The sequence below is a fragment of the Lissotriton vulgaris genome, chromosome 4_1 (genome assembly GCF_964263255.1).
Source record: "Lissotriton vulgaris chromosome 4_1, aLisVul1.2, whole genome shotgun sequence".
Taxonomy (NCBI): Eukaryota; Metazoa; Chordata; class Amphibia; order Caudata; family Salamandridae; genus Lissotriton; species Lissotriton vulgaris.
This window is the reverse complement of record NC_141691.1, coordinates 507,566,689-507,710,867: the sequence shown is the minus strand read 5'-3', so window position 1 is coordinate 507,710,867 and position 144,179 is coordinate 507,566,689.

Below are 144,179 nucleotides of genomic sequence, written 5' to 3'. Positions count from 1 at the left end.
GTGATCCACTTCATTTCCAACGAGTGATCTAATATGTTTTTCAATGTAGCCGCAAAAGTATTAGTTGGATCTTGATCAAGTCTACGATAAGTGTTCACATCTTGCATTCTCACACTTTCTTTGTAGTATTGCGTGTTCATTAGTACAAGGGCTACCCCTATATCCGCTTTTTGTATGGTAATATCCTTCATATCTGTTAGGCTTTTGAGTGTGCTCCATTCTTTTTTGGAAAAATTGCTTTTAGTACCACTCTGGTAATGGATTTTCTTCATTTCTGTCATGATGACTCTCTCATATGTATCAATTGTTTTGTGAGATGTAGGTGCACAAAAGGTGCTTTTAGTCTTGAATACTTTGAGAGTATCTTCAATTTTTTCAATAAGTTGAATGTTGGTAAAGAAATGTTTCAAACACAACGTACGTAAAAATTTGAAAATGGCTATTTCAGTTACTTGTGGGTTTGATTTGTACGTTGGTACAAATGTGAGACCTTTGTTTAACAGAGCCATTTGAGATTTGGTCAGTTGTTTATCTGATATATTTATGACAAGTTTGTCTTCTTCTTTGACTTGGATCTCAATTCTCTCTCCGCCTCTGTTTCTTTGTTTTTTTTTTCCCCTCCTTGTTTTGAAGATTCTCCTCCAGTTTTTTCTATAGGGGCATTGTTCGCCGCTGGGCTTGTTGATAAAAAAGTCGTCTTATCCTTTTGTCCGCATTGTACATTTGTTTTAATTGGTCTCCTGTTTTGTGTTTTGTCGGAATCTGACACTATACTTTCTTGTGATGAACTTGTCTGTGGTTACTGCCATTTTCTCTGATGATAAACTTCTGCCCAGCTATAAACTTCCTCTAATTTATAGTCAATTGTGTCTCGTCTGTATTTTTTGATCTTTCTCTCTTGAATCTCTTTTGCATATTTTTCCAGTTTCTGATTGATGTCTTCAAGTATTACTGTCAAGTCATCATGAGCATTTAATTCTCTTTTAATTCCATCCAATTTTTCTTCAACAACCTTTAGTTCTTTTAAAAGTTCTTCCACTATCAACAAAATCAAGTCCAGACTACATTTATTTAGAATTTGATACCATTTTTCCAAGAATGCTTTATTGTTTCTGCACAACATAGGTTTTAATAATGATATCCTTAGACCTCTTGGGATACGCTTATTCCGGTGATAATGTATTAGGGTTGTTGCGTGTAATCTTTGGCTGATTTCACGTTTGCTTACATGTTCTAATTGTTTAAGAAGTTGGTTAACCATCCTTAATTGTGGGCTGAAGGCTCTAGTTTCCTTGATTAATCCGTATATTTGTTCAGCTTCCTCCGAGGTGTAAGCTAAAGTTTCTGCTTTGATTTTCGTAATTTGTGCAATGACTTCTAAATTAATTTTGCGCTGTGGTGCTCCCGGCAGGGGGTAGACTTATAAGAACAACAGTTTTGAAGGTCCGTCAGGGCACTCTAGGTTCACAGTTTGACAAACTTGAATTGATTTAATTTCTGTGCAACACTAACTAAGTTCTTTGCCACTGGATTCAAGCAAGCCGGGCTGAAGAAGGCTGAAATGCCAGAAACCAGTCCTCTGTAGCTTGTTTCCGGTCCAGGGAAGGCATGGCTTGGCAGTTCAGGCTGGACTGTTCCCATGAGGCACAGGGTCAGACTGATTTGCATATGGCCATGTCTGAACTGGGGTGGCGAGTGGGCTAAAGAACGGTGATCGATTAAACTCAGATCAGTTGACTGGGGGTGAGTGCTTGTATTGTTAACACTCCGTCCATCATTTCCTTTGGTTTTTCTTTGTTCACCCTAAGTTGGCAGGGTATGCTCAGACGTGAGTCCCTTGCTCACTTTGCCACTGGATTCAAGCAAGAAGGGCTGAAGAAGGCTGAAATGCCAGAAACCGGTCCTCGGTAGCTTGTTTCCGGTTCAGGGAAGGCATGGCTTGGCAGTTCGGGCTGGACTGTTCCCATGAGGCACAGGGTCAGACTGATTTGTATATGGCCATGTCTGAACTGAGGTGGCAGAGTGTGCTAAAGAACGGTGATGGATTAAACCCAGATCAGTTGACCGGGGGTGAGTGCTTGTATTGTCAACACTCCGTCCATCATTTCCTTTAGCTTTTCTTTGTTCGCCCTAAGTTGGCAGGGTATGCTCAGTCGTGAGTCCCTTGCTCATTTTGCCACTGGATTCAAGCAAGCCGGGCTGAAGAAGGCTGAATTGCCAGAAACCGGTCCTCGGTTGCTTGTTTCCGGTCCAGGGAAGGCATGGCTTGGCAGTTCGGGCTGGACTGTTCCTATGAGGCACAGGGTCAGGCTGATTTGCATATGGCCATGTCTGAGCTGGGGTGGCAGGGTGGGCTAAAGAACGGTGATGGATTAAACCCAGATCAGTTGACTGGGGGTGAGTGCTTGTATTGTCAACACTCCGTCCATCATTTCCTTTGGTTTTTCCTTGTTCGCCCTGAGTTGGCAGGATATGCTCAGACGTGAGTCCCTTGCTCACTTTGCCACTGGATTCAAGCAAGCCGGGCTGAAGAAGGCTGAAATGCCAGAAACCGGTCCTCGGTACCTTGTTTCTGGTCCAGGGAAGGCATGGCTTGGCAGTTCGGGCTGGACTGTTCCCATGAGGCACAGGGTCAGACTGATTTGCATATGGCCATGTCTGAACTGGGGTGGCAGAGTGGGCTAAAGAACGGTGATGGATTAAACCCAGATCAGTTGACTGGGGGATGAGTGCTTGTATTGTCAACACTCCGTCCATCATTTCCTTTGGTTTTTCTTTGTAGTTTCACACATCCCATGACTGGGAAAATAATTCCATTGCTTCCATCTAGTACATGTGATACGAAAAATGTTATATATGGCATATAATGTCCATGTGGAAAACATTACGTAGGACAAACAGAACGAAAAATCAAAATAAGAATCACTGAGCACAAAAGTAACATTCGACAAAAAAATCAAAAATCCACAGTAGCTATGCACTGGATGGAAGAAGGACATAATATTACCCAGCTTCGATTCACCATACTAGAGATGATTAAACCACAGCAAGACATCGATGTACATAAAAAGAGACTCAGATCTGAATATTTTTGGATTCGAAAAATGGGCAGTCTTCAGCCACAAGAACTTAATTATAGGATAGAACTATCATGTTTTCTTTAAATAGTTACCCAAAATGTGTTTATGAATCTGCACACAGCTTATTAATAATGTACTTACTTATAAACTCATACCATTCCAAGATGGCCGACAATCAAGAGTTAGCAACCCATACCCTCTTCTATTTTTGATCAAACTTATTCAAACCATTCCATGATGGCCGACATTTAAGAGTTACATTTTTAAACCTCTGTTTATACGCAACCAAAACCGCTGTTTAAAGCTTAGTTGTACTTTTTTAACCTGTAACCATATTCCATGACCTCATGAATGATGTTTATTTACACACCAATCGATTTTGGTTTATGAAAGTATATTGTGCTGTTGACATTTGGTACATTGTCCAGTTAGTTCTACAAAATGTCTAAATTGATTTGTCACATTGCCGAACATTAGAGTATCCGCGGTTCCTTTAGGTGCAGTCACACAGGTTTAATTGCATATTTTAAGTTATTTAGAGCCTTTTCGGTTCTTTCACGTAACTGCGATCACGTGGTAAGTCAGTTATCCAATGATAAACCTCTTGGATGACCGAGCATTGCCTCAAATTAAATGGTACAAAAACTGAGGTACTCATAATAGGAGGAAAGGACACAAAATGGACCAAAGACTGGTGGCCTACCTGTCTGGGACCTCTACCAACCCCCAGTCAGGAAGCTAGGAACTTAGGCGTCTGGATGGATAATAAGCTCTCCTACGACAGCCATGTCAAAAAAACTGTAGGAAAGTGCTTTGGAGTCATGAGAACTTTTAACCGCACCCTGGATTTGCTCCCTCTAAACTCCAGGCGTACCATGACTCAGGCACTCATTACCTCCCGAATAGACTATGGCAATGTGCTGCTGCTGGGCACTTCTGAAAAGAACATCAGAAGACTGCAAGTTTTGCAGAACTCAGCCGCGCTCCTAGTGTTAAGACTCCCCCGAAGAGCTCCTTCCAGACCTTCCTTGGCTACCCTCCACTGGTTGCCAATCGGTAAGAGAATATTATTCAAAGCTCTTCTTTGGTGCCATAGGATTATCCATCAGAAAGCCCCTTCTTATCTGTCCGATCTAGCTATGCCGTATGAGCCCAACAGATCCCTCCGCTCCAAGGGAATGGGTCTGCTTAAAACCTCGCTCACAAAAAAAGCTAGAATGGGAGGTCTGTCCTTCCGCTCTCTTGCAGCCAACAAATGGAACACCCTCCCCACCAACATAAGATTAGATAAGAATGAGTCCTCTTTCAGAAAATTGTTGAAAACTTATCTTTTCACTGTCTAGCAGCCTTTTTTTCTCCGTTCTCCCATGACTCTCTCTCCACAGCGCGGGGACACGCCGGGAGGCGTCACCAGGCGCTTTACAAACCCCTTTAATAATAATAATAATAATTACAGAGGATATAAACTAATCAACAACCTAGTTCCTTAGCGTGATTCTGATTGGTGAATGATCGAGTGACGCTTCCGCTTCCATATCGTAAGTGTTGAGGGACAATTTTCGGCTTTTTAAATAATTAAGTTTTCGTTAGATTCCCGATATATGTTATTTCTGTTTAAATATGAGACCAGCAATAGATACTTATGCTATCTGTTGTCATGTTAGCAGGTTTCAGTCATCACAGAGGGAAGGGGCGCAGTGTTCAGCGCATCTCATTCAACTCTTAATATACTTCTTGATTCAATTCATGTTATCTATGTATAAACGAGATTTGAGTACTCATTCCACACGCTTGTTTTGTCAGGTATCAGTTGATTACAGATTCACTAACGCATTTAACACGCAATGAGCAGTGATACTTATATTATTGATTTCACCTCCAGATTTGTGATATTTAACACACAATCTCGTATATTTTGTACCATACATGTTCTATTGGTGCATATTGAGATGTGAAAGGGCTGTCTCAAATATCCTTGTTTTTCTGTTTTTTCTTGAACACAGACCCCTGAGGAAGGGTCGGATATGACCCGAAATGAATTGGGTATATGTGGAATCCGGATTTGAAAGGATTACAAATGAATAATTATATTTTGATGCAATATGAAATCAGACAAGGAATGAAATAAATACTTACATGATCGAAATGAAAACCTTGTATGAATACATTCATTGGATACTGAAGAATTTGGGAGAAATCTGAGGAAGACCCAGAGGTCGAAGCATAATTGGTGCACACCACCACTGAAGGTGGAACCCCACCTTTCCTAGAAAGTTACTACATTATAGTGTTTCCAGACAAAACACTTGGTTAATGTTGCACAGAAATTAAATCAATTCAAGTTTGTCAAACTGTGAACCTAGAGTGCCCTGACGGACCTTCAAAACAATCAACAGTGATGGTGACATGGTACATGGTATTTGGCACATCATGGTCTCTAGCTTGCTAATAACAATTACGTATCTCTCTTGCATAATCTCAGACTTTAATTTATCTCTGCAGTTTGCACATAGGTCGTTGATGCAACCTTGCACTTTATTGTCAATACAAAACTGTTCACAGGTGTGGCATTTCAATTTATGATATTACTTCAATGGTATAGATCTGGAATATGAAATGACCTACCTTAGTGATAATATGAGATAACTGTGATGAATAGGTACTTTACCTAAGTTGCTATCCAATATGCTGTGGTGCTAGAAGTGTTAATAACTATTAGTTTTCAACTATTTTTCAATTTGAAGATTGGTTGAATGAATTGGTGACTGATACAGTATAACATTCTATGTATATGTTCAGGCAAGCCCGTCTGTGCCCGTCCGTGCCGCGGCCGGGCCCAGGGCCAGTCACGCTGTCCAAACCATGGCAGGTACTCCTCAAACATCTATTCTCACTAGAAATAAGATTCTCTCTCTTAACCATAAGACTAAAAACTGCCATCAACTCATTAATGTCGAGAAGTGGTTAGGGCCAATATGCTGCTACACATGCAGAATCCAACTTAATCCTGAAAATTGGCCAAAAAATCCAAATAGTGAACAGGAGAACCTCCTTCGAGGAGGATTGATTAACGCCAGGTCGATGTGCAAGAATGGGGCGCACATTCATGATCTAGTTACGGAGACTGACCTTGACATGCTCTTCATAACAGAAACGTGGCTAAAAGCCTGGTGCAACCCAGTAATAGCTCTTACAGTTCCCCAAGGATATCTTATTCAGAGGGTTGATAGGCAGGAACAGAAAGGGGTGGTCTGGCTATTAGTCACGGGGACTCTATCAAATGCACCACGTTCGAACTCTCGGACATAAAGGGGGCAGAAAGCATGGGCTTCTGCATTCAGATAAATGAGGAAAACACCTTTGCTGGCGCTTTAATTTATCGCCCACCTGGACCACATAACGATTTTTTAGAAAGCTTTGAGGAAGCACTCAGCAATCTTACTCTCAAATACGCCAATTTTACAGTACTAGGCGATCTAAATTTCCACCTCGATAAAACTAATGATCCCAATGCAATATGGCTCAGAGACCTAGCTAATGTCCTGGGACTCACAATACTGACCAAAGAACCCACACATAAAGCAGGTCATATTTTAGACTATATTTGTACGAACATTAAAACTTTGACAGTCGAATCCCCTCGGATCCAAACTTGGACGGACCATTGGTTGGTCCCTTTCCATCTGACCACAAACAAAAAAAGGGTCAAAATAGTCAATGGAAAAATTGATATTCAGATAAAGAGAGACTGGAAAAAATTAATAGACTCCCCAAATCTGCACCTTATTGCGGAGGATACTAAACCATCCCTGACTGGTAATACCGAAATTGACTACAAAACCTTTTGCAATTGGGTTACAGATTTCTGTGGACCAGCAGACCTGGAAAAGGTGAGTAAAAGGCGGAATAAAAAGTCCACACCATGGTTCTCCCTCCCTCTAAAAGAAAAGCATAAAGAGGTTAGAACCCTGGAAAAGAAATGGCGCCGTACTTATGAAACAGACGAACTCATTGCCTATAAAACCTCTAGGAGGCAATATCAAATAATGATAAAAAACGCTAAAAAAGATCATTTTCAAGAAGCCATCAACCTTTCTAACAACAAACAGAAAGATATTTTTAAAATAGTTGATGACTTTATGAATCCCAGATTCCTTCGACAAGAGATCCCGCCCTCGCTTTCACTATGCAACTCCATAGCAAACTATTTTGAACAGAAAATACTTAACCTTACCAAAGACTTCCCAGACCCCCTAGGGCCCTTATCTGTTGAAAACACAAATTCAATGAATAGCAAAACTCAGTTAAATTCTTTTTCCCCTGTTAGCCTCGATGAAACCCGTCAGGCTATCCTCTCCAGCAAGTCAGGCTCCCCTTTTGATCCCTGCCCCCCTCTGTTGTTACATGCTCTAGTGGATACTGTAAATCCAAGCATTAATGCCATTATCAATTCTTCGTTGGCCACTGCCGCCATTCCATCTGAATGGAAACTAGCCGCTGTAAAACCTTTACAAAAAAAAACCCTAGCCGATCCCACTACACTCTCTAATCTCCGCCCTATTTTGCTGCTCCCACTTCTTTTTAAACTCACGGAAGCAGCAGTAAACAAACAACTTACTAGGTATCTGGAGGAAAACGACATTCTACACCCCAATCAAGCGGGTTTTAGATCTAAACACTCCACGGAATCTGAACGACAATGCCCCTGCACTACACAAGTGTGTGAAACATTACAGTAATGACATTTGTAGCAAAAGATGATCAGTTAGTATACATCCACACTTCCGGAGTGACTTTATGAGGATCAATTAATCCAGGTTCAGGTACAAGAGTTCCGAAAAAGAAAGAGAAATGTTCTGTTCTTGGTATTAAATGATTGGTTTATTGTTCCTTTGTTAATGCCAACACGTGTTTCATCGCAGGGAACCTACTGCGAATCTTCAGGGCTTTGTGAGGAAAGTATGACAAATAATGTTGGAATGGTACCGAATGTCCGTGTCTGGACGAGATTCTTGTTAGTTGATTCGAGTCAAAAAGAGGTCTGTAGCACGCTGCCTGCGTGTTTAAGAGATCTTATTCGGTTTAGATGTATATCAAAAACCGGGAGGAGTTGACGAGAATAAACGAGGTGTCTCAGTTTGAACCGTCATTGTAAAACGGCACTGGGAACCACAAGAGGGAGTTCAGCACTAAGAAGGTGTATCCGCCTTTCATGTAATCCATGTCTCAAACTGAGACACCTCGTTTATTCTCGAACGGTGATCGATTAAACTCAGATCAGTTGACTGGGGGTGAGTGCTTGTATTGTCAACACTCCGTCCATCATTTCCTTTGGTTTTTCTTTGTTCACCCTAAGTTGGCAGGGTATGCTCAGACGTGAGTCCCTTGCTCACTTTGCCACTGGATTCAAGCAAGAAGGGCTGAAGAAGGCTGAAATGCCAGAAACCGGTCCTCGGTAGCTTGTTTCCGGTTCAGGGAAGGCATGGCTTGGCAGTTCGGGCTGTACTGTTCCCATGAGGCACAGGGTCAGACTGATTTGTATATGGCCATGTCTGAACTGAGGTGGCAGAGTGTGCTAAAGAACGGTGATGGATTAAACCCAGATCAGTTGACTGGGGGTGAGTGCTTGTATTGTCAACACTCCGTCCATCATTTCCTTTGGCTTTTCTTTGTTCACCCTAAGTTGGCAGGGTATGCTCAGTCGTGATTCCCTTGCTCATTTTGCCACTGGATTCAAGCAAGCCGGGCTGAAGAAGGCTGAAATGCCAGAAACCGGTCCTCGGTTGCTTGTTTCCGGTCCAGGGAAGGCATGGCTTGGCAGTTCGGGCTGGACTGTTCCCATGAGGCACGAGGTAAGGCTGATTTGCATATGGCCATGTCTGAGCTGGGGTGGCAGGGTGGGCTAAAGAACGGTGATGGATTAAACCCAGATCAGTTGACTGGGGGTGAGTGCTTGTATTGTCAACACTCCGTCCATCATTTCCTTTGGTTTTTCTTTGTTCGCCCTAAGTTGGCAGGGTATGCTCAGACGTGAGTCCCTTGCTCACTTTGCCACTGGATTCAAGCAAGCCGGGCTGAAGAAGGCTGAAATGCCAGAAACCGGTCCTCGGTAGCTTGTTTCTGGTCCAGGGAAGGCATGGCTTGGCAGTTCGGGCTGGACTGTTCCCATGAGGCACAGGGTCAGACTGATTTGCATATGGCCATGTCTGAACTGGGGTGGCAGAGTGGGCTAAAGAACGGTGATGGATTAAACCCAGATCAGTTGACTGGGGGATGAGTGCTTGTATTGTCAACACTCCGTCCATCATTTCCTTTGGTTTTTCTTTGTAGTTTCACACATCCCATGACTGGGAAAATAATTCCATTGCTTCCATCTAGTACATGTGATACGAAAAATGTTATATATGGCATATAATGTCCATGTGGAAAACTTTACGTAGGACAAACAGAACGAAAAATCTAAATAAGAATCACTGAGCACAAAAGTAACATTCGACAAAAAAATCAAAAATCCACAGTAGCTATGCACTGGATGGAAGAAGGACATAATATTACCCAGCTTCGATTCACCATACTAGAGATGATTAAACCACAGCAAGACATCGATGTACATAAAAAGAGACTCAGATCTGAATATTTTTGGATTCGAAAAATGGGCAGTCTTCAGCCACAAGAACTTAATTATAGGATAGAACTATCATGTTTTCTTTAAATAGTTACCCAGAATGTGTTTATGAATCTGCACACAGCTTATTAATAATGTACTTACTTATAAACTCATACCATTCCAAGATGGCCGACAATCAAGAGTTAGCAACCCATACCCTCTTCTATTTTTGATCAAACTTATTCAAACCATTCCATGATGGCCGACATTTAAGAGTTACATTTTTAAACCTCTGTTTATACGCAACCAAAACCGCTGTTTAAAGCCTAGTTGTACTTTTTTAACCTGTAACCATATTCCATGACCTCATGAATGATGTTTATTTCCACACCAATCGATTTTGGTTTATGAAAGTATATTGTGCTGTTGACATTTGGTACATTGTCCAGTTAGTTCTACAAAATGTCTAAATTGATTTGTCACATTGCCAAACATTAGAGTATCCGCGGTTCCTTTAGGTGCAGTCACACAGGTTTAATTGCATATTTTAAGTTATTTAGAGCCTTTTCGGTTCTTTCACGTAACCGTGATCACGTGGTAAGTCAGTTATCCAATGATAAACCTCTTGGATGACCGAGCATTGCCTCAAATTAAATGGTACAAAAACTGAGGTACTCATAATAGGAGGAAAGGACACAAAATGGACCAAAGACTGGTGGCCTACCTGTCTGGGACCTCTACCAACCCCCAGTCAGGAAGCTAAGAACTTAGGCGTCTGGATGGATAATAAGCTCTCCTACGACAGCCATGTCAAAAAAACTGTAGGAAAGTGCTTTGGAGTCATGAGAACTCTTAACCGCACCCTGGATTTGCTCCCTCTAAACTCCAGGCGTACCATGACTCAGGCACTCATTACCTCCCGAATAGACTATGGCAATGTGCTGCTGCTGGGCACTTCTGAAAAGAACATCAGAAGACTGCAAGTTTTGCAGAACTCAGCCGCGCGCCTAGTGTTAAGACTCCCCCGAAGAGCTCCTTCCAGACCTTCCTTGGCTACCCTCCACTGGTTGCCAATCGGTAAGAGAATACTATTCAAAGCTCTTCTTTGGTGCCATAGGATTATCCATCAGAAAGCCCCTTCTTATCTGTCCGATCTAGCTATGCCGTATGAGCCCAACAGATCCCTCCGCTCCAAGGGAATGGGTCTGCTTAAAACCTCGCTCACAAAAAAAGCTAGAATGGGAGGTCTGTCCTTCCGCTCTCTTGCAGCCAACAAATGGAACACCCTCCCCACCAACATAAGATTAGATAAGAATGAGTCCTCTTTCAGAAAATTGTTGAAAACTTATCTTTTCACTGTCTAGCAGCCTTTTTTTCTCCGTTCTCCCATGACTCTCTCTCCACAGCGCGGGGACACGCCAGGAGGCGTCACCAGGCGCTTTACAAACCCCTTTAATAATAATAATAATAATTACAGAGGATATAAACTAATCAACAACCTAGTTCCTTAGCGTGATTCTGATTGGTGAATGATCGAGTGACGCTTCCGCTTCCATATCGTAAGTGTTGAGGGACAATTTTCGGCTTTTTAAATAATTAAGTTTTCGTTAGATTCCCGATATATGTTATTTCTGTTTAAATATGAGACCAGCAATAGATACTTATGCTATCTGTTGTCATGTTAGCAGGTTTCAGTCATCACAGAGGGAAGGGGCGCAGTGTTCAGCGCATCTCATTCAACTCTTAATATACTTCTTGATTCAATTCATGTTATCTATGTATAAACGAGATTTGAGTACTCGTTCCACACGCTTGTTTTGTCAGGTATCAGTTGATTACAGATTCACTAACGCATTTAACACGCAATGAGCAGTGAAACTTATATTATTGATTTCACCTCCAGATTTGTGATATTTAACACACAATCTCGTATATTTTGTACCATACATGTTCTATTGGTGCATATTGAGATGTGAAAGGGCTGTCTCAAATATCCTTGTTTTTCTGTTTTTTCTTGAACACAGACCCCTGAGGAAGGGTCGGATATGACCCGAAATGAATTGGGTATATGTGAAATCCGGATTTGAAAGGATTACAAATGAATAATTATATTTTGATGCAATATGAAATCAGACAAGGAATGAAATAAATACTTACATGATCGAAATGAAAACCTTGTATGAATACATTCATTGGATACTGAAGAATTTGAGAGAAATCTGAGGAAGACCCAGAGGTCGAAGCATAATTGGTGCACACCACCACTGAAGGTGGAACCCCACCTTTCCTAGAAAGTTACTACATTATAGTGTTTCCAGACAAAACACTTGGTTAATGTTGCACAGAAATTAAATCAATTCAAGTTTGTCAAACTGTGAACCTAGGGTGCCCTGACGGACCTTCAAAACAATCAACAGTGATGGTGACATGGTACATGGTATTTGGCACATCATGGTCTCTAGCTTGCTAATAACAATTACGTATCTCTCTTGCATAATCTCAGACTTTAATTTATCTCTGCAGTTTGCACATAGGTCGTTGATGCAACCTTGCACTTTATTGTCAATACAAAACTGTTCACAGGTGTGGCATTTCAATTTATGATATTACTTCAATAGTATAGATCTGGAATATGAAATGACCTACCTTAGTGATAATATGAGATAACTGTGATGAATAGGTACTTTACCTAAGTTGCTATCCAATATGCTGTGGTGCTAGAAGTGTTAATAACGGATCACTGACATAATATAGAATGACAAAATATAGACTTACCAAAATATAGTCACCAAAATATAGAATGACAAAATATCGAATTCCTGTCTACAAACAGGTAAGTACAAAAATATCGAATCCAAAATATAGTCTGTAAAAAATATAGTAAGTCAAAATATCGAATTTTTTAAAATGTCTTAAAAGAAATTTAAAATTAATGAAATAATAAATATAATTAACTAAAACATACTTAAAAATACTCAAATAACCTTAAAATTAAGATATAATTATTTTAAGTTATTAATAAAAAATGTACAGTATTTTACCGTAGGATAGCAGGAGGGTAATATTTAATATTACCACTCCAGTGAGTGCAACAGTAGGGAAAGCGTTGGATAGTGTAGGGGTAAAAAATACTATTCCCACTCCAGTGAGTGCAACAGTAGGGAAAGCGTTGGATAGCGTAGGGGTAAAAAATACTATTCCCACTCCAGAGTGCAACAGTAGGGAAAGCGTTGGATAGCGTAGGGGTAAAAATTACTATTCCCACTCCAGAGAGTGCAACAGTAGGGAAAGCGTTGGATAGCGTAGGGGTACAAAATACTATTCCCACTCCAGTGAGTGCAACAGTAGGGAAAGCGTTGGATAGCGTAGGGGTGAAAAATACTATTCCCACTCCAGAGAGTGCAACAGTAGGGAAAGCGTTGGATAGCGTAGGGGTAAAAATTACTATGCCCACTCCAGAGAGTGCAACAGTAGGAAAAGCGTTGGATAGCATAAGGGTAAAACTTACTATTCCCACTCCAGAGAGTGCAACAGTAGGGAAAGCGTTGGATAGCGGGAGAGTAAAAATTACTATTCCAACTCCAGAGCATGCAACAGTAGGGAAAGCGTTAGATAGCGTAGGGGTAAGAATTACTATTCCCACTCCAGAGAGTGCAACAGTAGGGAAAGCGTTGGATATTGGAAGGGTAAAAATTACTATTTCCACTCCAGAGAGTACAACAGTAGGGAAAGCATTGGATAGCGTAGGGGTAAAAATTACTATTCCCACTCCAGAGAGTGCAACAGTAGGGAAAGCGTTGGATAGCGTAGGGGTAAAAAATACTATTCCTACTCCAGAGAGTGCAACAGTAGGGAAAGCGTTGGATAGCGGGAGGGTGAAAATTACTATTCCCACTCCAGTGAGTTTAACAGTAGGGAAAGTAATGATTTAATATATTATTAAAAATAAATCAAATATCAATATCAATAAATCATTAATTGAAATTAATAACCAATTTAATATTATGTAATAATTGATTAGAAATACAACGACATATTCGTTATTAAAAATTAATAACCTATTCATAATTATATAACAACTAATTAATTTTCAATAACAAAAACTAATTAATAATAAAAATTAATACCAATTAAAAATTAGCAGTAAGTTAATTATCAATACACAAAAAGTATTTTTAATATGTAATTAATTACAATTACATTACTTCCCAGCCTATTCCCCTATAAACCCACATCCCACTACAGAAAATACATTAATACAATTATCAAAATTCTCAAATATTTAATTAATACAAAATAATTACCAATTAATACAAAATAATTGCCAATTAATAGAAATGAATTACCAATTAAAAATTAATTAACAATAAATTTAAAATCAATGCCAATAAATGAAAAAAATTATTTACTTAATTACAAATAAATTACTTCCCACCCTATTCCCCTATAAACCCACAACCCGCTACAGAAAATAAATTTAGAAAATTAACATAATTAACAATTAATCAATTAATACAAATTAATTGGCAATTAATACAAATTAATTACCAATTAAAAAATAACAATAAATTCAAAATGAATACCAATAAATAAATAAAAATATTTAATTAATTACAATTGAATTACTTCCCACCCTATTCCCCTATAAACCCACAACCCGCTACAGAATTAAATTACGCAAAAATCAAATAACATAAAATTCATTACTTAAAATACATTAAACATACATTACAAAAATTAAAATACACTTTTCACACATATACTAACATACAAAACACTTAAAAAAAAATTGATATTATTAAAAAACCGATATATTTAATGCCTATATTGTATACTTCGATATTTTGACTTCTATATTTTGAAAATCGATATAACTTACCTTAAATTCGATATTTTTAACCACTATATTGTGTCCATTCGATATTTTGTCCATTCTATATTTTAACTTCGATATTATGTCCATTCTATATTTTGGAATCGATATTATGACTGTTTACCGTTAATAACTATTAGTTTTCAACTACTTTTCAATTTGAAGATTGGTTGAATGAATTGGTGACTGATACAGTATAACATTCTATGTATATGTTCAGGCAAGCCCGTCTGTGCCCGTCCGTGCCGCGGCCGGGCCCAGGGCCAGTCACGCTGTCCAAACTATGGCAGGTACTCCTCAAACATCTATTCTCACTAGAAATAAGATTCTCTCTCTTAACCATAAGACTAAAAACTGCCATCAACTCATTAATGTCGAGAAGTGGTTATATATATATATATATATATGCTGCTACACATGCAGAATCCAACTTAATCCTGAAAATTGGCCAAAAAATCCAAATAGTGAACAGGAGAACCTCCTTCGAGGAGGATTGATTAACGCCAGGTCGATGTGCAAGAATGGGGCGCACATTCATGATCTAGTTACGGAGACTGACCTTGACATGCTCTTCATAACAGAAACGTGGCTAAAAGCCTGGTGCAACCCAGTAATAGCTCTTACAGTTCCCCAAGGATATCTTATTCAGAGGGTTGATAGGCAGGAACAGAAAGGGGGTGGTCTGGCTATTATTCACGGGGACTCTATCAAATGCACCACGTTCGAACTCTCGGACATAAAGGGGGCAGAAAGCATGGGCTTCTGCATTCAGATAAATGAGGAAAACACCTTTGCTGGCGCTTTAATTTATCGCCCACCTGGACCACATAACGATTTTTTAGAAAGCTTTGAGGAAGCACTCAGCAATCTTACTCTCAAATACGCCAATTTTAAAGTACTAGGCGATCTAAATTTCCACCTCGATAAAACTAATGATCCCAATGCAATATGGCTCAGAGACCTAGCTAATGTCCTGGGACTCACAATACTGACCAAAGAACCCACACATAAAGCAGGTCATATTTTAGACTGTATTTGTACGAACATTAAAACTTTGACAGTCGAATCCCCTCGGATCCAAACTTGGACGGACCATTGGTTGGTCCCTTTCCATATGACCACAAACAAAAAAAGGGTCAAAATAGTCAATGGAAAAATTGATATTCAGATAAAGTGAGACTGGAAAAAATTAATAGACTCCCCAAATCTGCACCTTATTGCCGAGGATACTAAACCATCCCTGACTGGTAATACCGAAATTGACTACAAAACCTTTTGCAATTGGGTTAAAGATTTCTGTGGACCAGCAGACCTGGAAAAGGTGAGTAAAAGGTGGAATAAAAAGTCCACACCATGGTTCTCCCTCCCTCTAAAAGAAAAGCATAAAGAGGTTAGAACCCTGGAAAAGAAATGGCGCCGTACTTATGAAACAGACAAACTCATTGCCTATAAAACTTCTAGGAGACAATATCACATAATGATAAAAAACGCTAAAAAAGATCATTTTCAAGAAGCCATCAACCTTTCTAACAACAAACAGAAAGATATTTTTAAAATAGTTGATGACTTTATGAATCCCAGATTCCTTCGACAAGAGATCCCGCCCTCGCTTTCACTATGCAACTCCATAGCAAACTATTTTGAACAGAAAATACTTAACCTTACCAAAGACTTCCCAGACCCCCTAGGGCCCTTATCTGTTGAAAACACAAATTCAATGAATAGCAAAACTCAGTTAAATTCTTTTTCCCCTGTTAGCCTCGATGAAACCCGTCAGGCTATCCTCTCCAGCAAGTCAGGCTCCCCTTTTGATCCCTGCCCCCCTCTGTTGTTACATGCTCTAGTGGATACTGTAAATCCAAGCATTAATGCCATTATCAATTCTTCGTTGGCCACTGCCGCCATTCCATCTGAATGGAAACTAGCCGCTGAGCCGCTGTAAAACCTTTACAAAAAAAAACCCTAGCCGATCCCACTACACTCTCTAATCTCCGCCCTATTTTGCTGCTCCCACTTCTTTTTAAACTCACGGAAGCAGCAGTAAACAAACAACTTACTAGGTATCTGGAGGAAAACGACATTCTACACCCCAATCAAGCGGGTTTTAGATGTAAACACTCCACGGAATCTGCATTGCTTCACACGGTGGAGACACTCAAGACAGCAATGGATCAAGGAAAAAAGGCCGCCCTGGTTCTGCTGGATCTATCGGCGGCATTTGATACGGTCTCACACCCCGTATTAATTGGCCGCTTAGCAGAATCAGGAATAGCAGGAACTGCTCTTGAATGGCTGAAAAACTTTCTCAGCCACAGGAAGCAAGTAACGATACTAGGAAGCCATCGCTCAGATGAAAAAGTGTTAAAAACTGGGGTACCACAGGGCTCCAGTTTGAGTCCAATACTTTTTAACCTTTACATGACCCCTTTAATAGAGCTGATTACATCCTTCCACATCAGCACAATATCTTATGCTGATGATACTCAGCTCATCCTCGTCTTGGACAATAACACCACCAAGGCAGAGGAAAATCTGAGAGACTGTCTGGCCGCAACCTTTGAATGGATGAGAAATCACCATCTCAAATGTAATTCAGGCAAGACTGAAATCCTCCCTTTTGGCCAACAAAACTTCTTTTCCCCCAAACACTGGTGGCCTCAAGATGCAGAAGTCCCCCCGAATACCATCATGACGGCCCGTAACCTTGGGATACGGTTTGATGATGCCTTATCTTTCAGACAACAAGCAGGCACTGTGGCGTGGTCCTGTTTTAATATAATCAAGGGCCTTAGAAGGTTCTTTGACCTTCTCCCTCTGACAGCCAGGAAGACGGTAGCAGTGGCCCTTATCACATCTCGTCTGGACTACTGCAATAGTCTTTATGCAGGCTCCAGCAAAGCTGTACTGCATAAACTGCAGATGGTCCAGAACGCCACCGCCCGTCTTGTGCTGAGATGGCCTAGGAAGTCATCTGCCTCGGCTGCACTCAAGATCTTGCACTGGCTGCCCATTCACAAGAGGGTATTATTTAAAATCCTAGTGATCACCTTTAGGGCCTACCACCAGTTGGGCCCTACCTATCTTTCCAAAAGGTTTGGAAGATACGCACCCTCTCGCTCACTTAGATCCTCCAACCTAAATCTACTCATGACTCCTAAATTTAGACTCGCCACAAAAGAAGGAAAATCCCTTGGAGTACTAGGAGCCAGAGCTTGGAACAAACTCCCACTTCAACTGCGTCAGAGAATCTTTTTCGAAAGGCGCTTAAAACTTGGATTTTTAAAATCACTGTCACTTTCTGTTTTGCTTTAATTTAAATCCCCTTTTCCAGACTCACTAGACACTTCCCTACTGATTTCTTATTGGCCCTGGTTGCTATCTCTTTGTGACACGAATGATTAGCGCCAAGATGCTCCGTGGAGTGTAAGCCGCGCTTTATAACAATATTACATTACATTACATTACATTAATTTTAATGGGTGGAGGGTAGGGACTGGTTGTGACACTTTTAAGAGAAACTCTGCACGTAGACTCTATGACCAAGACAAAGGCCTCCAGCCGAAACAGGTAGGTTTGTTTTGCTCCCATGCGCACATGAAATTTGCTTGTTGAAAAAGCAATGAGAAAATAAAATTAAAAAAATAAAAGAACTAGCTCTGAACCCTGGATTATTCCTTTGCTGTTGTCAAGGTCAGCAGTTCAAAAAAACTCTTACAGCAAGACTCGCACAGGAACAGAGTTGCTAATTACCCAACTCCCTCCGAAGAATACCCCAGAGTCCATTTTTAAACTTGATCCTTAGGAACCCTCCAGGGGGAAGGGGGAGTGGTTAAAATAATAAATGACAGAAGAGACTGCTCTGAAGCTGTTCTTTCCGCTTCTCTTGCTTAGTCCGTCGTGCAGATGTAAACTTTGGAGAAACCTTGAATTATATTAAAGAAAAAATATTAAAACACCTCCTGACCTACTCTAGCCTCTATCTTTTTTTTTTTTTTTTTTTGGAAAACCTTTATTTACCAAAATAAGTACACCACTATTCAGCCATACATCCCGGAGGCCAGGCAGCATCGTATTGCAACTCGGAACCATGTACAAAAACAAGGCACAGGAGTGGTCAGGTTTAATTTTACAGTAGAAACATTAAAATAACAATAAATACAACCAGAGTCAAAAAGAGAAACATAAAGAAAGAAAAAGAGGAGAGAACAGAAGAAGATTAAAAGAAGAGGAAACAAGGCTGAGGACAAAAGGAATATTATAGGCACATATCACGGGGAGGGGGCGGAGTTTGCACATCCAATCAAGAACATGATGTGTGACAGTCGTATGGACGGGGAGCGGAAATTCAGGATACAAAGCTTGGAACATTGGGAAGGGGGAGCTACGGAGACAGACGGACCTCAGGCTGTGTCATCTCAGGGGGTGCACAGATGTCTCCTCTATACGAGTTCCACGCTCCCCATACCGACCCCCACATCCTGGGCTTGCCCCGAGCCACATAAACAGTCTTTTCACGGAGCATGAACCAATCCATATTGGTCTTCCACAGGCCGATCGTGGGGGGCGCGGAGGCGCCCCATTTCTGGGCAAAGTCTCTTTTGGCTATCATATTGCCCAGGGTGACCCAGCGGGTCTGGGCCACGCTGTAATCGTTCGGGCCCCAGACGTTCAGAAGGCAGCGTCGGGCCTCCGCAGGCAGGGTCACACCGGTCACAGCTTCTTTGACTTGGATCTCAATTCTCTCTCCGCCTCTGTTTCTTTGGTTTTTTTTTCCCCTCCTTGTTTTGAAGATTCTCCTCCAGTTTTTTCTATAGGGGCGTTGTTCGCCGCTGGGCTTGTTGATAAAAAAGTCGTCTTATCCTTTTGTCCGCATTGTACATTTGTTTTAATTGGTCTCCTGTTTTGTGTTTTGTCGGAATCTGACACTATACTTTCTTGTGATGAACTTGTCTGTGGTTACTGCCATTTTCTCTGATGATAAACTTCTGCCCAACTATAAACTTCCTCTAATTTATAGTCAATTGTGTCTCGTCTGTATTTTTTGATCTTTCTCTCTTGAATCTCTTTTGCATATTTTTCCAGTTTCTGATTGATGTCTTCAAGTATTACTGTCAAGTCATCATGAGCATTTAATTCTCTTTTAATTCCATCCAATTTTTCTTCAACAACCTTTAGTTCTTTTAAAAGTTCTTCCACTATCAACAAAATCAAGTCCAGACTACATTTATTTAGAATTTGATACCATTTTTCCAAGAATGCTTTATTGTTTCTGCACAACATAGGTTTTAATGATATCCTTAGACCTCTTGGGATACGCTTATTCCGGTGATAATGTATTAGGGTTGTTGCGTGTAATCTTTGGCTGATTTCACTTTTGCTTACATATTCTAATTGTTTAAGAAGTTGGTTAACCATCCTTAATTGTGGGCTGAAGGCTCTAGTTTCCTTGATTAATCCGTATATTTGTTCAGCTTCCTCCAAGGTGTAAGCTAAAGTTTCTGCTTTGATTTTCGTAATTTGTGCAATGACTTCTAAATTCATTTTGCGCTGTGGTGCTCCCGGCAGGGGGTAGACTTATAAGAACAACAGTTTTGAAGGTCCGTCAGGGCACTCTAGGTTCACAGTTTGACAAACTTGAATTGATTTAATTTCTGTGCAACACTAACTAAGTTCTTTGCCACTGGATTCAAGCAAGCCGGGCTGAAGAAGGCTGAAATGCCAGAAACCAGTCCTCTGTAGCTTGTTTCCGGTCCAGGGAAGGCATGGCTTGGCAGTTCAGGCTGGACTGTTCCCATGAGGCACAGGGTCAGACTGATTTGCATATGGCCATGTCTGAACTGGGGTGGCGAGTGGGCTAAAGAACGGTGATCGATTAAACTCAGATCAGTTGACTGGGGGTGAGTGCTTGTATTGTCAACACTCCGTCCATCATTTCCTTTGGTTTTTCTTTGTTCACCCTAAGTTGGCAGGGTATGCTCAGACGTGAGTCCCTTGCTCACTTTGCCACTGGATTCAAGCAAGAAGGGCTGAAGAAGGCTGAAATGCCAGAAACCGGTCCTCGGTAGCTTGTTTCCGGTTCAGGGAAGGCATGGCTTGGCAGTTCGGGCTGGACTGTTCCCATGAGGCACAGGGTCAGACTGATTTGTATATGGCCATGTCTGAACTGAGGTGGCAGAGTGTGCTGAAGAACGGTGATGGATTAAACCCAGATCAGTTGACTGGGGGTGAGTGCTTGTATTGTCAACACTCCGTCCATCATTTCCGTTGGCTTTTCTTTGTTCGCCCTAAGTTGGCAGGGTATGCTCAGTCGTGAGTCCCTTGCTCATTTTGCCACTGGATTCAAGCAAGCCGGGCTGAAGAAGGCTGAAATGCCAGAAACCGGTCCTCGGTTGCTTGTTTCCGGTCCAGGGAAGGCATGGCTTGGCAGTTCGGGCTGGACTGTTCCCATGAGGCACAGGGTCAGGCTGATTTGCATATGGCCATGTCTGAGCTGGGGTGGCAGGGTGGGCTAAAGAACGGTGATGGATTAAACCCAGATCAGTTGACTGGGGGTGAGTGCTTGTATTGCCAACACTCCGTCCATCATTTCCTTTGGTTTTTCTTTGTTCGCCCTAAATTGGCAGGGTATGCTCAGACGTGAGTCCCTTGCTCACTTTGCCACTGGATTCAAGCAAGCCGGGCTGAAGAAGGCTGAAATGCCAGAAACCGGTCCTCGGTAGCTTGTTTCTGGTCCAGGGAAGGCATGGCTTGGCAGTTCGGGCTGGACTGTTCCCATGAGGCACAGGGTCAGACTGATTTGCATATGGCCATGTCTGAACTGGGGTGGCAGAGTGGGCTAAAGAACGGTGATGGAATAAACCCAGATCAGTTGACTGGGGGATGAGTGCTTGTATTGTCAACACTCCGTCCATCATTTCCTTTGGTTTTTCTTTGTAGTTTCACACATCCCATGACTGGGAAAATAATTCCATTGCTTCCATCTAGTACATGTGATACGAAAAATGTTATATATGGCATATAATGTCCATGTGGAAAACTTTACGTAGGACAAACAGAACGAAAAATCAAAATAAGAATCACTGAGCACAAAAGTAACATTCGACAAAAAAATCAAAAATCCACAGTAGCTATGCACTGGATGGAAGAAGGACATAATATTACCCAGCTTCGATTCACCATACTAGAGATGATTAAACCACAGCAAGACAACGATGTACATAAAAAGAGACTCAGATCTGAATATTTTTGGATTCGAAAAATGGGCAGTCTTCAGCCACAAGAACTTAATTATAGGATAGAACTATCATGTTTTCTTTAAATAGTTACCCAGAATGTGTTTATGAATCTGCACACAGCTTATTAATAAAGTACTTACTTATAAACTCATACCATTCCAAGATGGCCGACAATCAAGAGTTAGCAACCCATACCCTCTTCTATTTTTGATCAAACTTATTCAAACCATTCCATGATGGCCGACATTTAAGAGTTACATTTTTAAACCTCTGTTTATACGCAACCAAAACCGCTGTTTAAAGCCTAGTTGTACTTTTTTAACCTGTAACCATATTCCATGACCTCATGAATGATGTTTATTTACACACCAATCGATTTTGGTTTATGAAAGTATATTGTGCTGTTGACATTTGGTACATTGTCCAGTTAGTTCTACAAAATTTCTAAATTGATTTGTCACATTGCCAAACATTAGAGTATCCGCGGTTCCTTTAGGTGCAGTCACACAGGTTTAATTGCATATTTTAAGTTATTTAGAGCCTTTTCGGTTCTTTCACGTAACCGCGATCACGTGGTAAGTCAGTTATCCAATGATAAACCTCTTGGATGACCGAGCATTGCCTCAAAATAAATGGTACAAAAACTGAGGTACTCATAATAGGAGGAAAGGACACAAAATGGACCAAAGACTGGTGGCCTACCTGTCTGGGACCTCTACCAACCCCCAGTCAGGAAGCTAAGAACTTAGGCGTCTGGATGGATAATAAGCTCTCCTACGACAGCCATGTCAAAAAAACTGTAGGAAAGTGCTTTGGAGTCATGAGAACTCTTAACCGCACCCTGGATTTGCTCCCTCTAAACTCCAGGCGTACCATGACTCAGGCACTCATTACCTCCCGAATAGACTATGGCAATGTGCTGCTGCTGGGCACTTCTGAAAAGAACATCAGAAGACTGCAAGTTTTGCAGAACTCAGCCGCGCACCTAGTGTTAAGACTCCCCCGAAGAGCTCCTTCCAGACCTTCCTTGGCTACCCTCCACTGGTTGCCAATCGGTAAGAGAATACTATTCAAAGCTCTTCTTTGGTGCCATAGGATTATCCATCAGAAAGCCCCTTCTTATCTGTCCGATCTAGCTATGCCGTATGAGCCCAACAGATCCCTCCGCTCCAAGGGAATGGGTCTGCTTAAAACCTCGCTCACAAAAAAAGCTAGAATGGGAGGTCTGTCCTTCCGCTCTCTTGCAGCCAACAAATGGAACACCCTCCCCACCAACATAAGATTAGATAAGAATGAGTCCTCTTTCAGAAAATTGTTGAAAACTTATCTTTTCACTGTCTAGCAGCCTTTTTTTCTCCGTTCTCCCATGACTCTCTCTCCACAGCGCGGGGACACGCCGGGAGGCGTCACCAGGCACTTTACAAACCCCTTTAATAATAATAATAATAATCACAGAGGATATAAACTAATCAACAACCTAGTTCCTTAGCGTGATTCTGATTGGTGAATGATCGAGTGACGCTTCCGCTTCCATATCGTAAGTGTTGAGGGACAATTTTCGGCTTTTTAAATAATTAAGTTTTCGTTAGATTCCCGATATATGTTATTTCTGTTTAAATATGAGACCAGCAATAGATACCTATGCTATCTGTTGTCATGTTAGCAGGTTTCAGTCATCACAGAGGGAAGGGGCGCAGTGTTCAGCGCATCTCATTCAACTCTTAATATACTTCTTGATTCAATTCATGTTATCTATGTATAAACGAGATTTGAGTACTCGTTCCACACGCTTGTTTTGTCAGGTATCAGTTGATTACAGATTCACTAACGCATTTAACACGCAATGAGCAGTGATACTTATATTATTGATTTCACCTCCAGATTTGTGATATTTAACACACAATCTCGTATATTTTGTACCATACATGTTCTATTGGTGCATATTGAGATGTGAAAGGGCTGTCTCAAATATCCTTGTTTTTCTGTTTTTTCTTGAACACAGACCCCTGAGGAAGGGTCGGATATGACCCGAAATGAATTGGGTATATGTGGAATCCGGATTTGAAAGGATTACAAATGAATAATTATATTTTGATGCAATATGAAATCAGACAAGGAATGAAATAAATACTTACATGATCGAAATGAAAACCTTGTAGGAATACATTCATTGGATACTGAAGAATTTGAGAGAAATCTGAGGAAGACCCAGAGGTCGAAGCATAATTGGTGCACACCACCACTGAAGGTGGAACCCCACCTTTCCTAGAAAGTTACTACATTATAGTGTTTCCAGACAAAACACTTGGTTAATGTTGCACAGAAATTAAATCAATTCAAGTTTGTCAAACTGTGAACCTAGAGTGCCCTGACGGACCTTCAAAACAATCAACAGTGATGGTGACATGGTACATGGTATTTGGCACATCATGGTCTCTAGCTTGCTAATAACAATTAAGTATCTCTCTTGCATAATCTCAGACTTTAATTTATCTCTGCAGTTTGCACATAGGTCGTTGATGCAACCTTGCACTTTATTGTCAATACAAAACTGTTCACAGGTGTGGCATTTCAATTTATGATATTACTTCAATGGTATAGATCTGGAATATGAAATGACATACCTTAGTGATAATTTGAGATAACTGTGATGAATAGGTACTTTACCTAAGTTGCTATCCAATATGCTGTGGTGCTAGAAGTGTTAATAACTATTAGTTTTCAACTATTTTTCAATTTAAAGATTGGTTGAATGAATTGGTGACTGATACAGTATAACATTCTATGTATATGTTCAGGCAAGCCCGTCTGTGCCCGTCCGTGCCGCGGCCGGGCCCAGGGCCAGTCACGCTGTCCAAACCATGGCAGGTACTCCTCAAACATCTATTCTCACTAGAAATAAGATTCTCTCTCTTAACCATAAGACTAAAAACTGCCATCAACTCATTAATGTCGAGAAGTGGTTAGGGCCAATATGCTGCTACACATGCAGAATCCAACTTAATCCTGAAAATTGGCCAAAAAATCCAAATAGTGAACAGGAGAACCTCCTTCGAGGAGGATTGATTAACGCCAGGTCGATGTGCAAGAATGGGGCGCACATTCATGATCTAGTTACGGAGACTGACCTTGACATGCTCTTCATAACAGAAACGTGGCTAAAAGCCTGGTGCAACCCAGTAATAGCTCTTACAGTTCCCCAAGGATATCTTATTCAGAGGGTTGATAGGCAGGAACAGAAAGGGGGTGGTCTGGCTATTATTCACGGGGACTCTATCAAATGCACCACGTTCGAACTCTCGGACATAAAGGGGGCAGAAAGCATGGGGTTCTACATTCAGATAAATGAGGAAAACACCTTTGCTGGGGTTTTGGACTTGATGAGAGCGGAAAACAATTTTTTTTAGGAAAGTGGTAGCTCTTCCCGCTTCCACCCCAATGATCCCACTAAGATTAGATCCGGGCAGAAAAACAGTAAAGGACTTGGTGAGGCTACGCCCGTTGCTATTCTGGTCCCGCCTAAGAAGAACTGAGGAGCTCGCTAAGTATGCAGAAGGGCTGGATGAACTACTACTACTGGACACATGTAAAAAAATAGGATGGCTAAATAAACTGAAAGAATTGGCTTTCAGCTTGGGTCTAAGAGAGGCATGGGAGTTGCAATCACCACCACCCAAAGATGTTATAAAAAAACTATACTGGGATTGGGTACAGAGTAACGCTACGAGGCTTACGAATGTGGGCTCACTTACTGACCAATTTTTGACAATTAAGTGTGTGCGAAAATTGGAACCCTTTCTCGACTTAATAACTAAACCATTGGATCGAGCGCTGTACCTAAAATTGTGATATGGGACGCTCCCGGTTCATGACTTTACGGTGAGATGGTCGAATACAGATGCCCGCTCGCGTGCATGCCCTGGCTGTGCGGCCCCTAAGGAATCGGTGGCTCACTTGTTTTTTGCCTGCCCAGCCTATAAAGGGGCGCGGAAATTCTGGTTGAAACCCGTCTGTAGGGAATTAGGGCTGAGGTGCCATAGCCAGGCACTACGTGTCCTCTCTACAGATTCTTCATCTGCCAGTATGATCTGTGGGGTGGCTAAATTTTTGGGAAGTGCGTGGATGACACGTTCCCGCTTACTGAAACTACACTCCGGAGGTTCCACAAGCTGAGGACGAATTTACTGCTAGTAAATTGATGAATGAGGTGTCCATGCTTTTACTGTATTTTATAATCTTTTATTGGTATTTTGAAATGTTTATGTATATGTATTCTTTTATGGTGATAAATTGCCGAATAAAGATATTCAAGAACCTTTGCTCGCGCTTTAATTTATCGCCCACCTGGACCACATAACGATTTTTTAGAAAGCTTTGAGGAAGCACTCAGCAATCTTACTCTCAAATACGCCAATTTTACAGTACTAGGCGATCTAAATTTCCACCTCGATAAAACTAATGATCCCAATGCAATATGGCTCAGAGACCTAGCTAATGTCCTGGGACTCACAATACTGACCAAAGAACCCACACATAAAGCAGGTCATATTTTAGACTGTATTTATACGAACATTAAAACTTTGACAGTCGAATCCCCTCGGATCCAAACTTGGACGGACCATTGGTTTGTCCCTTTCCATCTGACCACAAACAAAAAAAGGGTCAAAATAGTCAATGGAAAAATTGATATTCAGATAAAGAGAGACTGGAAAAAATTAATAGACTCCCCAAATCTGCACCTTATTGCCGAGGATACTAAACCATCCCTGACTGGTAATACCGAAATTGACTACAAAACCTTTTGCAATTGGGTTACAGATTTCTGTGGACCAGCAGACTTGGAAAAGGTGAGTAAAAGGCGGAATAAAAAGTCCACACCATGGTTCTCCCTCCCGCTAAAAGAAAAGCATAAAGAGGTTTGAACCCTGGAAAAGAAATGGTGCCGTACTTATGAAACAGATGAACTCATTGCCTATAAAACTTCTAGGAGACAATATCACATAATGATAAAAAACGCTAAAAAAGATCATTTTCAAGAAGCCATCAACCTTTCTAACAACAAACAGAAAGATATTTTTAAAATAGTTGATGACTTTATGAATCCCAGATTCCTTCGACAAGAGATCCCGCCCTCGCTTTCACTATGCAACTCCATAGCAAACTATTTTGAACAGAAAATACTTAACCTTACCAAAGACTTCCCAGACCCCCTAGGGCCCTTATCTGTTGAAAACACAAATTCAATGAATAGCAAAACTCAGTTAAATTCTTTTTCCCCTGTTAGCCTCGATGAAACCCGTCAGGCTATCCTCTCCAGCAAGTCAGGCTCCCCTTTTGATCCCTGCCCCCCTCTGTTGTTACATGCTCTAGTGGATACTGTAAATCCAAGCATTAATGCCATTATCAATTCTTCGTTGGCCACTGCCGCCATTCCATCTGAATGGAAACTAGCCGCTGTAAAACCTTTACAAAAAAAAACCCCAGCCGATCCCACTACACTCTCTAATCTCCGCCCTATTTTGCTGCTCCCACTTCTTTTTAAACTCACGGAAGCAGCAGTAAACAAACAACTTACTAGGTATCTGGAGGAAAACGACATTCTACACCCCAATCAAGCGGGTTTTAGATCTAAACACTCCACGGATTCTGCATTGCTTCACACGGTGGAGACACTCAAGACAGCAATGGATCAAGGAAAAAAGGCCTTCCTGGTTATGCTGGATCTATCGGCGGCATTTGATACGGTCTCACACCCCGTATTAATTGGCCGCTTAGCAGAATCAGGAATAGCAGGAACTGCTCTTGAATGGCTGAAAAACTTTCTCAGCCACAGGAAGCAAGTAACGATACTAGGAAGCCATCGCTCAGATGAAAAAGTGTTAAAAACTGGGGTACCACAGGGCTCCAGTTTGAGTCCAATACTTTTTAACCTTTACATGACCCCTTTAATAGAGCTGATTACATCCTTCCACATCAGCACGATATCTTATGCTGATGATACTCAGCTCATCCTCGTCTTGGACAATAACACCACCAAGGCAGAGGAAAATCTGAGAGACTGTCTGGCCGCAACCTTTGAATGGATGAGAAATCACCATCTCAAATGTAATTCAGAAAAGACTGAAATCCTCCCTTTTGGCCAACAAAACTTCTTTTCCCCCAAACACTGGTGGCCTCAAGATGCAGAAGTCCCCCCGAATACCATCATGACGGCCCGTAACCTTGGGATACGGTTTGATGATGCCTTATCTTTCAGACAACAAGCAGGCACTGTGGCGTGGCCCTGTTTTAATATAATCAAGGGCCTTAGAAGGTTCTTTTACCTTCTCCCTCTGACAGCCAGGAAGACGGTAGCAGTGGCCCTTATCACATCTCGTCTGGACTACTGCAATAGTCTTTATGCAGGCTCCAGCAAAGCTGTACTGCATAAACTGCAGATGGTCCAGAACGCCACCACCCGTCTTGTGCTGAGATGGCCTAGGAAGTCATCTGCCTCGGCTGCACTCAAGATCTTGCACTGGCTGCCCATTCACAAGAGGGTATTATTTAAAATCCTAGTGATCACCTTTAGGGCCTACCACCAGTTGGGCCCTACCTATCTTTCAAAAAGGTTTGGAAGATACGCACCCTCTCGCTCACTTAGATCCTCCAACCTAAATCTACTCATGACTCCTAAATTTAGACTCGCCACAAAAGGAGGAAAATCCCTTGGAGTACTAGGAGCCAGAGCTTGGAACAAACTCCCACTTCAACTGTGTCAGAGAATCTTTTTCGAAAGGCGCTTAAAACTTGGATTTTTAAAATCACTGACACTTTCTGTTTTGCTTTAATTTAAATCCCCTTTTCCAGACTCACTAGACACTTCCCTACTGATTTCTTATTGGCCCTGGTTGCTATCTCTTTGTGACACGAATGATTAGCGCCAAGATGCTCCGTGGAGTGTAAGCCGCGCTTTATAAAAACAATATTACATTACATTACATTACATTAATTTTAATGGGTGGAGGGTAGGGACTGGTTGTGACCCTTTTAAGAGAAACTCTGCACGTAGACTATATGACCAAGACAAAGGCCTCCAGCCGAAACAGGTAGGTTTGTTTTGCTCCCATGCGCACGTGAAATTTGCTTGTTGAAAAAGCAATGAGAAAATAAAATTAAAAAAATAAAAGAACTAGCTCTGAACCCTGGATTATTCCTTTGCTGTTGTCAAGGTCAGCAGTTCAAAAAAACTCTTACAGCAAGACTCGCACAGGAACAGAGTTGCTAATTACCCAACTCCCTCCGAAGAATACCCCAGAGTCCATTTTTAAACTTGATCCTTAGGAACCCTCCAGGGGGAAGGGGGAATGGTTAAAATAATAAATGACAGAAGAGACTGCTCTGAAGCTGTTCTTTCCGCTTCTCTTGCTTAGTCCGTCGTGCAGACGTAAACTTTGGAGAAACCTTGAATTATATTAAAGAAAAAATATTAAAACACCTCCTGACCTACTCTAGCCTCTATCTTTTTTTTTTTTTTTGGAAAACCTTTATTTACCAAAATAAGTACACCGCTATTCAGCCATACATCCCAGAGGCCAGGCAGCATCGTATTGCAACTCGGAACCATGTACAAAAACAAGGCACAGGAGTGGTCAGGTTTAATTTTACAGTAGAAACATTAAAATAACAATAAATACAACCAGAGTCAAAAAGAGAAACATAAAGAAAGAAAAAGAGGAGAGAACAGAAGAAGATTAAAAGAAGAGGAAACAAGGCTGAGGACAAAAGGAATATTATAGGGACATCTCACGGGGAGGGGGCGGGGTTTGCACATCCAATCAAGAACATGATGTGTGACAGTCGTATAGACGGGGAGCGGAAATTCAGGATACAAAGCTTGGAACATTGGGAAGGGGGAGCTACGGAGACAGACGGACCTCAGGCTGTGTCATCTCAGGGGGTGCACAGATGTCTCCTCTATTCGAGTTCCACGCTCCCCATACCGACCCCCACATCCTGGGCTTGCCCCGAGCCACATAAACAGTCTTTTCACGGAGCATGCACCAATCCATATTGGTCTTCCACAGGCCGATCGTGGGGGGCGCGGAGGCGCCCCATTTCTGGGCAATGTCTCTTTTGGCTATCATATTGCCCAGGGTGACCCAGCGGGTCTGGGCCACGCTGTAATCGTTCGGGCCCCAGACGTTCAGAAAGCAGCGTTGGGCCTCCGCAGGCAGGGTCACACCGGTCACAGCTCTCATCACCTCATGCACCCGTCTCCAAAACAGGGCAACTACCGGGCATTCCCAGATGATGTGCATAAAGGTTGCCACTACGCCACATCCTCTCCTGCACAACCCATCCTGAGAAACTCCCATGTGTATCAGCCTGGGGCCCGTGATATAGATCCTGTGGAGTACCTTCAACTGAACAAGTCTCAGCCTAGCCGAGATCGCCACCTCTTTAGGCGAAGAAACCGCTGACTGCCACTCCTCATCATCCATTTCAATCCCGTCGTTCACCCAGAGGTCCCTCAGTTTCATCAGCAGGTCAGTCCTAACATTGATAAGCTTTTTATAGGTCAAGGAGATGGCGCTATCCGGCATATGGCCGTCCAGTACCCTGTCCTCCAGCGGAGATGACTCAGGCACTTTCTCCCCCACGGGTATAGAAGGTGTGAGAGCGTGTCGAAGCTGTGCATAACGGAAATTTTCCGCTTTACCCAATTGGAACTCGGCCTGTAGCGCCTCAAAAGATTTTACCTCCCCTCTGGCCATCATATCTGCAACCTTTGAGATACCAATGAGATCCCATCTGTCGAACCCTTTGGAGTGCCACAGTTTCCCAAGCAGGTCAGAATCGTATAGGGGAGTAGCCATAGTGAGTTTACCCTGCCAACCCAAAGTTTTGGTCACCGCCCTCCACAGGTGCACCGCTGTTTTAGTGGGTCCAGTTAGCTTCCGATCCAGAGATCTAGAGTACAACGCCCTGTAGTAATTCCCATCATTCATGAGCCAACGATCCATGGCATACCCAGGATTGACTGCCGGTCCGTAAAAGCCGTGGTTAACTGCCGCTAGCTGAGATTCCCAGTAATAGCGACGGATGTCAGGTAAGGCGATACCGCCATCACACCACGGTATAGTTAGCTTGGTTATAGATATCCGTGGCCTACCATCCCACAGCAGGCTACGCTGTAGACTCTCAACCTCTCCAAAGTATTTGGCCGGCACCAGGTCTTGCGTGTTCTGGAGCGCGTAGAGGAACCGCGGCAAGGACATCATTTTGAACAGTGCCGCCCGGCCCAGCAGAGATATCGGTAGCTTTTTCCAGCCCTCCACGTCTCGCCGCAGCCTCACCAAAGGAGGGAGCAGGTTGTGAGCGTAACGAACACGGGCATCCTTTGAAACATAAATGCCCAGGTACTTGAAACCCTGTTGTGCAATCTGGATAGTGCAACCGCGAGGGAGGCGCGGAGTATCACCACACAACGCGTAGAGGGAGGACTTGGACCAATTAATGACCAGGCCCGAGTAACCACCAAAGGTGCCCAGTAAGTCAAACACCACAATCAGGGACCGGCATGGAGTGGTGAGATATAAAAGGATGTCGTCGGCATAGAGCGATATTTGATCCTCAAAGCCCGGCGACCATGTGATACCCGCAACATCGGGATGCACTCGGATCCACGCGGCCAACGGCTCGAGCGCTAGAGCAAACAGGAGCGGCGACAGCGGACAACCCTGTCTGGTACCCCTGCGCAAGGCAAATGAGGCAGACAGTCGACCATTCACCGTCACATTCTAGCCTCTATCTTGATATGTATCTGATTTACCTCAAGCCCCAGAGATCTTGCTTCTCTCCTTTTGTTGAGTATTTCTTTTCTTGTCTTTCGTTTTTCTTCTTAAGGTGATAACATCTATTTAAATAGATAACAATTACTATGTAATCCTATTTACTATTCTTTTAAATTTGGAATTTCTAATTACCCTCTTACCATCCTATTTTCCTAGTAGTCTTTTAATCTTCCAATAACTTCTTGAATGGAGTCCAATTGAATTGGCTAAGACCTAAATTCCCTATTTATTGAATAATAATATAGTCCTATAACTACCTAATTGCATAAGTATAAGTGTATTTTGACTTGCACTATTCTAATGTCTTATGTTTCTTTTCTTTTCTTAGAACTTCTTAAGATAACGTAGCATACAGGTAAGTATATTCCTTGTCAGTCTTTTCGTTATTTATCTCATTTAGCTGAGATTTAAACTTATCATTGTCCACTTAATAAGTCTTTAAGGATTGTGTCACTTATCTCTGTTTGTTTTCTTGTTCAAGTGTTGTTGCCGGTGGAGGCCTCGTTCTAAGACGACTCTTGAAGAGAAAACTGGAACAAACTTAGAAATTGGAAGGTAACACAATTTCTTCTGTCAGGTAACACTGCGCCTATACTTCTTCTCTCTCTGGATAGACGCGGGAATTGCAGATATGTCACAACACTGAATACGAGAAAAATTACTTCAGAACTCGCGAACACTGGTCTGACTCAGGAAGCTTTTTTAGTGAAGTGCGCATTGGTTTATCATCGAGCACTTCACCTTAGCTCCAGCACCTGTGGGGAGAACGTAATCAATAGACCGTCACCACCTCTACCCGGTTGGTGGCCATCTTGAAATTCCGCCGATGACAGTGTATTCTCCAACTGTTGCTAAACAGGTCTTTTTCCTTGCCAAACCGATTTGGTTTGCTTTTGTAGGTAGTCACAGTACTGCCATTCGGTTTAGGAGTTCTGACAGTACTCCCCAACAAACCACTTATACTTGGTTTGATTGGGAACCTTTTTTTTATTTATTTTTTTAACTTTATTTTACAATTTTTGTTATTGATACAAACTAAAAGTGCACGAGTATCCACACATTTTGCAGCAATACGAAAAGACCAAATAATACATATTACAGCATATGGTAGCAGATGATGAAATAAATGGCAATACAGTCATATTTGACTGCTTGATCTGCCGTCCCAAACGTGTAGTCTATATTCTCGGGATTTCAAACTCCACAGGTCAACCACACAGAACTAACATTACAGTTTCTCGATTTGCTATAGATCTATTACAGGTCTTGTCCAATAGCACATGCAGCAAATGACAATTTACAAAGGACAAAGCAACCTCAGACATCCGCCTGTAGGAGACACCGATCCAGCCATTATCTGTTCTTGTAACACTCCCCCGCAGACCACCCTGCTTTCCCCAATGTATTTATGCTCATAGGTCTATGTAACTGTAGGTCATTCCATCTCCTACGACTGTGCTGCCTATACAATGTCTGGTCGTACCTGCTCTAGTAAGTGGCATGCAACGGGGACCATATATCAATAAGTCTGGAGGCCGCTGGCAATAGCTTAACATATGTTGCTATCTGTTCCTGACAATATATATAAGGTCGCTTATCCAGTCCTTAAATTTGGGAGCCCTGCCTCTTCCCCATCGACAAGCCACTATCCTTTTAGCCATAAGGAAAGCCATTGCAATAAATCTGCGATGCACTGTCTGTATCGGTTCCACATACCCCAAAAGAGCAAGCACTGGGGAGGGTCCTACCCCAGTATTTATCATCTTCGACACTGCAGTAAACACCTGTTGCCAGTAGGCTTTGACTCCATTGCATGCCCATGCCAGATGTAAGATAGGTTCAGTTTGTTGTAAGCAGAAATCCCATTGCTTATCTGTTAGCACTATACCCAGTTCCTGATCCCACTTAGCTCTGGCCGCCGGACCCGGCAGTTCTCTCTGTGTATGCACTGTCCTGTAAATCGTTGCTACCAGTTTCTTTGCTGTTGAATCCTGCAGGATTCGCTGTAGTGGCACAAAGGCTTTGGGCTTGTTCGGAAAGTCAGGTGTAACTGACCTAAGGCCTAGGCGCAAGCGAATGTATAAACATGTGTCAAGGGGTGTCCATTGCATGTCGCGCAATAAATGTTCCAATGTGCGAAATGTCCCTTCATAGTACAAGTCCCCCCATGTTCTGACATGTGAGCGTTCAGCTAGCTTGCCGAAGATTCCCTCCTGCAGCAGGGGCATATCCAGATGGTATGTGAGTGGCAAAGTCAGTGAATATATCATAAGTGTGTCTAACATCATCCCTAACTGGGCCCATGCATTGACAGTGCTCATCACCGTCGTCGGAGTCTTATCTCTACCCGTGAAAGGGATATATAACGCTCCTTCAATTGGGACTGGGTGACCCAGCCAATGTTCCGCCACTATCTGGGGCATGTATCGAGGCTGGTGTATCCAAAAATAGGCATAGTGCGCCTGGGCACTGTAGTAATACAATTCAAGATCGGGGATTCCGAATCCACCCTGAATATAGGGTCTGGTGAGGATCTCCCATTTGAGTCGGTGGTTCTTACCTCCCCATACTAGCCGGGCTAGTTCTGATTGCAGCTGCTGGAAGAAATACAGTCCGGGGTGGAATGGGATGTTCAGAAATAAGTAAAGTAGTTTTCGAAGGATCACCATTTTAATTGACAATGGCAGAGAGATCCAACGTGTAATGTTTTCTGTAAGGCGTACCATAGTTGTTCCATAGTTGATCCGCATTAGTTCATCTCTATCTTTAGATATACAGATCCCTAGATATTTGAACTCGTCCTCTCACCAGTCGATGGAATAGTCTAAAGGAAATTTAGTCGTTGATGCCATAAGGAGGAATAGGCACGATTTGCCCCATTTTATATGGACGCCAGAAAGTTTGCCAAACCGGATAAACTCTCTGAGAATGGGATTCAGGTTTTGGCCTGGGTTGCTGACATACAAGGTGATATCATCTGCGTACAGTGATATCAAAATTTGTCGCATATTACACTGCAATGCCTTATCTTTATGATGTTGCCGCAGTTTCGCCGCCAATGGCTCAGTGGCAATCGCACAGAGTAGGGGCGACAATGGGCAGCCTTGTCTCGTGCCCCTAGTGATGGGTATTTCCTGGTATATCCTCCCATTAACGATCACTTTAGCTACTGGCGACTCATAGAGCAGCCTAATCCAAGAAATAAAAATAGTAGGAAATCCCATACGTTCCATCACTGCAAACACATAATCACACTCTAGGGAGTCGAATGCCTTGGTGGCATCTAAAAATATGGCCGCCATAGGTAGGTCCTCAGAGACCTTATCCATAACTGTAAAGAACGTCCGTAAGTTGTGGGATGTTGCCCTACCAGGGACAAAACCTGATTGATCGGATAAAACTAGATTAGTCAGAAGGAGATTAAGGCGCGTAGCAATAAGTTTGGCAAGGATCTTAACGTCACAATTTAGAAGTGACAGCGGCCGGTACGAGTCGCAACTATTTGGCGGTTTCCCTGGTTTTAATAATGACGTGATGAGGGAGGCACGCATAGAGGGGGGAAGATGTCCCACCTCTAAAGCATCTTCGTATACTTCCCGCAATATGGGAGCCATGAAATTAATATAAGTTTTGTAGAACTCAACTGGAATCCGTTCTAATCCAGTGGCTTTACCGGACTGCATGTGCATGATAGCATCTCACACTTCATCTAATTCAAACGGGGCGCTCAGAAACTTCAGTTGAGTGTTACCTAACCAGCCTAGTGAGACATCTTCCAGGTATTCATGTAAATTGAACTTGTCAGTTCTCGTGGTAGTGTACAGTGTGGTGTATTGCGCAACAAAAGCATTCAATACATTTGCTGTGTCTCTAAACACTACCCCATCTGGGCCGTCAATTTCCAGTATAACGTTTGGTTGCCGTGTCAGCTTGATCGTCGCAGCGAGGGCTTTGCCCGGTCTCTCTCCCTCGTCATAGCAACGAGCCACCCAGTGTCGGCCTCTAAATTAGGTCTCTCTTCAGGTCTCCTCGGTATATTCTCTGAGTTTCTTTCGAATTTGTAATTGAGTCGTTATATCTGGGCAAGTGGCCAAGGATCTTTCAAGTGATTTAAGCTCAGATTCGAGGTTGGCTAGAGTAGACAATATGTTCTTAAGCTCCCCAGATCCTTTTAGTATGCAGATCCCCCTTAGGGTGACTTTGAAAGCTTCCCACACTGTTTCTACATTCTCAACGGAGTCTTTGTTGCACTCAAAAATGTCTAAAGCCTCCTCCCTCAATTCTTCCTGAAAGACGGCGTCAAGTAGCATGGTGGGCTGGAGACGCCAGAAAGATCTTGGTGGGCCTAAGTCCTCTGCCCGCAAGGTGAGCCGTACTGGCGAGTAGTCTGAATAGGTCCTAGCCGAGTTTTGCGCATCTGAAATCGCAGGACAAAGCTGCGGTGATATAAACATGTAATCTAGCCCCGCCCAGGATCTTGCATGTGCTGTGAAGTGAGTTCCCTCTAGTGTGGCAGGGTGGAGGTGTCTCCAAGCATCAATCAAATTATGTTCCTTGATTGTGTTATAGAGTTTAGTACGTGCTTTTGTGTAGTAATAGGAGGCCGGGTGTGAACTGTCCACGGCCGGATCCTGTGATATGTTAAAATCCCCGCCCCATATTATGTGCTCTGGGCCTGTGCCCATTACAGTGGCCCATAGCAACACACCAGTTGTAACTGAAATGTGTCCTAACCTCCCCCATATCATACAGTACCGTCCTTGCGTGTTGCGTTTTTCACCTGCCAGGTGGAAGGGCGTGCCCTTTTTTATAAGAATCGCAGTGCCCCTAGCATAGGAGGAGAATACAGTATGTGCCACCCACCTACAGGCAAAGGTAATACAGGGTTGGGGATTGAAATGTGTTTCCTGCAAAAATGCAATGTGTATGGAATGGTGATCTAGGTTTGACAATACCTGCCGCCTCTTCCGCGTGTCTCCCAGTCCCCGTACATTCCATGTGATAAGGTTCAAAACATTCCCTGCCATATATAATATATTTCCCCATTATGTTATTGCCTAATAGCTTGGCAGATTTGAGGCACCATCATGTTGTGCCGTGGATTATAATTTTTAGTTATCATTATGCCATATGTCACATCCTGTCTAAGCGAACAAGTGTCTTCTCTGCTGCAGTAATAGCCAGATCTCAAGTGTGTGTTTCCTAAGTGCACCATTCTAACAGTCACCCTCGCCCAATCTCTCTAAAAAAATAACCTAAATGCTCCCGCCTCTTCCCCAACAGCAAACATCCATACAATGCAACAGTAGTACATCCTATTACCCCTTTTCCTACCCCCCTCCCACTGAAGCAACCCCAACTTGACAATACATTCCACCCACCCACCTCCCATACTCCCAAACAGCAAAACAATCACCCCCAAATAACACAGTTCAATATCGGGGAATACCCATGGGGGGGCATTCTGGAGGGTTACACCACCACTCTCCTCTCCTCAAGCCTCTGGACCTGTACAACCTCCAGGCTCTGTGTGAAGGAGGGAAGTGGGTCCTGGAATATGTTACCACTGGATGAACAGCGAGCTTCCTTAGTTTTACAAAAATCCAGAGCACACTATGCGTAATTAAATATTGATTGTATGTACAAATATTCACTCCTTTGGGATAGATCAGCCAAATGTGTTTTTTCAAAAGGGTTTTTATTATCATCAGTGTTCACCTCTTGGGAATCACTGTCCTTGTTACTAAAGCCTACACGTGTTTCATCACAGCATGTGGCTGTGAATCTTCAGGGCTGATCTGAAAGATCAAGGCGCGTGGTCGGGGAACCGGTGATAGTTCCAACCCGGTCCTTATCGGGTGGTGTATTTGTTTGGAGTAATACGGCACCAATCGGTATGTCCGGTTGCCATCAGCGAGTTGCCTGGTTGTTGGGTTTTAACAGCTAGAAGGTGACCGCTACCGAAGCAGAACGAAGCTTCACAGGCAGAACACGGCCTAAAATACCGCCAACTGATAACTTCTAGCTGTTAAAACCCAACAACCAGGCAACTCGCTGATGGCAACCGGACATACCGATTGGTGCCGTATTACTCCAAACAAATACACCACCCGATAAGGACCGGGTTGGAACTATCACCGGTTCCCCGACCACGCGCCTTGATCTTTCAGATCAGCCCTGAAGATTCACAGCCACATGCTGTGATGAAACACGTGTAGGCTTTAGTAACAAGGACAGTGATTCCCAAGAGGTGAACACTGATGATAATAAAAACCCTTTTGAAAAAACACATTTGGCTGATCTATCCCAAAGGAGTGAATATTTGTACATACAATCAATATTTAATTACGCATAGTGTGCTCTGGATTTTTGTCAAATCATAGTAAGAGAGAGGTTGTGTACCTCTTTTCTTTACAGAGGTTAAGGTTTTCCTCTGTCCAAGAAGCACCTTCAATATCAAGCTAACCTAAACTTTACCGTGATAAGTTGAGCGCCATAAACTTCTGAACACTCAAAAAAACCTATTCTTAGATTACTTCCTTAGTTTTACGTCCATTAATCGATCTCCGTCCCTGCACATTGCCGGAGTCTGCCAAAACTATCAGCATTGTCCAATGAAATTAAGTCAATCTGCTGGCCCTACAGATCAGTCTTTGTCTTCTTAGTTTTGAGCATTATCTCATTTCCCTGAGTCTCGCCCATTACCACCTCGGTGCGGCCGCTTCAGCAAACGTAGGTAGTCCTCGACGTGTGGTGGGTTTGTGAAGAATCGTTGTTTCCTCTGATGTGTCACATGCAGACGCTCTGGATACAGTAAGGCATAGTCAATCTGTGCTGCACACAGTTTCGAGGAATTTGCGCCTTTCTTCCTGCACCAGTGGGGTGAAATCCGGGAAAATCGAGAAGGATACTCAGTTGTATACCAAATTTTGCTTGGTGCGCGCTGTGCGTAAGGCCGCATCGCGATCCCGGTAATTTAATAGGCGCGCAATGATGGGCCTAGGCGGTGCACCAGGTTTCGGCCGGGGCCCAAGAGACCGGTGCGCTCGTTCTACAATTAGCTGCGTGGAAAATGCCTCAGCCCCAATAGACGTCAGGAGCAGCTTTTCAATGTAACCCTCCATGCGCCCATTGTCTGGATTCTGGTATGCCCGTCACGCTGGAGAACTGCAGCCTTAAGGCCCGGCGGCGCAGGGTACGCCTAAATCCCCGGGATTCACCTGCCTTCTCAAAACAGAGACACAGACTCTTTGCCTGGCGTAGAAGATGGTATTTATTAGCTGCAGCTAGTACAGTGGTCTTCGAAGTCGTCAGTACAACGAGGTCCAAAGAGACTGCCACTTAACTCCGTGGCGCACAGGTTTATATACGATACAATACAATGCAAAATGCAATCACGCACGAGCATGAGCTATAGGCAAATGTTATAGACAATGTTTTAAGACTAAAGCAACTCAAGTTCCCGGTTCTGTTTGTCATTCGACCCCTTAAGTAAATCACAAGCGAATCCACACAATTCGATTTACAAGCAGAGAAAACACAGCTGCGTATTGTAGAAGGACAGTCGAGAAACAGGAGAATGCATGAGACATGTAGCAAATGACAGCAGAAAAGATAACTTAAAGGAGACAATGGTATGAAATGACATGTAGTCCGGACAGGGAATAATCAACTCAGACAGGAATTAGTGTACTCGGCCAGACCCTGACACTCGTTAGTAAACATAGGCGAGGAAGCCACATGACACGCAAAGCAGAAACAACAAAAAAACATTGCGTTCGCCGAGCTGCCTGAGTGAGGGCAACACAAAATGGCGGCGATCTCAAAATGGAGGCTGAGTACGAACGAATTCGTAATTTACAGAACCTCAACGCGGATGTTATTACGCCTACTACGGGCTTCCAAATCTTCGTTCTTTGCGGCAATAGCTCGCAACAGGTTGTCCTTTCTCGCTAATTGTATCACATGACTAGCAGTGGTGTCGTCATTATCTGAAATTCGCTGTTCGGTCTCCTTGATCCTTTCCTCGTGTTGATCAACTTTATGTACAATGGTATCCATTCTAGAGGACATGCGGTCCACTTTGTCAACGACTGTTGCGAATCCCTGCCTCATTTCTTGTAGTATCTGCCGTATATCCAGGTCTGGAGATGCTTCGCTGTTGCCCGGTCTGTTTGTGCTGTCCAGTTCAGCCTCATCTGCATTAGGCTTAGTCCCTTTTTTTCCGGCAGCCTCAAAGTTGAGTTTGGGCTGGCGCGTGTCCGATTCCACATGGTGTTGCCCGACAGAGTGGTCCGGAGTTAAACTTATTTGAGCAGGCCTTAATCTTTTCCGGTATCTCACCGTCAGGTCTATGTGTTACCGAACCGCAGCAAGCTCGGAGGCACCAGCCCCAACCATGAACATTAGGTACTGCCAGTGATATGTGTGCAAATCCGCTCTGCGTGGGCTTATCTTGGCAGCTACAGATGTACACATCCACGTGAACCGGAGTTCTATCTGCACAGTTCTTACATCGTGAGCCGGTTCGTCGCTGTAAAGGGGCCTTGTCCGCTGCCCCGGTCATCGCTCCTCGCCATTCCAATGCCTGAGGCACCCTGCAGCACTCGGCGCTGATTCAGCGCAAGCGGTTGTATGCAGCAGGCGTAAATTTTATGCTCGCCTAGCCGGGACACACCGCCTGTGTAGATCACCCCCTATGACTCTCGCAGCTGCAGCCAGTATGTCCAGTGCCTTAACGCACCTCCCAGTTCAATATGCAGGAACTAAAACACATTGCCTTGTGGGGGGTCTGTTGTCAGGCCTTCCCACTACTATGCCGCTGCAGTATACCGACCGTTAGGGCACAGTTCAGGCATACGAGATTATCGTTAGGGCATTAGCGTTGTGAATCCAGGCAGCTCCGTCGATGCATCATTTACGCGCCAGCTCAGTGGAATGTGAGCCCTTTCCTCTCCTGCTCGAGAATGTGCCATCAGAGCTGTTCTCACCGTGCGCGGCCGCCGGGTGTGGTGTCTGCGACGTCCGTCTCAGTTCCTGAGGCCTACTCTCAGCATGGTGATCCCCGGTCTTGCCAGCTGCCAGGAGACATCCACAGTGAGCTGCGCAGGACTAGCGCAGGTGTCTGCAGGGAGTTCAGCGCCTCCGTTCTCGGTCCCGCAGGCTCAGAATGATCTCAAACTTTCACCGGAGCTCGGAATTAAGTTTAGGCACACGCAGGTGCCTTTGCAGTAAAGTTTATGTCCAGTTAAGCAGGATAAATGCCAGATATTAATTCCATGTAGCAGGAGCCTCACCAGATGGCGGCCATTCTGCTTGTGCGCCCTCTAGCGCCCCCTTGATTGGGAACCTTTGGTGGAAAACTTTCACAAGTCTGGCACCATGGACATCTGACCAGCATTCCCTAGTCCATTCTTCAGGTCCGTAACCCTTCCAATCCACCAAATAATACAGTTGTCCTCTACTCTTTTTTGAATCCAGAATTTCTTTGACTTCATATTCTACTCTCGACTCAAACTGGATCGGTTTTAGTTGGTAAATTTTTTCGTAGATCTGGTGATGTTTTTTTCAGCATGGAGACATGGAAAACTGGATGAATTTTCCATCAACCGATAAGTCACTGGATTTATCTGATTCTCGATTGGATATAAACCTATGAATCTAGGTAAAAAATTTCTGTTCCCTTTTACCCTCAGATTCTTAGTGCTTAACCAAACATCCTCTCCTTCTTGTAAACTAGGACCCTCTCTTCTCTTTTTGTCTGCATAATTCTTGTACTTCTCTTTGCCTGTTCTAGATTTTGAGAAAAAACTTGGTGTACCTTTTTTAAATGGGTAACTAAATCTCTTACTGTTGGAACAGAAATTTCAGTGTGGATCACAGTCGAATTTGGATGGCTACCATAATTCAAATAAAATGGAGAATACCTGTATAAACATTCCTAGCATTGTTGTGTGCAAATTCGGCTGCCCAAAGGTAATCTGACCAATCTCCTTCTTGTTTCAAAAGGAACAACCTAAGATATTGCTCTAGTTCTTGGTTTACCCTCTCTGTCCGTCTGTTTCGGGATGGTAACTGGTAGAATATCTAGCTTCAATTCCAAACCCACCAGAAAGGCCCTTCTAAAACGGGACAGGAATTGAGAACCTCGATCAGAGATGATCACCTTTAGAATCCCATGTATTTTGACTATTTGTGTACTAAAATGGTTGGCTAACTGTTTAGCTGTTTGAACCCCTTTTAAAGCCAAAAAAGGGGCCATTTTAGAAAATGCATCCACTACCACCAAAATCGTATTATACCCTTGTCTGGAAGGCAAATCGACTATTAGATCTAATGTGATTGTATGCCAGGGGCCAGGGGGTAGGGAGCGGCTGTAATAACCCTTTCGGGCCTGTCATTCCGATTTTCCCTGAGCGCAGATTTCACAAGTTTTAACATAGTTCTCAATATCATTTACCATTCAAGGCCACCAATAATGTCTTTTAACTAGTTCCTCAGTTTTAGCTTCACCGTTATGCCCAGCTAGGAGATTATCATGGCAATCATACATCACTTGATGTTGCAATTCATTAGTAGGTAAGTATAGGGCTCCTTTGAAATGAAATGAAATGAAATGAAAAAGAGTTTTATTAAACGCTGCTGCTGCCCTGAGGCATCCAGGCCCTAACAGACTGAGTCAATACCCTCCAGTAAAGAACAAGCAGGGGGTTAACCCGATTTATTAAGCTGTTTGCGGAAGGTCGTCAAATTTGTATTGGATCTTAGATGAAGTGGGAGTGAGTTCCATAACTTGGCTGCATTGTAAGTAAATGACCGGCCTCCAGCTCTGGATCTCCGAATCTGAGGGACTACCGCCAGAAAGGCGTGGAGAGAACGGAGCTGTTTTTTGGGTCGATAAGGGATGATCAGCGTGTGGTTAATTACTGGGCCGGATTTCCAATATGCTTGATGGGAGATGCACATAGCTTTAAACTCAATTCTCTCCATAACAGGGAGCCAATGCAGGGTTCTCAGTCCAGGCTTCACCGATATTCTACGTGGCAGGCCAAGCAATGTGCGTGCTGCACAGTTCTGGATCCGCTGGAGTTTTTGCAGGCAGTAATCAGGCGCCCCTAGATACAGTGCATTACTGAAGTCCAGACGAGACTGGATGAGACCCTGCATAACTACCTGCTTGGCCTCAAAGGGAAGGAGCAGGTGGATTTTTTTGACCATCCTGATGAGACCAAAGCAAGTCGCAGACAAATTAGTTGCTTGGATGTTAAAGGTCAGGGTTTTGTCCAGCCACACCCCAAGACTTTATATATTGTCTCTGGGTGTGGGGGGCGTGCCCAAACTAACGGGCCATTACAGCTCCAAAGTGGAGGTAGCTGATGGACCCATAAGCATCAGCTCGGTCTCATCACCGTTAAGTTTGAGGCAAGACTGCGTCATCCAGTGCTTGATCTGTTCTAGGCAGGTTGTCAAGCTGGCTTGTGGATTATGGCAGTTCTTTTGCGCAAGAGAGACCACTAGCTGAGTATCGTCCGCATAAAAGATGATCTTAATACCATAGGGACGGACGATCTCAGCCAGCGGTCTCATGTACGCATTAAATAGGGTAGGGCTCAAAGATGAGCCCTGTGTGACCCCACAGCCCAGCGGCCAGCTTACACAGACAGAGGCTCCTTCAAAAACTTGGAAGGTTCTATCACTGAGAAAGGACTTGAGCCAGGACAAGGCTCCTCCTGATATTCCCACATTGTGGAGACGGCTTAGAAGGATTTTGTGATTCACTGTATCAAACGCTGCGCTCAGATCAAGGAGGATCACTGCCACTGATCCCCCCTGATCCAAGATCCGCCTGGCTTCCTCTGTGACTGCCATCAAAGCAGTCTCAGTCCCATGTTTGGGGCGGAAGCCCGTCTGAGTAATGTAAAGCAGATGGTTACTCTCGAGAAAACTAGTGAAATAGGTGTTAATATGTTTCTCGAGGATTTTGCTTACCCAGGGGAGCAAAGAAATCGGGTGGTAACTATTGAGGTTGGTGGGGTTGAGGGTGGGTTTCTTCAGGAGTGCTCGCACCATAGCGTGTTTCCAGGTGGGTGGTACTATACCAGTCACTATGGAGGAATTACATAACTCCAAGAGAGTGGGCAGAATGACTTGAGTAGCTGAAACTAACGTATTTGGAGGGGCAGGGTCGCATGGGGAGCTGGACTTTATTTGATGCATCAAAGGTTCGAGTATTTCTGAGTCCAACTGGGGAAAATTATCCAGGATGTTTTGATGGGAGTCCTCAGCGTCTGTAGCGAGTTGTGGTCCTAGGGAAGGGGGGTCTGGGTTTGTGTCTGGAAAGGATGAGTACATTTTATTCACCTTATGAAAAAAGAAATCTGCCAGATCATTGCACCTGGAGAGTGGATTATAGTTAACAGCTGGGGGGGTGGAAGCGTCTTTAGGTTTGGACCTGGCCAGCATAATTTTCTTCTTGTAGAAGGCCGATTGTGCTGATTTTATTTCGGATTTATAGGCTCTGATAGCCTCTCTGTAGGTGACTTTGTCCGTGGCATCATAGCCCAGATGCCACTTCCTTTCCAGCCTCTTACATAAGCGCTTGTTATATCTTAGTTTTTCCGAATACCAAGGCGCTGTTTTCCGGTGTCTTTTTTGGCTGGTGGTACAAAAGGGGAGTGCAATGTCAAGTGATTTCTTAATCCAATTATCATATTTCTTGTTGTCGGAGGGGGGATCACCGGTAAGTGACGGTCTGGAGGTTGTAAGACTGCTAGTCCACTGGTCCAGACGTAGTCTGTGCCAGTTTCTCATTCTTCGCCTGGTAGGTTACTGGAGGGAAAGTTGTGAGTGGTCCAGGTGATAGGAATCAGAAAATGATCTGTCCAGGGAAGACGAGTGGTGGTGCCCACTTTGAGATATTCGCAGTTGCTGAAAACGGGATCTAAAAGATGTCCTTTGACATGAGTAGGGGAGGGGACAAGTTGTTCCAGCTGAATTGCAGCTAAACTCGCCGTCAACTCTATGGTGAGATTATCTGTGGGATTGTGAAAGTGTATATTAAAGTCGCCAAGTAGCGTGATGTTTGACGGGGAGGTGACCAATTTGGCCATAACGGAGGGTAGCGCAGTGTGGAATTGTTTGACTGGGCCAGGGGGGGCGATAGATGAGAGTGCCCATAAAGCTGTCAGTGGGAGAGAATTCAATGACAAAAGGCATACTTTCACAGTCAACGATGGTCTCCAAAGGACAGCGACATGTGTATGTGTCTTTATAGATAATTGCGAGCCCCCCGCCTTTTCCATGAGTGCGGTCTACGCGGGCTATCTGATAGCCTGGTGTGAGCACTTGTACCAGATCCGACTCAGAGTCTTGAGATAACCATGTTTCAGTCAAGAACACTGCTTCAGGCATATATTCATCCATAATAAGGTAGTTGATTTCGAATTTCTCTATGGGGTTCTTCCTCTACCCATTTCTGCATATCCTCCGGATTCATGGTTTGGACTATCTGTTCCTTCACAGTGATTGGTGTAGTGGTACAAATGATCTTTGTACCTGGTAATATTGCTTGACCTTGTTCTCGAGACTTGCTGATATTAGTTCTAATCTGGACAAGGCGTCGGCCTTTCCATTCTGAGCTCCTGGTTGGTAAGTGATTACAAAATCATATTCCGCAAAATATAGTGACCATCTAAGCTGTCTGGGAGTTAATGTTTTAGCTGATTTCAAAAACTTTAAGTTCCGATGATCAGTAAAAACTGTCACCTGGTGTCTAAATCCCATAAGGTAATGTTTCCACTGCTTGAAAGCATCTTTTATTGCTAGTAACTCCTTTTCGGTTATCGTATAGTTTACTTCTGCTGGCATTAATTTCCTAGATCTGAAGGCAACTAGATGCAATTGCCCCATTTCTTTGTGCCGTTGGAATAATACTCCACCAATTGTTTGATCAGAAGCATCTGTTTCTACATGGAATGGTTCTGATGGATCCGTATGTAAAAGTATTAGAGCCAAAGTAAAACCTTTTTTCAACAAATTAAAGGCTTCCTCAGCTTCTTCTGTCCATTCAAAACAAATTCCTTTTCTCAGTAGTTTGGTGAGAGGTAGTATCTTTCTCGAGAATTCACTAATAAATCTGTCAACATTTTCGAATCCGATAAAACTCTCCACCTCTTTCACGCTTGCAGGGGATTTACAATCTATCACTGCTTTGATCTTCTTCTCATCCATGTTCATACCGGTTGGTGAAAGAATGAACCCCAACAATTCCACCTTGGAGACATTAAAAGCACACTTTTCCAGTTTTACAAATAGTTGATTCTCTCTGAGCTTTTGTAAAATTCCTCTCACTTCTTCTGGATGTTTAATTCTGTCACTGGAGTAAATTAAAATGTCATCAAAATATACTATTGCACATCGGTCGATGTATTCAGATATCATTGATAACATTCTGAAAGGCCCCTGGGGCATTACACAAACCATATGGCATCACTTGGTATTCAAATAACCCAAATCTTGTTCTGAAAGCGGTCTTCCACTTGTCTCCCTTTCTCATTCTAATCAAATAGTAGGCTCCCCTCAGGTCTAATTTAGTGTAAATTTGCGCTCCTTTGACTTGATCTAATAAGACTGAGATGAGCGGGAGCGGATAACAATTCTTCTTGGTCATTTTATTTATGGCGCGATAATCTCCTTCTTTCTTTGGCATGAAAAACAAGGGCAAGGACACCGGCGATTGAGAAGGTCGTATAAAACCGTTTGCCAAATACTTATCTAGATATTCTTTTAAATGCTGATGTTCTTTTTATGTTAATGCATAGACTCTACTACAAGGCAGATTAGCATCAGGCTCCAGATCAATTTTACAGTCGTAAACTCAATGGGGAGGCAATTGTTCAGCTTCTTTCTCATCGAAAACGTCTGCAAAATCTTGAAACTCTGGAGGAATTTCTTGGGAATCAATGATGCACACTGATGCACCAGTCATGCATAAGTGTTGGGCAGGATTGATCTTGCAGCACTTCTCATTTTCTTCAAAACAGTTATCCTTACAGTAGGTAGAATTCATAGTTATTGTTTGCGTACTCCAGTTGATGGTAGGGTTAAGCTCCATTAACGATGGTAATCCTTAAATGAGCTGAAACTGTGGTGCGTTAATTACATTGAATTGAATCATTTCCATATGCCCATCATTCAAAATCCTTTACATTGGTTCAGTGTGGCTTACAATTTATCCAGACAAGAGGTTAATGCCGTCAACTGGTCATACAGGTTCGCTCTTGGTTTTTTGGATAACTCTCAATCCTATCTTGGTAGCGAATTTTAAGTCGCAAAAATTTCTGGTAGCCCCGGATTCTATCATCACAGAAACCTCAGTCAAGGCGATTTGTCGGAATTTGATTATCATGGAGACAATCGAATGAGGTGAAGAAGACTGCAAAGTGTTCGGCAACTGGTGTTCCTTTGGAGCTGTTTCTTGATTAGCATCCACCTGTCCAACTCCTCCTATAGGTGGTGCTGCAAGTTTTCCTTCGGTTTAAATGACGTTTTGGGTTTCTTCTGAAAATTTCTCTTAAAATGTCCATTTGAGCCACAACACATACACAAATTCCCAGTAATTCTTTTCTCTTGTTCTTCCTTGGTCAAATGACCCCTGATAGTTCCAATCTGCATTGGCTCCGGATTGGATGGTCCATCCATAGTTCGGTTACTCTCAGATTTTGCTCTATCAAATCTTGGCACAACTGTTTTAATGTCTTTTCTTTTTTTACCTCTCCTTTCTCCTTGGCGAAAATCAATTTCCAATACCAAATCCACTAATTCAGAAAGTTCTGTAGGCCTGTTGGGTATTTGGGCTAAAACCTCCTTGAGTTTGTCACGCAGTCCTCAGTAAAATATTGCAGCTCTTTTACTCTCTGGCCAGTTTGTTTCAACTACCAGCTTATTAAACTGGGCCAGATAAGCCACTAAATCTCGGTTGCCCTGGCACAACTCTAGTAGCTCGTTGTCGACTGCTTGAGAGATTCTCCATCTGTCAAAAATTTGCAGGAATTATTTTTTAAACTCATCATAATTTTGCAGTAAAGGGTCATCTCTGGAAACTAATGACATTGACCATGTAGCTGCATCTCCGCTCAAATATGATAAGGCAATTGCCACTCTTGACTGCGCATCTGGGAAAATGGAAGGGCAGCACATAAAGTGAAGGGAGCATTGTGTGAGAAACATCTGCGCCTTTTGTGGGTCCCCATTAAATCGCTCCGGAGGGGGTAAGGGAATGACTGGAGATAAGGAATTAATTACTTGTGTGGTTAGTCTGTTGAAACCTTCCACTAAGGTATTCACATTTTCCCTTAGTTAACCTAATGGTTGTCTTACTCTCTGTGCTAACTCTGCTGATTCCTTCCTGGAGTTCGCCATTTCTTGCCTAAGACTCCGATTATCCTCTCTGACTGCCACCAACTCTTTTTGGATAGTCTCTAAGACTGTTCCCAGGGTCTGCAAGGTAATGCCCGCAGCCATTCTGTTCGGGTGCAAGTAACCAACATGAGCACTTCACTCTGTCAAGGTCAGTAGTTAAAAAACTCCTACCACAAGACTTGCACAGGAACAGAGTTGCTAATTTCCCAACTCCCTCTGAAGAATTCCCCAGAGTCCGTTTTTAAACTTGACCCCTAGGAACCCTCCAGGGTGAAGTGGATGTGGATAAAATAGGTAATGACAGAAGAGACTGCTCTGGAACTGTTCTTTCCGCTTCTCTTGCTTAGTCCGTCCTGCAGACATAAACTTCAGAGAAACCTTTAATTATATTAAAGAATAAATATGAACACACCTCCTGACCTACTCTAGCCTCTATCTTAATATTTATCTGATTTACCTCAAGCCCCAGAGATCTTGGTTTTCTCCTTTTCTTGAGTATTTGTTTTCTTGTCTTTCGTTTTTCTTCTTAAGGTGATAACATCGATTTAAATAGATAACAGTTACTATGTAATCCTATTTACTATTCCTTTCAATTTGGAATTTTTATTTTCCCTCTTACCATCTTATTTTCCCAGTAGTCTTTTAATCTTCCAATAACTTCTTGAATGGGGTCCTATTGAATTGGCGAAAGACCTAAATTCCCTATTTATTGAATAATAATATAGTCCTACAACTGTGCTAAATACCTAATTCTAATCTACCTAAATATGCGCTCAACTTATCTTAACTACTGCCTATTTGCCTAAGTATAAGTGTATTTTGTCTTGCACTATTCTAATGCCTTATGTTTCTTTTCTTTTCCTAGAATTTCTTAAGATAACGTAGCATACAGGTAAGTATATTAAGTATATTCCATGTCAGTCTTTTTGTTCTTTATCTTAACTGGCTGAGACCTAAACTTGTCATTGTCCACTTAATAAGTCTTTAAGGATTGTGTCACTTACCTCTGTTTCTTTTCTTTTTCAAATATCGTTGCCGGTGGAGGCCTCGTGCTGAGACGACTTTTAAAGAGAAAACTGGAACGAAGTTAGAAATTGCGAAGTAACACAATTTCTTCTGTCAGGTAACACTGCGCCTATACGTCTTCTCTCTCTGGATAGACGCGGGAATTGCAGATATGTCACAACACTGAATTCGAGAAAAATTACTTCAGAGCTCACAAACACTGGTCCGACTCGGGAAGCATATTTAGTGAAGTACGCATTGACTTATCATTGCGCGCTTCACCTTAGCTTCAGCACCTGTCGGGAGATTGTAACCACGAGACCGTCACCTCCCCTACCCAGTTGGCGGCCATCGTGGAATTCCGTCGATGACAGAGTATTGTCCAACTGTTGCTGAACGGGTCTTTTTCCTTGCCAAACCGATGCGGTTTCCTTTTGTAGGTAGACACAGTACTGACATTCGGTTTAGGAGTTCTGACAGCTGTCTGGTGCTGTCTTCCTGCATCTGCCCTTCTATGTTATGGAGGTGATTGTGGAGGGAGTGTGCAGGATCCCAGTATCATATATATCTATATACAGATACAAAAGGTTAAAGGGACGGTATAGTAAGGAAATCAAATTTTAAAAACCTTGGAAATGTACTCAAACACCAAAGGTTACAGGGATGTTATAGTTAGGATCCAATTTCACTTACTGTCAGGCCCAGGGTGGCTTGCAGTCTAGGGCCCGCCCCACTCAGCAGTTGGCGCAGTCCTCGGCCATGTCCGAAGCACCTATGTGGGAAGGTGCACTGGTCTCTTTCGTTTGGACGCAGGCGGTTGCTTTGTTCAGGGTCCCAGACAGACTTCAAACCTTGAAAGTAACAATGCCTGAAGTCCCCTTTACTTTTAACATGGTCCGCAAGATGCGTGAGGTTTGGCAGGGTGATTGCGTCCGCGAGATGCGTGTGCTTTAGCAACCGCGTCCGCGAGATGCATGTAATTTGGCACGCTGTCGCATCCGCGAGATGCGTAGGGTTTCCCGGTGCAGTCGCACTATTCCTTAGGATTTGGAGAGGAAGGTTGTTCCTTGGCAGGCTCTCTTCGTTTGGAGGCTGTGTCATCTCTTCCTACAGGTCGTGCTTACAGCAATGCAGCGGACATTTCTCGGGGGTATCCTGAAGTGGCAGATTCTTCGGCAGCTGAATAAAAGTTAGTTTTGGACCGAATTTCTTCGTGGGTTTCCCTATTCCTGGTTCCAGAAAGCCAGTTCATCCTCAATGGTTATAGAGTAGGTCGTACTCTAAAGGTATGGGAATAAATCAATAAAAATCAGGATTTTGAATTTAAGAATCATTTTATACAAATTTGAATATTTAAACACAGTTGTCTGATTTTATATAGAAGGGAATCCAGAATATTCTGAGCAGTATAATAATATTCTGAGTAGTATAATTGAATCTAAATCTTGCTTATGACTCATGTAGAGGTTTATCGTGAGAGCCTACAATTGAGAATTAATCCTTGTCAATATTTCAAAGTGCAATTTGATTTTAGTTGATGTTCTATAGGAGATTTATGAGAATGTTCCAAAAACATTATACGCACACATGTTTGATTTGTAAGAAGTGCTAAGAGTTTATTGGTTGTCACTTGTAGAGAATTATCCACAGGTTTATTGCACGAATGTATCTTTTCTAAAGAGAAAAAATAGAAGAGAAGCAAAGAGATTTAATTTGCAAACACTAGTAATTGAGAGCAATCTTATTGAGGTTATAAGAACGTATTTGGTTACTTTGCCCTACGTAAAAACTACTGAATGTAGTGTGGCTCACTGGTTAGAGGCGGCAGACCCGAGAGCAGAGGACGGCCCCGGACCAGGGTTCGATTCCCGGCGCAGCAGGTTTCTGGACCAGGGTCAGCGGACTCGATAATTCTCACGCCTCGGTGCCCACTCTGATCAGCGATCACACTCGGCAACTCTGGGCATTAGCTTGCCTCATCTTCACTAACGGCCCCACCAGACCGCCGGGGATGCCTGGTCTCACCTTGGAGATACCCATTAAGGGACCATCTCTCAGGGAAGCCAGGAAGGGTTTTGCAGCGGTCGAAGCGCCTTGGGACCCTACGGGTAAGTAGTGCGCTATATAAATGCCAATACAATACAATACAATACAATATAAGTAGCGAAGTATTTTGTGTATTCTTAACTTTTCCTTTTCAGATCTCTCTCCCAGCTGTTCCCTTCCTAATTCCCTTTTCCCCCGCTTGATCACTTCAATATTCTGTGTAATTATTACAATCAGAATTGGAGGTATCGAGAGGTGGGCCCTTATATCATCACATCAGATTCCGAGGAAGACTTCGTCTGACACTTACACAAAATAAGTGAAATTTGGCAGTTATAGTTACCTGAGATAGATATAATTATGCCCCTTCAATGCACTTCTTATGACCTCAGATATTACTTTACTCATGACATGGTCAGTGACATCACTCATGGCATTTTTGATATCACTCACTCATGCAGCTACTCATACAACCAGTCACTCATCCAAACAGTCAGTCACATGCCACATGCTCGCCCATACAGCTACTCACACACTCACTTTTTTACCTATAACATCGCTCACAAACCCACTCACACATCCAATCGGCCTCTCAACACAGCCACTCATTCACCCATACCATCCTTCACACACTCACTCACACACCCACAAAACTACTTACACACCCATTCACACTTCCATACAAGCACTTCAACATTCAAATACTCACCCATACATGCATTCACACACTTAGGTTCCAAAATAGGCACTCACACATCAATTCACTTAAGCAAACACCCACTCAAACAGCCACTCACTCAACCATACAACTGCTTACACACCCAGGCACTCACTCATATAGCCATTCAGGTACCTACTAACTCACCCATACAGTCACTGCAGGCCCACTTACTCACCCATATAGCCACTCACACTACTACTCACTTACCTATACAGCCACTGACACACCCACTCACTCGGTAATACAGGAACTCACACAGCATCTCACTTCTCACTCACCCACACAGGTACAGAACCACTCACTTATACACCCTTACAGCCACTCACACACCCATACATGCACAGATACAAATAGTCACTCAGCAACACACATTATGTATTTTAGAAGTAGTGTCACTAATTAGTAGTACTGCGAGTCTACAAATTAACTTTGTAGTATCACAGTATATATGTTTAACAATCAATCATAAAATCTTACAGAATACTTAAACTCCCTTGATGATGCCTTCTGTAATTTCAACAGTGATTACATTTAAGATGTCCTCAGTGATGTCGTCAGTGAAGTCACTCACCATGTCCTGAGTGACGTGTTATATGTGATCATAAGCAGTGCATTATGGGCACAAGTAATACTTAGCACAGGTAACTATAACTGCTAAATTACACTGGTTTTCAATGAGTGAAATCTGAGCCTAACTATAACATATTATATATATATATATTTATGATCAAGGCCGCATGTCTGGCGGCCAAAACACGTCATTTGGACAACTGTGATTAAACATCCTTAAGCACTAAGCCTCGCCTACGGAGTCTGTTTTCCTGGTTCCTGGACTCTTATTTGGAAAGCTCCTCTAGCTCTGTTTCTTGGCGCAATTCCAGCAATGCCGCCAAAGACGGCTATCAAGACAGTTAAGGTGCAGGGGTGCCATCAAGCCCTGGGAGTCCTAGGAAAGGTGTTCCAGACCGTGCTGACAATCCTGGCGATGCAAGATCCCGCTCTGCGAAGGGAACGCCAGGTGGATCGCCAGGGTCTGGGGATCCATCAAAGAAAAGCAGTGTTTCCACCCACGGGAAGCAGACTGTCTCCGCTATGTTTAAGGCACAATTGGTGAAAGATAAGGGGCATGGGACCCGGTAATTGCTGGTAAAATGAGTGCAAAAACTTGTGTCCCTCCGTTTATTTCAGTGTCTCCCTCCATTTCCCTAGAAGGCGCACCTCAAGCAAAGGAGCCTTCACAAAGTAAGTCAGCTGGTAGGACAATGAGTGTGGGGATACCTGATCGGGGTCTTGAGTCTGTTATGGGTGATAACTCTCCCAGCGGTAGCAGAGAGGGTGATAATCCAATGACTATGACTTGTGTGGATCGTCATGTAGATGAAATAGACGAGCCTTTGAATATGCAGCAGGACCTGTGCATTATGGGAGCTGGAGTCCTATTTAACCATAATCAGATAAAGGATGCAGCTTATCTGACTTTTAGGCAAGTTGGCCTTACAGTAACTAATCCAGCCTCATCCTAGGAGTAGGATACTGCTGAAAAATTCTATTCTTTGTCGGATCACTCCAGCCTTTCAGGCGAGGATAGTAATGGGAAAGACTGGACTGGAGACGAAAGCAACGTTAGCAGAGAGCACTGGGAGGAGGAGAGTGATAAGACCCTGATGAATCCGGGGCAACCCGAGAGTTGAAAGATCAAGTCATTCCCCTGGAGCAAGGGGATGGCACCGCTGGGTCAATGATATGGGGCTATTCTTTTTCAACTAACGTGGTTGACAATGAGGCTTCTTTAGGGGATGCATTGTAAGGAACAAAGGGGCGTTCAGTCCAATGACCCTGAAGAAATCACACTCTCTACAATTTATTGGAGCATCATGTCTCATCGTGCGGAGACAAGAACTCAAAGCTCTGGGACTCAAGGCGCCTGCCATAAATTACAGAACGTTTTTCAAATGATGACAAAGACGTGTTCTGATATTGCAGTAAGCATTGGATAAGCTGAGACAAGGATTTCACAGCTGGAAGATAAGCTGGTTGTGCAGAAAAATGTGATGGAATCCATTAAAGCTGTGAAGGATGACTCAGTGTGGAAACTAACAGATCTTGAAAACAGATTGAAAAAAGAAACAATCTGCGAATTTTGAGTATTCCTGAAGGCAAGGAATCTACTGATACCCTGGCAGTTAGTGATCGATCCTTTTGAAGAGGCATTCCCTGAACTTCAACAACAATGGTGAGGTTCTACGATTTCAGATTTCGTCCCGTATCTAGCCGCCATTTCGTGATCAGTCGCCATTTTGTGTTGCCCTCACTCAGGCAGCACGGCGAACGATGTGCTTTTGCTTTTCCAGCTGCTACGTGTCCTTTCAGTTAAAAAGTAACTCCATTGTCCTTGTTCATGAAACCCGATGTCAGGGTCTGGCTAAGTTCATTAATCCATGTCTGGTTCGATTGATACCTGTCTCGGACGACTATTTGCCCTCTCCTATTCTTCCCTTATACTATCTTATCCGACTGCCCTTCGCTATTCACTCCTTTAATGCTCCTATTACACAACCATCCTTTGAGATACACAAGTGCGTCCTGCCACCTGCAAGAGGGGATTGTGAACACCATCACTGATTAATTTGTCGGGAGGGGTAGCACACGGGGTTCGAGAAAGGGGCGTATTTTTGGATACCTGATAGCTTGTTTTCCAACTTTTCTCATTCGTTTTGTATGTGTAAACAATGGGATATTGTAAATGTGTTTGCTATAAAAGATTATGCGCCACAGATTGAAGTGGCAGTCTCCTTAAAATCCGCCCAGCGTGTAACTTCTAGGATACCTGTGCTTAGCTGCACCTAATAAACCTGGCTTCCACACTCAACGAAGTGTCTCATGTCTCTGTTAGTTACAAGGCAGGTGAATCTGGGGATTTAGGCGGGCCCTGCGCCGCCCGGCCCATAAGGCCCGGTTCTCCAACAGGACTGGAAAGTACAAATATAGAGGGCTCATTGATTACCTTTCAACGAACGTAAAAAAGATGGACAGGCAGATAACCGCCCATGTGCCATCCTTATCTGCCTTAACAATTTCTTGGCCAGGGAAGCTCTTTACGACCTGGTCAGGCCAGATCGGAAAAGGTCCAGGAAGGGCTGTGATTTCTTTGTGAGGCCTGATGTCTGCCAGGCAACTGTTGAAAAAATATGGTTATTGCGTTAACTAATACCAGCATTTCAGGCCAAGGGGGTTCAGGTCTTTTCTGCTCAACCCCGCTAAGCAGAAGGGGCAAAAGCATTACTTCCAGTGAGAAATTCAAGCAAAGGAATTCTCGCTTTCATCATAGATTATGGGGGATATGTATCTTTTCTTTGTCATTTATTGGGAAGGGATCATATAGGCTATTTCCAACTCTGTGGCTTTCTGTCTCTCTTATTTTGATACAGTATGGAATGTAATCTAAGAGGTGGGGTGGAGTAGGTTGATGAGGGGGTTTAGGTTCAGCTCAACATCACCTGGGACGGACGGTCCCCATGCCTCATGTAATGGGGGAGGGGTAGTGGGGGGTTTGGTAAGAAGGGGCAGCGGGTGGAGGAGAGGGGATTTGGTGGGAGGGGGTGTAATATTGTTGTTGTTTAAATATGTTCATGATTCTCTGTATTTAAGGAAACAAGAAAATGTTGGCATAGCTGGGAAGCTCTGTAGGTATTATCAGCTTAGATTTAGGGAAGAATGTGGCTCTCTTAAAGATCAAGACATAAACCCAAAGTATTGGTTTCTTAGACCTAGCTTGAAACTGTGGCTCCTGGCCAATATGGTCAGAAAAGAGCCTGAAAGAAAGAAAAAAAATGTTCTTGAGTCCCCTCACTCACCAGGGTTTCCCCACGGTGACATGCTTCATCATTGGGGCCATCCCAGCTCTCGACAAACTGGGGCGTGCTGCGACTTGCGGAGTTACGTAGGAGCACTTTATTGTGGAAGACTATGTGTGGTGCAATGTGTGGTGGAGTGGGTGTTAGTGATTAAAAATACCATGCCAGTGGGCCTCAACTACTTTATTTCAGCTCCTAAGTAGGGATGGTTAAAAATTGGGTTGACACTGTGTACCAATCTATAATGAGAAGGGAATCGGTGTGTGTCGACATGTTTCGAGCTTCCCCTATTGTATCCCCTTCCCCATTTGTATCCCTTTGTTTTCCCTAAGTTGACAGGGTATGCTCAGGGATCTATGACAGAATTTCGACAGACAGAATTTCAACCTACACAAATATCGGCGTAATTATATCGATAGCAAAAATATCGACGCCCTATGTACAACATGGTAAGTACCAAAATATCGAAAAAATAATATCGTTGTTAAAAATATCGTTGTTAAATATATCGATTTTTTTAAATTTAAAATAACATAAAAAATACTGTAAATAATACTTATTAATTACTTAAACATATTTAAATATATGTAATAATGGTAAAAAAAAATAATAATACATATTTAATTAAAGAAATAATAATTAAAAATCATATATAATATATAATTACTTAACAATAATTACTATTCCCACTCCAGTGGGTGCAACAGTAGGGAAAACTGACCCTGAACCCTAAAAATACACATTTAACCAAAAACCTAAAACTGACCCTGAACCCTAAAAATACCCCTTTACCCAAAAACTGAAAACTGACTCTGAACCCTAAAAATACCCCTTTACCCAAGAACTGAAAACTGACCCTGAACCCAAAAAATACCCCTTTACCCAAAAACTGAAAACTGACCCTGAACCCTAAAAATACCCCTTTACCTAAAAACTGAAAACTGAACCTGAACCCTAAAAATACCCCTTTACCCGAAAACTGAAAACTGACCCTGAACCCTAAAAATACCCCTTTACCCAAAAACTAAAAACTGACCCTGAACCCTAAAAATACCCCTTTACCCAAAAACTGAAAACTGACCCTGAACCCCAAAAATACCCCTTTACCCAAAAACTGAAAAATGGCCCTGAACCCTAAAAATACCCCTTTACCCAAAAACTGAAAACTGACCCTGAACCCTAAAAATACCCCTTTACCCAAAAACTGAAAACTGACCCTGAACCCTAAAAATACCCCTTTACCCAAAAACTGAAAACTGACCCTGAATCCTAAAAATACCCCTTTACCCCAAAAACCAAAACTGACCCAGAACACTAAAAGTACCCCTTTACCCAAAAACCCAAAACTGACCCTGAACCCTAAAAATACTCCTTTACCCAAAATTAATTAATATTACAATTAAATTACTTCCCACCCTATTCCCCTATAAACCCACAACCCGCTCCAGTAGTAAAACATATAATTTAGTTAAAAATATACATAAATTATCAATTATTTATTCTATTAATCAATTAAAATAAATCATTGCCAATTAATATTTCATAGCAAAATAAATTAATCATTAAAAAATATTTTTTTCATTACAAATAAATTACTTCCCACCCTATTCCCCTATAAACCCACAACCCGCTCCAGTAGTAAAACATATAATTTACTTTAAAAAATACATAAATTATCCATTAATTAATCAATTAATCAATGAAAATAATTCATTGCCAATTACTATTGAATTGCAAAATAAATTAATCATTAAAAAATAATTATTTAATTACAAATAAATTCCTTCCCACCCTATTCCCCTATAAACCCACAACCCGCTCCAGTAGTAAAACATATAATTTACTTAAAAATATACATAAATTATCAATTAATTAATCAATTAATCAATTAAAATAATTCATTGCCAATTAATATTTAATTGCAAAATAAATTATTCATTGAAAAATAATTATTTAATTACAAATAAATTACTTCCCACCCTATTCCCCTATAAACCCACAACCCGCTCTGGTAGTAAAACATATTATTTACTTTTATATATTTTTTATTTATAAAAACATATTAAACACATATAACAATTAATTTAAATACTTAACTAATATTTCTAACACATATTAGTAAATCGAAATTACTTACATCGATATATATGCTATCGATATAAGTAATTTCGATATTACTTACCTTAGGGTCGATATTCTGGCCATCGATATTCTGGCCATCGATATTCTGTCCCATCGATATTAGCAACTCGATATAAGTGTAAGTCGAAATAAAAAACTCGAAATTTTGACTGTTTACCATGCTCAGACGTCCCTTGCTCACTTGGCCACTGGATTCAAGATAGCCTGGCTGATGAGGATTATGAATCCAAAACCGGTCCCAGGATGCTTGTTTCCGGTCCAGGGAAGACATGGCTTGGCAGTTCGGGCTGGACTGTTCCCATGAGGCACAGGGTCAGACTGATTTGCATATGGCCATGTCTGAACTGCAGTGGCTGAGTGAGCTAAAGAATGGTGATGGATTAAACCCAGATCAGTTGACTGGGGGTGAGTGTTTGATTTGCTCAAACGCTCCGTCCATCATGCCCTTTTGTATCGCTTTGTTCGCCTTAAATTGGCAGGGTATGCTCAGATGTGAGTCCCTTGCTCACTTGGCCACTGGATTCAAGATAGCCTGGCTGATGAGGATTATGAATCCGAAACTGGTCCCAGGATGCTTGTTTCCGGTCCAGGGAAGACATGGCTTAGCAGTTCGGGCTGGACTGTTCCCATGAGGCACAGGGTCAGACTGATTTGCATATGGTCATGTCTGAACTGGGGTGGCTGAGTGAGCCAAAGAATGGTGATGGATTAAACCCAGATCAGTTGACTGGGGGTGAGTGTTTGATTTGCTCAAACGCTCCGTCCATCATATTCTTTTGTATTGCTTTGTTCGCCCTAAGTTGGCAGGGTATGCTCAGACGTGAGTCCCTTGCTCAATTAGCCACTGGATTCCAGATAGCCTGGCTGATGAGAATTATGAATCCGAAACCGGTCCCAGGATGCTTGTTTCTGGTCCAGGGAAGACATGGCTTGGCAGTTCGGGCAGGACTGTTACCATGAGGCACAGGGTCAGACTGATTTGCATATGGACATGTCTGAACTGGGGTGGCTGAGTGAGCTAAAGAATGGTGATGGATTAAACCCAGATAAGTTGACTGGGGGTGAGTGTTTGATTTGCTCAAACGCTCCGTCCATCATCCCCTTTTGTATCGCTTTGTTCACCCTAAGTTGGCAAGGTATGCTCAGGCGTGAGTCCCTTGCTCACTTGGCCACTGGATTCAAGATTGCCTGGCTGATGAGGATTATGAATCCAAAATCGGTCCCAGGATGCTTGTTTTCGGTCCAGTGTAGACATGGCTTGGCAGTTCGGGCTGGACTGTTCCCATGAGGCACAGGGTCAGACTGATTTGCATATGACCATGTCTGAACTGGGGTGGCTGAGTGAGCTAATGAATGGTGATGAATATAACCCAGATCAGTTGACTGGGGGTGAGGGTTTGATTTGCTCAAATGCTCCGTCCATCATCCCCTTTTGTATCGAGTTTTCCCTAGCTCTTCCTCAGGACCACACAGGGACCAGCCCTGTGTTTGCCACTCCAGTATGAACCTTAATAGGAAAGTAGATATAAGGAAAATATTGTGAACGCTGCTACTAATAAAGGCATGTGCTGAAATACATACGATTGCTAGTTCTCGGTGTATATTTGTTAACGTGCGTAATAGCAAATCATGATCTCGGGGGGGGGGGGGGCGGTGTCTCCCTTTGAAACAATCTTCAAGACCGGGGATGCCGCGCCAGAACACCTACTTAGCTTTTCTGCCGGAACCCCATCTTAAAGATGGCAGGTAGAAGGGGCGGAATGTCAATTTGCTCATGGAATATCTGTGGCTTAAATGACAGGAAGAAAAGAGAATTACTGGCTAAATATATACAATTTATGAAGATTTATCTGCTTTGCTTGCAGGAAACTCATATTCCCTGTAGCAACAGTTTCTGGCGTAAGGAATTAGGTTTTGATCTATTGGCATATACGCTGCAGGGTACTACTATTAGGGATGTGGCAATTCTGGCCCGGCGCGGTCTTGGGAGATGTCCTAGAGTTAAGGTGGATCAATTAGGACGCTGAGCAATTCTTGAATATAATATATGGGATAGCCTCCTTGACAATTTGCTCTATTTACGGGTCTAATCTGGACAATCCTGAAGTTTGTTATTATTTAAGTATCGAACTTGCTATGTGGCCACATCTGCTAATCCTTTGCAGTGATTTTAATATTCATTTGGAGAGTTATTTTAATTTGTCTAATGATTCTAGATATCAAGGGTGGAAAATCAGGACTTTCAAGGATTTACAGGAGCTAGTTAGGGAGCATGGGTTGGCGATGTATGGTATAGGCACAGACGGACCCGGGATATAACTTTTGTTCAATCCCTCATTATAAGCTAATCTGTCTTGATTACGTATCAAATGGCAAATCAAATGGCAGAGGGAGTTAATATTAATATTCCCCCAAGGATTATCTCAGACCACAACCCTATGGTTGTGCAGCTTCAATTGCGTGGGTAAACAGTAGTCCTGAGGTCGTGGACATTTGAACGTAAGCTATTGATGGGTCAGCAGTACTGTAAGCATATGGGAAACTGGGTGGCAGAGTTTTTCCATTTTAATAGGGGGTCGACATCAGGAATTATAGTTTGGGATGCTTTTAAAGCTGCCGTACTTGGAGAGACTCTTAATTTTTCCTGTTATCGGTGAAAGATGGCTGAGGCAAGGCTAAGGGACTGGGTAGAACAGCTTAGGCTAGAGGAGGTTCAGCTGATGACTGAAATCTGTTGTGGACAAAATATTGAAGAATGCCAGCAGCTAATTACTAATATAAAGTCCAGGATACATAGGCACTTCAACAAAGAACTTAGCACTAAATATGTGTAATTTAAAACTGAAGTGTATGAACTCGGTGAAAATACGGGTAGGGTTCTGGCTAAGCGACTGCAACAGAGGGAGGTTTTCAATAAAATTAGCAGAATTCAAGTCCAGGGGGTCAAATTCAGGACTCATAAACAGGGGTTCTGACGGTGTTTCAGAGTTTTTATCAACAGCTTTATACTGAGGGAGCAGCTGAGGGACGAGATGTGAGTGAAGTGGAATCCTTGGAGGAATTTTTTAAAGACCTTCAGAACTCTAATATTACTACTGATCAAAATACAATTCTTGCAGCCCCTATTACTTGGGAAGAGATAGAAACAGCTATCATCTATTTAGCTTCCGATAAGGCTGTTGGCCCGGATGGAGTCCTTTGGAATCTTTTCGAACATTTCGGAATTTATTAGGATCAGACCTGATATCTCTATTTCAGGCAGCACAGAGGGGATATATTCCTGATTCCTGGTGCAGGACTACTATAGTCGTATTTAAAAAGAAAGGCAAGACAGAATTACAACCATCTTCATATATACCTATTTCATTAATAAATGCTAACAGTAAGATCGATTCAAAGATTCTGGCATCCAGGCTAGGTCATATTATTCGTTATTTGGTCTCAATATAGCAGCATGGGTTCATCCCTGAGAGAGACAGGAATGATCGTGTCAAAAGAGTCATTTCCGTTCAAAACTGGGCTCGGGCCATGGAATCTCTGTTAGGGGTGATCCTGTTGGATGCTTAGAAAGCATTCAACAGGGTCTCCTGGTGGTTCCTTTGGTCCGTCCTATGATGGAAGGGGATGGCTACTGAGTTTGATCAGGCAATTCAGGCTCTGTATCAACTCCCTGTGGCCGTGATTCACATTTCGGGACAGGAATCTAATACATCCAGTATAAGTAGGTGTACTCAGCAGGGATGTCCCTGTTCTCCCCTTTTGTTTTCACTATACATTGACCCCTTTCTTCATACACTAGATCAATGCAGCAATATTAAGCCAGTAAAGGTTAATAATACAGAATATAAGAAACTGGCTTATGCCGAAGATGTTGCGATACTAATGCCTGATATTATTTTGGCATATCCAGCAGTTAAAGATCTGACTGAGCAATATGGTACCCACTCTGAGTATAAAGTAAACATCGATAAGACTCAGATTCTTTATTCTGGCGCTGAGTCTTTTCCGGATATGACAATTGTGTCAGTTGCAAAATATTTGGGGATCAAGAAGATTACTTCAGAGGTTGACCAAATTCTGGGCATAAATATAGGACCCATGATTGATACAACTAACCAGACATTGGAAATGCTAGACCATCTGCACTTACCTATGCAAGACGAAAGCAATGTCATCAAAATGATGGTATTTCCAATTTTTTTGTATTTGTTTAGCACTATCCCTTTATAATTTTCTGCCCCATGGTTTGTTAAGACTGAAAGAATGTGCTCTAGTTTTTTATGGAGCTTTCATAGATCTAGGAGAGCGGCTAAGTGGTTGACCCTACCAAGATTGCAGGGGGGATTGGCCATCCCAAATTGTTTGCTGTACTATTGGACATGTATGCTGCAACATATGTATATACTTTTTATCGGGGATAAGGCCCCATGTTTAGAGGTGGTCAGACCAACCATTTATGAGATCAGTATGGGGGACAATGCTAAACAATGCTTGGTTAAGACCTTAGAACCAAGTTATTATAAAAAAAATAGATTCAAGATAATCAAGGCAGTTTACCAGGTTTGGAGGAAGATTCGTGGCAGATTAAAGATGTCAAATAATAACAGGTATATGCCATTTTCGGCCTCTGGGATCCTCCCCCCAATTTTTCAAGACCAAATCACATATAGATGGTAAGTAAGTAAGTACATTTTATTTGCATAGTTAATTAAAACCGTTGCAATACAAACAAATATATATATATATTCATGGAAAAATCTGTCATGTACATACATAAAATGTGTTCCTTCATAATGCTTATGTCTTTAAAACCATGTTATTAAATTTGCCAATTTTAAACACCTATTGCAACATGATACCTTGTCAGTTTTTTGTTTTATAAATGAGATAATCTGGGAATTAGTACTGTGGGTGATGTGGGGTACAAAGATCAAATGGCCTCCTTCTCATTTTTAACAAGGAAAACATGGATTGGACAAACAAGATTTCTTTAAGTATCTACAGATTCATTGTTTTCTAGATAGCATGGTACAAGGATCTGCTTTAAAGTATGGGAATGTTTCATTAATCAAGCTAATTCAACAGAAATCTTGGATTGGGAGGATTGATCAGAATTTATTGGAACCTCTTCCAGATCATATACAAAGTCAGAATGATAAATGGGATTTGAAATTTGGGAAGGAGGGCACCAATATTGAGGATTCACTTGAATTAGCCAGTCAGACTTTATTATCTGGAAGTCTTCGGAGCCAACATTTTATGGCTATTTTTGATCTTTATTGTACACCTGCAAAAGTTGCCAAGTGGGGTGGGACTGTTGGGGGCTCATGCAGTAGATGTTGGATGCCGTCTGCAGATACAGTTCATATGTTTTTTTCTTGCTCTAAGCTATTGACATTTTTTAAGAATGTAGAATGTTTTTTGACCAAGGTTTTAGGGTTTCCACTATCAATTACTCTAGATCTGGTCATTCTGGGAGTAGAGGGAAATAGGAACTGGTCGCGAGCCATCACTGGGTTTGTTTTTAATTTAATGCCTATAATCCGATTGTGCATCATTTCCTAATGGATTAGCTCTCCCCCACCCTACTTTCTGTAATTGGCGCTACAGGCTCCTAGCTATATATATTATTGAATCTTCAGTTTATCGTCTGAAAGGGCAAAGGAGGCGGGAGAAGGGGCAAAACCTGTGGGACCCTATAACAGATTGGCTACAATATTGTGACCGGCAGTGAATTTCAATTTTCAGGCACTTTAAAATTGTAAATATGTAACTATGTTAATATGGTATAACTCCCCTTTGGAACTTATGGTCTTATCATTAATATTTTAAATGTAGTTTTATATTTGAGCTATTATATATGGCACAAAAAAGAACTGGTTTCTTCCTCCGAGGTCAAGATATATTTCTGTTTCTGAGTATGGATTTCTCTAAGACGATTAATGTGTAGTACACGTTTTCATGTTTATATCTATATATGTATTTGTATAATGTCTGGAATGAGCTATAGTTTGCTATATGAAATGTGCTTTCGGCTACATTTCCTTTCAATTTTTTTTCTGTAAACAACAACAATAAAAAATTAAAAAAAATAAAAAGATGTAAAACAAAAGCTAAAGAGACATTGTAGTTAGGCTGACATTTCACTCATACAAAGCCAGAAAAATTCATTGGTTATAGTTAGCTGAGCTAACTATAACTCGCATCACTGCTTATCACCTGAAATATTACATCACTCATGACATGGTCAGAGACATCACTCATGACATTACTGATGATATCTCAAATGTCATCACTGATGACGTCATCCACAGAATCTCTGCCGCACCCACTCACACCCCCATTTAACCTTACATTCCACAACTCCAACTTCCACACCACCATTCTCAAACCCATAAATACACCCATACCAGTACTTACATAGTCTCTTACTGATTGATAGATCAACACACACATCCACTCACTCACCTATAGAGCCACTCATACACCCGCTTTCTCATAAATACAGCCACTGACATATCCACTCATCTACCTATACAGCCACTCACACACTGTCAGTCACTCATAGAGCTACTCGCATACCAACTCACTCACACATACAGTCCATCACACAGCCACTTACTCACCTATATGATTACACTTACACTCATTCACTTACATACTAACATGTACTCACTCACCGATACAGTCACTGACACAAGCACCCATACAGCCATTCTATATTCACCTATTCACCCATCTAGTCACTTGCATACCCCAACACTCACCTATGCCTTTTACATACCCTGTTTCTCACCCATATACCACTGACACATGCATTCACACACCAACCAAGCCGAAGAACACACTAACTCACCCATACAATCTCACAAACATACACTCACTAACCCATTCAACCCCTATCTAAACCACTCACTCATCCATCCAGGCAGTCACATACCCCTTCACCCACCCACACAGACACTCAGACAAAGCTAGAGGTACTCAGATAACCAATCACTCACCCACACCGAAACTCGCATACCACTCACACATCCATACAGCCATTTAAACATCAACTGCAGAGAGTGGGCCCAGCCGGCCCGCCGCCTCACTGAGATGAGGTGAGACACCACAGAGAGGCTGGTGTCCCAGCTTGTCTAATGTGTTCTAATCAGCCCAGCCAGGAACAGGTTCAGCAGGCCCAGCCGCAACCCCCGCAGTGCTCAAATGTTGCTGTGCCCTGATGGCCGCCTCTCGGCAGCCGCTGCAATTCCCCAGCTGGGAGACCTCCCGGCTGAAGGTGCTCCTTCCAATCGTGACCCCACTCACCTCAGGCTGTAGCGATATGGGGATCCCTCCTCCACGCGCCACTCCACGGTCTGGAGCAGGGTCCTCCAGCCAGCAGCCACATGCCAATCTTCATCGCTCACAGGTCCAAGGCCACACGCACCACAGCACCTTTGAATACTTTATTTACTGTATAATTAATTAAAATCATTACAGTAAAAAAACGATCCATGTATAAAAACTAAAAGCAGTGATTACAAACTTCTTTGCTTAGTAAAATATGGTACTTCTGTACTGAATAAACATTTAACACCCCTATCCGAGTCCCACATAGTTGGCCTTTCCCCTCTTGAGCTGGCCTCTGTGGTGCACTAAGTGTCTACAAGGGGAAATTCTCTCTTTGGGGGGGCGTGCGAGTGGGGCACTTTCAATGGTGCCTCATCAAAAGATCCCGTCATCTTTACTCCGCAGAGTTTGCAATGCCCTTCCCCTGGGTTATACCACTTTCATTGGTGATTTTTAAGGCTATCCTGATTTGATGGACACATTTTGCCAGTCTCGCTAAGGTCATTGTGTTAGTAGTTGACAGACACAAGGCTGATGCTTCACTGCACAACTTTGTACTCTTGTTGATGCAGATCGAGCGCAGCAGTCGCCCGCATTCATTTTTGAGGTTGAGAGAGCAGCATAGAAGATGCAACCGGGATTCCCTCTTGTAGGGGCACAGTCTACAAGTTATGGATTCCCCTCTTCGGGCCCATGCAGGATTAAAATCTGCAATCCCAAGCATGGTCAAGGATACAAAATACTCCCACTCAAACCACTTTCCAAATGTTTTTCACCTTCATTCACACCCACTCTGCACATTCACCATCCACAACACACACAGTATTTACAATTGTTCAATTCTTGAATAATTCATTTGAAAATGCCATAGAACATTGAGTTTCACCACTTCAAATTTTCAATTATTTACAAAATTGATGTTACTAGACTCTTACGGCTAACAAAAACAGGTCTACGTGTTTCAAACTCAGGAAGGTTTTGTGAGTTCTCATCAGGACCAAAAGAAGCCAAGCTGTCTATGCTTGGGGGTGATCAGAATGAATCAGTCACAGGATAATGTAGCTTTTGTAATGAAGGATAGCGTCTGTATGTTTTAGTTTTCAAAAGTATACAGGGTCTCGAAGATTTGAGAACCACCCAACTTGCAGTGTCTGTTGATTTCTGTTGCGGCGCGCTGTTTAGTTTACTGAGCGCTTCTATCCAATCTCGACAGTAATGGAGGAATTCTCTCCAAAAGGAGAGAGTTCCTCCAACATAGATGCTATCCTTGATTACAAAAGCCCCATTGTCCTGCGACAGATTCATTCTGATCACCCCCAAGCATAGACAGCTTGGCTTCTTTTGGTCCTGATGAGAACTCACAAAACCTTCCTGAGTTCGAACCGCGTAGACCTGTTTTTGTTAGCCATAAGAGTCTAGTAACATCAGTTTGGTAAATTATTGAAAATTTGAAGTGGTGAAACTCAATGTTCTATGGCATTTTCAAATGAATTATTCGATTGATTGATACTTTATTCGATATATTGTCATATCATAAAAGTACATTCATCATAAATACATTAGCATTAAAACACATTTCATTTAAAGTTGTTTAAAATTTCTATATACAATTAAAACATAATATAACCCAAAGATACATAGCAATATTAAAATCACAAAATTTAAAATAGATAATTGGCAATCGTGTCCGTACGTCCTAAGTACTGGTCACATTACATATCCTTGTGCGGGTGAGCCAAGCACTTAATAAGTATTTAGCCACACCGCAAACAATGAAAAGAGGGAACGTGTTGGTTGTAATAATACATAGAGCAACCAGAAAGTCTCTAGTCCCAAGCTCCCTGCAGACTGGTCTAAGCCATCTCTGTCTTGCCCTCTTATATGTTTTGCAGCCAAACTGAAAATTATTCAAGAATTGAGCAATTGTAAATACTGTGTGTGTTGTGGATGGTGAATGTGCAGAGTAGGTGTGAATGAAGGTGAAAAACATTTGGAAAGTGGTATGAGTGAGAGTATTTTGTATCCTTCTGAAAATTGTACATTATATATGTTTTTAATGTTGCAAATAAGATAAAATATGGAAAAAGCATAAAAAACTGCAGAAAAAACATGTTCTTTAAATAAATACTGACTTCATTTTGATTAATTCAGACAAAAAAAAGCAGTCTACGTCACTCTTTGTTTAGTGTCAATTAGTGAATGGGAATGTAGAGAGAAAATAAGACTTTCAGTACTGGCTCCTTGTTTTGTTTATTTAGTAATCGATTCTGGAGTCATCCTGAAAGGTGGGCTAAGGCTGCCTGGCGGCAGAGCGAGCTTTTTTCAGTACGTCGGTTGATGTCAGCTTGTAATTGTTGAGAAGGTCGTGCAGGGGAGCTGCCCTGCCTGATCCTGGGGGGGGGGGTTGGTGGGGGGGGAGATTCTATTTTGTCGAAATCTTTCAAGTTAAAGTCCCCGGCTAGAAAGACCTGATATGATTTGTGTTTGTTTAACAGACCTTCTAGGTTATGTGCCAGTGCCTCCAGCTGATCTTTCATGAGGGTCTGTGCGGGGTTGATATAACAATTTAATACCAATCTGTAGAGCTTGTAGACCAGGTGAATTCGAGTTTATGGCAGTTGCTGCGAGGGCACACTCATGCTTTCTAAAAACTGATAGACCGCCAGCTGGACGGCCAAAAAGATTCCTTTTCATGCCTGGGACATGATGTTCGTAGTATCCTGCCGAAGGTGTGATGGACAAGGCCCATGTTTCTTGGAAGCAGAATATGTCTCCACTTTCCAGGAACTGCTTCAGATTTAAATTTTCGCAGATTTTATTTATCCCTGCTATGTTCCAGGAAAATATAGTTAATTGCGGCTTTGAGATTAATCCTGGCCCAGCGTCTCCGCTGGCAGGCTGACTTTTGTTGTGGTTAGGAATACTGTGTACTCCTTCTTGCAAGTCCCTTTTGATCCGGGATGGGGGAGGTGGTGCGTATAACCCGATGATTGTTTTGGCATGAATTTCTGATGCCCGTTAGGTCCCTTTGGCCCATCTGGCTTCTGTCTGAGGGTCCCAAACTGTTTATCCTGTGCAGGACCGACCAAGTGGCCTTTCCCCCAGTATCTGGGGCCAGGACATGTGGATATTTTGGGTGCGGCAATGTCTAAACTTCAATGCCCCACTCGGTGAGTAGGGTGGAATTGTTCACAACAGCTTGTTGTATATCTTTATTCTTCAGGCCCAGCACTGATGAGTAACCATGTGTGTCCCCCTTCGTGCTCAGAAATTTCACCCATTCTGTGTCCCCTGTATGTATCTTGTCTAGGGTAAAAGATAAAAAAAAAAGAAATAGAATTGATTCAGGCTAAAGTTCAGACTTGTATATCAGTACGCTTAATGACATTCAATTGAGCCATCGCTTTAGTTTGTGTAGTACATTGGTCTGTTTTTGATATATCTATGGTTGTATAAAGTTTTGTGTAAAGTATTGTTTTTGTCATGAAAATGTTAGTTTTGTATGTAAGTATTGTGTAACTTGTGATGTATGTAAATATGTATATGACATTGTGGTGTTGCATGTTTTAGATCTAAAAGTCCTTCAAAGAGAAAGGAGCTGTTAAATATAAGAGGCTCTCTTTCAGGACCAGGCGGTAGCAGGCAACACGTTGCAGGAGATCCCCTTTTTGCGGCGGCGACATCGCCCACCCAACCTCTACGCCTCGTTCATTACAAGGACTCCATTGGAGGTGTGTGACCGGGTGAATGTGGCGCATGAGCTAACATCCTTCCCCTCCCCGCTAACACCCTTGCTAAACAACCCAGACTTCGGTCCTGGTATGGACACGGTGGCTTTTGCGAGATGGGCTCCGTCGGGATGTAGGGTGCTTTCACACATATATGCAGCAGAGAGGGCCCTTCCCTTTGACACCTTCCGTCGTGAATATGACATGCCCGAAGAGGAGCGCCTACGTTACTTCCAGGTGCGACATTGGGCCCTTCATGCGAGCACGAGGGACGGGGCAAATCGCAAACTCAGCCATTACGAATATTGGCTGATTTCGAGGAAGTCAGACTGCAAGCTCATTTCGGACCTTTACCATATGTTGCTGGGTAGATACACACACATCCACAATTCAGGAAGAGCAAGATGGGAAAGGGATTTAGGTCGCGCGTTGGGTAACAAGGAGTGGGAAGGCATTTGCTATAGGGCTCGCCACTCCGCACACCATATGGGGCTAACAGACACCCTCACAAAAATCACCACATATTGGTACCATACCCCGGAAAAGCTCCACGAGATAGAACACACACGAGATGCACTATGCTGGCGGAGCTGTTGGGGGAAAGGTACGCTGGTACATTCACTGTGGGACTGCCCTCATTTACAGAAATACTGGAACCGCGTGTTAGACAAGGTGGACTAACACTTGGACACTACACTTCCAAGATTCCCTGCGTATGTGTTGCTGGGCTCACCCAATCCTATCACCTACCCACTGCGCTCCCATCGGGGCAGATTGATAGCCATAGCCCTTGAGTCTGCGGTGCAGAATGTTCTCACTTACTGGCGCACTGCTCACATCCCCACCTTTCAGGGCTGGTTGCACCGTCTTTGGAATGTTTTGGGGATGGAAAAGCTGTCTTTGGTGGCTAGGGGAGAAGGAGATAAGTACCCGGAACTATGGCAGCCTTTCTTAACGCTCTTGGCCATAGAATTCAGGGAGGTGACCTGCCCCAAATATCTGCACCTCCTTCGGCTGCCACACAGCCATGTCACAGAGGCGTCGAATTAGTCAATGGCACCTAAGTGGATGATGTGTGGACCTGGAACGGGGGTGGTGGGTTGGTAGATGGGGGTGGTGGCATGATACGGGGTACATAGTTTTAGGGCTTTTCATTTAGAGGGACTCTATCCTGTGGCTTTAAAGGGACCTGGCCTGCACAGCAGATGTCTTGTCATAGAATTGTGTGCTTTTTTCCCTGTCCGCTGGTGGTCCTCAGGAGCCCCAGCTCCTTGCACCCCGAACATGGCCAAGGTCCTGGACATGCATATACCTAGGCAAGGATATCCCTCTTGGTTACTATTTTGTTGTTTTTTTTTTTTTAACAAAAATGCTGCATCTGTATTGGGTAGGCCGAATGTTGACGCTGAACCAGTGAATAACACATGCTGTTGTCTTTGATCTGTATGTGCAGCACAATAAACACACTTTGAACATAAAAATAAGAGGGTGAATAAAATACCCAATCCTTGGGGGACAACTACCCCTTATGTTAAATCCAGTAAGTCCCACAAAGTGGGATTGCTGAGAGGTTTTCGGTGGCCACACACCCTTTCTCCACCACTCTCCAAATGTGCCTCCAAGGGCACTGCTAGTATGTCCCACACAGTTGGATTGCTGAGAGGTTTTGGTGGCCATGCCCCCTTTCTCCATCACTCTGCAACCGCGCCTCCAAATAAAACATAACAGGGCAAAACAAAGAAGTCAAAATAGAACATTACACAATTATCACATTGCAACACAACAGTACATTGCAATATTGCAAAACAAAACCAAAACAGACTCCTAACCAAGCCCCCCAAAAAGTGAACACTACAAAAATGCATTAACATTATATACTGCACATTACCACCTCCAAAAATCTGTTTTCATAATACAGTGGAAACTGGTATGTGTATCACGAACTGTCTTACTTACCACCAATGACATGTAATACAGCCGCTTAAGCTTAAAATGTTTTCTGATCCTGCTCAGGTGAACTGTGGCCTCTGGATTTCTGCAGCTTGCGTCCAAACGCCATTATTGAGACTGATATAAAAAAAAACACTAATTTCTCTCAAAAAGTGAAAGGTGTGGAGCTTTCATAGGTTAGTATTTGCAGGACTTGGAGCTGGGTCACAAAACATGTTTGACCAGTGATATTAAATTTTTCCTTTTTTTGCATTAATCTTACTTCTTTTTTTCTTTTGCTGGCTTGCTGGTATATAAATATATAAACCCCCTGCCTGCCTAAATTTGTGGCCTTCCTGAATTGTGAGACACCATTGACCAACTATGCTTACAATATGCCAACTTCAGGGCACTGGGAGACTTTAATACGCATGTTGATGATCAGAATTGTCCACAGTCCTCCCAGCTGATTCAAATGCTGGAGGGCATCAATCTGACCCAGTTAGTAACCACCCCTACTCATAAAGAAGGACACATACTGGCTCAATTTTTTTCTAATATCACCGGCTTTCTACTGAGGTCCTCTTGCACCTAATATGGATCATTTTCTCATCCCTTTCTCCTTTGATGGCGCAGGCAACAAGCCAGAGATAAATATAGCACCAGAAAGGATGGGAAATTGTTGGAACTTTACAAAGGAATCCTTTGTGCCGTCTCTTCAATCGACTCTGCCGGCCTTTACAGGCAATCCAGACAGTGATTCGATCCTTTTCAATCTATGGATCTCTAAGGTGCTGGATCTATTTGTTCCCCTAAAAACAGCAACAGTACTAGATCTAAGCCGTCTGCTCCCTGGTTTTCGACAAAACTTATAGCAGAAAAAGGCCTTTGTAAAAGGCTGGAATGATGATGTAGGAGGTCCTATGACACAGCAGCAAAACTTGCCTTTAAGGCAGCACTCAAAAAATATGGCAGGCTATGGTAGCAAACGCTGCGAGAGCATTTTTCACTCTGTATCGCAAATTCTGTTAATTCTTCCAGGGAAATTCTTAATATTGCAAAATCTTTACTACACCAGAGGTGACACAGAATGCTTTCCAACTGTCTCTGGTCCAAACCGAACAGGGGAAAGGCCAATGAGACGGGATATTATGGCCACCTTAACTCCAGGGATTGTAAAGGAAATTTTGAACCTGAAAAAACAGACTGAGAACCTAGGATTGGTGGACTGTCTCTGGAGGAAAGTTTTAAATATTGTTTTACATTATTTCCTAAATGCGGAGAAGTAACAATTTTAGCGAAACGTATTAAATTTTGTATTACTATTTTATCATGTGAAAATTGTAATAATTTTAATTAATTATGCAATAAAACTTTTTGACTTTGACTTTGACTGTTTCTGGACCAATGTGCTAGCTTATCTGATTTCTTCGATGAGAATATTAAAAAACGTTACTCATCTTTCTCATCAGAAGGCTGTTCAGTTAGGGCCACATGCATCAAAGTCTGGTTTTGTGATTCCTTATTTGCGATTTTTTAGGGAATCGCAAATAAGGAATCGCAAAACGGGATGCATGATTGAAAGTGCAAAAAATTTGCGATTCGGTAAAAATCGCAATTTTTACCGAATTGCAATTATTATGCGAATTCCAATTTGCGATTTCACAATTCCTATTGATTCCAATGGGCCAAAAGGGCCATAGGAATCAATGGGAATTGCAAATTCGCAAATTAGAATTTGCAAAATGTTGATGCATTCCATGGGTGCAGGGGGGGGGTCCAAAGGACCCCCCCATGCACCCCTGAAATGTATTTTGAAGTGCATGTTTCAAAAACACATGTCCTAAGGACATGTGTGTCTGTAACATGACAGTGTTTTGAAATGCAAATTAGAGCATTTTAACACATTTTCGCAAATTACCACGAGGTTCAACCTCGTGGTAATTTGCTCCCCCTAATTGCGAATTTGCAATTTTAAAATTAATCATGCATTGCTTTTAAGGAATCGCAAAATTGCGATTCCTTAAAAGCAATCGCATTTTTGGAATTCGCTAAAAATAGCGATTTTACCAAAAATGCTTGATGCATCCCAATAACCTATTTAGGAATCACAAACGGCGGAATTTTGCGATTCGCACCGTTTGCACTTCCTAAATAGGTTGATGCATGTGGCCGTTAGTCCTTTAATACCTCCTGACAGTCCAACAGCCGTCGTATTGAAAATCAGCCCCATTTTCAGAATCGACTCTCTTGAGGAGTTACTAAAGTGCAACTCTGCCTCTCCCGAGGATCCCAGCCCTCCTAAATTTCTTTACCTGGCTGCCCTTACTGTAAATCCTATTCTTAATAGGTTTTGGAATGCTTCATTGAAATCTGGGGGTTTTCCTGCTTTGTGGAAAGATGCATTTTTACTACCATTGCTAAAGAAGCCTAATGCCGACCCTGGGGTGCTGAGCAATGTTAGGCCCATCTCACTGTTACATGCACCTGCAAAGATTTTGGAAAAACTGATTTATCGCCAATTGTCTGCATTTGTTGAATCTAATAATCTGCTTCATGATTCTCAGTGTGGTTTCCGTGCAGGTTATAGTGGAGACACCGTTCTTCTGTAAGTTTTGGAGACAATTAGTGAGGCTTTGAATGGTGATGCTTCTGCAATGATGGCATTGGTTGACTTATCGGTGCAAAAGGGGGTGGTGATGGAAGGAGCATCTGAATCAATCAAACACTCACACCCAGTCAAAAGATCTGGGTTTAATCCATCACCGTTCTTTAGCCCACTCTGCCACCCCAGTTCAGACATGGCTATATGCAAATCAGTCTGACCCTGTGCCTCATGGGAACAGTCCAGCCCGAGCTGCCAAGCCATGTCTTCCCTGGACCAGAAACAAGCTTCCGAGGACCTGTTTCTGGCATTCCAGCCGTCTTCAGCCCGGCTTGCTTGAATCCAGTGGCAAAGTGAGCAAGGGACTCACGTCTGAGCATACCCTGCCACACTTATGGTGGCCAAAAGTGGTACAAAAGGGGGTGGTGATGGACGGAGCATCTGATTCAATCAAACACTAACACCCAGCCAAAAGATCTGGGTTTAATCCATCACCGTTTTTTAGCCCACTCTGCCACCCCAGTTCAGACATGGCTATATGCAAATCAGTCTGACCCTGTGCCTCATGGGAACAGTCTAGCCCGAACTACTAAGCCATGTCCTCCCTGGACCGGAAACAAGCTTCTGATGACCGGTTTCTGGCATTCCAGCCGTGTTCAGCCCGGCTTGCCTGAATCCAGTGGCAAAGTGAGCAAGGGACTCACATCTGAGCATACCCTGCCACACTTATGGCGGCCAAAAGTGGTACAAAAGGGGTGGTGATGGACGGAGCATCTGAATCAATCAAACACTAACACCCAGTCAAAAGACCTGGGTTTAATCCATCACCGTTCTTTAGCCCACTCTGCCACCCCAGTTCAGACATGGCCTTATGCAAATCAGTCCGACCCTATGCCTCATGAGAACAGTCCAGACAGAACTGCCAAGCCATGTCTTCCCTGGACCGGAAACAAGCTTCCAAGGACCGGTTTCTGGCATTCCAGCCGTCTTCAGCCTGGCTTGCTTGAATCCAGTGGCAAACTGTCTTACTTACCACCAATGACATGTAATACAGCCGCTTAAGGTTAAAATGTTTTCTGATCCTACTCAGGTGAGCTGTGGCCCCTGGATATCTGCAGCTTGCGTCCAAACGCCATTATTGAGACTGATATCAAAAAACACAAATTTCTCTCAAAAAGTGAAAGGTGTGGAGCTTTCATAGGTTAGTATTTGCAGGACTTGGAGCTGGGTCACAAAACATGTTTGACCAGTGATATTAAATGTTTCCTTTTTTTGCATTAATCTTACCTCTTTTTTTCTTTTGCTGGCTTGCTGGTATATAAATGTATAAACCCCCTACCTGCCTAAATTTGTGGCCTTCCTGAATTGTGAGACACCATTGACCAACTATGCTTACAATATGCCAACTTCACGGCACTGGGAGACCTTAATACGCATGTTGATGATCAGAATTGTCCACAGGCCTCCCAGCTGATTCAAATGCTGGAGGGCATCAATCTGACCCAGTTAGTAACCACCCCTACTCATAAAGAAGCACACATACTGGCTCAAATTTTTTCTAATATCACCGGCCTTCTACTGAGGTCCTCTTGCACCTAATATGGATCATTTTCTCGTACCTTTCTCCTTTGATGGCGCAGGCAACAAGCCAGAGATAAATATAGCACCAGAAAGGAAGAGAAATTGTTGGAACTTTACAAAGGAATCCTTTGTGCCGTCTCTTCAATCGACTCTGCCGGCCTTTACAGGCAATCCAGACAGTGATTCGATCCTTTTCAATCTATGGATCTCTAAGGTGCTGGATCTCTTTGTTCCCCTAAAAACAGCAACAGTACTAGAGCTAAGCCGTCTGCTCCCTGGTTTTCGACAAAACTTAGAGCAGAACAAGACCTTTGTAAAAGGCTTGAGTGATGATGTAGGAGGTCCTATGACACAGCAGCAAAACTTGCCTTTAAGGCAGCACTCGCAAAATATGGCAGGCTATAGTAGCGAACGCTGCAAGAGCATTTTTCACTCAGTATCGCAAATTCTGTTAATTCTTCCAGGGAAATTCTTAATATTGCAAAATCTTTACTACACCAGAGGTGACACAGAATGCTTTCCAACTGTCTCTGGTCCAAACCGAACAGGGGGAAGGCCAATGAGACGGGATATTATGGCCACCTTAACTCCAGGGATTGTAAAGGAAATGTTTAACCAGAAAAAACAGACTGAGAACCCTAGATTGGTGGACTGTCTCTGGAGGAAAGTTTTAAATATTGTTTTACATTATTTCCTAACTGCAGAGCAGTAACAATTTTAGCGAAACGTATTACATTTTGTATTACTATTTTATCATGTGAAAATTATAATAATTTTACTTAATTATGCAATAAAACTTTTTGACTTTGACTGTCTCTGGACCAATGTGCTAGCTTATCTGATTTCTTCGATGAGAATATTAATAAACGTTACTCAACTTTCTCATCAGAAGGCTGTTCAGTTAGGGCCACATGCATCAAAGCCCGGTTTTGCGATTCCTTATTTGCGATTTTTAGGGAATCGCAAATAAGGAATCGCAAAACGGGATGCATGATTGAAAGTGCATAAAATTTGCGATTCTGTAAAAATCGCAATTTTTACCGAATCGCAATTATTATGCGAATTCCAATTTGCGATTTTGCAATTCCCATTGATTCCTATGGGCCAAAAGGCCCATAGGAATCAATAGGAATTGCGAATTCGCAAATTAGAATTCGCAAAAAGTTGATGCATTCCATGGGTGCAGGGGGGGGGGGTCCAAAGGACCCCCCCTGAACCCCTGAAATGTATTTTGAAGTGCATGTTTCAAACATACATGTCCTAAGGATATGTGTGTCTGTAACATGACAGTGTTTTGAAATGCACATTAGAGCATTTTAAAACATTTTCGCAAATTACCACGAGGTTCAACCTCGTGGTAATTTGCTCCCCCTAATTGGGAATTCGCAATTTTAAAATTAATCATGCATTGCTTTTAAGGAATCGCAAAATTGCGATTCCTTAAAAGCAATCGCATTTTTGGAATTCGATAAAAATAGCGATTTCCCAAAAATGCTTGATGCATCCCAATAACCTATTTAGGAATCGCAAACGGCCAAATTTAGCGATTCACACTGTTTGCACTTCCTAAATAGGTTGATGCATGTGGCCATTCGTCCTTTAATACTTCTTGACAGTCCAACAGCCGTCGTATTGAAAATCAGCCCAATTTTCAGAATCGTCTCTCTTTTGGAGTTACTAAAGTGCAACTCTGCCTCTCCTGAGGATCCCAGCCCTCCTAAATTTCTTAACCTGGCTGCCCTTACTGTAAATCCTATTCTTAATAGGTTTTGGAATGCTTCATTAAAATCTGGGTGTTTTCCTGCTTTGTGGAAAGAGGCATTTTTACTACCATTGCCAAAGAAGCCTAATGACGACCCTGGCGTGCTGAGTAATGTTAGGCCCATCTCACTGTCACCTGCACCTGCAAAGATTTTGGAAAAACTGATTTATCGCCAATTGTCTGCATTTGTTGAATCTAATAATCTGCTTCATGATTCTCAGTCTGGTTTCCGTGCAGGTTATAGTAGAGACACCGTTCTTCTGTAAGTTTTGGAGACAATCAGAGAGGCTTTGAATGGTGATGCTTCTGCAATGATGGTATTGGTTGACTTATCGGTACAAAAAGGGGTGGTGATAGACGGAGCATCTGAATCAATCAAACACTCACACCCAGCCAAAAGATCTGGGTTTAATCCATCACCGTTCTTTAGCCCACTCTGCCACCCCAGTTCAGACATGGCTATATGCAAATCAGTCTGACCCTGTGCCTCATGGGAACAGTCCAGCCCAAACTGCCAAGCCATGTCTTCCCTGGACCGGAAACAAGCTTCCGAGGACCGGTTTCTGGCATTCCAGCCGTCTTCAGCCCGGCTTGCTTGAATCCAGTGGCAAAGTGAGCAAGGGACTCACGTCTGAGCATACACTGCCACACTTATGGCGGCCAAAAGCGGTACAAAAGGGGGTGGTGATGGATGGAGCATCTGAATCAATCAAACACTTACACCCAGTCAAAACATCTGGGTTTAATCCATCACCATTCTTTAGCCCACTCTGCCACCCCAGTTCAGACATAGCTATATGCAAATCAGTCTGACCCTGTGCCTCATGGGAACAGTCTAGCCCGAACTGCCAAGCCATGTCTTCCCTGGACCGGAAACAAGCTTCCGAGGACCGGTTTCTAGCATTCCAGCCGTCTTCAGCCCGGCTTGCCTGAATCCAGTGGCAAAGTGAGCAAGGGACTCACGTCTGAGCATACCCTGCCACACTTATGAGGCCAAAAGCAGTACAAAAGGGGGTGGTGATGGACGGAGCATCTGAATCAATCAAACACTCACACCCAGTCAAAAGATCTGGGTTTAATCCATCACCTTTCTTTAGCCCACTCTGCCACCCCAGTTCAGACATGGCTATATGCAAATCAGTCTGACCCTATGCCTCATGGGAACAGTCCAGCCTGAACTGCCAAGCCATGTCTTCCTTGGACCGGAAACAAGCTTCCGAGGACCGGTTTCTGGCATTCCAGTCGTCTTCAGCCCGGCTTGCTTGAATCCAGTGGCAAAATGAGCAAGGGACTCACGTCTGAGCTTACCCTGCCACACTTATGGTGGCCAAAAGCGGTACAAAAGGGGGTGGTGATGAACGAAGCATCTGAGTCAATCAAACACTCACACCCAGTCAAAAGATCTGGGTTTAATCTATCACCGTTCTTTAGCCCACTCTGCCACCCCAGTTCAGACATGGCTATATGCAAATCAGTCTGACACTGTGCCTCATAGGAACAGTCCAGCCCGAACTGCCAAGCCATGTCTTCCCTGGACCGGAAACAAGCTTCCGAGGACCGGTTTCTGGCATTCCAGCCGTCTTCAGCCAGGCTTGTTTGAATCCAGTGGCAAAGTGAGCAAGGGACTCACATCTGAGCATACCCTGCCACACTTATGGCGGCCAAAAGTGGTACAAAAGGGGTGGTGATGGACAGAGCATCTGAATCAATCAAACACTCACATCCAATCAAAAGATCTGGGTTTAATCCATCACCAATCTTTAGCCCACTCTGCCACCCCAATCCCTTGCTCACTTTGCCACTGGATTCAAGCAAGCCGGGCTGAAGACGGCTGGAATGCCAGAAACCGGTCCTCGGAAGCTTGTTTCCGGTCCAGGGAAGACATGGCTTAGCAGTTCGGGCTAGACTGTTCCCATGAGGCGCAGGGTCAGACTGATTTAAAAATAGCCATGTCTGAACTGGGGTGCCAGAGTGGGCTAAAGAACGGTGATGGATTAAACCCAGATCTTTTGACTGGGTGTTAGTGTTTGATTGATTCAGATGCTCCGTCCATCACCACCCCCTTTTGTACCGCTTTTGGTCACCATAAGTGTGGCAGGGTATGCTCAGACGTGAGTCCCTTGCTCACTTTGCCACTGGATTCAAGCAAGCCGAGCTGAAGACGGCTGGAATGCCAGAAACCGGTCCTCTGAAGCTTATTTCTGGTCCAGGGAAGACATGGCTTGGCAGTTCGGGCTGGACTGTTCCCATGAGGCACAGGGTCAGACTGATTTGCATATAGCCATGTCTGAACTGGGGTGGCAGAGTGGGCTAAAGAACGGTTATGGATTAAACCCAGATCTTTTGACTGGGTGTGAGTGTTTGATTGATTCAGATGCTCCGTCCATCACCACCCCCTTTTGTACCGCTATTGGTTGACTTATCGGCAACATTTGACACAGTTGCACATTCTACCTTGTTGGCTAGATTATGCCATTTTGGCTTTCAGGGCACTATGCTGATCGAACTCAATTGGTCTTCCTTCGCTCTTTCTCATCTTTGCCTAAACCTTTGGTTTGTGAAGTACCACAGAGTTCTGCCCTCAGTCCGATGCTATTCAACCTTTACTTGGCCCCTTTGTCCACCTTTATTGAGACCTGTGGAGTGAAGGTGGTTTGAAAAAGGGCTTAAAGGGCTTTGCCAAATGGATGGATATCAATTCTCTGAAATTGAATGCAGACAAAATGGATATGCTTTTCTTCATTGAAATGACACCCCCTCCTTCTAGTCTCTGGTGGCCTACTGAATTCAATTATCCATCTGTACCTGCCACTTCAGATAGAAACTTAGGGATTATGCTTGATTCTGACCTCTCTTCCACCACCCAAATTAAGCAGATCTCATCATCTTGCTTTCTGAAGTTAAGATCAATCAGGAAACGATTGCACCTGTTGCCGGCAAAGACACGAAAGGTCGTAGTCCATGCCCTTGTGACATCATCGACTTCCTGCCTTCTTGATTAATAGACTACAGATAATACAGAACACACTAACCAGTCTGATTCGATGGGTATCCTTTCGTCATCATATCTCCCCTCACCTAAAGCAGCTTCATTGGCTTCCGTTTGCTAAGAGGTTTGAATTTAAAGCCATGTCACTTGCCTTTACAGCCATTAGTGGCAAAGGACCAAGATACCTGAGAAACAGGATCATACAGTACCAGCAGGTGAAAGCCTTGAGATCTAATCACCTGCGACTTCTACATATCCCAAGGTTTGCCAAAGTTCGCCGTGGTGGGAGGTCTTTCTCAGTACTAACGGCTAAGCTTTGGAACACCTTGCCTATCCATCTCCGTATGGCCGAGTCTCGACACTGCTTCAGATGGGATTTTAAAAACTTGTTCTTTAATCAAGTATAGATATAAGTGTCCAAATCCGTTTGTCAGTTTTGCTTTTAAGCGCCGGGCTGCCTCAGTTGAGGAAGCTGTGTGCTGCACAAATGTCTTTGATTGATTTGTAATACATTAAGGTAGTGCTTGCTTCTAACACATTTTACCACTGTATTATGAAATTAGGATTCTGGAGGTTGAAATGTGTGGCAAGAATGTTGTGTCAGTTTTTTCTAGTATCTTGTTGTGTTAAAGACTTATCCTGTTGTTTGTTGTGCTGCTGTGTGTTAGGACTATATATTCCAGTTTGATTTTGTTTTGTTGTACCAAGATTGTGTTTTTTTGTATTTTGTTTTGATTGCTCAGCCGAAGACCGCCAAACTCATATTATGCCCCTCTGTCTTTTTTAAGTTCCCTTGACGCGCAACAATTTACCACAGCTTAAAGTGATAAAATAGCACTGCTCCAGAAGGTCTCTTTTACCACACAAGTGAGGCAAAAACAGTCGTAGAGTCTGTGTCTTGTCTTAGCGCTACCAGTGATCACTTTATGTAAATCAGCAGTACCACCTTAACTACGCATGCATAACATAGCCAGGTTCACATGTCTCAACCGCGCAAAACCTGCTGACAAGAATTCCCATTCCGGCTTCATGCTCATTTCTTGTCAGGACAAAAAGATGGCCACTGGCAACCTTGGGTCAGGGGTCACAATTGCAATTATTACCGTTAACAATGTAGCCAGTCTGCAACTCTAAACATACACTGCCGGTTTCTTGCAACTGCTGTAGTTTTCTCAAGATGTTGACATATATTTGTGATGACAGCCTATTCGAGGAACTATTTTCGCAGCACACAATTGCATTCGTGTGCTCACCATAAAGGCGCCCGTTCGTAGGGGAAGGAAGAGGGGACACTCACCACCTTTGTTTTTTTCCATTGCATTCAAGCCGACCTGTTTGATTGAGTCTGCAATTACAAAATTAATACAAGCCTTAATATTCCTTTTGACAGGCCCTGATCAAAACTGCCATTATGCTGTCAGTAATTATATCAAGGAAAAACTGTATCAAGAAACGAAACCTGACTTTAGCTCTAAATGATTGCAATTAATTGAGTGGCATTCTCATTTTTAATCTGCATTTCAATGCATTTTATTAAGGCCCTCTGTATTATTCAAAACGCTAATGGCGGCATTTTAATAAAATCATTTCTGTGCCAGTTTAAGGCAGCGAGATACACTGCGGCTCACGCAGGGTTTCTATTTTGAATTCTACAGTGACACGAATTTCTTAATGTTGGACACAGTCTCTCATCCGGTGACAGCTCAATTGCAACCCCCATGCACTGCTTTCCTTCCGATGATCTATGGGAAACGAAACCAATACAGCGTGAAATGGAATCACTAAAACAAGCTATGCAACGTATAAAATTTGATTATAAGATGTTTGCCGCTGAAAATGTATACCATCAAAGCTTCAGACGCCAACAGAGACCTTTCCAACTTTCAATTGCCGTCTTTATTTCCCAGTGAAGTGAAATATTCCGAGGACAAGAAAAGTAGATTTTTTTCTGCTACTTAAGTATTCCTCAGTATTTCCGACGTATCTGTAGGCGCAAAAATGACACATTGCTGGAGTGTGTCACAAAAGTGACACAACTCCAGCGATGGGTCATTCAACATGGGCACGTCCCATGTTAATTATTTCTGGTCAGGCTTACGCCTGCCATGAATAAGATATTGACGCATTTGCGTCCTAGAAGTGGCGCAGTGAAATCTTATAGATTTCACTGCGTCACTTCTACGACCCTTTCTTGTGTGGGAATGGCCCACCTGCATACATTATACCTGACACAGGTATAATGTAGCACAGAGGTTTACAAAGTGATGCATCTACCTAGATGCGTCACTTTGTAAATATGGGGCAACAAGGCACATTTTTTACACTGCTGGTGCATCACAAAAAGTAAAGCACCGGCGGTGCAAAAGGGACACAAGAGCTCAAAAATAAACCCCAAGTAGTTTAGTGAAACAACAAACATGGCACCTGTTGTGTTGGAAGCCGTAAGTAATCACCACAACACACAGGCCAGACTGTTCATCATCCTGGTCACACCAGGCGTCTTTATTACAAAGGAAAGCCCCACCCCTAATAAACAAACTAACTCCCCACCCTATATAGTAAACAAGTGAACCAGCGCGATCCCTTTAGGTGCCGCCAGTCGAAACAAGGTAAGAGTAGCAAGCACATCACGTTCCTCTACAAATTCAATAAAATGAAAAAAAACACCAATTTATCTCACACATGTTACATATTTCTTCAAACGTGTAGAACGAGCGGGACATGACCGTAACTGATACCTCCCCACACCCCGACCAGTTTCGGGTATCAGACGTTCAATAGGGGCAATAGGGGGAGACATAGGAACAGGCTCGGACTCCACATCGGATGGTGATATAGATGAAAAAGCACCATGCTGTCCAGATGCCATGTTTTCCGCCAGTGGAACAAAAGAAAAACTCGAACCCATATCATCATCTTCGTCATCTGTAACCGCAGAGTCACCATCAGATGGTACCACATGTCCATAACTTTGAACAAAAACAGGAGCTCGATAATATTTTTAAAAAAAGATACATTCCGCAAAACAACCAACCCATCCCTCACAGCAGTCACCTTTGTCCCATGAACAGACTGCACAATTTGGGGCACAAAATCACTTATCGTACGGTTCATGCAGTGGGACATTGGACTGACTTTCGTGATGGAATGAGGAGTCATCCGATATTCTTTCAAGAACATAAATATAGCACAGTCCAGATCCTGACGGTCTGTGACGGCAATCCTGATTGCTTTGTTAAGGGTATGCATAAAGCGTTCTGCTTCTCCATTGGCCTGAGGCCATAAAGGGGTGACTTTACGATGTACAATACCCCTGGCTTGCAGATATATCGAAAATACATGACTGGAAAAAGGAGGTCCATTATCAGTACGCAATTCAGAAATCAAACCATGTGTCGCCATAATTTTATCGAACAGTGGTATAGTACGAAATGCTGTGGTGGTGTCCATTATCTCCACTTCAGGATACTTAGAAAAGTCATCAATCACCACCAGCATGTGCTGCCCATCAGGTAAACATCCAAAATCAGCACTTGCCCTCTGCCACAGGAATGAGGGGATGCCCTCTGTAATGAAGGGAACCGGGGCATCCCCACCTCCAGCGGCCTGACACAGCGCACAACCCAACACTGTATTCTCCACCAGAGTGTCCAATCCAGGAAACCATACCTTAGATCTTAAACAGGATTTGGTCTTCACGACCCCTTGATGCACAAAGTGAGCCAAATCTACCACACGCTGTTGAAGACAGGCAGGAATCACCAGCCTTGGACCTCTCATGAGACACCCCTCCGGGGAACAAGCCAATTCATCCCGCACCTGAAAGAGAGACTCCAAGGTAGATTTAGCATCCTCAGTACGGCATTTGGCAGAATTCATGATCTTGTTCCACTTCCCAATACCAACAGCGGATAGGCAAAGTTGAAGACACCCATCCTGAGCCGTGGAATCCACAATTTCATCCATAGAAATAGGCAGAGGCCTGGAACGCTCCACCACCAGCTGCACATACTCCTCAATATCCTTGGGATCATATTCCTCGGCAACAGTAGGAGGACGAAAATGCCGGGAAAGATAAGCAGAGGAGTTCAAAACCCCAGGACGAAAGACCACTGTGAAACAGTAATCCTGCAGCTGCAAAATCTACTTTTCAATGCGGGGAGGGGGCTTTGAAGATGAACCCATAAACAAATGAATGAGGGGTTTATGGTCAGTATTCACAACAAAAGGCTGGCCATACAAATATAAATGAAAATGACGGCATCCCCAATGTACTGCAATGGCCTCCTTCTCGATATGAGAATAACGCTGATAGTCTAGTTTTGATTACATTTGTTTTCAGGAAATCCATGGTGGAAAAGGGGAGTTATGGCCTAGCTGCACAGCGCGTTTGGACTGAAGGCCGAAAAATATTGTAAGTATGAGATTTTCCATTTTTGCTCTTTGCCTGTTTGGGGGTGTTGTGCTTTTTTGCGGGTGGGTTGGCGGGTCTTGGGGCATTGCTGGGAAGGTCTAATACCGGATAAAAGTGGTTTGGACAAAATCCATGCGGAAAAAGTTTTTGCTTTTTCTGACATTTTGCTCAATTTAGCGTTTTTGGGGGCCTGTTTGGGGGGCTTCCTGGTGTTTGTGCGTGGGTTTCGGGGTCTGGGAGCACTGCTGGGTATGGATACTTTTGATTGCAAGAGGTTTGAAGCAAATCCGTGGTGGCAGAGGGGATTTAGGGCCTAGCTGCAGAGCGCGCGCGGAGTGATTTTGGAAATTGGGCTGAAAATGACTAACGGCCAGATTCATCATGGTCCCGATTTGCGAGTCCTTAATAGCGATTATTAAGGAATCGCTATTAAGGACTCTCAAATCGGGATTCATGTAGGAATCGCAATTGAATTTGCGATTCCTACTGATTCCTTATTTGCGATTAGCTAATTGCTAATCACAAATAAGGAATAACATTCCATTCATTAGGCCCATAGGAATGAATGGGGAGTCATTCCTTATTGCGATTAGCAATTAGCTAATCGCAAATAGGGAAGCGATTCCAAGGGTGCCAGGGGTGTCTAAAGGACACCCTGTAGCACCCCTGTAATGCAACCTACATTGGTGTTGCGCACACACATGTCCAAAGGACATGTGTGTGTAACATGCAACTTAGAAAAATGCTTTTAAAAGCATTTTTTTAAGTTTTCGCTATTTACCACGAGGTTTGACCTCGCGGTAAATAGCGGCCAAAAATTGCGATTTCGCAATTTTAAAATGGATCATGAATTGCATTTAAGGAATCTCAAATAGAGATTCCTTAAATGCAATTCCTCGCAAATGTGCGAATTCTTAATTAGCGAATTTCGCATTTGGGATGATAAATAATAATAATAATAATAAAGAGTTTATAGAGCGCTCAGTAACGCCATCGCGGCGTGTCCCCGCGCTGACGCTGTCCCTGGATCAGCAGACAAACTACCAGAATTTATGAAGAATATAAATGAGTTTTAAGCAAAGCCCTAAACCGTGTTTCACTGCTCTCCAGTCTCAGTGCGGAGGGAAGTTTATTCCACTGTTGAGCTGCTTGGAGTGCAAAGGAGCGTCCGCCCATTCTGGCCTTCTTTATCCTAGGGACTGTCAGCAGTCCGGCGCCCTCCGAGCGGAGGGTTCTAGTTGGTTCGTATCTGGTGACTAAATCCTTTAGGTAAGTCGGTGACCTGTCCCAGAGGATACGGTGACAGAAGAGAAGGCACTTATACCGCACACGCTTCTTCACAGGTAGCCAATGAAGCGCATCCAGCGCCATTTTCAAATTGGCTCTCCTGGGTCTTCTTAGCACCAGTCTGGCGGCGGAGTTCTGTATAACTTGTAGGCGACCTATGCTGCCATCGGTAGCCCCAAGGAATAAGATGTTGCCATAATCTAATCGCGAGGTCACCAGTGCCTGCGTTAGTGTCCTTCTGGCCGATAGGGGGAGGAGGTCTAAGGTCTTGTTTAGAGTCTTTAGTACTCCGAAACATTTGCCCACAAGACGCCTGATGTGGCCATCATATGAGAGAGTAGGATTCATCCAGATCCCTAAATTCTTAGCCTCCTGACATGGTATTGGGGTAGGGCCCAGACATGAAGGCCACCACTCATCCGACCAGTTTTCACTTTTTCCCCCTACCACCAGCACCTCTGTTTTAGAGCCATTTAGTTTTAAACAGTGATGATGAATCCCAAATGCAAAAATTGGACTCGCAAAGGGCCAGATTCTCAGAATCTGGCCCTTTGCGAGCGCAATTTCGCTTGATGAATCGGGCTGTATGCCAGCAGTGCTCCTAGACCCCAAAACCCACCCACAAACACCCGGAACTCCCCCAAACAGCACCTCAAAGACAAGCAAGTCAGCAAAAACGCAAAAAAAAATTTGCCTCCGATGTTGTCCAAACCACTTTTATCCGGTATTATACCTTCTCAGCAATGGCCCCAGAGCCGTCAACCCAGGTGAAAACAAGTAGAAGACCCCCAAACAGCCAAAAAGCAAAACTAAAAAAATGGGGACTTAGTCATTTTCAGCCCAATTTCCAAAATCACTCCACGCGCGCTCTGCAGCTAGGCCCTAACTCCCCTCTGCCACCACGGATTTGCTTCAAACCTCTTGCAATCAAAAGTATCCATACCCAGCAGTGCTCCCAGACCCCAAAACCCACCCACAAACACCAGGAAGCCCCCCAAACAGGCCCCCGAAAACGCTAAATTGAGCAAAATGTCAGAAAAAGCAAAAACTTTTTCCGCATGGATTTTGTCCAAACCACTTTTATCCGGTATTAGATCTTCCCAGCAATGCCCCAAGACCCGCCAACCCACCCGCAAAAAAGCACAACACCCCCAAACAGGCAAAAAGCAAAAATGGAAAATCTCATACTTACAATATTTTTCGGCCTTCTGTCCAAACGCGCTGTGCAGCTAAGTCATGACTCCACTTTTCCACCATGGCTGTCCTAGAAAACAAATGCAATCAACATTAGACTGTGCCAGCAGTGCTCCCAGACTCCGAAACCCACCCACAAACACCAGGAAGCCCCCCAAACAGGCCTCCAAAAACATGATAGTGAGCAAAAAGGCAAAAACTTTTTCAAGTCTGATTTTCGCCAAACCACTTTTATCCGGTATTAGACCTTCTCAGCAATGGCCCAAGAGCCGTCAACTCACCCGCAAAGAAGTAGAACACCCCCACAAGTGCAGAGTCTTTCTTCATTGGGCGTAATCCAGCCCTCTGCTTTGAGGGAAATAGGAGTCTGGAGGAGGAGGATAGAGGAGCATGTTCTTGTGAACTTGTGAACTTGAGGAATGCAGACTGCGGCACCTTCAAATCAATAAGCAAATAAGTGAAGACAGTTCTGTTGATGGGCTTGTTTTTGTGATTAGGTGATTAAAGTTTTTATTTATATTGACTTTGGAAAACAAAGAAAGACATACACACAGGAATAAAAGTGAATAAGGACGAAAAAGAAAGTTATTGATTCATTGGCTCATTTTCAGGGCTCGGTGTTAGGGAAGCAGAGTTCATCCTCATACTCTGCGAATTCAGGTGGGAGTAGGTCACCTAACAGAGAAGAAATTCCCTCATCTAAGTTGGTGTCCTCCTCGTCTTCTTCCGGCGTGTATTCTCGTACTTTGTAATCTGGTGGCATGAGGTGCTGATTCATCTTGATCATTGTTAACCTCTCCACATTTTTGGGCAAGAGGCGGGTCCTTTTGCAAGTTACAATGCCACCATCAGCACTAAAAACACGTTCAGAAGACACGCTTGCGAGTGGGCAAGACAAGTAGTTTATAGCCAGGTTGGAGATCTCTGGCCACAATTCTTTTTTCCTATGCCAATACGACAATGGGTCATCATGAACATAGACCTCTGTTGAGTCATTCAGATAGTCCTGCACCATTGACTCTCTTCATGGTTCCTCCACTTTGCTTACTTTATGCTGGGACCTTTTGAGAATCAAACCCAAGCTGAGTTAGCCAATCCTCTTCTTCACACAATGTTACTGTTGTGTCTGGTGCAGATGATCCGGTTGCTGGTGTCTTTAACAGCTGAGAGGTCACTTCTGCCACAGCCACAGGTGCAGAAGTGGATTCTTTTGACTCCGGATGGCCTGCTGATGGTGATGTACTGCCTTTTCCTTCAATTTCCTGCCATTCTCTTTCAAACCTCATGGCTGACACAGCTAGCCAGCGTTTGTACTTTAAAACTTCTGAGGCACCAAAAGGAAAGAATGCTCTGCCTGCCAGTGCCTTTTTGTAGCGTGGATCCAGAATAGTTGCACAAATGTAATGCTGTTCTGTGTGGATCTTTTGAAGACGTTCATCGCAAAGTAGGCGCTGTAATAATTTCTCCGCCAATTCAAAAGCTTCTTGCTTTTTTCATCTTTTTGAAACGTAGAAGACACCGCCTTCAGTTGGAGCTCTAGCATGCGCAACAAAGGGATAGCTTTTCCCAAATTACAGTCCTCCCTGCTGACTGCACGCATGAAGACCTCAAAGGGACGAAGCCTGTCTGTCAGGCTTTTAACTAGCTCCCATTGCTCCACATGTAACCTCAGGTCCTTCACAGTTATACCCAGTGTAAGGAAATACTGATCGACTACTGTAAACTGCTCATACAGACGCTCAAGCATGTAGAAAGTTGAGTTCCAATGTGTTGCCACCTCCTGGATGAGTGCTTTCACTGGCAGTCGACGTTCATGTAGCAGGCCCCTCAGATGCTTCCGGGCCTTAAAAGAATGGCTGCAATGTGTGCACATTCTTCAGCAGGTGATCAGTAACTTGCACGCTGGACTTTCTTCACTCAAGAATTTTTTAACAACCAGGTTTATACAGTGCGCCAAACACGGCACTCTGAAATAGTGACCCAGATCCATGGCCTTAACTACATAGGCGCCATTATCCGTGGAAACATAACCAATCTTGCGTTTTATTGGGGACAGCCATTGAAAGACCTTTGTGTTAAACTGCGGCAAAATGTTTTCTGCTGTATGACTTGACTCCATGCCAAACATGGCTAGTGTTGCATGTTTCCGAGCAGCTTTAAAAATGTTGTCCGGGCCAACACCTGCCCTTAGCTTTGCTGCAACTCCTGAAAAAGAGACCCAGTGTGCAGTGATGCACATGTAATCAATGCCTGCGCCACTGGTCCACATGTCTGTTGTCAGATGTATAGTCTGAACAGCACTCTTCTGCAAAGCTGCCCCAATCACCTTCAGCACATCTTCATGTAGTGCTGGAACCACAACTCTGGCAAAATAGAACCGGCTAGGAACCTTCCGTTTAGGGGAGAGCGTTGCCACTAATTCAAGAAAACCAACCCCTTCCACAAAAGAAAAAGGGAGAAGGTCCAGAGCTAGCATTTTAGCCAGCTTAGTGTTATACAGACGCGTCATTGGGTGGTTGCGTTCAAATGGCGCTTCTGAAAACAACATGCTTCTAATGGTGGGCTGGACCATGATTTTACGGGATGATGATGATGACTTCTTCGACCCAGTTACGCTTGGTGATGAAGAACTTTTTCGCATTGGTGTCTCACTCTCTCCCACACTCCTAGTGTGGCTCACAGGGGGTGTGCTGCTGACAGGGGTACTGGGCGTAGGTGAAGAAATGTTTGACGCTTCTTCTTCCTCGTCATCATCAGATGAAACATCAACCTATACAGTTTGTTGACTTCCAATTCGGGCTTCCTTGATCTCCTTTAGGTGCGCATGCCATTGGACAGTGTGCTGTCTCTCAAGATGACCTCTCTGGCCTCCCGTACCATAGTTGGTACCAAGCTTACCACGACTAACTGCAAGCTTACAAATGCTACAAATGGCTATGTTTTCCCTTCTTGTGCAAACACTAAAGAAGTCCCAAACTGAGGACTTCCAATGTCTGTGGGGGCGGAGGCGGCGATACTGGTCATGCTGCTAATGCCAGATGAAGTGGAGGATGTGTGTTGCCGAACTTTACTATGTTGTGCACTTGCAGCACCACTAATTGAGGAAATGGAGGTCGAGGTGGATGGAGGTCCCTTCTGGCGAGAAAATATGGAAGCGGTAGGTGGTGGTGTACTAGTTAACTGCAATGGTGGTGGTCCTCCCAGTGCTTCGTCGACAACATCACGCTCAGCAGCTTTTCGGGATAGGGTAAAAACGTCTATTTGCTGCATGCCCGCTGAGCCTGGTGTGACGTTTATGATGACTGCGTCGTCGTCGTGAGACTCTTCATCAGCAGGAGTAGTATACGCCACTTCTTCTTCAGCGTCATGATCACACTTCATAAGTACGAGAGTTTCGGGGACCTTCCTCTTACGCTGAGCTACCTTTGTCAGATCATGGTGTGCCTCACTCTCAGACGGCAGTGGTGGTTCCCAAGTTGGATCCATATCATCAGAAGGAAGGGGGCTTGAAGAAGATGCAGACACCATCCTTGATCTTTTCCTTGCTAGGGATGTGGAAGACAATAAATGATCAGGAGGAGTGGCTTCCTCAAATGATACCTTGGCTTGAATGTCGATTTCCTGATGTGCCCCTACTTCGGGAGGAACAACTATTGTGGGCACTTGTGCTGCTCCATGCACCTCTGCTTGGGCATCTCCTTGCGCTGCCTCTCCTTCCACATGTACTTGGGCTTGTACTTGCACATGTGGTTGTTGTTGCGGCTGTGGTTGTTGAACACTCATCAGATAAGTTACAACAACCTGTGTTGATTGAGGGACATTGCTGCTACTTTCTTGCGATGAGCCAACATCACTGGTCGATGGTGATTGAACAACTATACTGGCGGCCTCTAAAGCACTCAAGGGCTTGGACTTAAGTTGGCGTGGTGGTGGTGGCACTTAGCCCAATGGAGCGGGGGTGCTCCTCCCAGCTTAGTCCCCAGCAGATCCCGCTGCTGCTGCAGGCGTACTTTTTTTCCCCCAAAAAATGTGGCGGCTGGCACACCAGTCTCCTTGGTAAGTGGCGCCACTTGCTTCTTCTGCTCCTTACTGGCAACTTTCTTGCTAGAGGAGCTACAGGGAACTTTTTTTGGGGCCATCTTCTTCAGATGTCAGAACAACAGGCCGCAGTTGCACGAGTTGCAGAGTTGTCTTGTCTGTGGCCACACATGACATCGCGTGACGTTATGCTGCACACACCGCTGCAGGACTTCTTCCTGGCACTGGTGTTTCTCTTGTGCACCTAAAAGCAATGGAAGACAGAGGAACATCAGTTATGCAGCCAAAAAAATCGAAAAACACACAAAAATCAGCACAATCCCATGCCATCCATGCCCTCCATGATGTTTAAATTTAATACACCCCACAGAAAGACTAGGCCCATGCACCACTCACTACCACTGGGCATAATGGATGAAACCTAGGCAAAATGGGTGCAGGCCTGAGAACACTGACTGCATTCAAAATGGCCCCTTGCCCCCAGCACATGGGCAGGGCCTGCCTGTACCAACACTCAAAATGGCCCCCACCCACATGGCTAGTCCCCATCAACACCCCAAAAAATCGAAAAACACACAAAAATCAGCACAATCCCATGCCATCCATGCCCTCCATGATGTTTACGTAGTATTAGTAGAAAAGCTTTATTCGAGTTATAGACTCATAAAAGCACAACATGCATATTATAAAAACATCACACTTAATCAGGGCATTTCATTCAGTACATTAAAACAGTTGCGCAAGCTTAATCATTGTAAAACATACATGATGTTTACATTCAAGAGACCCCACAGAAAGACTAGGCCCATGCACCACTCACTACCCCTGGGGAAAAGGCCCCAATAGCAGCCAAAAAAAATCAAAAAACACACAAAAATCTGCACAATCCCATGCCATCCATGCCCTCCATAATGTTTCAATTCAAGACACCCCACAGAAAGACTAGGCCCATGCACCACTCACTACCCCTGGGCATAATGGATGAAAGCTAGGCAAAATGGGTGCAGGCCTGAGAACACTGCCTGCATTCAAAATGGCCGCCACCCACATGGCCAGTCCCTATCAACACCCCAAAAAATCGAAAAACACAAAAAATCAGCACAATCCCATGCCATCCATGCCCTCCATGATGTTTACATTCAAGAGACCCCACAGAAAGACTAGGCCCATGCACTACTCACTACCCCTGGGCAAAAGGCCCCAATAGCAGCCCAAAAAATCGAAAAACACACAAAAACATTTTTTTTTTTTTTTTAGGATTTCTAAAGCGCATGGCTGCCCGTGAGCATCCCCGCGTTGAATAAGTACAGACAGAGTCAGAGTGGGAGGCTCACAGGAACAGCCAGGTTTTCAGGGATTTTCGGAAGTTCAGGAGATTGGGCTGTGCACGAATGTCAGGAGGGAGGGAGTTCCATAATTTGGACACGTTATAGGAGAAACGCCGACCTCCTGATCGTGCTCTCTTGATCTTAGGTAGCAGAGTTAAGTGGGCATTCGTAGATCGAAGAGGTCTAGAGGTGGTTATGGAATCACCAGGTCTCTGAAGATAGGGGGGGCTTTACCGTTGAGGATTTTGTGCGTTAGACAGAGCGCCTTAAATTGCACTCTTTCTACCACGGGCAGCCAATGAAGTGATTTAATGGCTGGCTTGGCCGAGCACCGGCTCTTGGTGTTGGTGAGGATCCGAGCAGCTGCATTCTGCACCACCTGGAGTTTGGTAGTAACTTTCCGCGGGGCACCAAGAAACAGAGCGTTGCCATAATCCAGGCGTGACAGGATGAGGCCTTGGATAAGGAGTTTCCTTGATGGAAAAGGGAGCAGTGGTAGTATTTTACGGGCGGATCGCAGAAGCCCATAACAGACCCCAGCCGTTTTCCTAGCTTGAGTGTGCATGGTGAGGTTTTGGTCTAGCCATAGTCCGAGGCTTTTGATCTCGGATTTAGGGGTTGGGGGCTTGCCCATGCATGGGGGCCATAGAGAATCTGGACGGAAATGAGCCTGATTTCCCATTACCAGTATGTCCGTCTTGTCGCTGTTGAGCTTCAAGTGAGAACTTCCCATCCAACTGACTATGTCTCTCAGACAGGAATAGAGATTGGTGGTAAAGTTTTCCTGCTGAGAGAGGGAGACAACCAGCTGGGTGTCGTCAGCGTACGTTAGGAGTTTAATCCCGTGAGGGGTGACTATTTTTTCCAGCGGGGACATATATACGTTGAAGAGCCTGGGGCTCAAGGAAGAGCCCTATGGCACTCCGCAACGTATCGGGGTCTCTTTAGATGTATAACTACCCTCGATCACCTGGAATGATCGGTCATGGAGAAAGGATTTTATCCAGGTCAGGGCAACATCTGTAATCCCAAGATCACTAAGTCGTTGGACCAAGATTTGGTGGTTGACCGTGTCGAAGGCCGCGCTCAGATCCAGGAGGATCACTGCCACTGATCCTCCTGCATCCATGATCTTCCTGGCCTCCTCGACCACCGTCACCATTGCTGTTTCCGTGCCCTGGCCGGGGCGGAAACCCGTCTGAGATGGTTTAAGTAGTTCATTCGATTCTAGGTAGTGTGGAAGCTGGGCATTTATAAAATTTTCAGTCATTTTACTGATGTCTGGGAGGAGTGATATAGGCCTAAAGTTGGCTAAGTTGAGGGGGTCTAGGTTAGGTTTTTTTAGTAAGGCTCTAACCTTTGCCTTTTTCCAGCTAGGGGGAACCACTCCGTGTGACAGAGAGGCATTAATCAGATGTACCATAGGTGCGAGGATGGTGGGTGTAGCTTGTTAAAGGATTTTAACTGGGGCAGGGTCAGAGGGTGAGCCACTTTTAAGAGATTGTAGGATGGGGGCCAGGGTTTCCTTATTTATGGGAGTGAACGTCTCAAGAGGCGAGTTGAGGTTCTGGGGTTTTGTTAGGGAAGTAAATGGTAGGTCCAGAGGGATAGGCGGGAGTTGCTGCAGGATATTTTGAATTTTATGATCAAAATACGTGGCCAGCTTGTCACAGTGGTTGTCTGCGAGGACAGACGGACAAGTGGGCTCTGGGGTTTTCAAGAGAAGTTTCACAATCCGAAAAGTCTCCCTCGACGAGCATGATGCAGCATTAATTTTTTCTTGAAAAAAGGATGTTTGGGCAATTTTCAAGGCTTTTTTATAATTGAGGATGGCCAGCCTATATTCCTTCTTGCTATTAGGGTCGAAGTCTTTCCGCCAAGTTCTTTCAGCCCTTTTGCATGTTTTTTTCAGACGGCGGGTTTCCTGGGTGAACCATGGGTAGGAGGTTTTATTACGGGCTGTCCGATATGGTTTGTTGGGAAGAATGGTATTGAGGGAGTTTTCGATCCAAGATGAAAACTCTGCGTCCGCTGTTACGGGGTCGGTGGCAAAACTGGGTTTGGAGAGGTCAAGGATCTGTTCCCATTTTTTGGGATCTAATTTAGCCCAAGGACGAGCCAATCTGCCGGGAGGTTGAGTAGGAGGGGCATTGGTGGGAATCTCCCAACTAAAGGGGATGAGCCTGTGGTCTGACCAGGGCAGAGGGATCGGGGCGCAGGTTTCCAAGGTGTGGATGTTGCAAAAAATGGGATCAAGTAAGTGCCCAAGGCTATGCCTGGGTTGGTCGTTCTGAAGATGGAGGTGATGGGTGGCACAATCCCATGCCATCCACGCCCTCCATAATGTTTCAATTCAAGACACCCCACAGAAAGATTAGGCCCATGCACCACTCACTACCCCTGGGCATAATGGATGAAACTTAGGCAAAAAAGGTGCAGGCCTGAGAACACTGCCTGCATTCAAAATGGCCCCCACCCACATGGCCAGTCCCCATCAACACCCCAAAAAATCGAAAATCACACAAAAATCAGCACAATTCCATGCCATCCATGCCCTCCATGATGTGTACATTCAAGAGACCCCACAGAAAGACTAAGCCCATGCACCACTCACTACCCCTGGGCAAAAGGCCCCAATAGCAGCCATAAAAATGGAAAAACACACAAAAATCAGCACAATCCCATGCCATCCATGCCCTCCATAATGTTTCAATTCAAGACACCCCAGAGAAAGACTAGGCCCATGCACCACTCACTACCCCTGGGCATAATGGATGAAAGCTAGGCAAAATGGGTGCAGGCTTGAGAACACTGCCTGCATTCAAAATGGCCCCCACCTACATGGCCAGTCCCCATCAACACCCCAAAAAATCGAAAAACACCAAAATCAGCACAATCCCATGCCATCCATGCCCTCCATGATGTTTACATTCAAGAGACCCCACAGAAAGACTAGGCCCATGCACCACTCACTACCCCTGGGCAAAAGACCCCAATAGCAGCCAAAAAAATCAGAAAACACACAAAAATCATCACAATCCCATGCCATCCATGCCCTCCATAATGTTTCAATTCAAGACACCCCACAGAAAGACTAGGCCCATGCACCACTCACTACCCCTGGGCATAATGGATAAAAGCTAGGCAAAATGGGTGCAGGCCTGAGAACACTGCCTGCATTCAAAATGCCCCCCACCCACATGGCTAGTCCCCATCAACACCCCAAAAAATCAAAAAACACACAAAAATCAGCACAGTTCCATGCCATCCATGCCCTCCATGATGTTTACACTCAAGAGACCCCACAGAAAGACTAGGCCCATGCACCACTCACTACCCCTGGGCAAAAGGCCACAATTGCAGCCAAAAAAATCAGAAAACACACAAAAATCATCACAATCCCATGCCATCCATGCCCTCCATAATGTTTCAATTCAAGACACCCCACAGAAAGACTAGGCCCATGCACCACTCACTACCCTTGGGCATAATGGATAAAAGCTAGGAAAAATGGGTGCAGGCCTCAGAACACTGACTGCATTCAAAATGGCCCCCACCCAGATGGCCAGTCCCCATCAACACCCCAAAAAATCAAAAAACACACAAAAATCAGCACAATCCCATGCCATCCATGCCCTCCATGATGTTTACTTTCAAGAGACCCCACAGAAAGACTAGGCCTATGCACCACTCACTACCCCTGGGCAAAAGGCCCCAATGGCAGCCAAAGAAATCGAAAAACACACAAAAATCAGCACAATCCCATGCCATCCATGCCCTCCATGATGTTTAAATTCAAGACACCCCACAGAAAGACTAGGCCCATGCACCACTCACTACCCCTGGGCATAATGGATGAAAGCTAGGCAAAATGGGTGCAGGCCTGAGAACACTGCCTGCATTCAAAATGGCCCCCACCCACATGGCCAGTCCCCATCAACACCCCAAAAAATCGAAACACACACAAAAATCAGCACAATCCCATGCCATCCATGCCCTCCATGATGTTTACATTCAAGAGACCCCACAGAAAGACTAGGCCCATGCACCACTCACTACCCCTGGGCATAATGGATGAAAGCTAGGCAAAATGGGTGCAGGCCTGAGAACACTGCCTGCATTCAAAATGGCCCCACCCACATGGCCAGTCCCCATCAACACCCCATAAAATCGAAAAACACACAAAAATCAGCACAATCCCATGCCATCCATGCTTTCCATGATGTTTACATTCAAGAGACCCCACAGAAAGACTAGGCCCATGCACCACTCACTACCCCTGGGCTAAAGGCCCCAATAGCAGCCAAAAAAATAAATAAACACACAAAAATCAGCACAATCCCATGGCATCCATGGCCTCCATGATGTTTACATTAAAGAGACCCCACAGAAAGACTCAGTCCACCCACCACTGAGTACCCCTGGGCAAAAGGCCCCAACAGTAGCCAAAAAAAAAAAACACACAAAAATCAGCACAATCCCATGCCAACCATGCCCTCCATGATGTTTACATTAAAGAGACCCCCACAGAAAGACTCAGTCCATCCACCACTGAGTACCCCTGGGCAAAAGGCCCCAACAACAGCCCAAAAATCGAAAATTCCAAAATTGTAGTTGCAGCAACTGTAATGGCCCAAACAAACTTACTTCTGAAATTTCTAATCCAAAAGTGATCCAAAGAAAGTCAAAAAAGCCTCAAATCCAAATATCCAGCAGCATCCACAAAAAGTAATCCTTCCAGGTCAAGTTCCAAATGAAAGTGACCAGCACATGAAGAAAGCACTGGGAGGAGCCTGCTGGACAGGAACAGGAAGTTGGAGACTGTGGGGCACTTCCTTCCTCCCACCCCCCCCCCCCCGCCCCCCAAAATGGACTCCTTGCAAAAAAAAGTGCAGGCAAATGTCAACCTGAGGAGTTATTCTGATAAAAAATCATCATTTTCAGAAGGTTTATGCTGCTTGCTGGTGGATTTCTTGTGCAGAATTTCAAATTTTGCAATTTCGCGAGGGCGAGATTGTTGCTGCCCGCCGCATCTACGCGTTCGCAATTGCGAGCTCTCGTGCTGCGGGCCGTGAAAGGTGGCAAGCCGCGATGACATAATCGCGGTTGCCAAACTCCCGCTGGATCCCGCAGCAAGATCCAAAATGGCGCAGCACATGCAAAATATGGAGAAAAACAACTCTGCAAACGCCGAATGACGGTAAGTGAACGCCGCGCGCCGCAATATTGTATCACCGAGAAAAAAATCCGCTGCGTGCAAATTTGCGAATTTTCGGCAAATTCGCGAGAGTTGGCGGATTGCGAATTCGCTGAAAATCCGCAAATTCCGTGAGCGGAACGGATTTTACGCCCATGCTTACTTCTCTTGCCTCTTTCTGTACCTCGATTGCTTCTTACTGTACTTCACTTGCATCTTACTGTACCCTACCTAACTCTTTCTGCTCCTCTGTAGCTTCTTTCTGCACTTCACTTGCCTCTTTCTGTACCTCTGTTGTATCTTTCAGCACTGCTCTTACTTCTTTATCTATCCCTCTTATAATTTTCCACACCCCTCTCGCCTCTTTTTGCACCTCTCTTGCCTCTTTTTGCATCCCTCTTGCTTCTTTCTGCACTTCTCTTGCATCTTTCTGCACCTCTATTGCTTCTTTCTATACCCCTCTTGTCTCTTTCTGTACCCTTCTTCTCCCTTTCTGTACCTCTCTTGCCTCTTTCTCCACCCCTGTTCCATTTATCTGCACCTCCCTTGCCTGTTTCTGAAACTCTCTTGTCTCTTTCCGCAGTTCTGTTGCTTCGTTCTTCACCTTTGTTGCTTCTTTCTGCACTTCTCTTGTCTGTTTCTGCACCCTTTTGGCTGTTACCGCACCTCTGTTTTTTTTTCTATACTGCTCTTGATTCTTTCTGCCCCTCTCTGGCACATTTCTGCACCCCTCCTGCCTCTTTCCACATCCCTTTTGCCTATTTCTGTACCTCAGTTGCTTCTTTCTGCACTTCTCTTGCTTCTTTCTGTACCTGTCTTGCTTATTTCTGCATCCCTCTTACCTCTTTATCCATCCTTCTTCCCTCTTTGGGCACCTCTCCTGTCTCTTTCTACACCTCTTTTGCCTCTTTCTGCATCCATCTTACCTCTTTCTGTACCTCTTTTGCTTCTTTCTGCACTTCTCTTGCCTCTTTCTGCACCCCTATTGCTTCTTTATGCACCTCAGTTGGTTCTTTCTGCACTGCTCTTGTTTCTTCATGCACCTCTCTTGCACATTTTTGCACCCCTCTGGCCTCTTTCTGTATCCCTCTTGACTCTTTCTACACCACTCTTGCCTCCTTCTACATCTTTGTTGGTTCTTTCTACACTGCTCTTTCTTCTTTGTGCACCTCTTTTTGTGTTTCTGTAAATCTTTTGCACCTCTCTCTACTTATATTGCCCCCTTCTGCACCTCTGTTGCTTGTTTCTGCACTTCACTTGCATCTTTCGGTACCCCTCTTGCTTCTTTCTTTACCCCTCTTGCCTCTTTCTGCACCCTTCTTCCCTTTTCTGCACCTCTCCTTCCTGTTTCCTCAACCATCGGAGCATCTTTCTGCAGTTCTGTTGTCTTCTGCTGTACCCCTTTTGCTTCTTTCTGTACTTCTCTTGCCTCTTTCTGTACCCTTCTATCTGTTATTGCACCTCTGATGCTTCTTTCTATACCGCTCTTGCTTCTTTCTGAACCTCTTGCACATTTCTGCACCCCTATTGCCTCTTTCTGTACCCCTCTTGCCTCTTTCTGCACCTCTGTTGCTTTTTTCTGCACTTCTCTTGCTTCTCTCTGCACCACTGTTGTTTCATTCTACACACCTCTTGCCTCTTTCTTCAACCTTCTTCTCTCTTTGTGCACCTCTTTTGCCTCTTTATGCATCCCTCTTTCTGTACCTTTTTTGCTTCTTTCTGTATTTCTCTTGCCTCTTTCTGCACCCTCTTGCCTCTTTCTGCACATCTGTTGCTTCTTTCTGCACATCTCTTCCAAAAATATGCCACTCTCTTGCATCTTTCTCTACCCTTCTTGCCTCTTTTTGCATCCCTCTTGCCTCTTTCTGCACCTCTTTTGCTTCTTTCTGCACTTCTCCTACCTCTGCCTTCACCCCTCTTGCCTCTTTCCACACCTCTTGTACATTTCTGCACCCCTCTTGCCACTTTCTCCACCCATCTTCCTTCTTTTTGCACCTCTTTTGCCTATTTCTGCAACTCTCTTTCCTCTGACTGTACTTCTCTCGCCTCTTGCTGTACCTCTCTTGCTTCTTTCTGCACTTCACTTGCCTCTTTCTGTACCCTTACTACCTCTTTCTGCACCTATGTTGCTTCGTTCTGCACTTCACTTGCCTCTTTCTGTACCTCTGTTGCTTCTTTCTGCACTTCTCTTACTTCTTTATCTATCACTCTTATAATTTTCTACACCCCTCTTGCCTCTTTCTGCACCTCTCTTGTCTGTGTGTGTACCGCTGTTCCCTCTTTCTACTCTTCTTTTGACTTTTTCTGCAACTCTCTTGCTTCTTCCTGCATTTCTCTTGCCTCTTTCTCCACCTCTGTTGCTTCTTTTCACACTGCTCTTACTTCTTTCTGCATCGCTCTTGCAAATTGCTGAACTCCTCTTGACTTTCTCTGTACCCCTCTACCCTCTATCTGCACCTCCCTTGCCTCTGTCTGTACCCTGTTCCCTTTTTCTGTACTTCTTTTGACTGTATCTGCAACTCTCTTGCTTCTTTGTACACACCCCCTGCCTCTTTCTGTACCTCAGTTGCTTCTTTCTGCACTTCTCTTGCTTCTTTCCGTAACTCTTTTGCTTATTTCAGCATTCCTCTTACCTCTCGATACACCCTTCTTCCCTCTTTGGGAACCGCTCCTGTCTATTTCCACACCTCTCTTGCCTCTTTCTGCACCTATCTTACCTCTTTCTGTACCTCTTTTGCTTCTTTCTACACTTCTCTTGCCTCTTTCTGCACCCCTCTTGCATCTTTATGCACCTTAATTGGTTCTTTCTGCACTGTTCTTGTTTCTTCATGCACCTCTCTTGTACATTTCTGCACCATCTGGCCTCTTTTTGTATCCCTCCTGCCTCTTTCTGCACCCCTCTTGCCTCCTTCTACATCTCTGTTGGTTCTTTCTGCACTGCTCTTTCTTCTTTGTGCACCTCTTTTTGCGGTTTCTGTAAATCTCTTGCCTCTCTCTCCACTTATATTGCCTCCTTCTGCACCTCTGTTGCTTCTTTCTGCACATCACTTACCTCTTTCTGTACCGCTCTTGTCTCTTTCTACACCTCTGTTGCTTGTTTCTACATTTCTCTTGCATCTTTCTGTACACCTCTTGCTTCTTTCTTTACCCCTCTGGCCTCTTTCTGCACCCTTCTTCCCTTTTCTGCACCTCTCCTTCCTGTTTCTTATTCTCTCTTGCATCTTTCTGCAGTTCTGTTGCCTCCTGCTGTACCTCTGTTGCTTATTTCTGCACTTCTTTTGCCTCTTTCTGCACCTCTGTTGCTTGTTTCTGCACTTCTCTTGCTTCTCTCTGTTGTTTCATTCTACACCGCTTTTGCCTCTTTTTTCATCCTTCTTCTCTGTTTGTGCACCTCTTTGGCCTCTTTATGCACCCCTCTGCCTTTACTTACCTTGCCTCCTTCTGCACCTCAGTTGTTTCTTTCTACACCCCTCTTGCCTCTTTCTGTACCCCTCTTGCCACCTTCTGCAATTCTGTTGGTTCTATCTTTCTGCACTGCTCTTTCTCCTTTGTGCACATCTTTTGCCTGTTTCTGTAACTCTCTTGCCTCTTTCTGCACTTCTCTTGCCTCTTTCTGCACCTCTTTTGCTTCTTTATACACCCCTCTTGCCTCTTTCTGCACCCTTTTTCCTTCTTTCTGTACCTCTCTTGCCTCTTTCTCCACCCCTGTTCCATTTTTCTGCACCTCCCTTGCCTGTTTCTGAAACTCTCTTGTCTCTTCCGCAGTTCTGTTGCTTCGTTCTTCACCTCTGTTGCTTCTTTATGCACTTCTCTTGTCTGTTTCTGCACCCTCTTGGCTGTTACCGCAACTCTGTTTGTTTTTTCTATACTGCTCTTGGTTCTTTCTGCCCCTCTCTGGCAAATTTCTGCACCCCTCCTGCCTCTTTCCGCATCCCTTTTGCCTATTTCTGTACCTCCTTTGCCTGTTAATACACCACTCTTTGTTTTTTCTGCACTTCTAATGCCTCTTTCTTTCCCTCTTCCTTCTTTTTGCATCTTTTTTGCATATTTCTGCAACTCTCTTTCCTCTGACTGTACTTCTCTTGCCTCTTTCTGTACCTCTATTGCTTCTTTCTGTACTTCACTTGCATCTTACTGTACCCTACCTGCCTCTTTCTGTACCTCTGTAGCTTATTTCTGCACTTCACTTGCCTCTTCCTGTACCCTTCTTGTCTCTTTATACACCTCTGTTGCTTGTTTCTACACTTCTCTTGCATCTTTCTGTACCCCTCTAGCTTCTTTCTTTACACCTCTTGCCTCTTTCTGCACCTCTCCTTCTGTTTCTGCTACTCTCTTGCATCTTACTGCAGTTCTGTTGCCTCCTGCTGTACCTCTCTTGCTTCTTTCTGAACTTCTCTTGTTTCTTTCTGCACCCTCCTGTCTGTTATTGCAACTCTGATGCTTCTTTCTACACTGCTCTTACTTCTTTCTGCACCTCTTGCAAACTTCTGCACCCCTATTGCCTCTTTCAGTACTCCTCTTGCCTCTTTCCGCACCTCTGTTGCTTGTTTCTGCACTTCTCTTGCTTCTCTTTGCACCGCTGTTGTTTCATTCTACACCCCTCTTGCCGCTTTTTTCATCCTTCTTCTCTCTTTGTGCACCTCTTTTGCCTCTTTATGCACCCCTCTTCCTGTACCTTTTTGCTTCTTTCTGTACTTCTCGTGCCTCTTTCCGCACCTATATTGCCACCTTCTGCACCTGTGTAGATTCTTTTGACACCCCTCTGGCCTCTTTCTGCACCCCTCTTGCCTATTTCTGCACCTCTGTTGCTTCTTTCTGCATATCTCTTCCAAATATCTGCCTCCCTCTTGCCTCTTTCTCCACCGTTTGTGCACCTCTTAGGCCTCTTTATGCACCCCTCTGCCTTTACTTACCTTGCCTCCTTCTGCACCTCAGTTGTTTCTTTCTACACCCCTCTTGCCTCTTTCTGTACCCCTCTTGCCTCTTTCTGCACCTCTGTTGCTTCTTTCTGCACATCTCTTCTGAAAATCTGACACTCTCTTGCCTCTTTATCCACCCTTCTTGCCTCTTTTGCACCCCTCGTACCTCGTTATGTACCTCTTTGGCTTCTTTCTGCACTTCTCTTGCCTCTGCCTTCACCCCTCTTGCCTCTTTCTGCACCTCTCTTGTGCATTTCTGCAGCCCTCTAGCCTCTTTCTCCATTCCTCTTCCTTCTTTTTGTTCCTCTTTTTCCTATTTATGCAACTCTCTTTCCCCTGACTGTACTTCTCTTGCCTCTTTCTGTACCTCTTTTGCTTCTTTCTACACTTCACTTGCCTCTTTCTGTGCCCTTCTTGCCTCTTTCTACACCACTGTTGCTTGTTTCTGCATATCATCTGCTTCCCTCTGCACCTCTCTTGCTTCTTTCTGCACCCCTCTTGCCTATTTTTGCATCCTTCTTCCCTTTTTGTGCACTTCTCTTGCCTCTGTCTGTACAGCAATTCCCTCTTTCCGTATATCTTTTGCCTTTTTCTGCAACTCTCTTGCCTCTTTATGCAGTTCTCTTGCCTCCATCTGCACCTCTGTTGCTTCTTTCTGCACCTCTCTTGGAAATTGCTGCACCACTCTTCACTCTGTCTGTAGCCCTCTTCCTTCTTTCTGCACCTCTCATGCCTCTCTCTGCACCCCTCTTCCCTCTTTCTGCTCCTTTGCCTGTTTCTGCAACTATCCGGCCTCTTTCTGCAGTACTATTACCTCCTTCTGCACTTCTCCTGCTTTTTAAATCACTGCTCTTGCTTCTTTCTACACCACTCTTGCCTCTTTCTGCACCCCTATTTCATCTTTCTACACCTCTATTGGTTCTTTCTGCACTGCTCTTCTTTCTGTACCTCGCTTGCCCATTTCTGTAACCCTCTTACCTCTTTCTGTACCCATCTTGCCTCTTTCTGTACCCCTTTTGCCACCTTCTTCACTTCTGTTGGTTCTTTCTTTCTGCACTGCTCTTTCTCCTTTGTGCACCTCTTTTGCCTGTTTCTGTAACTCTCTTGCCTCTTTCTGCACTTCTCTTGCATCTTTCTGTACCTCTGTTTCCTCTTACTCCAACCCTGTTCCATTTTTATGCGCATCTCTTGCCTGTTTCTGAAATTCTCTTGTCTCTTTCCGCAATTCTGTTGCTTCCTTCTGCACCTCTGTTGCTTCTTTCTGCACTTTTCTTGTCTGTTTCTGCACCCTCTTGGCTGTTACTGCACCTCTGTGTGTTCTTTCTACACTTCTCTTGCTTCTTTGTGCACCTCTTTGGCAAATGTCTGCATCCCTCTTGCCTCTTTCTGCACCCGTCCTCCCTCATTCTGCACCTCTCTTGCCTCTGTCTGCACCCTGTTCCCTCTTTCTGCACTTCTTTTGCCTGTTTCTGCAACTATCTTGCCTGTTTCTGTTCTCCTAGTGCGTCATTCTGCAACTCTCTTGCATCTTTCTGCAGTTCGCTTACTGTGAGAAGTTGGCCTGGTATATGATGCTCACTAGTTCTAGTGATCACCTTGTACCATGCCAAGCAACCCTTATGATGATTGGTTGTAAGTCAACCTTATAGACCAGCTGTCCTAGTGGTAGCGTGGACGAAGCAGTCTTAGGCTAAACTCTGAAAGGCATGTGAAGCAAGCTGTCTTACCATATACCACCCCCTTAAATACCAAATGAAAGGACACCACACAGATATATATTGAAAATATATATATATTTATTCACTACAAATATCCCCTATGCTCTTTATGAGCACAGAAGCACAAGCGTTAAACAAAACAGTTTAAAATACACAAAAGTTGCACAATATGGATGAGCCCTAAGGGCCACCTAAACCATATACTAAGAAAGCGGTATAAGAGATACCAATCGAAAAGGAAGTAGGCCTAGGGCCTTGGGAATCGCTGGAGCTGATTGGGACTAGCAGTGACTAAGTCGGGAAAGGCCCGCGGGACTCGGGTGCAGTGTTTAAAGTGCACGCACTCACCAATGCAATGTCTATGGTGCGTAAAAGTTATAAAGTTAGTTAGTTAGGAACCTTCAGAGTTACCTAGAGGAGTGAAACTTAAGACACAGACACTAGAGGTGTGTTCCAGTGTGGGAACACCGGCATTGCTGAGTTACCTCACCCACAGGACGCGGGTGCATAGGGTCGAAGTAGTGTCGGGTTTCGTCACGCTGGTCGATGGTGCTTGGAGCTGAAGATGCTGCAGGCGGCTCGATGTGAAGAGTTCCGGTGGATCCAAGGGTGGATCTGATGTTGTGAAGACCTGAAAGCAGAGGGAACAATGTTCAAAGTCACTAGCCAGTGACTACCGTGGAACCAGATTGGAACCAGGCGATATTGGGTGCAAACAGGCATTGAGGTGTAGCTTCTCTCTGCAGCCACGTGGACACAAAGAGGTCGAGGATGTCCAGGAGTCAATCAGGAGCTGTCCCACGCAGGCTTCTCGCTGTTGGCGGTGTCGGCAACTTGATTGGAGCAAATAGGCCTTGGCTAATGCAAGCCACGCAGGAATTGAAAAAAAGGCTTATCACTCGGACCAGCAAGGTCAGAGCAGGTGCTCCCTTTTACAGGAGCGAGGGCAAGTCTGGAGCAACCAGACCCGAAGTGTAGTTTGTAGGTTTCGTTGCCAAGATGGCCGCTGACCACGTGGCAAGTGGCCGGGATGGCGTGTCGAGTGGCACAATGCAAAAGGGCCCCACGCAGATCGTGGAGATGCTGGGGGGCTGATCTTCGGTGCAAGGGCTGCACGGTGGTAGGGGTTCTCAGTCCCCAAAGCACAACGTCGAGGGTGCCTTGGATGCTGCGCAGTCAGATTTTCGGGGGTCTTCCAAGAGGTCCGGTCCCACGTCTCTCGGTGCCTCCACGGGTCCCTTCTTTGCAGGGACTGTGGATCGAGCTGTGAAAAGTCTGGGAGTCTGGGTCTTGTCAGGCTTTGGGCTCGGGATCTGGTGGGAGGCGGCGGCAAAGCAGACGTTGAGTTGCTGGTTGGTACCTGTGTTCACAGGGTGGCCACTCCTAGGCCACAAGGGAGATACTCTTCAGTCTTCTGTGCAGCAGAATGTCAAAGTCCAGTCATCTTCTTAGTTTCAAGTTGATTTCAGGATGATCTGAGGTGCTATGGCACTGCTCCCACTCTTATTCCTAATCTGAGGGGTGGATCACCTGCTAGGTCCCTCCTCTGGGTGGGACCAGGAAGGGGGCGGTTACACCCCCTTTCCTTTGTCCAGCTCCTCGCCAGGCCTGGGTCTGGAAAGTCCCAGGACCGGTTTGGACTGGCTTATGCACGGGGACACCTTGTGTGCCCCGGGCATGTCTGATTCTATTCAGCCCTGTCCTACCCAATACACAAAATCCTGTCTGGGGTGGTGCTCGCACCTCCCAAGGCAGGAAACCCTTTGTCCAAGCCTCCCTCGCTGGAAGGACTCCCAGCAGCAGGAGGTCAGACTTGTGTCTGTGGTGGCAGCATCCATTTTGTGATGCTGAGGCTCTGGTTAACTTTAACCGGGGTTCAGGTTAGGTACATGTCGTGTCCCTCTAGAAGGGTGGAATGCTATCCCCGTCGACAGAACTGTCGAGGGTATAGTATTCCAAATCATATGACACCTTACTCGACATGTTTTGATAAAGCCAAACCAAAGTTAGCAAATAACCGCGAGGATTATAATGTACTTAAGAGTATATGGTATGGCAATATCCCGGAACAGCTTAGGGAGTTGTTCCCGACAGCTGCAGACTGGCTCAGCTCATGCTAGAGCACCATCTCACATATTTCCAAGCACTCTGCCTCCAGGATTGATGATCTATAAACAACAAAGAACTAATGCCTATACTGATGATAATTTGAAGAGGTTTAGCCACCAGAACAAAGAAGGTTTATCCAAGCTGGAGTATGCTTATAAATAGCTTTTTTTATTTTTAATATCTAGGTCAAAGAAAATTCCTAGTGGATTTGGCATCCTTTGCCTTAAAAAAGAACTATTTCAGTTTCGGAAACGAGTTTTACCTCCAAATAAAGGGGGTTGCTATGGGGTGTCCCTTTGCCCCGGAGCTGGCAGTATTATTTATGTCACTCTATGAGGACAAGTACATCCATAATAACAACCCTTTCAAAGAATACATCGCCACATGGTGGCGTTTTATAGACGATGTCTTCATGATTTGGACTGGGGGAGAAGAAGCTCTAATGTCATTTTACAATTGGCTCAACGCTAGAACACTGGACATACAATTTTGCATATCACACTCAGCTAAAAAAATCTCTTTCCTGGATGTTGAAGTTTTTCCATTAGAAGGTACATTAGCAACATCTCTGTTCACCAAGCCCACTGACAGGAAGAAAGCATTACTCTTCTCCAGCAATCATCCGCGGAGTTTAAAGGAGAACTTGCCCTACGGGCAATTTCTACGAATTCGTAGAAATTGCTCATTACACGAGGACTACAAATTTCATGCTGAAAATCTAGTTTCCAAATTATGCGACAGGGGTTACCCTAAAAAACTAGTCCGAATTTCCATGAAAAGGGCCAGATGGACCCCGAGAGACAGTCTCCTCGAAAGGAAGAAAAATAAATCTACTTCCAATAGGCAAGTCTGTGTAACTACCTACTGCCCAAATGCCAATAACCTTAAAAAAAATCATCACTCAAAATTGGCATCTTGTAAAAAACTTGGATACTAGCCTGCAAGTTCCCTCGCTGTTCGCCTTCAAAAAAGAGAGCAGCGTGGCTAACCATGTAATAGGAGCTGGAATAAAAAAGACAAACAACCGTCCTTGAGACAGATGATGGGATTGTCACCCATTACAGGCCACCACAAATGTGGGACGTGCCTTTGCTGCGAATTGACCATCGAGGGATCCCTTTTTCAACATCATGGGATATCATGGAAACATGATAGTTTCAGCAATTGTAGAACCAAGTATGTAGTCTACGGCATCACCTGTCCGTGTGGATTACTTTACATTGGGAAGACTAATCAGGAAATTCGGACTCAAATCACTCAACATAAATCCAGAATAAAGAATGGGATTGACACTGCCCCATTGGTTAATAACTGGAAACGCTGTAAACATCTGCTGAGTGATATCAAATGGACTGTGATCTCTCGTGTTGAAAAGGATCCACAGGGAGGAGACATGGATCAGAAACTATCAAAAAGAGAAGCCTATTTAATTGTAAAATTTGACACAGCAGTGAGAGGACTTAACAAGATATCAGAGATTTACAAACTCTAGGAGGGATCACTGTCTGTTTGCACCTTTTTTCAAGGCTACACAGAAGTTAGCGTTTTTATAAGACACTGCGCCTGCGCAACCAATACTGCATGAAGAGAAGCCTCGCAAGCTGGACTATGTTCCACGCATGCGCAATCAAGTATTATATACAGAGAAGTCTTGCCAGTTGAACTACACTCCACGCATGCGCGGGAGACTAGTGCCATTGGGGACGCCGATTTTTCGTAACATCTACTGCTCAATACCGGTAAGCCAGAGCGTGATCTGTTTAAACTTTATAATCTTGCGCATATACAATCAGAACGCGGACCTAAGAAGCCTTTACTTTTCTTTCCTGATAGAGGCTGAAAAACCAAGAAAGTTTGATTCTTTCAACCCACGATCCTGTGCTAGGACGTGAATATTCGCGCTCCCCTGGTAAGAACTCTAAATCCGATGCCCGACCACGAGCACCACACCTGGTCTCATTATCATACTAAATGGACGTTGTTTTTTTACAGGCCATTCTTTTCTACTTGAACTTACAACAACGTGGTCACCGTATACATTTAAGGTAAACATTCTCTGGGATGATGGCCACGTTAAGTCTTCTCTAAACCCTTCTCCATACTCATGTAGTGTTTATTGTCTTTTGTTGTCACACAGGTGCTATCCCTCTTTTGGATATTCTCCATAGTGGTAAGCAGAAGGAACCTTGGGTGGCTATGCACTCGAGTGTCTTGGTATTCTAAAAAGGTTTTTCCAGATGTATACTATAGAATTATTTTTCTTTTTTCTTTAGAGCTACCTGGCCCTGATGAGAATCCCTTTCAAGCCTTAGGTATTTGAAACGCGTAGGCCCCTTCATGTCCAGTGTCTGCTCCCCTTTTATGGTTTCTCCCGTAGTGTGAACATACTGGCACATTACCGGTTATGAATTGTTGTATATATTGTCTTTGATTTCACATTTGATTCTGTTGATTCATTTTGATTTATACCTGTAAAAATCATTGTATAAATTGCATATATAACTGTACAGATTGCAGCAGACCTAATACACCACACGATTATATATTCTTATTTAGTCATCTTGTGTATTTGTATGTGTTTTGTGTATGAATGGCAAGGTATGATTGTGATATGACTGAATTTGGTATGCATGTTGGATTTTAACAATTTACTGGTATTTTGTCCATATTTTCTCCCGTGTTTATAAAAAAAATGTTGTTCTTGTTCAACTGTATATGATTAATACAAATATACCCCTTTTCTTTGACCTAGATATTAAAAATAAAAAAAACAATTTATAAGCATACCCCAGCTTGGATAAACCTTCTTTGTTCTGGTGGCTAAACTTCTTCAAATTATCATCAGTATAGGCATTAGTTCTCTGTTGTTTATAGATTTGTGGCTCAGCCTTGCTGATTATGAGCCAACCCTAGTTGTTTTCAGGTCCAGGATTGATGAGGCCTTCCATAGGAGTGGCTGATAGGAACATATGTGTCCAGTTTAGGTTAAGTATAGGTATACTACACCTATGCAAGAGGTGATTACACCAACTTGCCCAAGCTGAGTGATCATCCAGTTGTGTCAAATATGGAGGCCAGGCCAAGTGTGGCACAATACATGCTGCAGCCCCTGGTAGGCCTTGGATACACCTATGCCCTGGGTACTGAGGTAATATGAATTTTATGGTCAATTATGTCCCCTAACGTAGACCCCAACGGCTCCATGTACGTGCTTCAAGTACATGTATGTTCCCTCCACAACCAGCTATGAAGACGCAAATACATTTGCGTCCAACGTTAACATGTCCTCTTTCAGATCCACCATGAATGGATCGATTATTCAGTTCCTAAGTATGCCTTGCCACCGTCTTTACATGGTGCACTTTTCACGTTTCCTGGCTCTGGCGAGCTAGGCCCTGATTTCTGCCATCGAGCCCTTTCTGCCTTCTGCCTCTGAAAGCTGCAGCCTGGATCTGTACACCCGACCCTTGCCTTACTCCCTGCGTGGCGAGCGGTGTCCGGCTCGGCCTGCTTGCCTGCCAAAAACTGTATTCAGCCTTCAAGTTATCTGCTCCGCTCCTCGAAAATACATTCCTGTCTAGAGATTTAGGTAAACACCTCCCCAGCTGCAGAGCAAAGGGCCCGGCCTTTCTGTCTCCGTGCAAGTAATTCATTGCTCCCGTTACCATGGTAGGCCCATGGCCCCCTTGCTTTACACGTAGACACGTAGTCACATATGCACGCACTAGCAGTCAGCATAGAATAGCCTCTGCCCGAGAGACCTTTCCTTCTAGATAATATAGTTCCTCAAACACAAGATACCAGATATGATTTGGGTTTAGGTTGTTCTGACACGCCAGACTTCTGTCTCCACGTATAGTGCAAATGTCAAGTCCCCTTCACCCTTCAGTTCCACGTCAATGACACGTCATGCTGCTGCGCGCGCATCTCTGCCACATATTTCTGCTGACACTGCAGGATTCTTCTATAGATCCACCCACCTGTGACACTCTCATGTGACGTTGTCTAGCACACACCTTCGTGTACGCCTTCGTGCACGCCTTCTGTTACGTACATGTGTTCTTATCTCGTTTCTCTCAGCTGTTACGCCTTCTGTATCCATCACCACTGTATGCATTGACTATATATATTGTACTCTGTTAATAAAGCATTGTCTATCCCTTCCTGAACCTTCGTGGTGATGGAACATGATACCTGGTTCGAACCAATTCCATTTTATGGAATAAAACCCTTATAAACTCAGATGCCACGGACTCTGCCTCTCATTTTCGATTGAGTTATTTTATTGAACTTTAACGCATAGAAATTCGGCAGGTAGATTTTTATTTACCACATAATTTGGCGCCCGAATAGGGACCCCTCCCCCACCTTACGCGCCGGCGGTGCGTTGCAGGCCTGGTCCCCTGCCACAGCCGTGACGGACGTTTACGCGTACCCGCAGGATTTCCTGTATCTCCCTCAGGCCAACGGAGGTGACTGAGACTGCGATCGACACCCAGATGAGGCGGTGAGGAGTGCGGAGGATCCCGACCAGAGCCCAGCCGAGAGAGCAAGGTCCGAGGTGTTCAGAGGCCCACCAAGTTCCGAAGTACCTACGTCACGAGTCGAGTCGAGTGCAGTCCGGTCCAGTCCAGTGTCGAGTTTCCGAGGCCTTCCGTTCCGTGCTTCCCGGTGAGTACCGTTGCTGGGGTTGCATCAAGACGGGTGCATTAATTTGTGTCCGTGGAGTTCTGGACTTTTTGGTTCCGTCCAGAGGTGTCAGGGAACAACACCCAAAGACCCCGGAGTTCCACCTGCCTTGGTGCACAAATGAACAGAAACACGGGCTTCTCGATGGTGGCGTCAAAGACCAAAGGTTTATTACTGCAGGGACACAGAAGTCACAGATACTACACACGGGCAGTAACTAGGAGCCTGTTCAAATTGTACAAAGCGGGTTGCTCCTTATATACTAGTTTTTGGCCTTCAGGCGAATTCTTCACATGTTGGTACATTCCCAAAACCTTTGTGTCATAGACAATAAATATTTGGCGTGCACAGGAACCGTTGATAAAATCTGATACAAAACATCTACGAAGAGGGGTTCCCACTAGTTCGTCACAATTCCCTGTCAATATTGCATTCAGGACCCGGACCGCCTCATCATAAAGTTTGTTACCTCCCCCTAATAAAGATTCAGAAAGAAAGAAACAGAGCCAGGTGTGGAAGATAGAAAAGTGGGATAAGGGATGTTTGTGGGTTGTAAATGGGCAAGGCTACCGGCTTCGGCCGCCTAATCATGATCAGGACAATGGACACGAAGACCAGTTTGGCAGGACTGGCCTCGGGCAGAGGAGGCAGCCTTTGTCGAGTCATGCAGCTACAGCGTGATCTGGTTTAAGGTGCACGTGTCATGAAAGAGGTGAATCTCCGGCTAAGGTTACGTGTCCTTAATCGAAATGAAATGATCAGAGGTTATTGCGTATGTGAGGGCAAGAAACACAAAATGATCTAAGATGGATGCCGTGGGTAGATCAGAAATGTGTTTATAAAAGGAGTGCTCTTGCTCGTAGCGTAGCGAAAACACCAGGATATACTAAATGGATCATTTGCGGTCTGCTGATACCAATATTATGTATTTCCGACAAACTTGAAAACACGGGTTCAAATCGTCACGGAACCTCAGACCCACCTTTTGCCCTTACATAGGCAATTACTCAGTCTATGTCAGAATCTAATTCTATGCTCATCAGGTCAGTGACATGCTGTTGTATCATCATCCTTTCTCGTGTCTTTTCTCCAAACGCAGGTGGTTTTCTGAGACAAGTTGCAGCACAAAGACTACACAGAGCAGGACCACACTGGATAATCAGACAACATGAGAATAGGAATACTAAGATGACACCAATGACCATCAGAACCTTCCATCCCCACGCTGATATCAGAGTCCAAAACCACTCCATGAAGGACCAGTTTCCCTTGTCTACATGTATGGAGTCGGAAATCTTGTGTAGTTTAGAGATCGCCTCGTAGACTGTTGGAGCATTATTAGGAATAAAGACACAGCAGCTCGATTGGATCATTCTGCATACCCCACCTCGATCTGCAAGTATAACGTCTAGAACCATACGATTCTGCAACGTCATGAGCCTATCCGCCTGAAGCTCAGCTGTCAAGTTGCTAAGGGCACCAGCAGTTTCGGTAATAGTAGATTCAACTACCCGTGTTAGCTGACGTATGTTTCTACTATTAGCCATAGGCCCCCAGAACGGAAGGAAGCCTTTGAAGAAGTCTCCAGCTTCCTGACCAGCGGTATCTTCCTTGCTGAAGACACCTCTTGCTATTCTGGTTCTGTGGTAATCAGATGAAGCAGTGTATGTCGGAGGCAACAATCGAGCAATATAACATGATCCTGAAAAGTCGGCAGGCAACCATGTATAAGCTCTGTCTCGACAAATGAAGTAGGTACCCCTAGCAGTAAGAAAGGCAGGGGAAGAGTTAGCCGGAAACACATAAGTCTCTACGCACTCACTCCTCCCTAGCTGAGCTTTCGGATTTCTCCCATTACCTTGCAAACAGACCTGACCTCGGTGAGGTACGACCCAGATTGGAGTTGAGCTTTTACGCTTGCTTTCTCCTAAACTAAGGCGATACTCTGAAGTATTCCAACTTAAATATACTCGCAATTCGTCTCTAGGGTAAGATGGAGTATTATTGACGTCCTTAACCATGTCAATAATTCCCTGGACTAAGGCTTTGTTGGCAGAGTTATATTTAGTGGAACGTGGTGGACGTGGAGGATAGGTTTCAAGGGCATAAGCAAAGATGGTTTGGAGGGCCTGAAATGATCCATTGTAGCTGTAAGGCAAAACCAAATAGGGAATACCTTTATCCATAGTGTGGGGTATCAAGCCACACACCCAGCAGTTTGTAGTGTTAACTACCAGTTTGTGTTGGTGCAAGAGTTGTACAAAAGTGTTGTTGGTGAATTCTGAGCGTCGGGCTTGCTCATGTTCCGGAAACGAGTGAAAAGAGTGTATAGAAGAAACAGTAGAAGTGGCAGGATCAAGGGGAGGTACTGTAGTAACTGGCACAAAAATCAAATTTATACTAAAGACGATTCCACCCACCAATGTTGCTAAAATAATCAAGAATGTAATGGCACATTGCATCAAAAAGCATTTGCTATGAAGAATTCTATTAAGTCTGTTTCTGCGAACATAAATCACATTTTTTCGTTGCAGCGCAGGAAGCTCCATCTTCTACAATCCGCTCGCGACCACTGATGATGTGTACGTAGATGAAAATGCCTCTATCAGCCCTGGGAGTTCCCAGAACCAACAGAAAGATCGACCTTGTGTCAGACCCCTGCAGATTCAAACTAGGTACACAGCCACGACCCTACGGCTACCCAGACGGCAAGGCAATTTTAAAAACAATAAACAATAGCAAACTTCCTGGCTGAAGGCAAAAGTTCAATATATCAAAATCACAATATGCAGTTGCCTGCTTTATTTGTCCATTTTACGGCTTCTTAAGTTATATTTCTGCTTCGCTGGTACTGTCTGATCGGAAAATAGTGTATCACTAGCAGCTGTTTCAGTGTTTAAGTTCGCAGGTAGCAAAGTTTCTTCTGATGCTGGAGACAAATGTTCAGTGTTCAAAGGAGTCTTTTCAGGAGGAGAGTCAGGTTTTGAAGCGTCAGTAATCAATTCGGCATCGCTGAAAGAGATGAACTTCGGTGTGCTTTCAGATTCGGAGGCACCAATTCCCTTCTTCACCCAGTCGTCGTAAGGGAGCGGCAAAGGGACACGCTTAACATGTGATGCGTGTACCCAGTGCTTGCGGCCAGCTACACGAACTGCTGTCCTCGTTGCCAGTAAGATTTGGAAAGGCCCCACAAATCTCGGCTGAAGGTTCTTCGTCCTCGCGAAGTTCTTGATGACAACGAAGTCTCCCGGTTTCAGCTGGTGCCCTGGACTCTCCGGAGGTTTTGGCAAAGCATCGAAAACCTGTTGATGAATAAGACTCAATTTAGCAGTCAAGTCGTAAAGGTAGTCTATCAACATAGGGTATTCTATGGAGCAAAATTCTTTAGGCCTTGGTACACCCCAGATATTTGCCGGGCGACCAAAGACTATTTCGTACGGACTAAGCCCTATTCTAGAATGTACCGTTGCTCTCGTTGATAACAAGGCCAAAGGAAGTGCGTCTGGCCAGGCTAAACCTGTGGATGCTTGTATTTTAGCTATTTTCAGCTTGAGGGTGCCATTGTAACCCTCAACTAAACCAGCAGACTGGGGATGGTTTGCACTGTGAAATTTCTGTTTCAGTCCTAGGCCGGCACACACACTCTGCATAACTTTCCCTATAAACTCACTTCCGTTATCTGACCATACAATCCGTGGCATTCCATATCTAGGGAAAAATTCTTTGAGAAGAATTTTGGCAGTTGATAGGGCAGTGTTGTCCTTTAGTGGATATGCTTCGATCCACCTGGAAAAAGCACAAACTACCACTAGGACATACTTCAAATTATTGCAGCGCTCCATGTGAATGAAGTCTAACTGAATCACTTCAAAGGGGCAGGAAGGAGGAGCGAAATGACCAGCTGGAGTTGGAGTTCCCTTTCCAGGATTATGCATCAAGCACACCATACAATTTTTCACCACTCTCTCTGCACACTTACTGATTCCCTCATTCTTCCAGACCGGAGCTAACATCTTACAGATCCCTTTAGTACTTATATGCGCTACTCCATGCGCCATCGTCACTACTGCAAGCACATACGCATCGGGCAACATCCAACGCTGCTGTTCTGTCAAATCAATCCAACATCCATTCGAGTCCAACTTGCCCGTACTTTCTCTCCATACACGTTTCTCTTCCTCAGTTGCTTCTTTCTGAATCTCTTTCACACTTTCCATAGTATCCTCACACATTCCAGACTCAGCAATCCATCTTGCAGACGTAGCAACATACATTCTGCTCATCGTGTCTCTAGCTGTCTGTTTAGCAATTTCATCAGCAAAAGCATTCCCACGACCAACATCATCCGTGATTGCTTTATGAGCACTGCACTTCACAATCGCAACTTCAGTCGGCAAGGTTAGAGATTCCAACAAGTCATTAACTAGCTGACCATGTTGGATCTTAGTCCCATGGGACGTAATGAAACCTCTTTCTCTCCACAACCGGCCAAAACTATGGGCCACGCCAAATGCGTACTGACTATCTGTAAACACATTCACTCTCTTTCCCTCAGCTAAAACACACGCTCTCGTTAGGGCTATTAATTCTGCAGCTTGGGCAGAATTCTGACTCACTCTTGCAGTCTCCACAATCGTCTTCAAAGTCGTTACTGCATAAGCAGCAGTCACATCACCATTCTCCAATTTAAAACATGACCCGTCCACATACAGCGTACCATCCGGATCGGATAACGGAGTATCTTTCAAGTCAATGCGTCCTTTTGTCTCTTCCTCCGTTTTGAAACAGCAATCATGTGGCTCGGAATCACTCGACTCTTGATCAGTCGGCAACAGTGTTGCTGGATTCAATACATTACATCTTTTGATCTGAATATGACTCGCTAGTAATGTCAGCTCGTAACCAGATAATCTCGCACTAGTGAGGTGTTGTGTCTTCGTTCGGTTCATGAGTGTATCCACTGCATGAGGAACCATGACCACTAGCATGTTGTTCATCACCAAACCAGCAGATTGTCGGATGGAAGCCGCAGCTGCCGCTGTAGCTCTCAAACAACTAGGCAACGCTCTGGCTACCGGATCTAATGTTGATGAAAAATACGCACAAGGGCGTTGTTTATCACCAAACTTCTGTGTCAGAACACTCAACGCGCAACCTTCTCTCTCGTGAACGTAGAGCGTGAATGGCTTACTGTAATCAGGTGTACCCAATACAAGAGCTGAACACAAAGCTTTTCGTAATTCAGTAAAACTTTCTTGACATTCATCAGACCATGGCACCGGACTCGGAACATTTTTCCCAGTCAAAGCTACCAATGGTTTCGTTAAAAGAGAAAAATTTGGAATCCACTGCCTACAGTAAGAGGTAATACCTAGAAAGGCACGTACCTCTCTCTGTGTGCGTGGAACACTCATCTGTGTAATTGCTTTTATTCTTTCTGGGGTCAACTTCCTTCCCTCCTTTGACAAGAGATGACCTAGGTAGGTCACTTCTTGGCAGCAATATTGCATTTTGGAAGGAGACACCTTGTGATTCAAATTAGACAAATGATGTAATAGGGAAATTGTAGCTGCTTTGCAAGTTTCCTTGTCATCGGCAGCCACTAGAAGATCGTCTACGTACTGTACTAGGGCAGAACCTGGAGGAAGGATAAAAGAATCTAACTGGCTTTTTAATGCTTGGCTGTAAATGGATGGACTCTCACAATAGCCTTGTGGAGCGCGTTTAAATCTGAAACTGCGACCTCCTAGACAGAAGCCGAAAATATCTCTGCTTTCTTCTGCTATCGGAATGCTGAAAAAGGCATTCTTTAAGTCAATAACTGAGAACCATGTGGCTGTAGCAGGAATTAATGTTAGCAAGGCAGTAATGTCTGGCACTACAGGAAACTGCGGGACTACAATCTTATTAACTTCTCTAAGGTCTATGACAAACCTATAAACTGGAGGTTTTGTAGGATCAGTTCGTTTCAGAATCGGCAATACAGGACTGTTACAGACATTTCCTCTAGTTTCTTCAACCACACCTTTCTTAATCAAATCTTGCACAATCAATAAAAGTGCACGCTCTCCTTCACTAGATATTTTATATTGGGGAATTCTTGGAAATTTTACATTAGTTTTCAAAGTTACCACATACGGTGGAATTTCTAGGAGACCTACATCATTAGGACCAGTCGCCCAAAGAGAATCAGGGAGTGAGCGTAGCTCTGGCGGGAGTGCGTCCATCGACAAGTACATCGGAGAGGTGATATTTTTACCCAATGTAAGCTGTACTCCTTCCGGAGAACAGTACAATGTCGCATATAGTCGTTTTAACAAATCTAAACCAAGCAGATTTTCATTACAACCTGTCGTCAAAATCAGGGGTGCTTTCAATTGGTATGGCCCAACAGAAATAGACAAAGGACCAGATATCGGGTTGTAAACAGGGGCGCCTGAAAAACCTACGGAAACATTTGTTGAGCCGGACAAAGGTGCGCCAGGGAGTTTCGCATGAATGATAGAACTTTTTGCGGCACCAGTATCCAACAGAAACGGTTCGACTACACCTGATGTTGCTACTGCGACATAAGGCCCACTCTGATCCACTGGAACTGATACTACTCCCTCTCTCTGTCCATGGCTGTCCTAGTACCCATTTTGCTGAAAACCCTCATCTACTTCATTATAGTCCTCAACAAGATACTGTTGAGATCTATTCTGCTGAGTAGATTGTCCATTTCGTTGATCAAAGTGATTGGAGGGACGATCATTCGTTTGTGGAGGCATAGCACCTCGTCCTCGACCTCTAGAATTCTGCACAAAACCACCACGACCTCTCTGAGCTGCTGCTGCATTATTTTGCGCTAAGATTGGACATTCATTTTTATAGTGACCCTCTTTCTTACAGTACGCACACTGGTTCCACTGGTATTGAGGTCTTGATGAGCTATAATCTGTCCTTTGGTACGAACCTTGCTGCGTATTAGATTGATTCGTGCGAGGCGGATACGCCTGCTGCAAAAGAACTTTAGTTTTTAAATCTTTAGTTTTCTTCTCTGATTTTTCCTTTTCCTCTTTATCCCTATTTTCGTAGTACTGTGCAGTCGCAAGTATTTGCGCTGTCGTAGATACAGCCCACGCACTTTCTGAGTCTTTTAATTTATTGCATAATTCAGGTAACAAATTATGCACAAATTTATCGACAAACAGTCTTTGCCCTCCTTCTGTACTCATGTCTTGACCACTATGATCTACAAAAGTCTCTTCAAACCTCGTGAAGAAGTCGGAGACACTTTCGTCTTTCTTCTGCCTGCATGCTGACAGCTTGTCCCAATTTACACGCAATGCTGGCATCAGAGTCTTCATTAGATCAATTATTCTACCTGGAAGATTAGCAATTAGAGGTTCGGGTTTCGCGCCACCTATTTGCTGACCATCTGCTGCAGTGATAGCTGCCCAATCACCACCTAAAGCAGCTTGATGATCCTCTCTACGAATTTTAGCCCACACTGGTTGCGGAACTACATTACCAAACAACATATCGATGTCGGCTAGGTTCATTATACAAGCCTCGACTGTCTGTGTTAATTCCTTGTAATATCCAGCAGGATTCTTACGTGGATCTGGCAAGGCCTGTTTCACCGCTAACACTTCAGCTCGCTTCCATGGAATGTGTATCCACACTCGTTGGAACTGTGCTGGAGCAGCTGCAATACCAGCATTATCATCATGTTGTATTGCTTCGCGCCAGATTGGAGGAACCTCCCTCATAGGATATTGGCGACTTAGCTTCATTTTACCTTTTTCTAAGTCTCTCGGTGAACGAAGAGATGGATCATTCCTAAAACTTAAAATAAGTTCCATCGCTTCTTTTATATTATCACCCACTATCATTCCAGCAGCGAATTCTTTTTGAATTTTAATTAAATCTTCCAAATCTGATTCAACATCATCTTCTTCTATTTCTTCACGCAACAATGAGCACATCTCATCAAAGACGTACCGTTGTGTTGGTTCCCCCCACTGCATAAATGTGTCTAACACATCTCTCGTACTATATCTTCTACTCTTCGAAATCCATCTGAGAGCCGTGGAATCTAAAATTCCCCGTTCCTCAGTACTTGGAAGCTGACTACGTCTCTGAACTGAATCAGGAGTAGGAGTCTTAATTAAAGTTTTATATAAAGGAGACAGTATATTAGTAACAGAATCAGTGATTCTTCGACGAACAGAAAGTGGAGTTAGCACACTCGCAGACGTAGAGAACGCAGTAGAGGTAGGAATAGATAACGGAACAGTAGGAGTATCGAGAAAAATAGTTTGTGGAATAGTAGGTACAGATGTAGGTATAGAGGCTGGCAGTGCAGGAAGAGGAGGAGCTGTAGGAACATTCACATTCATCACAGGAGGTACGGGAGCTTGATTCTGGGGGACAGGAGCAGGAACACCAGGTTGTCCAGCAACCGGCAATTGAACATTCGGGACAAGTGGAGCCGCAGCACCTTGTGCGTACGGTGGAGGTGACCGTAACAGATAAGATAACAGAGGATCGTTTTCAGAATCCTCCAGTATCTTAGCCATTTTCGATGGCAAGGCAGGATAGCACTTGTCAATCGCTAAGTTATGCTCTCTAATTGCTACATCTATGGCCTTCTCACACTCGTTAGCCTGCAACTGTTTAGCCGCTTGCTCTAGAGTCAACTCTTCTTGTTCTTTCTGTTCTTTCTTCAACCTTTTCATTTCTCTCTCTTTGGATTCTTTTCGCCAGTAACGGAAAGAATCAAACATTGCCGGCCGGGCTTTCTTCCTAAACAATTTCGCTTCTAAGTTGTTGAGAATCTCGGGTTCAAAACTACCATGCAGTGGCCAACTAAGGACACCATCCTTCTTACAGTAACGGACCCATACCTTATTATAAGATATAGGACCCACGCCATGCTTACAATATAAATCATATAGGGGAGTCCCAATCGGAGGAACCAGACATGAGTCCTCCAATCGTGAGTCACGGTTGCAACCAAAACAAGACAACATTTTCCGACTTACCAGTTTCAGTCCGGAACACAAAACAAACAAAACACGGAACAAATATGTGCACTCGAACCAAGAACTTAGGCCTACCAAAACGAACTGATGTATCGATACCCAAACTAAACCAAATAGATTATCGAAACTAGAGCAACCAGTGATAATCTTACAAAACCAAACCAAACCAAGAACCGATCAAGGATTTTAACAATCCTCACAAAGTAACCAGCTAGCTATCACTAAATACTTAACTGAGTCACTGAAGACGTCACCAAGGAGAAACCCGTCACGTTTCGCCGTACTAAGGACTGCACCTCGGGTCCAAGACAGGGCGACGGTCAAGGCAACGGCCCACTGCAGCCGTCCTGAACGGGAAACCCTCGTGGAAGAGAACTTCGGGCCACTTTTGCGATATGCCGGGATCGATGAAGTGGGGCGCCTCCCTCAGGAATCTTCACACGAAGCTTCTCGAACTCTTCAGGCTTTTGGACCGGTACCGAATGACGTCCCCCACGTTGGGCGCCAATTGGAGTTCTGGACTTTTTGGTTCCGTCCAGAGGTGTCAGGGAACAACACCCAAAGACCCCGGAGTTCCACCTGCCTTGGTGCACAAATGAACAGAAACACGGGCTTCTCGATGGTGGCGTCAAAGACCAAAGGTTTATTACTGCAGGGACACAGAAGTCACAGATACTACACACGGGCAGTAACTAGGAGCCTGTTCAAATTGTACAAAGCGGGTTGCTCCTTATATACTAGTTTTTGGCCTTCAGGCGAATTCTTCACATGTTGGTACATTCCCAAAACCTTTGTGTCATAGACAATAAATATTTGGCGTGCACAGGAACCGTTGATAAAATCTGATACAAAACATCTACGAAGAGGGGTTCCCACTAGTTCGTCACAATTCCCTGTCAATATTGCATTCAGGACCCGGACCGCCTCATCATAAAGTTTGTTACCTCCCCCTAATAAAGATTCAGAAAGAAAGAAACAGAGCCAGGTGTGGAAGATAGAAAAGTGGGATAAGGGATGTTTGTGGGTTGTAAATGGGCAAGGCTACCGGCTTCGGCCGCCTGATCATGATCAGGACAATGGACACGAAGACCAGTTTGGCAGGACTGGCCTCGGGCAGAGGAGGCAGCCTTTGTCGAGTCATGCAGCTACAGCGTGATCTGGTTTAAGGTGCACGTGTCATGAAAGAGGTGAATCTCCGGCTAAGGTTACGTGTCCTTAATCGAAATGAAATGATCAGAGGTTATTGCGTATGTGAGGGCAAGAAACACAAAATGGCGGCCATGATCTAAGATGGATGCCGTGGGTAGATCAGAAATGTGTTTATAAAAGGAGTGCTCTTGCTCGTAGCGTAGCGAAAACACCAGGATATACTAAATGGATCATTTGCGGTCTGCTGATACCAATATTATGTATTTCCGACAAACTTGAAAACACGGGTTCAAATCGTCACGGAACCTCATCCGGTCGAGGCGGGTTTGGGTACACAGACCCGGTCTGCACTGTTTTAGCAGTGTATCTGTACTGTTTAGCAGTATATCCAGTATCTAGTTATCAAGTTATCTAGTAAATGTTCTAATGTGTGTTTTAATGTTGTGGTATGAGTGATTGTTTGATTTTCATTACTGTGTTTATAGTATCAGTTGTGTCCAAGCCCAAGTAAGTATCAAGTATCAAGTATCAAGGCTCAAAATGCCACTGTTCTCTAAACTGAAACAGATAGGAACTAGGAAAGGAATACTCGAGGAAGCTGTTCCCATCCCACCCAGGGACACTCCCGGATATTTCATGTACCACAAGCACGGCTTAGATGCCGTATTATATCTCGACTTGTGGGTGGATTACACCAAGGATTTAGTAGAGAATCAAAGATGGCCCGTTACAGGGACATGGGATGCCGAGTGCATCATGAGAGTAGAAGAAGCATTATGGAAAAAGAAAGCCAGACAGTCACAGAAGGATGCCATTGAACTATGGCATAAAGAATCACACAGACGGACAGAGAAAGCACTCAGAAAAGCAGAGAAAAGTAGAGAGGATTCTGAAAAAGCCAAAGAAAAAGAACTACTAGAAGAAGGAGAACGAGTTAGAATAGAACAACACAATAGACGTAGTAATGCTATTATGACAGGATTGTATCCAGTCCTGGCCGAGGGCCTGCCCAAGGTAACCCCGGAAGTACCGAAAGATCTGCCCCCTCCATTGGTTCCGACTAAATTACGTCACAAGACCGCAGCAGAGATTTTCCTTTCTTCCTATTTAGACGATGTAGCACCCGCATACACCAATGTACCGGCCCGTGTACCACCTGCTGACGGTAACCCGCTCCCTGATCATCAGCCCCCAGGTCCGCAACAGCTTACTCCTCCCGGTCCGCTTCCTCCACCCTTACCTGCACCCCCTATTAATCCGCTTAATCCTTTCGGGCCTGACACGGCCCTACAGACAGGTGATGCTCAAGCCTCCGCCTCAGGAGGTGCATCAGGAGGTTACCATACCCCGCCACCAGTACAACGATTAACTATTAGAGAACTAGCAATGCAACGTACCCCGAGAGCAGTCCCAATGGAAAAGCTTAAAGAGTTTCTTACAGACTGTAGATATGACCCAATACCAGGCAAAGACGGTTGCATGATATTAGCCTCAAAAAGCATAAGACGTGCTGCAAACTTTTTGGTTCTATTTCCAGGAATGCAAGATTATCTAGACAGGATATATCATTTTGTTCAGACTGGGGAGGGTCAGGAATGTATTCACGAGGCCATGGCACATCAGAAAGTAGACACTCAAGGTGTACTATTAAGATTCCTCATAAATTGTTTCATAAGAGGATGAGACCGGCCTGGTGTAAATAAAGAAGAGATGGAGGTATTAACTACATGGGGTCAGAATATTGCAAACGGAAAACATGATAAACAGAAATGTATAGAGGCCATGTACAGAAAAATCCGTAAAGAAATAACAGTATTCCATGCAAAAGAGAAAGCTGAAAGGGAAGCAGAATCAGACGCGAATAAATCCTCAGAGGAGGATGAGCCAGAAGATAGAGGAACCATAGCATATGTAGGAAAGGGTAGACCCTTTAATAAACCGATACGTCCAGAAAGCAAGAGACTTTTTCACTCTGCTATGTCAAATCCGAAGACTCCTGAATATCTATTTCAGGCTACCGATAAAATATTTCAAGAACGAATGGGGTACCATGTACTCAATTCCATGGATGAACAGGAATTAGCCAGGTCAGCAGTACAATGGGCTGACAATTCTGATAAATATAATGATGACGCATTAGCGCAAACATTTCTGAATCTTTCCCCAGACGAACAGCGACTAGCTAGTATGTACATGATACAACACCTCCTTATATTGTATAAGAGCCAACGTTCTGATCCAGGTCCCCTACCGGATGTACTAATAGAGTTACTCATGAATAAGTGGAGAGGTCTAGGTACCGATTTAATTAAAGTAATTTTAGAACATCGACACAGATATAGTGCTTTCCTGAATCCACAGTTTGTTTCAGCCCCACCCCCAGAAAGGAAAGGGTTTTACATAGACAGACAGAATCCTTTACGAGAAGTGCATCCAGTCAAAAATGCTGATGACACCCTTACACGTGTGTATGTATACACGCCTATAACTAAAATGGAATTATTGGAAATGAAGAAAATAGTGCCCAGTCATGACAAAGACCCTGCAGGTTTCCACCGTGAAATAAAAGACATGTTACTCATGGGAGATTATACCTATCCCGACATCATGAAAATATTGAAAGTATTATTGCCTGCCGGTATTTACGAGAAACTCAAAGAAAAAGAATGGGAGGTGGGAGACACTAAGATAGATTGGGCTGCATTAGAAACTGAAGAAACGACTCGAACCCCAGGGTTGGGTCTTGGGGACAAAACTAAGGCATTACCAGGATTGTTAGTACAGGTTTTGCCACGTTTGTTAGCGACTAAAAAAGAGGACTGGTTTGCAATCTCAGCCTGTAAACAGAAACCCGATGAAGACACTAGTGATTTTTATTCCCGATTTGAGAAATGTTTTATTATTAATAGTGGCCTGAAAGCAAGTAGCGAGTCATATCCACACCTTTTTGTATCTAAATTAGTCGAGAATTCCTTGCCCCAAGTTAAGAATCGTGTACTGAAGGTCGAGAGCACATGGCAAGCAAACACGCCTTCCCAAATGTTACAAATGTTACAGTACCACCAGAACAGAATTAGAGAAGAACATGATCACGAACAAAGACGTATGAAAGACACGAAAATGAAAATGTTAGTAGCTCAGTCAGTTTCAGCTGACGATCAGAAAAAGGGCATCACACAGTCCAATAATTCAGCAGCTCCTGTTAAAGGGACATGCAACTATTGTAAACAGCCAGGTCACTATGTAAACGAATGTGCAGTTTTGAAACACAATATATCTACAGGTAAAACTAAAGAGAGACCGCGTCAACCTAGACAGGACCAGGCCCAACAACACGTGCCACAGAATGTACAGCTTATGCATGCTCCACAACAGACAGTACAGACCGTAGCGGTACCACAGCCACAACCGATTGCCGCAATGCAACATGCAACACAACAAATGTACCAGTATGCACAAACTGATTATCCCGATTACCAGCGATACACATGAAACAGCCTAGAGAGGGAGGTTGGCTTGCCTCTTATTGAGGTTCCTGTAGATCAAGAGGGTCCTTATGTACATAGTCAGGTATTAGGGAAAGATAGAAAGTTTTTGATTGACACAGGGGCAAGCAGAACAACAATCAGTCACGCCGAGGTTCCAGGGGCACCCCTCTCAGGCTCACAGAATGTTTCCCTTGGATTTTCAGGAAAACCTATTGTTAATGAAGTATCCAAACCAGTCCCCCTAGCAGTTGGTCCGTTGTCTCGCACTACAGATTTGTTGTTAACGAAATCATGTCCAGAAAACGTATTAGGTATCAAGACTCTGAAAGCTCTAGGAGCTGTTATTTGTTGTTCTCCGGAAGGAGTAAGATTGTTTTTGCGTGACTTTAAGGGTCAGTATGTGTTGAAAGATATTGATCCTAGATTACAGAATGTTCCTGCACATTTATGGGCACAAGGCCCCACTGATGTAGGTTGTATGCACATTACACCATACCGAGTTACACTCAAGCAAGGTGTTGTTTTGCCACGAATTCGACAATACAAGTTACCGCCTGATGCTGTAGTGGCTTTACTGAAAATCATTGACAAGCTCATTGCACAAGGAGTGGTTGTAGAAACCGACTCCAATTTATGTAATTCCCCTATCATTCCGATTCTTAAACGCACTGATCCGAATGCACCTCCAGTTTATCGATTAGTGATCGATTTACGAGAATTGAATAAATGCATTGTACCGCAGTACCCTGTGGTTCCAGACATCTCTTCATTACTGACAGCTATTGATTCCGAGGCAACGTTCTTTACTGTAATTGATCTGAAGAACGCCTTCTTTAGTGTCCCAATCGACCCGGAAAGCCAATATCTTTTCGGATTCTGTTTAAATGGCCGAAGCTTCAAATTTGCACGCGCACCTCAAGGATTCACAGAAAGCCCCAGCATCTATAGCCAAGCATTGAAAAGACAACTTGACAGTATCCACATGCCCGCTAACACTGCCCTACTTCAGTATGTCGATGATCTATTGATCACCGCCCGAAGTGAACCTGATGTGAACAAGCATCACTGACAGTCTTGTATTTCCTGGCTGACAAGGGACACAAGGTGTCTCCTTCGAAGCTGCAATTCTGTGTTCAGCAAGTGGTGTACCTTGGGCACTTGCTGTCCAAAGGGGGGAGACAGCTAACACCTGACCGCATCCAGTTAATTGTAAACATGTCACAACCCAAAACACAAAAGGAGGTACGGGCCTTTATAGGCCTCACTTCTTATTGTAGACAATGGATCCCTCAGTATGCATTTCTAGCCAAGCCACTCATACAGTTGACAACCCAGGAGGCAGCGACATCGACTGTCCTCCCATGGACTCAGGAACATACACAAGCTTTTGACGACTTGAAGAAAGCCTTATGTCAAGCACCAGTTTTAGCGACACCATGTTACAGCAAGCCTTTTACACTTTTTGTCACCGAACGCGAAGGTACTGCATTGTCAGTACTCACCCAAGATCAAGCAGGTTCACACAAACTGTGTGCTTATTTTTCTAGTACATTAGATCCAGTAGCCCAGGCTCTGCCTGTGTGCTTGAAATCAGTAGCAGCGACAGCTCTAGCAATCAGACAAAGTGATTCCATAGTGTTAGGACACCAACTGACAGTACAAGTTCCACATTCCGTGGAAGTTCTTTTAAACCGAACACAGATTCAGCACTTGACCATAGCACGACTGACAGGTTATGAATTGACATTGTTTCAGCCACACATAGAAATCAGACGTTGCAATACATTGAATCCAGCTACACTTTTGCCACTAAATGAGACAGACCCTTTGGCACATGATTGTGTTGAAGTCATTACCATTACGACGAAACCCAGACAAGACTTGACAGACACCGCATTACCAGACCCAGACCTGACACTTTATGTGGATGGTTCATGTATGAGAACAAGCACAGGAGAGTTAGTGGCCACATATCCAGTAACGACAGAAACTGAAGTCATAGAAACGAATCGTATTGACACCCTGTCAGCTCAAGCAGCAGAGCTCATCGCTCTGACTCAAGCCTGTATTCGAGCCAAGAATAAGAAAGTCAACATATACACAGATTCACGTTATGCATTCGGAGTTGTACACGACTTCGGAGTACTCTGGCAAGAAAGAGGTTTTTTGACTTCTCACGGTGCCAAGATCCAGCACGGACCCCTCATTCAAGCTCTGTTAGAAGCAATACATTTGCCTACAGCCATATCCATCATGAAGTGCAAGGCACATACGAAAGTCACAGATACCATTTCCCAGGGTAACGACCTGGCAGACCAAACAGCCAAGCATACAGCTCAGACTCATACTCACACAACTGACTCGACAAAGACAATTGTCCCGACACCGGCACATTGCATGACAGTTCGGGATCCCGCCCTAGATGTAATTGACATACAGACACATGCTACACCAGAAGAAATCAAGAAATGGACTGAACTAGGAGGGATCCAGACAGAACAGGGATGGGCGACGAAGGGAAAATCCACATGGTTTCTCCCCGACTCTATGGTTCAAGTTATCATTAACACAGCACATAGTCCTGCACATTTAGGAGAAAAAGCCATGTTAGACAGTATTCAAAACCTATGGTTCGATAAACATTTACGAGCAGCAGCAAAACAGAAAGTGCGTACTTGCATGATCTGTTGTCAGTTCAACCCAGGTAAAGGCATTCCCGTAGAGCAAGGTGGATTTCATCCTCCCGATCACCCTTTTGAAGTCCTCCAGATGGATTATATCCAGATGGAACGTTGTCGAGGATTTAAGTATGTCCTCGTAGTTGTATGTGTACTTTCCCGATGGACAGAAGCATATCCAGTCCCAGATTACACTGCTCCGACCACTGCCAAGCAGCTGGTACGTGAATTCTTCCCGCGGTATGGTTTGCCCCGTATCGTGTACTCAGATAACGGTCAGCCATTCTCGTCCGAGCTTATGAAGCAGGTATCACTCCTGCTAGGCTATCAGTGGAAGTTCCACTGTGTCCGACATCCCGAGGCAGCAGGTCTCGTGGAACGTCACAATCAGACCATGAAAATTCGTCTCGCCAAGATATGTAGAGAGAAAGGCGTAGACTGGATAGTAGCTTTACCCGTTGCACTCTTTTACATGAGAATGGTAGCGCATTCAAGAACAGGGCTATCCCCATATGAGGTGGTCTTTGGTAGGCCAACGAATATGTGGGGGACGCCTCTGCCGAGAAAAATTACCGATGTTGACTGTAACATGCTGACAGATTACCTTGCTTCCTTGATGTCTGCACTACAATCATGTCGTTCACAGGTTGCTGCAGCCTTTCCCGACAACACCGAGGTGAAGCCACACGAGATCGTTCCGGGGGAATATGTTTTCGTGAGGAACTTCGACAGGAGGAGTCCGCTGGAGTCCCGCTGGCAGGAGCCGAAACTTGTGTTATTGACTACAAGGACAGCGATAAAAGTGGAGGGCCATAAGGGCTGGCTTCACTCGAGTCACGTTAAGAAATGCCATGGACTGCCGCCAGACTTTGACTCCCAGCCCTGCCCTCCTCCGGAGACTGACACCAAACTCCCCTTGGTAGAGAAAACTCCTTCTCAGGAGTATAAATTAAAGTTGAGGTCTAGCAAGTCAGACAGTTTAATTGTTTAAGTCCTCCCCTAGGTGAATCGGTTAGACAAGTTTCTGACATGTACCCGTTAGACCCCAATAGAGAGAGAGATAGACAGAAACAGCTCAAGAAACGTGAATATTGTAAATCTCTCCATAGTCACTGCATTGTGACACTATTGGTTATGTTTTTTCTGAGTCTTATGATTATTGCTGCAAGTATATTGCTACACGTATATTTTCCTATTTTCACACGTGCACATTCTTCTGCAAATGACACTGTCGAGCACACTTTCAGTGAATTACCCCCTCACGAGTTATCTTACAGACTTGCGCTGCACAACAATACATTCATTAGTATGTTACACCATTCCCATCAGACCAGCAATGCTACCAATTGTTGGATATGTGGCCGACTCCCTCCCTATCAGAAGTACAAGGGAGTTCTGCCCCTCTTTCCGTACCCGTTCACACACAATGGTTCCTGTGGGGCATGGTTTAGTTTAATTAATTCTTTAAATTCTGATTCCGTAGTTTACCAGGGCAACTGGGTATGGGGAAACCTGAACACAGTCTTGCATAAAGTATGTTTCCCTGACAAGGAGGGTCTTCTCCAAAGGACAGGGACCGATCTAGAAAACGAAGTATATGGATTAGGTAATTTTACACTTAACCTCATGATTCTGAATGTCCAGTCCGATACAAAACCAGACTTACCCATTATGTCAGTATTATCAGTCAAAGGTGAATTATGTGTCAGAAAGAATGGTTCAGTACACCTAGGTCATAGTACATGTACTACTGTGATCGAATTCAGTGATAAAGGCAAGTCCACATTCAAGGCTTCCCGTCATTCCTATTTCATTTGTGCTCATACCGCATATATACGCTTACCTCTAGATTGAGATGGTACTTGTTACATTGCATTCCTTCTGCCACCTGTGTTCCTAGCCCCTCCTGATTATCATAGGGACTCCCATCTAGTACACATTAGATCCAAGAGAGATCTCCCGATTGTCGACTATACTGAAACGGCATGGTAGCAGTATACAGACTTCAATAAAGGCTTCATTCCCTATCTAGGTACTGTCTTTAATAGTAAACTGATACGTAAATTAACCAGAACCCTTGAAGCAGTAGTGAATGAAACTACTTCCGCCCTAGGCAACTTAACAGAGGAACAGTCTGCTATGAGACTTGTCGTTCTTCAAAATCGTCTTGTTCTTGACGCCATCCTGGCCGATAGGGGCGGAGCTTGTAGAGTCATCGGATCGAGTTGCTGTGTTTTCATTCCAGAAAACGCACCATCAGTGTATAGAGCCATAACCCATCTTCACAAGATTGCAAGTCAGATACACCAGAATCCAGGCACCTGGACTTGGTCCGGTTGGTTCTGGAGCGTGTTATCTGCCTGGGGATGGAAAGTCCTATCCTTCCTCGGAATAGCCCTTCTCATAGTATTCAGTTGTTGTTTATGTCTGCAATGTGGGCCAGCGATTTGCGGCTTGTGCGCCACATCATGTATTCCTCATCCAAGTTCACGTTCTAAATCCCGCCTGAAAAAGGAAGAGCAAATGATGTTATATGAACAGATTGATGGGTTAATGAGGATTGATATATCATGAAGGGTCCGTAGGGGACAAGGAGGGAATGAGGTAATATGAATTTTATGGTCAATTATGTCCCCTAACGTAGACCCCAACGGCTCCATGTACGTGCTTCAAGTACATGTATGTTCCCTCCACAACCAGCTATGAAGACGCAAATACATTTGCGTCCAACGTTAACATGTCCTCTTTCAGATCCACCATGAATGGATCGATTATTCAGTTCCTAAGTATGCCTTGCCACCATCTTTACATGGTGCACTTTTCACGTTTCCTGGCTCTGGCGAGCTAGGCCCTAATTTCTGCCATTGAGCCCTTTCTGCCTTCTTCCTCTGAAAGCTGCAGCCTGGATCTGTACCCCCGACCCTAGCCTCACTCCCTGCGCGGCGAGCGGTGTCCGGCTCGGCCTGCTTGCCTGCCAAAAACTGTATTCAGCCTTCAAGTTATCTACTCCGCTCCTCGAAAATACATTCCTGTCTAGAGATTTAGGTAAACACCTCCCCAGCTGCAGAGCAAAGGGCCCGGCCTTTCTGTCTCCGTGCAAGTAATTCATTGCTCCCGTTACCATGGTAGGCCCATGGCCCCCTTGCTTTACACGTAGACACGTAGTCACATATGCACGCACTAGCAGTCAGTATAGAATAGCCTCTGCCCGAGAGACCTTTCCTTCTAGATAATATAGTTCCTCAAACACAAGATACCAGATATGATTTGGGTTTAGGTTGTTCTGACACGCCAGACTTCTGTCTCCACGTATAGTGCAAATGTCAAGTCCCCTTCACCCTCCAGTTCCACGTCAATCACACGTCATGCTGCTGCGCGCGCATCTCTGCCACATATTTCTGCTGACACTGCAGGATTCTTCTATAGATCCACCCACCTGTGACACTCTCATGTGACGTTGTCTAGCACACACCTTCGTGTACGCCTTCGTGCACGCCTTCTGTTACGTACATGTGTTCTTATCTCGTTTCTCTCAGCTGTTACGCCTTCTGTATCCATCACCACTGTATGCATTGACTATATATATTGTACTCTGTTAATAAAGCATTGTCTATCCCTTCCTGAACCTTTGTGGTGATGGAACATGATACCTGGTTCGAACCAATTCCATTTTATGGAATAAAACCCTTATAAACTCAGATGCCACGGACTCTGCCTCTCATTTTCGATTGAGTTATTTTATTGAATTTTACCGCATAGAAATTCCGCAGGTAGATTTTTATTTACCACAGTACCTTGGGTACACTGTTACAGGGGCCAATTAGGTGAACCAGTTCCAATTGGGTATGTACCTAAGGTACATGGAGTCCATTTTAAGGAGAGAGCAATTAGCCTGGGGCCCTGAATAGCAGGATCCCAGGCCAACTATGTCAAAAACCAGCTAAACACCAGGCAAAAAGTTTGGGGGTAACCATAGTCAGATATCCACCTTCCTACACTTACCTCCATCTGCACCCATATTGCCTCTTTCTACACCTCTGTTGGTTCTTTCTGCACTGCTCTTGCTTCTTACTGTACCTCTCTTGGCCATTTCTGCACCCCTCTTGCCACCTTCTGCACCTCTCTTGCCTCTGCCTTTACCCGGTTCCCTCTGTCTGTATCTCTTTTGCCTTTTTCTGCAACTCTCTTGCCTCTTTCTGCTGTTCTCTTGCTTCCTTCTGCACCTCTATTGCTTCTTTTTGCACCTCTTTTGCTTCTTTCTGCAGTTCTCTTGCTTCCTTATGCATTTCGGTTATTTCTTTCTGCACCTCTGTTGCCTCTTTCTGAACCCTTTTCCCCTCTTTATGCATCCCTCTTGCCTCCTTCTGTACCTCGCTTTCCTCTGGAGTCAGAATTCCCAGCAAGTAAATTCAGGAGGGAGCTGGAGGTGAAGTCTTTTGTCCCTGAGACTTAAGCAGGAGGCAAGCACAGTTTAAGCCCTTGGTGAAAATTCTGTAGATGTAAGTCCTTAGAAAGTTTCTTCTCCTTTCCCTTGGCAATGTAGCAACCACTGCAGGCCGACCCAGCAAACAGCACACTGGCAGAGGGGCAGTCCAAACTCCTGCAGCTTCCTTGGTTCTTCTCCTTGGCAGAAAGGTTTCTTGTTCCAGAAGTGATCTAATTTCTTGGGATCAGGGTCCCAATATTTATACCCCAAAATCTTTGTTCTCCGAGGGCAGAGAGGCCTCTGCCTAGTTCAAACCAGTCCCTGAGCACTTTGCTGACATGACTCTCTTCTTCCTTTCACTGTGCAGGTCAGAGACATCAGCCGCCCCACACGAGGTGAAGCCAGCACAGGGGAGGGAAGATACAGCTCTGGAGCACTCTGTTGACATGATTCCTCCTCTCCTATCACAGTGCAGGGCAGAGACATCAGACAAGCCACAGGGGGTGGAGCCAGCATTGTAGTGGGAAGGTCCAGCCCTATTCAGGTCCCAGGTGAAACTCCTCGCTCCTATCTAGATGCAGATCTCTCTATTCACCACTGGGCTGCCCCAGCCTGTCTCCTGGATTTCCCCAGCCCTGTCACGCACAAACCCAGAAAAGGAATACACAACCCGGCAGAGGCAGGCTCAAATGGTTAGGCAAGCAAATACCTGCTTTCTAATGCCCACATGCATCAAGCATTTTTGGAATCGCAAACGGTGCGATTCCTTAAAATCGGCCGTTTGCGATTCCAAAAATGCTTTTTGGGATGCGTCATTGCTTTTTGTCCAAAATCGCTAATTTTGCGATTTTGGAAAATGCGATTGCATTTAAGGAATCGCAATTTTGCGATTCCTTAAATGCAATGCATCATTTGTTGAAAAAATTGCGATCTTGAAGATTGCAAGTGCAAATTACCACGAGGGGGAACCTCGGGGTAATTTGCGAAAAATGTTTAAAATGCTCAAAGTAGCATTTTAAACACTTTCATGTTACAGACACACATGTCCTTAGGACATGTGTGTGTGAAACATCCATTTAAAAAAACATTTTAGGGGTGCAAGGGGGGGTCCTTTGGACCCCCCCCCCTGCACCCATGAAATGCATCAACATTTTGCGAATTCCAATTTGCGAATTCGCAATTCCCATTGATTCCTATGGGCCTTTTGGCCCATAGGAATCAATGGGAAATGCGAAATCGCACATTTGAATTCGCATAATATTTGCGATTCGGTAAAAATTGCGATTTTTACCGAATCGCAAATATTATCCACTTTCAATGATGCATCCCGTTTTGCGATTCCATATTTGCGATTCGCTAAAAATCGCAAATTTGGAATCGCAAAACGGGAGTTTGATGCATGTGGGGGTAAAAGTGGTATTTGCAAACACAGAATATTAAAATAAACTTTTCTAAAATATGTGCTTTATTATTTTGAGTTCAGGCATACTAAATTCCAATTTCTTCCATATTCCCTGAGTCAGTTAGGATTATGAGGATGTAATAATCTTAACTGCCCATTCTAGCCTACGGGAACAGGTAGCCTTCAATAGTGAAAAATGAAAATGGCTGTAACTCACTATTAGAACATGCTACACACATCAGGGCATGTCCTCCCTTATTCTTACAATGCACCCTGCCCTTGGGACTACCATAGGGGTGTCTAATATGAAGCAAAAGGAAGATTAAGGGACTGGAAAGTGGGTGCACTTGGCCAAGTCAACATGACAGTGTTAAACTGCACATAGCCTTGAAATGGCAGGCCTGAGACACACTTTACAAGCTGCTTCTGTGTGTTGCACAACCAGTACTGCAAGCCCACCAGCAGCATTTGATTTACAAGCCAAATTGGATCAGGACACGACCACCAAGGGCTGAGACCAACACCCGCAGTTAAAGTTGCAACGCCTGCGTTACGCCCTCTCTGCAGCTGACAGCCAAAACCCGGTAAGAGTTATCGATCTCTCTGACAGAGGGCTCCGCCAACATCTCTGCTCCTGATCACCTATTGAGTGCGTTGGGTCAGTGACAGGTCAGCTATTCGGACAAGTTGGACAAATTAACTAACTAAGCCTACTCTAGTTATACTATTTTTGCTTGATCATCAACTATTAAGGGTTCTTTTCTTGGCTGAACCACAGGTGTAGTCATAACAGGAGTTTTAGGACTAGCCTGCTTAATTCCGTACACAGGAACAACTGGGCCAATAGTTACCAGAATTATTAGGGCTTCAGGACTTGTATTTAATTGGGACATTTTCTGAATCAACTCACTTCTTTGTTTATTTAATGCTTCTCTTTCCCTGTCTTGTAGTACTTTTTCTAATGAACTCTCATGTACCACTTGCCGAATCAGAGGTGGTTTCAGGAACGAAGCATTTGGATTAACTGTGCTTGGCTCCTCATTATAAGGTGGTGGATTTTCCAATAATAAATCCCCCAAATAATCATCATCCGATTTACCACTAGTCATTAAATGTTTCGTTTTCTCAGTCCTTTTACTTCCAGGGGGTTCTTCTAAAGTTAATACAGGACATAATCATTCCACTAACATGGACTGTCTCCATTGTTTCATTTGTGTATCTTTTGTCTCTTTTGGCAATCTGGGATAAAACTTACTCCAATTCATGTTACTTCTGGGTCTATCTCGCTCAAAGCCTCAGTTTCCCATTCCTCCAATGCCTCATACTGCGTTAATCAAGGTCTGGGATCTAATTCATTCATGCGAGTTCTCAAATTGTACAAAACTCTGGCATTAAACATACCATTTTCTGGAAATGCTAAAACACCATCATCTTTTGTGCCCTCCATCCAGTTTTCTAACCACACACAAGTGTGATAGCCCCTTTCAACCATCATGTATAATGCGGGCGTATTTGGTGGAGGAATAATAATCCCTTCTCTTGTCTTAATTACTTTATCTTTCTGGAAATAATTCTTGATTTTTTTAATGAATGACATTTTTCTTTTCTCTCCGTACATGATATAAGGTCTTCCCCTTATATACTGTTCTTGCGCAAACCCTAGATATTTCCTATTGGGCCTACCTCCTACAATCGGACATATATACCACATATAATTTAAACGTAAATCTTTAGTATAACTCTCACTTTGTTTACAAAATTACTTCCAATACCAGCGCTTCTTTTATTTTCCAGTGACCAATCAAAATTTTGAATTCAAATAAATCCAACCAATAATTGCGTGGCTTTTCTCGTGAGACTAGTTTTCACGCTCCTGTACTCACCCCTTCTTTACAATTATTACCTCAGCTACACGCCCGCTGTCTCAACTAATACTCTGAGTGTTGTCAGTGCAGCTCCGTGACTGACTCCCTCCTTTACATGGTAATAAACTTAATTTCTTTCACTTTTAATACAGATTTTATTATTCAACAACGTAAAAACATTCACCACTGTATCTGAGTGACTAAAACAAAGGAACAATATATTTCACTCACTACGAGTAAATCCCTTCCGCTTACTCTTAATATGCTACAAGTAGATCCCTTCCATCTACCTTTCATGCAAGCATTAGAGAACCTGTTACTTCTTCAGACTTATCCCTTCTGGGATATACTAAGGCCAAAGGCTCACCAGCGAACCCCATTGCTATCATTCAAGCTCAGAAGAACCTGCTACTCCTTCCGTGTGACCCTTTCTAGGTGATATCACACAAACAGTTTTGCTAGAGAACTCTTTGCTATCTTTTATTCACACATTCATTCAGAAAAACCCTAAATAGTGCTTCCGGTTTCACCTAACCATGCACTTATTTCCTACAGGTAAGTAACCTCACAGCAGTGTGGCTTCCATTTACCACCGCTATTCTGCCCCCGGGGATTCCAGACAAAACATATAACATGTATGAACAATTTTGGTTAATACATAAATCAATACAATCAATAATACGATTTCAAATATGCAAAAATATTTTTCATTCACCAACTAACTACAACTAACTACCTATCTTAACTACCCTAACCATCATGCTGCTACCAAAAGAATTACTGATAGAGCGCGCAGGTCACCCGACTCAGTTTACCATACTCACCTGGGCTCATAAAACAACACAACATATTGTGAGTTGAATCAAGTAACCTGTGCACTTGCTCTAATCAGTGATTTATAAATTTCATTAGGACCTATAACTTTGGCTTACCAATTCTCGTTCTTGGTACCTAAAGTCCTAAGGGATCAAGAGGAGTTCGAATAACATTTGCACTTGTATAATAACCAAAAACTCGGGAAAGGTTCAATCTCTTTATCTAAATTTCTGAAAAGTCTTAATCCAAATATTAAACATCAGAAAATTTTAAATCAGGAAAATAATGATTAGAATGAAAATATGCAGTGATTTTATAAAGCAGTCTTTACGCATTTTACATTAGGGTGGGAAGAGAGAAGGAAACAGTACAATGACATACCCACATTGAATATTTACCTAGAATGGTGTGAAGAACTAACCCTGGCCACGGGTCAGTTTAATGGAAAACCCCCCGAAAGTGCAGGCACCATAAAGGCAAGCAGTTGCAGATCAAAATCAGGACAGGTAAAGCCAAATTGGATCAGGACAGGACCACCAAGGGCTAAGACCAGCACCCGCAGTTAAAGTTGCAACATCTGCGTACTCCCTCTATGCAGCTAACAGCCAGATCCTGGTAAGAGTTATCGATCTCTCCGACAAAGTGCTTCGCCAGCACTTCAACTCTCAAACCCCGATCTGGGTTTCAAACCTCTGAAAGAGGGCTCCACCAGCACCTATGCTCCCGATCACCTTTTGAGTCCGTTGGGTCAGTGACAGGTCAGCTATTCGGCCAAGTCGGACAAATTACTCTAGTTATACTATTTTCCAGGTCTGTGTAGCACCCCCCAATGTTGCAAGTGTAAGGATCCCCAATTTTGATTGGACAAAAGAATGAGGAGAGGTCATCACACCATACCAAAATTAAACTTTTAGAATGAATATTAATGCTTGCGTTCCCGCCCATCAATTTATTTTCCCATGTATGTTTTATTTCACCCAGCAATGAATGTTCCAATATTGGTTACATTTTAGTCCATTTGAGAATTCTGATTCCACCGCAAGGGTCAGGAGGTAAGATTCCCACAGGCATCTCCTGGCAAGTTGGCTCTTTGGCAGCATTTCAAAGGTCATTCTGCTTCATGGACTTCCTAATTCGTGCGCAGTCACAATTTCTCCAAGATGGAGTTCAGCAATAGGAGTCAGGCCCAAATTGATTTACATGTAAGAATAGAAAAGAAACAGTTTGAGAATACAGAATAAATGAATACACTGTATACCCCTTATCTCTACTCTATTCCCATTATTTTATATTTTAACTATTGCGTTAGAGTTAAGCAGAACAAACAGCTTAGCAAAAACAGCAGTGCAAGCTTCATGCATGCTGTAACACAGAGCAGCCATCTTAGTTCTACTGCGCAGAAGCAAAAATTTCCCTCCAAAGCAAAAAGTACGTCATGTCACGTTAGTATGACAGATGCATGCGCGGTAAGAAATCCCGCATAGCAGCGGCCATATTAATGCAAGCGGATTACTGTAAGTAAAAGCACATATTCAAGCTTCACTTAGATGTCATGTAATGCAATATTAAAAGGACAAAACATGTTGATTAGGACATTAACTTTATGTCGAGAGGACTGAATACTAGCAAGTCGCATTACATGCAAATCCTTGCTCCATCAGGACAATTGCATAGAGATGAGGAACTGCTAGTCACACTGGTGAATAATGAACTTACTTAAATGACTCTATTGATAACCCTAATTCTGCCTGGACAAACTGTTGTAAATTTTTATATGCTTGTATATGGTTGTCAGTTTTGAAACCATGGGAATGCCAGGGTGAGGTTAGAATGTAGAATGTGTTGTGGTTCTGCGGTCAGCAGTTGGAAGAGACCTTGGCACTTAGGGTGGATGAGGCGCTTGTTACTTACTTAAAAATAAAGAACTAACAATGATTTATGTTGAAGTAACATTATTACAATAACTAGGAGTTGAAAGACCAGAGTGTGAAGAAGTGCAGTGTAAGAAGTAAATACTGACACCTCAACAGCTGAAGGACTGGGTTATTTAGGACCCAGCGGTGCCAGGGGACAACACCTGAAACCTTCGTGGGTAACCTGCTCCGGCATACGAATGACAGAGACACGGGACACTTCCTTCGGCGTCAAAGATTCAAGGTTTATTTGCTGCAGGGAAACACAGAAATCACAGAAGTACAACGAGTGTAGTTCGTGGAGACTGCTTCAAATTGGTTCTGTGGATCGCTCCTTTTATACAAAATTCTCCCATAGGTTTGCATAGCACACAAAGGTTTACAACTCGGTTCCCACAATTATCCCCGAGAGGGGTCGCTTTGGTCACTTTGATACTCATAAGGTCTGGAACATAAGTGCGGAAACATTTGGCGGTTCCCAACTGTAAAAACCCATCTTCCCACCATTAGTACATTCCAATCAGCAGTAAAACAGATCGAAAAAGGAACAAGAACAGGTGTAGAGGAAGATGGAGACAGTGGGGAGATTGGAAAGGGTGTAAAAGGGGAGGTACCAGGAAACACGAGCTACAGGCATCAAAGGGACGTGCCTAATGAGATGCACGGCTGAGACAATAAACCGGCTCGGCGAGATGGGCCTCGAGCGGGGCCATCTGCCTTACAGTATCATCCCCCTCATCATAAAGACACTCACAAAGAACATGTGTCTTCCGCAGATATCTTGGGAGTCCCAGGGTCGCGAAGCGGACAACGTCCGTTCGCTGGCTACTTGAGGGCAAGAGACAAAATGGATGCCGTATCTGTGATGGAACCCGTGGGTACAGATGAAAAACCCACGTAGCAAACGAACGGTTTAAGTTAGCACAGCGAAACTGTGCACACTTACTAAACTCGTCATTTGCGGTTCGTAGATACCAGACTCGATCATATTTGTGCGAGTCGAAAACACCACTTACAATTGTCACGGAACCTCAGACGGTCCTTTTGCCCTCATGTAGGCAAGCACTAGTCGGAATCATACTCGATATTCATCAGACCATCTAGATGTTGCTGTAGCATAGCTCTGTCCAACCGAGCTCCATTGGTAACAGGCGGCTGTCTCATACACGTTGTAGCACAGAGGCCACATAAGGCAGGACCGCACTGCACACAAAGGCAACACGTGAACAGGAACGCCACAACAACTCCGATAACCATCAGAATCTTCCAACCCCAAGTCGACATCAGGCCCCAAAACCACCCAAGTAGCGTCCAATCCCCTACATCCACGTGTATGGATTCAGAGATCTTATGCAACTTTGAGATGGCTTGATAGACGGTCGGAGCGTTATCAGGAATGAAAATACAGCAGCTCGAATGGATCACCTTACATACCCCACCTCGATCTGCTAAGATTCCGTCTAAAACCATACGGTTTTGTAACGTCATAAGTCTATCCGCCTGAAGTTCTGTGGTGATATTACCAAGGGCACTGGCAGTAATATTAGCTGTCGATTCCACCACTCGGGTCAACTGTCTCAGGTTCCTACTATTAACCATAGGTCCCCAAAACGGGAGGAAACCCTTGAAAAAGTCTCCAGCCTCTTGACCGGCAGTATCCTCTTCGCTAATTACGCCTCTCACAACTCTAGTCTTGTGATAATCTGCATCTACAGTGAACGTCGGAGGCAACAAGTTTGCGATAAAACATGAGCCCATGAAGTCAGAGGGCAACCATGCATACGCACGATCATGACAGACAAAGTAGGTACCCTTGGCAGCCAGAAACACAGGGGACGAGATCATCGGCAGCATGTAATTTTCAGTGCAAGCACTCTCTCCAAGTCGGGCTTTCGATCTTCGGCCACGACCCATTAGACAAAAATTACCAATGTGGGGTACGACCCATATCGGAGGCGAGCTTTTAAGCTGTTTATCACTCGTGAGCACACTATACTCAACCTTACTCAGGACCCTATAGGCTTGTACCTCTTCCACTGGAATGAGCGACGGCTCATAGATATCTCTATCTAAGTCTTCTATCGCTATAGACAGAGGCTTGTTATACGAGCCAGGGCCAAAGTAGGGAGAACGTGGCTCTCGATTGGGGTAAGAATCTAGTGCACTTCGAAACATTGTTTGAAATGCTCGAGCAGACCCTTGGGAACTATACGGTAACACCAGATATGGAATTCCCTTATCCGTGGTATGTGGCATTAACCCACACACCCAACAATTAGTAGTGTTAACCACTAACTGGTGCTGGTGAAGGAGCTGAATAAAGGAATTGTTGCGGAATTCTGCACGTCTAGCCTGCTCGTGTTCGGGTAAGATGTGAAAAGAATGGGGAGATGCAACAGTGGTAAGTTTAGGGTCAGGAGTAGGAGTAGGTATGGCAGGAGATAAGAAACAAGACATCATGTAATACACCCCACCCGCCAATAATGCAGAAACAGTCAAAAGTAATACGAATATTCGGAACATAAAACATTTGGTACAACTAAGTTGTTGCAGCTTGAACCTTTGCGCCTGAGCTTCTTCCAAGTCCATCAGCTTCGAAAACGCAATCCCCTACGACCGTCCGCAACGTTTCTTGACGCACTTCGTTCTGTGTAGCAGTAGTCAATCCCCAGGAGTTCCCAGGAACCGACGGTCTTTAACCTAGTGTCAAGACCTACTAACCAGAAGGAAGTACACGCGCGGCCCTACGGCCTTTATTCACAATTATGTGTATGCAAAGTGTCTCTCAGCTGTGGAAACAAAAATATGAGGAACGAAACTCAATGTATATATACAAAAATAATTACAATGATACGAGTGTTCAAAACTGATCGTGTGAAAACGGGATAATGCAGTTGTCAAGGGACAAAACAGGATCTTTTATTAGTCTTTAGTGCTGGATCGCAAAAAGTATAGAGTTTTCCCAGGACGTGTCTGTTTGTCAAACAAAGGATCCGTTGAAGAGACAGCGTCCTGTTGATCAGTTGAATGTTCTGGTCTTGAGTCTTTTGATGACAAATGTTCAACAGTGTCTTTCTGCTGCACTGAGGATTCTCCGACAGGTTGTGCGTCGCTAAAAGGTACAAACGCCGGCAATCCTTCGGATTCAGTTGATGCAATGCCTCTCCTCACCCACGAGTCTGCCGGCAACGGAATAGGGACTTTTTTCGTATGGGTGGCATGCACCCAGTTCTTCCGCCCCTCGAGACGAACAGCAGTTCTCGTGGCAAGGAGGACCTGGTAGGGTCCAGTGAATCTTGGCTCCAGATTCTTCTTGCGCGTAAAATTGCGTGTCACCACCCAGTCTCCGGGTTGGAGCTGGTGGCCTGGACCCTCCGTCTGCGTTGGCAGTGCTTCGTAAACCTGTTGGTGAATTAACCTCAGTTTAGCAGTCAAGTCATGAAGATAATCAATCAACATTGGGTACTCAAGATCACAGAACACACCCGGTCTAGGAACCCCCCAAACATTCGCAGGACGACCGAACACTATTTCATAGGGACTGAGCCCTATTCGAGAGTGTACAGTTGCCCTTGTTGACAGTAATGCTAAGGGTAAAGCGTCAGGCCACGAGAGACCAGTCGTAGCCTGAATCTTCGCCAGCTTCAGTTTAAGGGTGCCATTGTACCCTTCAACCAAACCAGCTGACTGGGGACGATTGGCGCTATGGAATTTCTGATTAATTCCAAGGCCCTTACACACACTCTTCATCACACTCCCCACAAACTCACTTCCGTTATCCGACCATACAATTCGAGGCATTCCGTACAGAGGAAAGTATTCCTTCAGCAGGATTTTCGCAGTTGACAAAGCGGTGTTGTCCTTGAGGGGATAGGCTTCGATCCATCGGCAGAATGCGCAAACCACAACTAAAACGTACTTCAAGTTATTGCATCTCTCCATATGGATGAAGTCTAGTTGGATCACCTCAAATGGACATGAAGGGGGAGCAAAACTACCAGGAGGAGTTGGGGTTCCCTTACCAGGATTGTACAACATACATACCATACAATTCTTAACCAAGCGTTCAGCACATTTCGTGATACCATCATTCTTCCACACAGGAGACAACAACTTACAAATACCTTTCACGCTAATATGTGCTAACCCATGTGCCATTGTCACAACAGCCAGCACATACGCATCCGGCAACATCCATCTTTTCTGTTCCGACAAATCAACCCAACAGCCATTCGCATCCAACTTTCCCGTAGTTTCTTTCCACTTCGTCTTTTCAGTCTCGGTGGCCTCATTCTGAATTGCTTTCACACTCTCGATAGTGTCCTCACACATACTCGATTCTGTAGGCCACCTAACCGAACTCGTCACATACATTCGAGTGTTAAGGTTCCGGGCAGTCTCCTTAGCAGTTGATTTGATTTGATTTGATTTGATTTGATTTGATTTGGACTTGTAGAGCGCATGGCTGCCCTGGAGCGTCCCAGCGCTAATCCTAATCTGAACCTGGAGAACTCAAGCAAAGCAAGGTTAGAAGGTGGTAGGGAACAAAAAGGTTTTAAGTGCTCTTCTGAATTTCAAGTGATCCGGTTCCATTCGGAGTTCTCTAGGGAGAGCATTCCATTTGTTTGACACATTCAGAGAGAACCGTCGGCCTCCTGTTCGTGCTTTCCTCACTCGTGGGACAATGGCCAGATTTTCTCCATCCGAGCGAAGGGCCCTGGTCGACTTGTAAGGTCGGATCAAACCTCTCAAGGCTGGAGGGCCTTTACCTTGCAGGGTCTTATGTGCAATACAGAGAGACTTGAAAGAGACCTGCTCTTGGATGGGGAGCCAGTGCAGGGCTTTCAGCAATGGTTTGGCTGAGGCCCGTCTCGGCGCCCCCATCAGCAGCCTGGCTGCGGCATTCTGAGCAGTTTCATCCGCAAATGCATTACCACGACCAACATCATCCGTCACCTTACGATGCGCACTACATTTAACAATCGCTACCTGCTTAGGCAACGTAAGTGCATCCAAAAGATCATTCACAAGCTGGCCATGCTGAATCTTCGTACCATGCGATGTCAGAAAACCTCTCTCTCTCCACAACCGTCCAAAGCTATGGGCGACGCCAAAAGCATATTGGCTGTCGGTAAACACATTCACACGTTTCCCTTTCGCTAACACGCACGCTCTAGTGAGAGCGATCAGTTCTGCAGCTTGGGCAGAATTCTGATTTAATCTTGCAGCCTCAACAACAGTATTCAACGTTACAACAGCATATGCAGTAGTCACATCGCCATTTTGCAGTTTAAAACATGAACCATCCACATACAAGGTCCCATCAGGATCTTCCAAAGGTGTGTTTTTAAGGTCCACTCGACCTTTTGTTTCCTCCTCTGTCCTCAAATAACAGTCGTGTTCTGTTATTTCGTCTGACTCTGAGCTAATTGGTAACAAAGTCGCCGGATTCAGAACATTGCAACGTTTTATCTGAATGTGGCTTGCCAGCAACGTCAACTCGTACCCAGACAACCTTGCACTCGTCAAGTGCTGAGTTTTTGTACGATTTAAAAGAGTGTCGACTGCATGCGGAACCATCACCGTAAGCATATTATCCATGACCAATCCTGCTGATTGTCGGATGGACACCGCAGCTGCCGCTGTTGCTCTCAAACAACTCGGCAATGCTCTAGCTACCGGGTCCATGGTCGAGGAAAAATATGCACATGGACGTTGCTTACCACCAAAAGGTTGCGTTAAAACACTCAAAGCACAACCTTCCCTCTCGTGAACATATAATGTAAACGGCTTACTGTAGTCAGGAGTACCTAACACAGGAGCCGAACACAGTGAGTCACGCAGTTCAGAAAAACTTTTCTGACATTCTTCCGTCCATGGTAAAGGAGTTGAAACATCCTTGCACGTAAGAGCTACCAATGGTTTCGCTAGCAATGAAAAATTCGGAATCCATTGTCTGCAGTATGACGTGATACCTAGAAAGGCACGCACATCTCTTTGGGTTGTTGGCACAGCCATTCGCGCAATTGCTGCAATTCTCTCTGGGGTCAACCGCCTTCCCTCCTTTGACAATAAGTGACCTAGATAGGTTACTTCTTGACAACAATATTGAAGTTTAGAAGGTGACACCTTGTGATGTAAAACGCAGAGATGTTGCAGCAACGACACCGTAGCAATTTTGCAAATGTCCTGAGTATCTGCAGCTACCAATAAGTCGTCGACGTATTGGATTAGGGCCGCACCAGCCGGCAACATGAACGCATCCAGTTGACCCTTCAAGGCTTGACTGTAAATCGATGGACTTTCACAGTAGCCCTGAGAAGCGCGTTTAAACCGGAAGCTGCGTCCACCAAGAGAGAAACCGAAAAGGTCTCTGCTCTCCTCTGCGATCGGGATGCTGAAGAACGCATTCTTCAAATCAATCACCGAAAACCAAGATGCAGAAGCTGGGATCAGAGTCAGTAGCGCCGTAATGTCAGGCACAACCGGGAACTGAGGAATCACAATTTTATTTACCTCCCGTAAATCGATGGCAAAACGATAAACAGGTGGTTTCGAAGGATCAGTACGTTTAAGAATGGGCAGTACAGGACTGTTGCACACGTTTCCCTGTGTTTCTTCAATTACGTCTTTCTCGATCAGATCATAGATGATCGCTAACAGTGCTCGTTCACCATCAAGAGAAATACGATACTGGGGAATATGTGGCAATCGCACATTAGATTTCAACTGAACAACATAGGGTGAGATGTCAAGCAGGCCCACATCATTGG